The sequence below is a fragment of the Sebastes umbrosus genome, chromosome 20, assembly GCF_015220745.1.
Source record: "Sebastes umbrosus isolate fSebUmb1 chromosome 20, fSebUmb1.pri, whole genome shotgun sequence".
Classification (NCBI taxonomy): Eukaryota; Metazoa; Chordata; class Actinopteri; order Perciformes; family Sebastidae; genus Sebastes; species Sebastes umbrosus.
The window spans coordinates 2,479,497-2,623,675 of NC_051288.1; the positions used below are offsets into that span (position 1 = coordinate 2,479,497).

Consider the following 144,179-nt stretch of genomic DNA (forward strand, 5'->3'; position numbering starts at 1 on the left):
GCTGATCAGTAATCAAGGCGGAGAGTATATAACGGCAGGAGAATGGAGGACAAGTTGCCAGTGGGCCAAACGGCAGTATTTGATACTGTGTGTGGTGGTTGACGTTGTGGTTGGCGGGTGAGTCGGAGTCGGCATTGTTATATTGTGAATCAAGTGTGTTTACTGATATATTGTTAGAAAGTAGTGTTAACTTGTTTAGCACCTGATCATTCGCTGTCTCTGTGGAGAGGTAGATTTAAGTAGTGTACCTTCGGGTTGTTTTGCGCTGCACTTTTAAGCAGTAGCTTTAATTTGAGTGTTTTAATATTGGCTTATTGCCTTATTTATTTAGATGTGTACTTAACTTCCGCTTTCTGTTAGAGAGTAGTTTTCATTTTGTGTTTGTACATTTTTTTCATATTTTTGTTAATAAATTGTATGATTATTTATCACACAATCTTGTTGCCAGTCTTCTCATTCCCGGGTTTACAAATTTATTTTGTTACTCCCTCAATCCCCTGGACATTAAACTGAGCAGAACGTAACACATGGGGGCTCGTCCGGGATCATGGCATCAGACTCTAAAATCGATGCTCCGGAAGTACAGTTATGACACTGGGAAAGACTGGGATGAAGGTGTGCCTTTTGTCCTCTTTTCCATACGTGATGCAAAGCAGGAATCACTTGGAATCTCCTTAGGAAAATATTGTGGATTGGGTTAAAATAAGTATGTTTCTTAAGTAACTAGCATCACCAAAGTACGGAAGTTACCTAACAAAATGATGGTAAAATAAGTCAACGCTGACTTAGTTTCACACAGGAATTACATTTATTTTTATATAGCGTCAAATCATGACAGAAGTTATCTCAAGACACTTTTCATATAGAGCAGGTCTAGACCGTTCTCTATAATTTAGAGAGACCCAACAAGCGATCCCCCCCCCTCCCATGAGCAAGCACTCTATGCAACAGCGGCAAGAGAAAACTTTCCTTTAACGGGTAGACAACTTGGGCAGAACAAGGCTCTGGGTGGGCGACTATCTGCCTCGACTGGTTGGGTTGAGAGAACAGCTGTCTCCTGGGTGAAAGTCCTGTGTTTTTTACGTTTATACAATATTTAGACCCTTTGCACAGGGTAAACATTCTAAATGCGTCCCAGTTTATTTCTGGTTGCAGTGTATGTGAATGTCATCAGTTGACAGGAAGTACACATGGACCCAAGCTGTTGCCTAGCAACGCAATTCTGTTGCAATTTCGTCGCAATTCCGTCGAAATGCGCTAAAACAGAGCGTTTAAGAAAGAGGGTAAATACAGGCGTATTCAGGCCGACAGTATGAGGAAAATAAATTTTTTTTGAACATTACAGCATGTAAACATGTTCTAGTAGAAACACAAAATACAAGTATGATCCTGAAAATGAGCATGATATGGGACCTTTAAATTCCCTTGCCTTGCTGTACTGAATCACTGGAATACCCCCTCTCAGTCTATACCTTTGTAATGGTCTTGCCTTTGTCTCAGCCCATTTAGAACTTGTCTGGACTTGAGCTTGAACCTAAATAAGGTCTTGGTCCTCACTCAACCCCCAAGAGGATCTTGTTTATTCATGAAACCCTGGAGGGTGATGAGGTGAAAGTTATGTTCTTTCTGCTTTGCCAGATCAATTCCTATACATACATAATGACACAAATGAACCAGCGACATCATCAATATATACAATGGATTTTAGCTTGTGTTTTGGGGTAAGGTAATCTGTTGTCATGGATGAAACTGTACATATAACATGAGTTTTGTGAAAATATTGATGATGTTATATAATCTTCTAAAGTCAAGATGAGTCTTTTTTCCTTCATGACAAAGCCACTGCTAAATGTTAGCATGTAAGTTCTTTGTTGGAATAGTAGTTTGGCAAGATAATTTAAAGGTCCCATATAGTGCTCATTTTCAGGTTCATACTTTTATTTTGTGTTTCTACTAGAACATGTTTACATGCTGTAATGTTTAAGAAAAACAACTTTATTGTCCTCATACTGTCTGCCTGAATATACCTGTATTTACCCTCTGTCTGAAACGCTACGTTTTAGTGCATTTCAACGGAATTACAACAGAATTGCGTTGCCTGGCAACAGTTTGGGTCCATGTTTACTTCCTGTCAGCTGATGTCATTAACATACACTGTGACAGGAAATAAACTGGGACACATTTAGAATGTTTACGTTTAAAACCGTGTAATGGTCTAAATATTGTATATTTGTGACATCACAAATGGACAGAAATCCTAACGGCTTGTTTCAAATGCACAATTTCTGAATACGGCCTGTGTGTATTTCTCTGTATATTGAGCGCTTCAATACTTTCACAGTATTTATAAAACACTTAAACCTGCTTTATAATATAAAAGATATGAAAATCTTACTTTTTACAATATGGGACCTTTAAACTCGTGGTCTCCATATAGCTTTATTCTGAACTTTCAACCACATCTCAAGGCCTTCATCCCTGAATGGCGGTGTCCACGAGCCTAGTGGTCCATGACTAATGGCCCAACACCATTCACTGATGAAGGCTGCGAGATAGGCCTATTGTTAAAAACTCTGGAAAAAGCTAATAAAGACCTTAGAGCAACACTCACACATCTTATTTCCAATTGTGGCTTTTTTATGTATTTTTCCTTCCTGGTGTCTTTCATCCATTATAAATCTGACCAGCCCTCCCATAAAGTGAACATGCTCTGCATAGAAGAGGGGAGAGGAGTGGAAACAGTAACAGATCCTGTCTGACATTCCTCCTTCTGCTGTGCCTGAGCTTGTATACAAGCAGATCAGTGCAGCTCTGCTCTAACTATTCCAACCATGCTGATGGGACAAGGCAAGACCAAAGGGGTGTGTTACTGAATCATCTAGGGGGCTGGACCTACCAGCTGGAGGTGGACTCTTAGTGGTGTGTGTGTGTGTGTGTGTTTAGGGAGGAGATGGGGAGGAGTTTGAAGAGAGGGGGAGAGTCCAATGGAAAATAAGGGGAAAAAAAACCCTGCCCGCTGTAGCTTGACTGGAGGGTTTCTCTGCCTGGTGTGGCATTCACATCCTCACGCTCATGTGGTAACATCCAGCATCGCTTTGCTCCCCTGCACACTGGCCTGATTCCAGGGATTTGAAGTAGAAAGGACAGACAGACAGACAGAGGGACAGAGAGCATATATGCTGGAAAGTTAGTTTCAAAGTAGGAGGGGAAAAGAACAGTGGTCCAGAGAAGAGAAGAAAGTGAAAAGCAGGTGAGAAAGTAAACTGTCAAAGTAAAGGTTGATTAGCTGACTGCACACTACAAAATCCACTGACATGGCAGCCATGGAAGCGCTGGAATCCACGAGTGCTATGCTGGAGCCTCAAAGCCTCACCGAGATCTCAGACGACGAGGTCAACCTCCCGCCCTCGGACGACGAAGACGATGCCCTCGCCGCGGCCAGGAAAGAGCTGTCCCACATGGGCACGGAGGGGGACGCCGCCGAAGACAAGGACGAAGCGGGCAAGCCGGACCAGCAGGTGAACGGGGTCATGGTCCTGACTTTGCTCGACAAGATCATCGGGGCGGTGGACCAGATCCAGCAGACCCAGAGCGGGCTGGAGGCCAGGCAGCAGGACATGGAGCGTTCGGTGACCGGCATCCAGGGCGAGCTCACCAAACTGGCCAAGAACCACAGCACCACGTCCAACAGCGTCAACAAGATGATGGAGAAGGTGCGCAAAGTGAGCGTCAACGTCAAGACCGTGCGGGCCACCCTGGAGAAGCAAGGAGGCCAGATCAAGAAGCTGGAGAGCAACGAGGCCGAGCTGCTCAAGAGACGCAACTTTAAAGTCATGATCTACCAGGTGAGAGAGTGCATGTGTGTATAAATACATGTATCAATGTGTGGTTTATGGTTTGTCTGTGGGGTATGTAAATTATATGGCACCTTATTGGTTTAGGGATGGGTGTGGCCCACTGCTGAACCAAACAAATACTTGGGTTCTTGAATGGGAATGAAAGTCATGTCACCACCATGTCATCACTTCATAAAAAATCCTACTGAAAATGGTGGATGTGGTGGTTTAATGTGAGCGAACGGGAGAGTGTTTGCCAAAGACGTTTCTCAATTTGAGGTGCAGAGGATTTCAGGGAGTGGTTGGATGTTACCTCAAAGTATTGCTGGCAATGCTCAAAGTGTGCTATCTCTCATCACTGAAACCGCAATACTAAAAACATGACACTCAGAAAGTACTGCTTTCCCCAGGACAGATCATATTTAACAGATATAAATGTACTCTTTTATTCTTTAAACAAGAATATTCAATATATTTAGTTCAGCTTCGATGCTTGTATGTGATGATAATTATACCCTAAACCTAACCTTAAATATACCCTGGAGGGTTTTTGTCGTATAAATGTGACCTGACCTGAACTCTTGTGTGCCAACCATCCGCCCCGACCACCTCCCTACAACTTCTGCACGGTAGAAAAACTTCATCGACTGGAAAAAAACGTTGATCATATTCAGGCAGAAATAACGTCACATTCAAAATGTATGTGGCAAAACAAATTATATAAGATGTACCTAATGATACACATCAGTTGGAACAATTGCCGGATTGTTTATTGTGGGAAAAAAAAACAGCTTCAGGTCATTTTCCAGATTGGTATGTGCTACATTTTCCGAGTATTCATGGATGACAAATAGCTCCAAGCGACGTAATTTTCTTTGATCGACGTACAAGCATTTGTTTTAGCCTGGGGGCACAACTCATTATGTTCTTAAACAACACACAGAAGCAGTGATCGCCCAGATGTTGCTCTACACCACCCCTGCCACACCCCAAATCTAACTGTACATTGGTTCAGTGCTCAGTATCCCTACAGGTGGCTTCCAGATATTTTCCTTCCACTATATATATATATATATAGGACTAGAGAACACAAGCCAACCTCACCGGCTGCCCAAATCATACGGAATCCATTCGTTAGGTCATTTCACTCTTTCCCCTTTTTTTTTTTTTTTTTTAAACAAAGATGGAAAATACCACAAGCACGCTCAAGGTTCTGTTTAAAGCCGAGGAGAGAGGAGAGCTCTGAACGGCAGATGTTTCATTTGAAAAGACAAGTTTTCTTTTTTTTATTTGAGGGGAGTTGAGGGGAGCCCTGTTTCTTTTTTTAGCCCGCTGTATGATGTGTAATAGCTTGCAGCTTTTTGCACAGTGGCGCGAGAACATTCAGAGTTTCCACCCTTGACTCAGACATCGTGGCTTGGACCGACCTCACTCTCTCTCTCTCTCTCTCTCTCTCTCTCTCTCTCTCTCTCTCTCTCTCTCTCTCTCTCTCTCTCTCTCTTAGTCTCTGTCCAACAGCTGGACACAAGTCAAATGAGAGCTCCATCTTAAGCAACCCACACTGTCTGACTGTGAATGCTATATTCTAACATGCTTATATATTGGCTTCCTTGTCCTGGCATATACCAGCGAATACATAATGATCTGCAGATGAGCAGCATGAAAATGATAATCTCCGTCATCACATCTGAAGGTATGTTGATGACTGAACTGTTTCTCAATCTTAAAAGGATCGTAAATCAACGTTTTAATTAGTATCTAATAAAGTCTTGAAGCTGAGGGGTTCCAAGTTTCCAGTACTTGAAATACCACACTGTGAAAAACAAAGCGGATTTTGCTAGCGTTGCCCTGTGGCGAGAGAAACTCCCCCCTGAAATGCTCTCTGTCTCTGGCTCCCTCGCTAACTCGAAACACTGCCTTAGTTTACGGCTGCCAACAATGACATAATGTCAGATTCATCTTCATTAAAAGAAGCAAACCGCAATGGATTGTTCTGTTTTCAATTTTCTGTTGTTCCTCTGTTGCCCTTCAAGGGCAGATTCTTTCAAAATCAGCAGTAGACGGAGAAAGACTCCACCAACGCCCCCCCGAACTGTAACACTGTTTATCTGGCTACTTGCACAGTGTGTCAACACATAAATACTTGGCCTTTGTTAGGACTCACCAGCACTTATACAGTACCATGAACAATCACGTCAACGCCACCCATAACAGCAATTTGAACACTGTAGAAGTACAAAGACAGTAGTACAGTAGTAGTAGTAGTAGTAGTAGTAGGCTAGCCCTTACAAAAAATAAGTTTATTCAAGTATGCTATTAGTATACTTCTTTAAACTTAAGTTAAGAGATTAGACTTTCAGTTTACTTTTTATGTACTTATCAGTTAGTTAAACTTAACAAAATTATAGTATACTTGGTGGCTTATACTGAAAAGTATACAGAAAAGTTTAAGTGTACTTGGCAAGTATACAGAAAAGTCCAAGTATAGTTGGCTTATACTGAATCCTAAAACTAGGATTAGTCTAAGGTTACATGGTTTTAATTCACCTAACTATTGAATATATATTCACTCCTACAGCTAGGATCTACTCATTTACAGTGTTGACGTTGCAATACGAAGTCAACATTCCCATGTAGGTAATAATCTTATCCCTGGGGGGGTTCATGAGCTAATATGAGTCTATTTGTAGGTTAGTGACCTAGCAACACATTCTGTTTACTGATCTTTTCCAGACATTTTTTTTTTTCCAAAAATGCTCCTCACTTTTCAGTTTGTGTCAGGTGGGAAACGAGTTTAGATTCAGACAACCCTGATTCATACTGTACTCGTGCTGTTTGCGCCCTGAGGAAAAGCCCCCGCCCTGGACCCGCTGCGGATAATAAAAACACACGATCACTGAGCTGTGTTTACCGTTACATAGGGTCAGCTCACACAGGGGAGGACACAGTGCCAGGGCTTTGTAGTCTGAACATAGGGGTGTTTAATCTCTGCTTTATTAGCGGCTGTTGACCCACCACCAGTCTTCCCTCCTCCACTCCCTCCTGGGCCCCCCTTCACCTAGTGTGGTCCTAAAAAGGCTTAGACTGGAGGGAGTCATGACTTTGCTCATCTTGTTTTTCTTATGAAAAAAAACCTCAGACACGATAAATATGTATACATGCATTTTAATACATATCTATAAAAGCTTCTATAGGAAGACTTAAAGGTCCCATATCGTGCTCATTTTCAGGTTCATACTTGTATTTTGTGTTTCTACTAGAACATGTTTACATGCTGTAATGTTCAAAAAACTCTTTATTTTCCTCATACTGTCGGCCTGAACATCCCTGTATTTACCCTCTGTCTGAAACGCTCCATTTTAGCGCATTTCGACGGAATTGCAATTGAATTTGCAACAGAATTGCGTTGCTAGGCAACAGCTTGGGTCCATGTGTACTTCCTTTCAGCTGATGACATTCACATACACTGCAACCAGGAATAAACTGGGACACATTTGTTTACGTTTAAATCTATGTAAAGGGTCTAAACATTGTATATTTGTGACATCACAAATGGACAGAAATCCTGACAGCATGTTTCAAATGCATGGTTTCTGAATACGGGCTGTGTGTATTTCCCTGTGGATTGAGTGTTTCGATACTTTCACAGTATTTATATAGGACTTAAGCCTGCTTTATAATAAAAAAAAACATTTCGCTTTTTTTATAATATGGGACCTTTAATGAGCGGATTCCACACAAACATGCACTGGATATGTTTCTCCCTGGTGGTTTCAATTATATGAATCAGTCAGATTACATTATATTTCATTGTGTCACAAATCAAAACCACTTGTGGTTTATTGTCAGCAATGCAAACAATATCCCATAATGCCACTGGTATGCTGCACAATAGCTCAGGCTACTGTAGGATGTGTAAATCAGCAGCAGCGATGTCAGCACATCTGTTTGGAGTATCTGTCGCCTTGTTAGAGCAGCTGTCCTCCTCTTGGGAGTGTGTGTGTGTGTGTGTGTGTGTGTGTGTGTGTGTGGCTCATTTAAGCCTGAATATCCAGTAAGTCTGATATTTAGTCCCTCACACCTGTGCTGCCAGAGAACAGAGCTTATACTTCACTTACCGCGGATCCAACCTGGAATGTGACAACTCTACTCCAGTGTGTGTGTGTGTGTATTTGAGAGAGAGAAACAGAGTAATGAACATATTAGTCGATCAAAGCTGTGCTATCCAGTTTTTTTTTTTATATGAACAGTGGATCAAATGGTCAAACAGTGCAACAATATTAATGTCTTGAAGGAGAAACTGTCTGAGAATGTGTTCCTTCATCCCAGTCTGTACAGCTCATCGCCTTCTCATTATGACGGCACACTTTTCAATCTGCATTCCCTCACGAAAAAGTACTTCAAGTTTATTTTATGAAGCATACTTCAGTAAAGTTCAAGTATATATTTCCCAAGTATACTTTTTGTAGTAAATATACTAATATCAATGTACTAGTAGTACACTTATAAGCGTCCTGCTTTAATACTTCTTGAGTTTAACTAGGCCCACTTTTAAGTTTATAAAAGTATACTTTTAAGTATACTACTACCTAGTTTACTTCTAAGTCTTATTTTGTACTGCAAGTATAAGTATACAGAATGTGTACTAGTTTTATACTTGCAAGTGTACTACTTCAATACTTCTTGGGACTAAATAGGCCCACACTTGAATAAACTTTATTTTTGTAAGGTTATCTTTGAAAATGATTTATTCCAGATCTGTTTTGATGATGTATTTAGATGACCTGATCAATCGAGAGGACGGATCTATCGGAGAAGAATGAAAGGAGAGGGAAGTGAAGGAGTAGCCGGAGGGAGTATAGGGATGGTGTTTTTAGGGCACGGTGGAGTGAGGAGTACACGATGTAGAGTGAATTATCCTGGTGGGTGGAGGAGCGAGGGAAAGGGAGGAACAGGGCGGTGACTGAGGAAGAGGAGGAGGAGGAGGAGGCAGGAGGAGGTTAAACGCATGCAGAGCCGGGGATGCCTGTGCTATGAATCAGCTGTCTAAATATGGTCCCTGCTCTTCATCTGCAACACGCCCGTCCACTCCCTGTTCATCTCCTCTTCTAGTTTATCTTTTGCTCTTATACTCGCCCACATCTATTATTCCACCCTCCTCAAAGTGATGGAGGAAGTTCCTCGAGTCAGTCGGTCAACAGTATGTATTTCTCTCAGCCAACAGTCTCTACTTGTACATGGGTACCTGGTCTTCATACTTATTGTCCATAGATCCCCCACAGCAGATGCCTAGTATGCTAGGACAAAAGTGTTTATAGCTGTTCCAAGTGGTCATATTTTTTACTAAAAAGAAGTTTACTCAAGTGTGCTATTAGTATACTTCTTTTAAACTTAAAATAAGAGAGTATACTTTCAGTTTACTTTTGATGTACTTATCAGAGATATACTTGACAAAAGTATACTTAAGTATACTTGGCTCATACTGACAAGTATACATAAAAGTCTAAGTATACTTGGTTTATAATTTTACTTAATCTATAAATTATAAGTTAGTATACTTTACTATTTAACTACTGAATATACTTAAAAGTGAACTTTCATAAATGATAAAGTTGGCTACAAGTATATACAAATATTCTTGCAGTATAAAAACGATTAAACTAGTAGTTTACTGATAGTATACTTTAAAGTGCACTTTCATAAAGTAAAACGTGGGCTACCAGTATAAAACTAGTAAACTATCAATACTTGCACTTAAAGTATACTTTTATAAACTAAAAAGCGGGCCTAAGAAGTATTAAAGTAGTACATATAGTACTTTGTGTACTCAAAGTTTACTTTTCTTACACTTAAAGTACACTCAAAAGTATACTTTTATAAACTAAAAAGTGGGCCAATTTAGTCCCAAGAAGTATTGAAGTAGTACACTTACAAGTATACTACTAGTACATTGATATTAGTATACTTATTACATAAAGTAGATTGAGATTATGCTTGAACTACACTTAAGTACACTTCATAAAATGCATTTGAAGTATGCTTCTTTTTTTTCACAAGCATGTTTGTAATAAGTCATTCTGTAATGTTTTGTATATATTAAATATCTGCCTGGAGTTCATCATTTAAAAATCAAAATATTATAGGTCCAATCAGCGAAATGCTAGTAGTAAAGGTAGTATCACCGTGTTCTTTTAAGGAATGTTTCAGTCATTTTGATATTTCTCTGGTTTGAGAAAGTAATGAACCTGCAGGAAGTTTTGTTTTGGTTTCTACAGGAGCTCTTAAAGCAACAGGTAATCTGAAAAAGAATCGTGTTCCTCCGGTGTCCTCAGGTGCTCCTAACGGCATCTGTAGGATTTCACAGACCGGAGGAAAACAAGCAGTAAGAGCTGATCTGGAGTCTGCCGTCCAGCTGCCATCTATGAGAGCCGGCTGTCAATCACTCACGAACTCCGATCAAACGATCAAGCTAGGCAGCGCTGATCAAATATGAATCAATATTCTGTTACTGTAATGCCTATTTCTCTCCTCAAATGTTTTCAGAATCATCTTGTAGTGTACTGTTTAGCTGTAAAATGAGAATGTTTGTGACCTGGCAGCCATGTTGAGATCAAGTTGAGGAAATACCAAGCACCGCCCACCAGCTGGAGCACAGCCAATAGGAACGCTCTCTCTCTCTCTATAATGATCTGTGATTGGCCAAAGTCTCCCGTTTTAAAGTTTTCTTTATTTTTCTATCTATCTATCTATCTATTTATTTTTCATTTATTTATTTATTTTATCCGTTTTGGGGTTTTTTCCATTTTGTTTTATCCATATTTCATTTTATTTTATTTTGTTATAAGAAAAAAAAAATATATATATAAATTATATAACAAAAAAACAAAAAAAAACCTTCTCAACTGGCCGGGCATGGGCCATGCTGCCTCACCGCCAACTGGGCTCCTCCTCCATCTCCTCTCTCCTCCCTCCTCCCTCCAATGATAACTGCCTATGGATAGAAAAGGGCAAAAGCCTTGAGCTATCGACCAGGCTCACAAATTTACGTTTACGTTTTAAGACTTCGAGGTGCAGAAGTCTAGTTTTCTCTCAGAACACTTGAATTACAAAATGCTGAAAGGTTATTATGGGATTTTTGCCCCAATGATGCCAAAAACATACTGCCTGCTGAAACTATGCTGCTTTTTTGTGGTCTGACTTGAGCTTAAAGCCAATTTTTTATCAGCAAATTGCCTAAAATACAAATATAAATCTGTCTTTTGTTCCCCTTTGTACCACAGCTTGTTCTCACAAACAGTCTGTCAGAACAGCTTTTGCTCGTCCTTCTCTTCTTCTTCTGCGCTGTACTTTCCACCAAAACACCTGTTACCTCCACCCTCTCCACATTTCAATCAGCAGCACCTTGTCAAACATGCAGCTCTTATGTAACTGTGATCCCAGCTTCATCCAAATGATTTACAAATGAGGAACGTTTTGCCCCTCAGAAGAACCAGATCTGTGAAACACATTTCACCAGCAGCCTGGGAGCAATGCATGCAAATGAATCAAGAGTGAACCCATTCTTCTCACACAGGTCGATCCAGGTCCTTATATGGACATTGTGAGGCAAAAAATGCTCCCAGCTCAGTTTACAGGCCAGATTGTGTGTAACATTGTTTCAGCTGGGAGCAGTGCTTTTTGGGAGCGTGTTGGTTGAGTACTGTAGGTATATGAGGGGTGTGAATGCCAGGCAGGATGGTCGGGATATTGACGACAGCTCGTTGGCAAAATGGGGAGGAAGGGAAAGAGAGAGGGAGAGGATGATAAAGGAGACAGAGAGGGAGGTAACAGAGGGCTCATGGAGACAGAGAAAGAGAAGGGGAGAGAGACGCCGTCTATAAATAGCAACTATCACATACTTGTTTGATTGTGAGAAGGAAAGGGCCTTTAGGAGATTGGGTTCCTGTTTGGTTTTTGAAGATCAGAGGCCGGTGCCTGGACAAGTGGTGCTGACATTAAAAGGCCTCAACATTAAATCATGACGTTCAGACATTTGTCATCCGGTCATGGAGACTTTGGTGTGTTATGCTAGTCGTGGCTAATGGAGCCTCTCTAGGAGTGGAGAGGCTACAGAGGCCTGGTAAACTCACTTCTTTCTAACTCCACACCTCCGCCTTCTTTGCATTTTCATACTTGTAGTCTTCGGCCTTAAAGGGACTGTTTGTAAGAATCAGAAATTGCTTGTTAATAGTGACACCTGTGGCCGTTAAGTCAACGAAAGTCAGCGTCCTGTTGCTCGCGCTTGTGCTCGCTCTACATAGACATGAACGAGCATCGCTCAAAACAGTGAGGCGACACATGTCAGCTAAAACCACAATATCACTCTATATTTCAGCTGCTTGGCAGTAATGTTAGCTGACCAGACGAAGGTCTCTCCATGAATTAATGCTGATCCTAGTGTTGGCTTTTCCTGCCTCAGCCTCCCGAACGCAGCCGGAGGGAACAGGGGAGACACCGGAGTTTTGGTCGGAGACGATAACGTTTCTCTCTGAGGAGCCCCGTCACTTCACAAGATACGAGAAACCTCTGTTGGTCTGGAGGAGCTGCAGCAGTTATTTCTGCACAAACGTCCACTGTACATTCACTAGATATTCTCAGAGCTAAACTAACTCTTCTGCAGTGTGGAGTGTGCGCGCATGCACGTGAGAGTGGAGCGAAAGAGCGAGAACGAGCGCGGTGTGTGAGTGAAGGCAAGCAAGCAGAGGAGCAGAGTACAGCAGAGACTCCGGCCAACACTGTTTAACAGACGGGCTTCACTAGATACAACCAAGAGGTTTTGGTGCTTCCGTGTAGTTTGTGTTGGAGTCTGAGTCTGAACAGCGTAGCCACACGCGAGCGCGCATGGGACACCGACCTGCAATGATTTATACCTGCAAGAAGTTACAAACAGTCCCTTTAAATCTGCAATCTTCGAGCAAATAAAAAGTTTTTTTTTATAAAACTGTCACTATATCCTGACAGTAGTGCATGTGATAGATAATCTGAGAAAAAAAAAATCATGTTCCTCTGTGTCCTCCGGTGCTCCTATAACGGCATTTGCATGAATTCACAGCGCCGAAGGAAAACAACCAGTCAGAGCCGAGCTGTCGCTGAGCAGCTGTCAATCACTGCTCGCGAATCTCACAAACTCAGATCAAACTGTCAAACTAGGCAGAACCACATGAGAGAGTGTGTTCCGGGCCGGTGGGCGGTGCTTGGTTTTGGCTCGACTGTGGCCGGGTCACAAACCTTCTCATTTTACAGCTAAACAGTACACACTACAACATTTGAGGAGAGAAATAGGCATTACAGTAACATAATATTGATTCATATTTGATCAGCGCTGCCTAGTTTGACCGTTTGGTCGGAGTTTGTGAGTGATTGACAGCTGCTCAGAGACGGCAAGGCTCCAGATCAGCTCTGACTGGTCATTTTTGTCCATTTCTACCCACTGCAGCTTTAATTTATTACCACGAGTCATGCACAAAGGACAAAAGGAACATTTTGCGTACAGTACTGCAGGTATAGAGCTCACTGTGTAAGAGACACAGACATCCACAGACCTCAGAATGGAGCCATTCTGGTTCACTTTTGCCCTTCAAATCCTGTTTGGATCTAGCACATGGATAGCATGCAACTGTTTACATCTTTTGTGTAAATCTCTGGTGCTTGTTTGCACATTATAGGCTGTAGATTCCCTCTGCACACAGTAATAATTCATTCAGTCTACCACTACCAGACACTTCAAAGTTTCCGTCTCACTGCACTACTTTCACATATCTTCACATATTCAGTTAAAACTGTTAAGAAATACCGTCCTAATTTTTCAGCTGTGGTGAAATGCATGACAAATCTGTTGTAACGCTGCTCACTTGACATCAATAGAACATTATCTATCAGATCATTGTCTTACTCCAAATCATTTCTTATTTCTAAGAAGCTTTTCCACATGAGTCAGACGTCGATGACTCACAGTCAAAAGCTGTAGTTATTAGTTTGTTTCCTCATATGATTCAGTCCGTCATATGATTCCAGCTTTGACTCCTCTAGAGTTGCCTTATCGGCCCTGAACAGAGGTACGCTTGTGATAAAGCCATTTCATCTAGTTCTATCATGATCTGAATGTTAGGATGACTTCCCTCAAACTTTAGTGTCTACGCATTGGTCAACAACATCAGGTTTATGGTGTTTTTAGTGACTGCAAGAGTCATAATTACTGTGTAAAAATCAGGCTCATTTCTCTCAACAGGCTCATTTTATTAAATGTACTTTGGTTTAAAACAGTGGATTTCACCTCCCAGAAAGATTTAACTATCAAACATTGTGGTCATTAATTATGTTATGATCTCAACATAAGAACTCACGTGACAAATAATCCTTAATTCAAGGTCCACTTACCAGATTTTTTTCCCCTAGAGCAGGGGTCAGCAACCTGCGGCTCTTTAGCCCCTCTCCAGTGGCTCCCTGTGGATTTTTAAAAATGAAAATGAATAACTGTTTTTTGTTTACATTTTTATTTTTATTGATCATTGTTGTAGGTCTATGGTACGACGGTACGTCAACTTTTAGGGCCACATTATGGACAAAAAATAAATCTGAGATTTCGAGAATAAAGTCATAGGTTTATGAGAAAAAAGTCGTAGTATTATGAGAATAAAGTCGGAATATTATAAAGCAGTAATTTTACGTGCTATTTTCTTTTTTTCTCGTAAAGTTATGACTTTATTCTGGTAATATTACGACTTTTTTTCTCATAAAGTTGTGATTTTATTCTCGTAATATTACGACTTTTTTTCTTATAAAGTTATGACTTTATTCTCGTAATATTACAACTTTTTTTCTGGTAATATTATGACTTTATTCTGGAAATCTCTGATTTTTTTTTCTCTCAATGTGGCCCTAATACTCCGTAGTACATTTGCACTTGGGCCCTCACTGCATTAGACTTATATACTATATACTTAAACTAATAACTGTGTTATTTTCATCACAATGCTCAAATGTTTTGCGGTTCCAGACAGATTTTTTTGTTTTGTTTTTGCCTAAAATGGCTCTTTTGATAGTAAAGGTTGCTGACCCCTGAACTACAACTTCCAGCTACATCTCTTGGTCTTCATCAGCAGATAGGTTGCGTCTGAAATTCCACACTAACGCGCTATTTAGTACGCTAAGATAGTATTTGAGATATTTTAGTTATGTCCGAAACCTTAGTATGAAACCAATAGCACGTGAATTACATACCGGTGAAATATTACAGTACACTGGACACTACGTCAGCATAAATATCCCACAATGCAATGCGTTAGCGACAACAATGTTCATAGATGTTGACAGACAGCTCTATAATGTCAATAACGCTAAAATTTAACTTTAAGTATAAGATTTCACTTTGCTAGGTGTAGACATTTATATATTATAAAGATCCCATATTGTAAAAAATTAGATTTTCATGTCTTTTATATTATAAAGCAGGTTTAAGTGCGATATAAATACTGTGAAAGTATCAAAACAGCTCAATATACGGAGAAATACACACAGCCCGTATTCAGAAATTGTGCGTTTGAAACGCGCCATTAGGATTTCTGTCCATTTGTGATGTCACAAATATACGATATTTAGACCATTACACGGTTTTAAACGTAAACATTCTAAATGTGTCCCAGTTTATTTCCTGTTGCAGTGTATGAAAATATCGTCAGCTGACAGGATGTAAACATGGAACCAAACTGTTGCCTAGCAACTCAATTCCGTTGGAATCAACCAATACAAAATCACTGTTCCCCTTTTAGAATGAGTGGCTTCCGTATACTGTGTATGACTGTGCCCATCAGTGGCCTTACATTCCTGTTCGCATAAAGCGGAGGACACGTTGGACAGTGAAGGACGGGAGCAAATAGCAGAGGAAGAAACCACTTCTTCTGCAGCTCCATAAATCTCTCCATAAACACCAACCTCCCCCCATTGTTATTGGAAAGAGTAACACCGGGTGGCCATGGAAACGACCGCTGTCATCCCCTCGCTGTCCACGCTCCTGTTAGTCAAGCATGGGGGAACTGTACATAGACTCAGAGAGGGCCAGAGAGGAAGGACAGCGCTGCCAAGCTTCAGCATGCTTGGCACATCTTAATTAGGTCCCTCTTTAGTAGAAGTCAGGTGAAGGTTGTGATGGAGCTTCAAAGTGTGCAAGTCACATTAAAAAATGATGTAAGCTCATCTTGTGTATTTGCTTAAAGGAGCAATATGTGGTACTGACAGCTAAGGTATTAAAATGGGTACTGTGGTCCAAATTCAAAACATTGGAGCCGTGGCCCGTCCGCTCCTCCGGTGTGACTGATAGCAGTTAGCGTGTGTTAGCATCACGGCGTTACAGCCCGGACACACTAGGAACGTCAGGAGCGCTTGGCGGCTGCGTTACCTGTTGTTTTTTATTTCGGCGTACGTGTTAACAGGTTAGAGCAGCAACACTGCCCGCATGAGACGTGCATCTCATGCGTGCCACATGCGCGTCTCAGCTGCGTCTCTTCTAGAGAATAGAGGTCTCGCCTATTTTTGCCGCGTGCAGCGCTCGTCTCATGGCAGCAACAGACAGTGAAAGTGATCTATTGACTGTATATTAACATCATACCAGCAACATTACTACAGTTTCGATGTCTATCTGTACAATATGTTACGGAGAAAAAAAAGTAAAGACTTATTTTTAAATCAACACTTCCTGCTTTCATTTCAAAATAAAAGCCCTCAAGCGTCTTTTCTGTGGACAAAATTCCTTCATTTGTTAACATGAGGCTTTTATTCTGAAATATGTGCCGGACAGTGTTCTAGAACATGCAGTGACTTGGAGAGCTCCATGAATGAATATAGTACGGAGTTTTAATTGTGGATTATTACTATTATTTACAAATTACCACATGTTTCTTAACCTTGCTCTGTCTAAAATAAATATAAATGATATTTATAATGAAATGAAATGGCCATTAAAAGCAAACTCTATGTAGAAAGAAAGGGCTGACAGCAGCAGCTGCAGCAGCAGAAACGCAACTGAAACGCAGCTGGTGTGAACGCCCGACGCATGAATCACGCAGCCACTATGCCACGCAGCCGCCACATGCTCCTGACGTTCCTGTGTCCGCGGCTTCAGCCTCTGGCCAGCAGCAGCAGTCGGAATCACTTCACCGGCTGTGTGTCTCGATACTAGTTGCCTTGATAACCCAGCAGCACACGGACCACAGAGAGATGTGCCAAGGCTTTTCAGGTCGGGTAGAATCTAACGTTGTTATCTCTGTTGATCCAGTTCGTTAGCTTGCTTCCATGGCTGCAGAAGGCTGTTTTTGCGTGCCAATTTGTTTCATATGTGGCAACGGGGTGCTGGACGGGATCACACCGGCCAAAACAAAAACAGACGTTCCGGACTGGAATGGAAATGTCAAAGGAGGACATACTGGCTGCAGTATAGTTGTCGGAGAAACCCGTGTTTCAATTTAGCATGTTTCCTTAATCTCTGATGACATATCATGGTCATTTTATGATTTAATACTGTAAATATACATATTGGGTCCTTTAAAGTTGTCTTTGGATGTGGGGCTGGAATGGTACACATGGATGGTATCACTCACAGGAGGAATTATTAATGATGGGGTTCTGAGTTTACTCACTACTTAGGATTGTGTGTGTCTATAGGTACGCATTTTGCATGTGTGTGTGTGTGTGTGTGTGTGTTTTTGTGTGCTACATGAAAGTACATGATCAGAATACCCACAAACCAAAGTATGTCGTAAAAGCATCTTCCAGTGATAGTCGACAATGGCAAGCTGTGTCTTGCAGTGAGAGCTGAAAGGAGTGAGAATGAGCTGCCTCACACACACGTGTCTGCAGCCTTGGAAACACTTCAAGAAATCCTTATTTGTGCTAGATTCATGTGTGCATCCTCACAAAGCTCCTCTGTTGAAGTAGAAAAAGAGGTTCATGCAAACTGTTGTGGCTCCTGAATACACAAAGAACTAGAGACCATCTTGCGATGGGATCACACCAGCCACGATGCCAAATTGTACCAGGGGTCGTAAAGTGGGGAGGCCCCCTTCCCTAATTCCTTCCCCCCCCCGACTTCTGGGGCCCTTGGTCAGACCTAGAGGTCTTCACAGGTCCACCCAAACTCTAGAACCCGAGACCCGACCTGGGACCCGGTCAATCGGGTCTGGGGTCGGGTCCCATTCCATTACCGGGTCTATTTAACATTATGTCTAATATTAGACCCGGCTGTAATCAGACATTGCTGATCATGATGGAAGTTCTGTGTGTGAGGGCAAAGTGCATAATGTGGGCACAAGATGGTACCAAATGATCTGCATGAGTGAGTGCCCCTGCTCAGAAGGTGAAGGGTCAGAAAGCAGAGGTCAGACTCAGAGAGCACATGTCGCAAATTAGCAATGCTAACGTTAGCAGCCACGGCAACGAGCAATCTTTATCATGGTTCAAAAGGGCAAACAGTCAAAGTTATCTTTATTATGTTAGATCTCGGGTCAGCAACCTGCGGCTCTGGAGCCACATGCAGTTCTTTAGCTCCTCTCCAGTGGCTCCCTGTGGATATTTAAAAATGGAAATGATTAACTGTTTTTTGTTTACATTTTTATTTTTATTTATCATTGTTGAAGGTCTATGGTACGACGGTACGACGGAGTATTAGGGCCACATTGAGGAAAAATAAATAAATCTGAGATTAGAGAATAAAGTCAGAAGTTTATGAGAAAAAAGTCATAGTATTATAAAGTAGTAATTTTACGTGCTATTTCCTTGTAAAGTTATGACTTTATTCTCGTAATATTACGAGTTTGTTTCTCGTAAACCTTTATTCTGGAAATATCTGATTTTTTTTCCCTCAGTGTGCTCCTAATACTCCGTAGTACATTGTCTCTTTGGCCCTCACTGCATTAGACTTATATACTATATACTTAGACTATAAACTGTGTTACCTTCATCACAATGCTCTAATGTTTTGCGGCTTTTTGTTGTTTTTGCCTAAAATGGCTCTTTTGATAGTAAAGGTTGCTGACCCCTGTGTTAAACGTAACAAAACTGCAAAGCTGAGTTGTCATCCGTCACCGTGACAGAACATTTCCGTGTCTTTTTGGGTTTGGGCACAAATGTTTGGACCCGTGAAGACCTCTACGCTGAGCACACCCATCTTCGAACCCGGCCTTCTTTTTGATCTAAACTACACACCTATAAAGTTTCGTGACTTGCATCTTGCACGGTTGCGACGCTATTGCGGTGACAAAATCTGTCCACAGACAGACAGGAATATAAACACCTGGCAAAGTACTCCAAACCTCCTCTGTGGTAGTGCTACCTCAACAGTAGGTGTCTCCAGGAGGACCACATGTTGCCATGAAGACACATACACACACAGACTCACAAGATTAAAACAATACCAGCATCTCTATCACGGCTGGTAAACATCCTGTGATGCCTTTAAGCCCTGTAGGAAATGTTGTCATCACATGTTTGCCACAAAATAACACAAGGAGACACATCCAAGGCCCAAGGCCTAGGAAGGAGGTTATGTTTTCACCGGCGTTGGTTTGTTGGTTTGTCCGTTTGGAGGATTACTCCAAAAGTCCGCAATGGATTTGAATGAAATGTTTTGGAGGGGTGGGTTGTGGCACAATGAACAATCCATTAGATTTTGCTGGCGATCCGGATCATGATCCGGCTTCAGGAATTTTTTTTAATAACTCCGCTCAGCCTGTGCTGACCACAGGCTTTCAGACATGCGCAGCGTAACCGATGACGCGTTCATGACGCGTCACCCAGCCTCTTTCCTTCTGCCAGCTTTCCGCATCAAACACGTGTTATTACAGTTGACTTCGACCAAGGCACACTTGGTGACTGTTGCAAAGAGTGATGACAACGCTTTATTTTGAATGATGATGTTGAATGATGGTACACATATTGAGTATGTAGAGTGGATAATATGATATTTTGGACGAAGCCCTGATCTGCTGCCTCGTTTTATGCCATCGGTTAAGGTCTCTAAAAACTTCCTGGAGCAAGTGAACTGAACTGAATAAAAACAAGTGAGTTTTTTGTGATGATCTGGCACAGGAATATTTTGGTTTCTCTATGTTTGGTTGCCATGGAGCCGTGACGCTGATCTGTCTCATTCCTCAGTGATCTGAGAATGAAAGTTGACTCTCCGACCGCTGACTCTACGGAAACCACAGAAGGTAGAGAGAAGCGAAAGAAAGGGGTGAAAGAATGAACGCCCAGAAGGAATGAATATAATGCAGGAAAGTAAAAGAAAGGCAAAAAGAAAAGAAAGGTTGCCGCTGTGCTCCAGTGCAACAACAGGCCTGGTGACTCATCCCTCTCTCTCTCCCCCCTCAGGGACCTGTGGCATGCCATCACTTTATATAGCAATCTCTCTCTCTCTCTCTCTCTCTCTCTCTCTGGTCCCATGTCTCTGATTAAAGGGGACGAGTGGAAAACCGGAGGAGAGTAGGGAGTTCTCTCCCCAGAGTTTTATGCTGTGTGTGACCATCACACTCTTTCCCATGGCACTCACATGAGAAATGTACTGAAAACACACACACACACACACACACACACACACACACACATACACAAACACACACAGTCCCTTGACTGGTTAAAGCAATGTATGCCTACACATCCATCACCCAAAGGAGCCGGTCTGACTGGATTAGACTGCTATATCATCTGGTTGATATTGGCTTTAGTTAGCAGGCAATGTAAACCATCTGTTATACTGTCTGACAGAGGTTAGGATATCATTTAACCTCTTAAGCCCTATAGGGTGCTGGAAGGTGTGGTTCGCCTAGACAGACATACCCAAAATAAATCAAGAATAGCTCCACAACTACCAGGTCTATATACATGATCTTAGTTTCTATGGATAGGTTAGACCTCAGAGAATTCATCCCCAGTGTCAGTAACATTGTGACTGTTACGATGCCTGAGTAAACTGTGATGAACCAAAGGAAAAATGTATGGCAACTTTTTGACTTCACTCTAAGAAAAAAAATCCGTAGAAAAACATAATATCCTGGCAGAAAATTACCAGGCCATTATCCATTAAGTTTACAGACATTTTCGACAATTTCTGTTGATTTAGAGGATGTCCTCCGCACCATTCAAGGACACTTCTGTTAATCCTAAAACAGAAAATTCTGTAAATTTACAGTATTTCCTCCGTACCGATCCAAATAGCAGGCCCAACCGTACATTCTGGAGGGAAAACAGACGCTAACGCTAGCATTTGTACTTTACCTATCGGTCTTTGCGCACCAACTGAGGCTAAAACTGGGGCTAACTCTACCTGACGTCCACTGAAGTCTAAAATATAAGCACTGATAAAACCTAAATTACAATACCAAACTTGCTTTAGTCTCAAAATATTCCTGGCGTATCTGGTAACGTTAACGGTCAACAACAGCTGAACTAAACACCAAAACAGCTTTCCAGCTAAAACGATACTGAGCTAACTTTAAGTCCTTAACATAAATCAGTGAGAGAAAGGTTTCTCCACATCCAAACTAAATTTGCCGTGTGTGATGGTCTCTGCCTCTTCCAACTTTGGTTGCTAGCGGAGGTTAAAAATACGGGTAAAACTCCTGTGAAAAATCGATACAGAAAATTCCTTCATATTAACACGGTACATTGGCCAGTATTTTTACGGACTTTTCTTACAGTGTAGAACTGTGCCAAAGCAAATATAAATAACACAAAGCACATAGATTCTACAAAGGTTTTATTAAAGATAGGACCAGGAGGACTCTCCATTTGGCACACTTGGATACCCAAAGTGTGCCAAATGGGGTTTTCTACCTCTTGAAAGGGAATCTGGCTCTAAAATACTACTGATATCCACTACAGGAGGCTAAGTGAAAAAAATGGAGCCTTTGGACATGACATTTACCTTTGTCTTTCAAATGAAACTTAATAAGCACACCCTTTCTCAATTCAATTCAAACCCTAGGGGGTTTGTTGCAGCAGCCTCACTTGGTCTTTTATGACAAGTAATTTATGGTGGCTAATGTTGTGGCTTGTGTTCTCATGGACTTATGAAACATCATCAGTCATGACCCAAGTACTGTCCCGATTCAAAGTCCACATTTAGCCAAGATTGGTCTCAGTGTGTGGAAGTGTTCTGGCTCTGCCCATTTTTTGGCTATTCCATGACGCTTTACGCCAGTCACACCCACAAGTTTTGTTTTTTGAGCTAGAAATTACTTATTTAGATTTGATATATGTGGTTGATTGATCGATGGTTGAAATTGATTTGAAAGAATCTCTACTTGAAAGTTTACTCTTTACTTAGTGGCACTGATGTCGTGGATACAGAGTTTGCTGACTGCAGGACTCTTGTGCTATTTTGACATAATGTTTTAGCCTGATAAATATTTCAATTGTTTTATTACAAAAGTAAAACCACAAAGTGAACAAACCCTTAAAGCTGCAGTGGGTAGAAATGGATGGAAATGTTACTCTAATGCCTATTTCTCTCCTCGGAAGTTTCCAAAAACATCTTGTAGTGTACTGTTTAGCTGTAAAATGAGAACGTTTGTGAACCGGCAGCCATGTTGAGATCTGTTCAGGAAATACCAAGCCCCCAAGGCCTATATGGAAAGGAGGCTGGGTCATGGGCGGACATTGGTCTTGGGGTAAAACTCATATGCAGTGTAACTGAACCTCGGTTGTGCGTTGCGATTGGCTCAATTTCGGCAAGGGCAGACCAAGTTTTACTGCGCACGTGTTATACCCCCGAAGATATGACGCATTGATGCCGCGTGACCCGGCCTCCTTCAATAGGCCTTGCAAGCCCTCAGGAAGAGTGCTGGTCGTTGATCCCAACTTTCGTAGTGGCCAAACGGTGGTACTGCAACTTCCGTGTCCGTCATTTGATGCCATTAGGCCCAAAAATACTTTTTCCCATAGACTTATATTGGGAAAGAGATGTCTGCAACTCAGAGGATCATTTTTTTTAGGTGAAACCCCTCCCCATTACAAACACTCTAAAAGCCCTTCATTAAAATTAAGTTTTTAAAGTTGTAAAACGCACTAATAGCTGAATCCAGAGTTATTTCCCTTCCTCCGTTCATGTGAATGAGACCCAGACCGAGGCTGGAGCGCAAGCCGTGACGATGGTGTGACATTGGGATCCCGTGACCGAGTCATATGACTGAGCGGACGCTACTGCGCATGTTCCATGTACCCAAGATCCGGGTACTTTACCAGACGGAAGTCAAGCCATTTTGGCTTCATGCACCACTGAGCAACTTTCATAGAAACGAACAAGGCCCCGCCTCCAACGCTGGATCCAGTTCTCTTAATACATCCATGGGAAATACCAAGCACCGCCCACCAGCCAAAGCACAGCCAATAGGAACGCTCTCTCTGAAATGACCTGCACTCTAAGAAAAGTCCGTAAAAAAACGGGCCAATGTACTGTTTTAATATGAAAGAATTTTCTGTATCGACTTTTTAACAGGAGTTTCACCCGTATTTTTAAATACGCATTGTATTGTGGGAACAAGAACCTTCGCTAGCGCCAAAGTTGGAAGAGGCAGAGACCATCACACATGGCAAAGTTTAGTTCGGATGTAGAGAAACGTTTCTCACACTTTACAAAAATCAACAATTAATGTCTAACCAAAGTGATTTATGTTCAGGACTTAACGTGAGCTCAGTATCGTTTTAGCTGGAAAGCTGTTTTGGTGTTTAGTTCAGCTGTTGTCGACCGTTAACGTTACCAGATATGCCAGGAATATTTTGAGACTAAAGCAAGTTTGGTATTGTAATTTAGGTTTTATCAATGCTTATATTTTAGCCTTCAGTGGACGTCAGGTAGAGATAGCCCCAGTTTTAGTCTCAGGTGGTCCGCAGAGACCAATAGGTAATGTACAAATGCTAGCGTTAGCGTCTGTTTTCCCTCCAGAATGTGAAGGTTGGGCCTGCTATTTGGCTCGTTACGGAGGAAATACTGTCAATTTACAGAATTTTCTGTTTTAGGATTAACAGAAGTGTCCTTGAATGGTGTGGAGGACATCCTGTAAATCAACAGAAAATGTCCGTAAACTTCCTTCCGTCCTGTAATTTTCTGCCAGGACATTATCTGTTTTTCTACGGATTTTTTTCTTAGAATGTGTGATTAGTCTCCCATCATGGGCTAGATTTTCTAAAGCCTGAAAACAGAGCCATGATGAGGTGCAGAAGTCTAGTTATCTCTCAGAACACTCAAATTACAATGTTCTGAAAGGTTATTATGGATTATTACACGGCTGTGTAGAATACTCGATTATGATTGGTCAATTACAGCGTTCTGCCGTCTGTAATTTTTGTATAACAAACCATTGCTATGTTTAACAGACCGTTGCTATGTATAACAGACCGTTGCTATGTATAACAGACCGTTGCTATGGGTCAGACTCTGGTGGACCGTTTTGTGTCAAAATATTGATTTCTTCAGTAAGTAGCCGTGTAATAAGCAGGATGATGTACAGCTAGCAGGTCATTGTTGTGAAAGAATCCCCTTCAGGGCGATGAGAGACCACTCAACTTCACGTCGGGGTGCAGCATCACCCTGTCGGGGATTCTGTCACAACAATGACCGGCTCGCTGTACATCATCCCTTACAAATTTGCCCAATGATGCCGGAAAGATTCTGCCTACTGCAAGTTTAAGTGAGTTGAACATCAAAGTTCATTCTTGACCTTGAAAAACAGCAGTTGAGAAACCAAATCTCACCACAAGGTCCATTCAGTGGAGCTTTCGCTATCATCACATGATCTGCATGATCAAAATTTATATTTTCATGACAACTTGGGAAACCCCCGTTGTCTGATGAACATCATGTGAACAGCTAAATGGACCTTGTGGTGAAGTAAATTGGTATTTGTGATTCCAAAGCTCCAGAAAAAGAAACACAACGTCCTCATTTGCTTCTTCGACTGCTCCAGTTCCTCTTTACATCAGCAGCCGTATCGTGAGGATTCCCCCGTTTTCCTGGATTTACTGGAAAATCCCCTCATTACGTGTACATGCAATACGCATACTATACATGTGCTGTTTGCATCCTATTACACACACATGCATCTGGCCTTTCCACAGCAGCAGGGGAGTTCTTGGTGGTTTGAGTTTAAACAGGAAAACAGAAACAGAGAGGGGTGTGTTGCAGCGGGATTCCTCTCTCTCTCACTCTACATAAGGCTGATGAGTGGTTGCAGTGTGGGCTGAGAGTGGAAAGCTTCCATGGAGTGCTCCTTGTCCCCACACATACAGTACATACGCACAAGCACACACACACACACACACACACAGGCAGAGTCAAAGAAGTGCACGATTGCACATACAAAGACCTTCAATACAGAAACACACATGTTCATGTGATCATAGAGCACATCAACACACTCACACACATTTACACATTTATAAGCACGTGTGTTCATACAAGTCAACACACACACACACACACACACACACACACACACATACGTGTTTATAGACAATGTCAGGACTTTTGAAAAAAATGTGACAAAATGGGGACGTGCCTTTCCCAAGGTCCTAGAGACCTTGGAATCAAAGTATTTCCGAGCAATGCTTCCACTAATACATCCATCTGTTGAGATTTTGTCTAAGGCTATATTTTGGTCAGACCTGATTTTAATGCTACGGAGGCTCTAGAACACTGTGGTGAGCTCGGAAAAATGAAGACGCCAAAAATGTCCTCATTTTTCTGAGCGTCCTGATGGTGAAGGTGTGTTATCATAGAATTGTCCTCATTTGTCATGAAAACAAGTACACACACACACACACACACACACACAAACATCTCTTTCCATTCATCTGGAAACCTTATGGTTCCAGTCATGCTCACCACTGTTACCATGGAGACACAAGTACAACTGAATGTTTTGGACTGCCAGTGGAGGCAATAAAAATGAAAATGGTTAGTTCTGGCAGGATTTTTATTTGCAGACTTTATACAGAAAACAGTCATCAGAAACGACGCTGTATGACATGAAGTACTCAAGCACAGATTTTGCTGGAAAACAAATTTTCAGCCCGAGGCAGGAAGTGTACACACACACACTTGGCACACACTTGGCTGAGGTAACTGCTCTGGCATTGTTGTTGCTGCCATGGTTTCCCTGTGCTGGTTGATAGTCACAGCGGTTCACCACCGGCTACGCCCAGAAAATTCAAATATGCCCACATGAAACATCCCTGGCATCTTTGAAAGGAGGCTTTCAGGAAACCCGCAGGCACCGACAGGAAGACGGGCTTAGAGTCATAATGTACAACAAAGTATAGGTAATGATATTAAAAAAAATAATATCAGGTCACCTCCATGGCACTCCTGCTTAAGGCTGGCCCCACACTAAAAGATGTTTCAGATCTTAACAGATGTGTAAAATGTGAGAGAGCCCACACATAACGACATGTTCTGTTAAATTTAACAGTTTTGTTCCTATAGTAAAGCGGTCAGCAACCTGCGGCTCTTTAGCTCCTCTCCAGTGGCTCCCTGTGGATTTTAAAAAATGGAAATGAATAACTGTTTTTTTTTGTTTACGTTTTCATTTTTATTTATTATTGATGTAGGTCTATGGTACGACGGTACGACGGAGTATTAGGGCCATATTGAGGAAAAAAATAAATATGAGATTTCAAGAATAAAGTAATAATATTATTATAAAGTAGTAATTTTACGTGATATTTTCTTTTTTTCTCAAAAAGTTATGACTTCTTTCCGTATTCAGAAATTGTGCGTTTGAAACAAGCCGATAGGATTTCTGTCCATTTGTGATGTCACAAATCTACAATATTTAGATCATTACATGGTTTTAAACGTAAACATTCTAAATGTGTCCCAGTTTGTTTTCTGTTGCAGTGTATGTAAATTACATCAGCTGACAGGAAGTAAACATGGACCCAAACTGTTGCCTAGCAACGCAATTCCGTTGCAATTCCGTTGAAATGCACTAAAACGGAGCGTTTCAGACAGAGGGTAAATACAAGTATATTCAGGCAGACAGTTTGAGAAAAATTATGTGTTTTTTGAACATTACAGCATGTAAACATGTTCTAGTAGAAACACAAAATACAAGTATGAACCTGAAAATAAGCATGATATGGGACCTTTAACATTTAGAGAATTTGAACAGCTCTTATCACGTCTGACACTTAAATACTTCATCATTTCACTCAATTAGGAACCTTCATAAGCAAAAAAAGACTATTCGTCTGCAGCCCTAGTGGTAATATGAAAAAAAAAAAGAAAAGACAAAAAGACACAGTTGCAAATTTTAATGGACACCTGCCAACATGGAAAACTGAAAGACTAAAAGTAAAACCAACTTTATCAGAGTGATGAGCTGTAGGGGCTCAGGCCTCGGAGCTTGTGCTGTGCTATACAGCAGCAGAGTGGACAGAAGTCACCGTGCACACTCATCATGAAAGAGAGACACTGCGTTGTGCTGACAACACAAAGAGCATCAGCCAGCTGATCTCAGCAGCAGACACACACACACACATACTGAAAATGATAGGCTTTTGTAGGAACTATATGCCTCTTTGAGGTTTATAACGAGGGTTGTTAATAATGCGTCAACGCAAATTTGTTTTAACGCCATTGCTTGTTGCCGTTGTAACAGCTCAGCTTTAAAGCTATGAGTGAAGATACTGCTATCATATGAAACTAGAAAAACCGAACTAATCCATCGGTACCAACCATGTCACACTAGCGTGTCGTGAAGGAGGTAAAATAACGCTCCAAACTTACGCTAAATTTTGGTGAGGAAAACTGTCATGACCATTTTCAGAGGGGTCCCTTGACCTCTGACCTCCAGATATGTGAATGTAAATGGGTTCTATGGGTACCCACGAGTCTCCCCTTTACAGACATGCCCACTTTATGATCATCACATGCAGTTTGGGGCAAGTCATAGTCAAGTCAGCACACTGACACACTGACAGCTGTTACTACAGTTTACATGTCTATCTGTAGAATATGTTACGGAAATGAAAAAAAAAGTAAAGACTTACTTTTAAATCAACACTTCCTGCTTTCATTTTAAAATAAAAACCCTCAAACGTTTTTTCTGTGGACAGAATTCCTTCATTTGTTAACAAAAGGCTTTTATTCTGAAATATGTGCCGGACAGTGTTCTAGAACATACAGTGACTTGGAGAGCTCCATGAATGAATATAGTACCGGGTTTTAATTGTGGATTATTACTATTATTTACAAATTACCACACGTTTTTTAACCTTTCTCTGTCTAAAATAAATATAAATTATATTTATAATGAAATAAAATGGCCATTAAAAGGCAAACTCTATGTAGAAAGAAAGAGCTGGCAGCAGCAGTTGCAGCTGGTGTGAACGCCTGATGCGTGAATCACGCAGCCACCACACCACGCAGCCGCCAAGCACTCCTGACGTTCCTGGTGTGTCCGGGCTGACGACATTTACTGATGCACGTTGGATGTAATGAATAAAATGCAGTGGAGGAAAATTAAACTCAGAAAGTACTAACCCCCGACCATGCAGGGCTTTTTTGGGGGTAAAATGTTTGTCTCTATGTGTCAGCCTTGTGATAGTCTGGAGACCTATCCAGGGTGTACCCCTCCTTCGCCCAATGTCAGCTGGGATCGGCTCCAGATCCTGAATAGGATGAAGTGGTTACAGATTGGATGGATGGATGGATTAACAGTGTACTTATAATGTATTATGCCAGAGAACTAAAAAGTGTTGAGGGAGAGAGAGCCCAGTGAGTAAAAATGAACGACTTTTCCACCAACCATGAGTCACTGCATGCAGCAATCTGCCCACCGCTGTCAGACAGAGGAGGGGAAGAAAGGAAGAAAGAAAGTCGGAAAGTTAATGTCAACAATGCAATAATGTGGTTTGTGTGTGTGTGTGCGTGTGTGTGCGTGTATGTGCGTTATTAGTGGTAGGAGAGTGGAATGCAGCAGTGGTTACAGATATCCAGTGCACTGCAAATGCACACAGAACACACACACACACAAAAACACACACACACACACACACAAATCAACGTGAAGGCATAACGAGATAAAGAGCAAAGAGCGCAGCCTCATATTGTGCTGAAACAAATCATGAGATCTGTCTCTGTCTCTGTCTCTGTCTCTGTCTCTCTCTCTGTGTAACACACACACACACACACACACACACACACACACACACACATTGTGGTTGCATGTGTTTTGCAACTTCCCTCCTGACTGTCATTTTGTAATTCAATTGCAAACCAGATATGGAAATTATCTCCTTGTGCATGTTTTGCAAGAGCTAAAGGCAAACTGTAGTCTCATTGCCACACACACACACACACATACTGTAACTCACAGAACCATTACATACCCCGTTCGTCTATTTTCCATGGCTCTGAGTGTACCTTCCTGTCTTTTGTGCGGCAACCTCATGGAGAACAATGTCCCATTAAATTAGGAGGGTCAGGAAGTCAACACAGTAAGGTGAATGCCTGAACTTCCCCCATACACTCTTTCCATGTACTTGGACACACACACACACACATGCACGCAGCACAGAATCCCTTGTTGAATCCTTCTTGTGGAAACACATTAGCCTGTGACCTCCTACACTCTGAACTCACAGAATGGGCTTTCCCAAGCACACACTGTATTCACTGTATGTCCAGGCTCCTTCACAGATAAGGGAACAGTCGGGCTACACCTCATTTTAAAAGCTTTATGGGATCCAACTATATTACATGTAACCTTTTTTTCTGGGTTACACATTCCATGAAGCCTAAAATAAAAAAAGTCGCGCCACAGAGCCCCTTTATTCTAGGTTTTTGATCCGAATGTGTCCTTCATTCCAACATTCGTCCCTGAGAAACCCATCCATCCATCCATCCATCCATCCATCCATCCATCCATCCATCCATTATTTGTAACCGCTCATCCCATTCGGGGTCAGAGGAGGGTTGGGGGGGCTGGAGCCGATCCCAGCTGACATTGGGCGAAAGGCGGGGTACACCCGGAGAAAACCCACACTAACACGGGGAGAACATGCAAACTCCACACAGAGGGTTTTGAACCACTGCTAACCACTGCACCACCGTGCCGCCCCATGGATGCATAAAGAGAACTGGATATAGCGTTGGAGGCGGGGCCCCGTTCATTCCTATGAAAGTTGCTCAGTGGCGCATGAAGACAAATTGCCTCGACTTCCGTCTGGAAAAGTACCCGGATCTCGGGCTACATGGAACATGCGCAATAGCGTCCGCTCGGTCACATGACTCGGTCACAGGGTCCCAAACGTCACGCTGTCATCACGGCTTGCGCTCCAGCCTCGGTCTGGGTCTCATTCACATGAACGGAGGAAGAGAAATAACTCTGGATTCAGCTGTTAGTGCATTTTACAACTTTTAGGACTTAATGATTTAAATAAGGACCATTAGAGTGTTCGCACTGGGAAGTTTATAAAAAAAAATGATCCGCTGAGTTACAGACGTCTCTTTCCCAATGTGGGAAAAAGTCTTTTTGGCATCATGTTACGGACACGGAAGTTGCAGTACTGCCGTTTGGCCACTACAAAAGTTGGGATCAACGATCGCCGCTCTTCCTGGGGGGCTTGGTGAGAAACCCCCTTAGAAACCCCTCATTCTCAATAAGATCCATGTGACACAACAAGGCTGGATTACCTACTGAGCGAAGCAGTAACTGCCTAATGGGCCCCCGACCCCCAGGCCCCCAAAAGTCCTATATTCACTGCATGTCAAACTGATTTTTAGTAATTTGGTCAACCACTAAAGTACAGCTGACACAAATAGAATGTAATGAAGCCGCCATGCGTATCTGCTGTGTGCACTGTGCCTCATGGGAAGTCAGAGGAAAAGTGAAGCCAATGCTTAAGTGCCTTAAACTTGCATTCTCTCTACTGGCCAGCAGGGGTCGACTCCTCTGATTGCTAAAAGAAGTCTGGTTGTATAGAAGTCTATGAGGAAATGTGCCCAGTCATAGGCTGGCGACCTGTCCATGGTGTACCCCGCCTTCGCCAAATGTCAGCTGGGATCGGCTCCAGCAAGAGTGGTAGAAAGGGAGTTGGCATTGGGGGGTCAATCAGGGCCCAAATCCGGCCATCATGTGAGCCACTCATGTGAGTTAGTTTCAACTGGCTGGGTGCAACTGACCTTTACAAAAATTCCCCACAGCGTGGGTCAGTGCTACCCACTATGCCTCGCCAACAGCGGGACCATCAGTTAGCTTTGGATACTCATGGTCCCGGATGAACTTTGCAAAATGTGTACTTGTGCACAAGATATATTAAAGTCAATTTTCATTACATTTGCAATTTCCTGTTTCCATTTAGGACTTTAATATTGTTGAAATATTCCTTTAAGATACAACAGGAAACTCTATACTACTTGGAAATGATGAAAATGATAGCCTATCTTCCCACAAGAAAAAGCTGCACGCAAACATTCAACCCACCTCCAATGAGAGCTCTTGTGATAAACTGTGAGGTTGTGTGAGAGACTTGGACCACACATTGCTTAAGCGATTTACAACAACACCCACTGCATTGTCCTCGAGATCGAAACAAGATGTAATGAATTTTTAGCGAGGCAGGTATTTTCCAGCGCCCCCGCCTGTCAACACAGCTGTTCAGGAAAGCCAAGATCCCTCATCCAAGGTCAAGTTTACCCAAGATACTGCAGTACAATACCTTCATAAAACCACTATCACACTGCAACAGAACACAATAGACAGGAGTCCCCCCCCCCAGTCCCCCTCAGCTCTCATACCTCCACCGTCCAGCCAACACTTTGATGCTATCATCTTCCTGCTGAGCAGATGGTTTTCCAAGTCTCTGAAGCACCATCCCACTTGTGCTACTACTCGATTCATACGACAGCAGAGAAGTATCTCCCCTTTCCACACCTTGCCCCCCCCCCCTCTCCCCTGTGGTCCTTTGTTCTGGCTCTACTGTGTTCCTGTTTTGATCATCGAGGCGGTGTAGAGGCAGAGGAAAAGACAATAATCAGTATTGGCCTTCATGCAGACATTCAGGAGCCCAATTGGACGAGGATATGCTGTGATGGAAAGAGGAAACCCTCCCTCCCCTTACACCGCCTTCCATCCCTTCATTAACAAGTCGGAGTATTGTATTTAAGAGGTGAATGAGGCAAGAGAAAGGGAAAGAAAGGCTTCCCTCATCTGCAATGCGGACACGGAAAGTCAAGAAAAAGGTTGATGGGAAATGGAAAGGCCAGGGGGAATGGAGGGATGGATGATGGAAGAAGGAGAAGAGCATTAAGTGATGCTGTGCAGGAATGCTTTATCTGGGCGGGCCGGGGTCAGGGACTCATACTTACTTGTGTTTGGTGCATAGTGTTCTGTATAGGAGGTGTAAAACTTTTATGTAACAAGACTAAACATCAACCAAAGCCAAGCTAGTGGGCCCTATAGAGGCAGGGTTCATTACACCCAGAACGATGGAACTGCTATTCTTAGAGCCTTGCATGTAGTGGGGCTACTCTGTCCTGAGGGGGAAAAGTCATGGAGTCATTAAAATCCAAATTGCTCATGCTGTGAGCAAAATTGCATGGAAATATTGTGTGGAAAGTGGGGTCCTGTGGGTTAGGCTAGTAGTAAGCTCATGGAGTGTCCAAATTGGAATGGGTCCATCTTTTGGGGAACGGGAACCTGTTCACTAAGAATCATGCCACTCTGCCAATTCAATTTGGAGTACAAGTAGACATTTTTGGTGGTGGCCCCAAAGGAACAACCCGGTCTCACTCCCAACTCATCAAATACCAAGCCCCTCCGGAGTCATGCTCAGTCAAAACTGAGGTTGGAGTCGCTGTCGCTGGGTGCAGTTATATTAACAATTTTTACGATCAAATTAATTTACATTCCATTTCTTTAATAGTTGTAATATATACAATATAATATAAAAACGTTTGGATATTTGTTATTGGTCGATTATTTCTCTGTTGTTACAATGCTAATGGTCATTGTATTTTATATGGTTGGAAAGCCAGTTTATTTACCTTCACAATGATGTCCAACTTGTAAGGATCATGCATTTGTGGGATGAGCAGCACAGCTGATTATGTGGGTAGCGCCCAAGAAAAATTTGCCAAAATTCTCTGCCAATGGTAAACAGTGTATTCTCCTGTTGGAATTGACTCTTGTTTTGAGTTGTTTGGTGGATTGGATGATTGAACTCTCTATCAGTAACAAGGAAAAAGAACTCAAAACACAAAGTTCAGGGCTTGGACTTGACTTGGTCTCTACTTACCGACTCGCCTCTCTTCATTGGGATATGACTCAGGATAGAGCTAACGCTTGAGACTTTCATGTGACTTTACTGTACCTCTGGTTTCCATATCTGTAGTACACAATGCATATAGGCACATACACACACACGCACACTCAACATACTGTCATTATTTGGGTTATTGGGTTATCTACCACAAACTACAGGAGAAATAAACTAGAACAAAGTCTCACTGTTGTACCATCCCTCTCCTGCTGTAGTTAGTCATATCTGTAATCAGGTAATACGGTGTTTCTGGATGAATAAAAGATCTGGAAGAATCAGAGCATGTGTCAGCCTGCAGAGAGAAACACGATTATACCACACAACTTCAATTATCCTTGATCCTGACGGGAACATGGTGGAGCTCTCTCCTCCCCTCTCCATCCAGCCAATGTGTTTCTGTCTGTGTGTGTGTGTGTGTGTGTGTGTGTGTGTGTGTGTGTGTGTGTGTGTGTTTGTGTGTGTACTATGCATACCCTTACCAAGAGGAGGTTTATTCAAGTGTGCTATTAGTATACTTCTTTTAAACTTAAAATAAGAGAGTATGCTTTCAGATGACTTTTTAAGTACTTATCAGAGATATACTTAACAAAAGTAGACTTGAGTATACTTGGCTCACACTGACAAGTATACAGAAAAGTCTAAGTATACTTGGCTTATACTTGTACTTAATCTTTTGATCAAGAGATACTTAAGAAAAGTATAAGTTAGCACACCTGTAATATAAAAACTATTTAACTAGTAGTTTACTGAATATACATCAAAATGCACTTTCATAAACTATAAAGTCTGCTACAAGTATATACTTGCAGTATAAAAAACTATTAAACTAGTAGTTTACTGAGATTGAACTTTAAAGTGCACTTTCATAAAGTAAAAAGTGGGCTAAAACTAGTAAACTATCAGTACAATACTTACACTTAAAGTATACTTTTATAAACTAAAAAGTGGGCCTATTAAGTCCCCAAGAAGTATTGAAGTAGTACACTTACAAGTATAAAACTAGTAAACTATCTGTATACTTATAGTATAGTTGCAGTAAAAAATCTGACTTAAATGTAAACTAGTTGTGTACTCAACGTTTACTATTCTTACACTTAAAGTACACTTAAAAGTATACTTTTATAAACTAAAAAGTGAGCCAATTTAGTCCCAAGAAGTATTAAAGTTGTACACTTATAAGTATACCACTAGTACATTGATATTAGTATACTTACTACATAAAGTACACTTGGGAAATATATACTTGACCTTTACTTAAGTATACTCCATAAAATAAACTTGAGGTATACTGCTTTTTCTTATTAAAGTGAGTGCAGTTTTGTTACGTAACTCTTCAACACTTTGCTCCCAACTCCCAGAAAAACCCAGAACCTATTTCCATTTCCACGTTTCCATTCCTTTGTCTCTGAGACATTTTTCTCTGTCATGTCTCCCTCTGGTATGACATAAATGTGTGAACCCTGGAGTCTTGTTACAGATTCCACTTGGTTTTGGCCTCTATTGTGTAGCAAACCCTGACTGGTGAGTCATGTTCCTCACCACAGTTAGCCTGTACGTACCTGTGGACATTGAAAGAGAATGGAAAAAATGCACAAATGGACACACATGAATATATACATGTGCAAGTTCATCAACTTAAAACACAATATGTGCATTAATTACAGCATGTGCTAGCTGTTGGAGTTGCTGCAGATTCATATCTCGAGACTTTCCCAGTTACTTCTACCTTTTATACGTTGTGTTTTTACCTTTTGGTGCCTACAAGATATATGTTTCTCTGCCTAAAATTTGATAGGCCATCCTGGACCATAATTTCATGTTTAAACTTTAATTTCAGCAAGATTATCTTCTTGCTGCCTTCACTAAATCACATCAGCAACACTAATTGCATTAACATTCTTTATGTTCTCTTCTCCACAGGATGAAGTGAAGGTTCCTTCAAAACTCAGCATCTCAAAATCCTTGAAGGTTTCTGAGTCTGTGTCAGGAAGCAGAGGAGGCAGCATGCTGGAGCTCAAGGAAACTGTGGAAGAGGAGGAGGGCGGAGACGGAGAGAAGGCAGACAAACCCCACATTGACCTCTCGTCAGATGAGGAGGGGGTGGTGATTGAGGAGGCCATCGAGGAGACTCGCGCCGAGCGCATCAAGCGCAGCAGCCTGCAGCGTGTACAAAATCTGAAGACGGTCTTCTCGAAGGAGAAGATGGACAAGACCAGAATGAAGACCAAAGAGAAACTGGAAAAGACCAAACAAATGACCAAGGACAACCTGGAAAAGACCAGGCAGAAAACCAAGGATAATTTACAAAAGACCAGGCAGAAGACCAAGGACAACCTGGTGAAGACACGTCATAACATTGAGAAGAAGATGGGAAAGCTTGGAACACAGATGACCGTCAACCCTGAGCACAAGCAGAAGATGCAGACATCCCGTGATAAGGTGAAGAAGTCCTTCACGCCAGACCACGTTGTTTACGCCCGGTCCATGAATGCTGTGTACAAGGTGCCCCCCTTCACCTTCCATGTCAAGAAAGTCCGCGAGGGCGCCGCCGAGGTGGTCCAAGGCACCGAGATGGTGGAGGTGTCCCAGGACATCGATCCCTTCGGTGGAGTGGACGGGGAGGTCGAGGAGGGCGCAGTGGAGGTCGAGATGGAGATGATGAATGGAGGAGGGGATGAGGAAGAGGTTGAGGAGGATGAAGAGGATGCTCTGCAGGAGAATGAAGACAGAGATAGAGACAGCGACTAGATAAAGAATAAGGAATCTGCCAAGACCCTAACATAAACCCCCCTGAGGTCTTTTGTACAAAAAGGAATTAATGTGGGGATTGGGAAGATTGCTAAAGAATAATTGTGGTTGATTACAACTTGGTTCTTATTTTCATCATTTTGGCCATTATTCCTATCAGTTATGATAACTTTGTACTCAAAAGTAATAGCTGAGATCTGGGAACACGGCATCATCACTACAAGTTTGGCGGGTCAGTCAGACGATCAGATAGGTGGTTAACAAAGCAGTTAAATAGGCGTTATCAGTCGCTATAAGCACCATAGATGTGGGTCAGTACTACTACTACATTGTAAAAGTGAAATGCAAAAAACTGAATGAAAAGTCACGTTTTCAACACAAATGAAAAGGTTTCTTTAGGTTTAGGCAACAAAACTAAAACTTCTTTAGGTTTAGGCAAATAAAAATTACCATTTGACTAAATGATAAAAACCTACTATTGAGTGTAGTAGGTCCCTATTGACCCACATCTATGGGGCTTATAGCGACTGATAACACCTATTTAATAGCCTGACAACAGTCTACTCGGCTAGATCTCAGCAGTTAACTTGGTCAAGACAATGTTATTATTACCAATAGGAATGATGGCAAAAACTACAAAAAATAAGACCCAAGTTGTTAATAAACAAAAACAAAATTATCATTCATTCATTATCATCAACAACTTTTATTTCACCTTTATTTGACTACAGGTTGGGATTTGTGCTTCTAAAGTCAGAAAGGGGCTTAATGAAAATCTTCCCATATGTTCAAAAGCACTTCATGGGTTGTTTAGAGTCCATTTGAGTTTGGATGGTGCAGATGACCATGAAATTAAAAAAGAAAGTGGGAAGAGGAAATTGAAAATGACTTTGCTGTTGGCTGGGGAAGGGAGGCGGAGCAATCGCAGAACTGACATGATGAAGAAATCGGGCCACCATCATTCCCGTAGAAAGAAAGTGTTATTTGACAGCATTTCCTTTACTGTTTCATTTTTTTTTTTTTAAATCAAAACCCCAACAACTCACAGCTAGTGGGATGAGCACATGGAAAGGAATCATCTCCTCTCCACTAAATGTCAGTAGTATTTGTTGAACATAAAGAAAATGATCTCATGGAGTGTTGAGTAGCAGATTCCCAACGGCCAAATAATGCATAAACACACTGAGTACATATTCGTGCTTAAAATGCGTAAATTCTTAATATGTATTACTTACCACACATACATAAGTATTCCTTCCACCCCCTTTGTTGTTCAGCTGTTTAAATACTGACGTGTTATCTTATCTCTGCTTAATTTACTCATTATTTAGAAATTCTGTTGTCATTTTCTAGGTTTTGATGAGCTCACGTTTAAATATTTGTGTATGATTTTGTATGTGATCACAATTTACACTTGGCCAATGTCATTTCCTTCTTTCATTACTGACAGAATGTAGCCTAATAGTTGTAGTTTTTAGCACACTCTTGTTGCATGCTTTACTGTTATGCAACATTTTACTGCCAAAGAATAACCAGTGCCCATGAAAATGAAGGTCTGCAAGGCAGAGACAGCTCACCCATTGGCCCATTACATTTCACTCACCGATGGTATTCACTTTAATTATTTTCTCTTCTTAAAAATGTGTTATGTGCTATTCTAAGATGTGTTTCATAAAGAAAACTGAGATAAGGACCAATACTTTCAGCTATAGTCTCGCAAACCTCTGGTAACCTCTGGTGTACACTCGGGACCTGTCTATTCACAGTTTCAAAATAAGAGTGTGTGTTATTGCTGTGGTATGACACTGACCCCTAGTGTCCAGTCATCTCACTATAATTTCCTCTGCTCCAGATTAAAAGTGCATTCAACCAGATCTCCAAGTGTTCTCTTGACAAACAAAACATTTCATTCAATATTTCCACACAGGTTTCCTCCTCATTTACCTTTTCTGTCCATCCATCCATTATCTGCAACCATTATCAGGGTCACGGGGGTGAAGGCGGGGTACACCCTGGACAGGTCGCCAGACTATCACAGGGCTGACACATAGAGACAGACAACACGCTCACATTCACACCTACGGGACAATTTACAGAGGAAAGCGGAGAACCCGGAGGACCCGGAGCACCACTGTGCAGCCCCTTTACATATTTGTAATAAAGTTTATGAATGTCTTTTATATATTCACCACTACTGGTGGTATTTTTTGAAAATTAAATCAAGAATTAATTAATACATTTTCTAGCTCATTCAGAATAAATTGACATCCACCTATGCACTAATCCTGGTCAGGGCAGCAGGGGCTCGAACCTATCCCAGCATACTTTGGGCTGAAGTCAGGTCAACAGTCTATCAAAGGGCTAACACAGAGGCAGACAGAGAACATAGAGTTTTATATAACTGTTGCCAAAGTTTACCACATCGCCACAGTATTTGAACTGTCAAAGTTCACATTATGACACATCACAGCTTTATTTGTGTTTTTTATTTGTACATAATGTGAATCACTGCCAATGCAGATCATAATGCATCTTGATTTTATTTACCGTCTGCCGCCTGCACATCTTCTGTATTTAGAACAGCTTTCTCGTGCCAAATCATTCTGATGTTTGCACAGATTTCACAGTGCAACAAATGACATCGACACTCTCATATGTAATGACTGATTAATAAAATATTTTAGCTTTTTGATACAAGAGAATTGTGTGTGGTTGAATGCTCAGCCCCTTCAAAGTGGATTAACAATGCCATGTCTGTCAGAGCAATAACAACATGCAGATGTGCTGAGGCCTATAGTTGAATGGAACATAAAATGTAGTTCACACGTAACTGTTTCCATGCTTTTGTTTCGTTGGTTACTGATTTCTGTATAATGTTTCATTGCTTAACCACTAATGATTTAATTAATAAAAGCTATTTGGTTCACAGTTTCTGTGTTTTATTGAATGTTGGAAGAAAAAGTGAAGGACTAGACACAAGAAAACCCTGTTGATTACAAAACCTGTTTGCAGTTGCCCTGTATGATCTATGCCAGGGGTCAGCAGCATGCGGCTCTATAGCTCCTCTCCAGTGGCTCCCTGTGGATTTTTAAAAATGGAAATGAATAACTGTTTTTTTGTTTACATTTTCAATTTTATTTATCATTGTTGTAGGTCTATGGTACGACGGTACGACGGAGTATTAGGGCCACATTGAGGGAAAAAAATAAATCTGAGATTACGAGAATAAAGTCATAATATTACGAAAAAACAAGTCGTAGTATTGAGAATAAAGTCATAAAATTATAAAGTAATACATTTACGTGTTATTTTTTTTCCCTCGTAAAGTTACAACTTTATTCTCGTAAAATTACGACTTTTTTTCTTATAAAGTTATGACTTTATTCTCGTAAAGTTATGACTTTATTCTCGTAATATTAAGAATTTTTCACGTAAAGTTACGACTTTATTCTCGTAAAATTACGACTTTTTTTCTCGTGAAGTTATGACTTTATTCTCGTATTATGACTTTATTCTGGAAATCTCAGATGTTTTTTCCTTCAATGTGGCCCTAATGCTCCGTAGTACATTTGCTCTCTAGTTTGGTCATTCTTCTATTCTAATGTTTTCTATTTGACCATAGTTGTCATTTGTCATGGGAAATTATAGTTGTAGCTCATATTAAAGTCTAACAAGCTCACTGTCACCAGATGCACATAGAAACATTCTCATAATGTTGGAGAGGTGGAACGAAAAAAGGCAAAAAATTGTAGAATCTGCTCACTTTTCTTTGCTCCCACAGTAGTTTTTTTTTTTTATTGTCACTGTGAAATCACAGGTCTTTATTTCCACAAGGACCATATTATATACATATCTCATGATATCAATAAGCAACGGTGTCCAGTCTTAGAAGTAATTGTCTACAACCCAAGGCAACTGTGTATTCATCATATTCAAAGGACAATGGAATTATCATCAGCCACAGGTCTCAACAACTGAAAAGCAGAGCAATACATAATTTCATATATCCAGAGGTGGCTGGTGACTCAAAAAGTTGTGGAGGACAGGAGGAAAACCAACCCACGACGTCATGTTATTTTACACTAGTTGGCTACTTATCGCTACTTTCTTTCTTTAGTAAACAAATGAACATTCAGTATAACAATAAGAAAAGAACCAGGGGTATATCACACTAAATAAATATATTAAAACCTACATATAGGCCTACTGAGGGTCTTAATAGCCTTTTCTTTCTAAGTCAAATTTGAAAGTGGTTTCACATATTGCTCAACTTCCTGCAAGAAAACAACAAAATAAGGTATTTATTGTTAAACTCTTATTAATGAATACACAATTAAAAGAATACAAATTTATTATAAGAAAATATGTTTTGGGGTTTTTGAAGAAACCAAACATCACATTTTCCCATAATAATGTCTTTAAAGATATGATCAATGACAAATTTGCAAAGGTCTTTATAGGTCTATTATTTTTTTTCATTTCTGCATGTAGTGATTGACAAGGTAATATTTATTAATAATTCTGAAGGACACTTCCATAACCTTATTATTGGGTATTTATGAGGAAGAATCCAGACCTTCTTCCAATAGCCTATATAAAATGTACAAATCAATTTCAATATGCCATGATGACATATCAACATCTCTTTGAAAGATGGCAGGTATGACTCTCTTGTTATTATTTTGGGGATGTAGTGAGAAACTAGTATTGATAAACTAATATTCTTCCTACTGGGGGCTAGGGTTAGGTTTTTCTCTACATTCTTATTAAGCAGTAAAACAACGACTTACGAGATTTCTAATAAACAATCACTGCAGGTTCTGCACGGGGATGAACCTCGCGTTATAAAATAGAGGAGGGGCAACCCCCTCTGCCTCCATGGAACAGCCTCCACTGCATATATCCTATATTATATGTAGAGTCAGACAAAACCCAAAATTAATAAAAGAAAAAAGAAAAAAGAAAAAGAAAAGGTAAAAGAAAACTATTTACAGATAGATATAAAATATACAATTAGAACAATAATATGAATCATTCGAAAAAATAATTAAAAATATTGTATAATTATATACATTTATATATATATTATTTATTTATATTTATATATATATATAATTTATTTATATACATAATTTATTTATATTTATATATATATATATATAATTTATTTATATTTATATATACATATATTGTTTATTTATATATACATATATATTATTTATTTATATTTATATATACATATATATATTATGTATTTATATTTTTATATATATATATATATATATTATGTATTTATATATATTATTTATTTTTATATATATATATATATATATATATATATATATATTATGTATTTATATATATTATTTATTTATATATATATATATATATATATATATATATATATATATATATATTTCACAACTCTTCATTTAACCTGTTGCCTTCTTTCAGTGTGATCCTCCCACCACCACAGAGGTTGGGCTGTTAGCGGAAATAGGACAGCTGACAACAACAAGCTAAGCTAGCTAAAATTAGCATGAACACGACCGGAAACTGAAGAGTTTCTGTACGTTACCTAAATTAAAAACGTAAAAATAATTAATGTTACAATTTTTTGTTCGAAAACACCAGCTAATATGCACATTTTATTAATGTTTCATATTATATACAGAGTAAACAACTACACAAATATACGGTAATCATTTCTTTTATTTTGAAATGTTAAAGCGGAAGCTGTCCCTGGTCTTCCTTGTTGACTTGACGCTGGTCAACAACAGCTGCTCTGCCAGAGACGGTAGTTGGCGATGTGACATGAACGTCAGCCCACCTGTGTGAGCTTTAACAGTAGAGTCCATGGTGTCGCTGTGAGCTGAGCTGCAGTCTCTCAACAGGTGAGTTAAAGACGGGACTAGCTGCTAACTTGTGGTGACGCACGAAGGTGGTGTTTAGGTGGAGGACTGTAACGTTAACGAGACTTCATCACTGAGCTGTCTACACTACTGGATGCTAGCTAGTAGCTTAGCTTACCATGCTAGCATGCTAACGCTGTCCACCAAAGTAACACACAGAACGTAAACTCACCAGCTTCCCACTCAGCAGGTGAACATGTGTTCAGTAATGCTCACACATCGCTGTTAACAAGTTTGCTGCTTATGATAATGGCTGCCAACGAGCCAACCTCAGAGTAGAGTCATGTTAGCAAGCTAAGCTAGCTCTTCAACTTGTTGAGAGAGAGCTTCCCTGCTCCTCTAGTGGAGCCTGATGAAAAGCTAGTTCAACTTTTAAATGCACTTCTAGCGTTACTGTTCTCCTTTTAATGGGACTGTTCTCGGGTAAATGATGTGCTTTGTAAAAAAACAAGTTTTTTAATCATTTGTTGGCCAAATGTAGCAAATCATTTCACACATCACTTATACAGTCTATAGAAAATACTTCTACTTTTAGGTCTGACAGTTGCCAAAACATTGCTAGTGCTAAGGTGGACCAAGCTGGTGCTCCTTTTGCACATTTAATTACTGCACTTGAGTTCATGGACAGATCATGTCTGAGTCTGGGTGAGTTTGGTTTTGTTTTTGTCTTCTTTAGGGGGGTCCAGGTGGTGTTTAGGGGGTGATAGCAGGTCAGCAGTAGATGTCACATAGAAGTGGTGTACATCATCTGAAAGCTGGGAACCTGAAGATTAGCACTGTATGTCAAGTTTTTCTAGTCATAAATCAGAAATAAACATGAAGTAATTCATTCATTATTTAAAAGAAATTTGAAAAGTGTATAAGGGTTTAAAACATTATGATAGAAGTATATGATAGTCATCCCCATGCTCATTTAGGTCTCACGAGTTGTTGCAGCAATTTTTTGGTTGATACCATTCGTTACACAGATTTGATGCTAAATTAAAAAAAAATGTATCCATCAAGAATTGAGAACAATGACCAATATTCCCTCCAAAATACCACATTAAGACACCAAGACCTGAGGAACACCATAGAAAAGACCATGCTGTGATTTGGGATCAAAAACTTTTGAAATTTGGAGATTTCTGCAAGAATTTCATTTTTCGGCGATTGGATGGCGAGCACTTCTGTTGTGTAAACTGCTCAGAAACCCCCTTAATGTCAATCTAGCTATTCTTAGTTAAATAGTTAAACTTTTAAATGCACTTCTAGCGTTACTGTTCTCCTTTTAATAGGACTGTTCTCGGGTAAATGAGGTGCTTTTTCAAAAAACACGTTTTTGAATCATTTGTTGGCCAAATGTAGCATATCATTTCACACATCACCAAGCAATTCCTTAATTAGTCGTATACAGTCTATAGAAAATACTTCTACTTTTAGTTCTGACAGTTGCCAAAACATTGCTGGTGCGTAGGTGGACCAAGGTGGTGCTCCTTTTGCACATTTAATTGCTGCACTCATGTGTTCATGGACAGATAATGTCTGGGTAAGTTTGGTTTTGTTATTGTATCAAATGGAAGAGGAGGTTTCTAACAAATGATCTGAAGCTGAATTGTAGGAAGTGTACACTGTCTTTGCCATGGTGATTCAGGTGCAGTTTTTAACCTTCTGAGACCCACAATAGAACTGCTTTAGTCTTCTTTAGGGGGGTCCAGGGGGTCTTTTGGGGGGAGATAGCAGGTCAACAGTAGAGGTCACATAGAAGTGGTGTACATCATCTGAAAGCTGGAACCTGAAGATTAATTTGAGATGCAGCTCAGCACTGTGTGTCAAGTTTTTTTTTTTAGTCATAAATCAGAAATAAACATGAAGTAATTAATTCATTTTTTAAAAGTGTATAAGGGTTTAGAACATTTTGATTGAAGTATATGATTGCCATCCCCATGCTCATTTAGGTCTCAAGAGTTGTTGCAGCAATTTTTTGGTTGATACCATTTGTTACTCAGATTTGATGCTGGGATTTGAGATCAAAATCTTTTGAAATTTGGAGATTTCTGCAAGAATTTAATTTTTCCGCGATTGCATGGCGAGCACTTATGTTGTGTAAACTGCTCAGAAACCCCCTTATTGTCAGTCTAGCTGAATGCTCTCGGTCTGTAGTCTGATCCATCCATCCTCTGAATGCTCTAGGTCTCTAGTTTGTGGCTGTAAAGTTTCATGAGGCTGTGATTATCCTAGAGGTCACCACAGGTCATTTTATACAGTGAGGTTAAGTTTTAAAAAAATGGTCTCACTAACATCACAACATCGTCACACATGAATACAGTTGGGCTCACTGGATCCACAAGAATCTCAGCTTTACAGTGATACCCAATTTGTGGAATTCAAGACTGTTCAGGGAGCCCAGTATGCAGAAATATTCAAACACACCATTTTAGAATAGGAGAAAATAACACATTTATACTGCATGCAAAAAACTGCATGTGACTATCATAAAGTGGGCATGTCTGTAAAGGGGAGACTCGTGGGTACCCATAGAACCCATTTTCATTCACATATCTTGAGGTCAGAGGTCAATGGAACCCCTTTGAAAATGGCCATGACAGTTTTTCCTGTCTAAAATTTGGCCCAACGTTGGAGCGTTATTTAGCCTCTTTCCTGACAAACTAGTATGACATGGTTGGTACCAATGGATTCCTTAGGTTTTCTAGTTTCATATGATAACATATGATATCTTTAAAACATTGTGATAACTCTTTCCTACGCTCCATCTCCTTCCCCTTCCCCAATCTCTTCTCTTTACTCTCCTTTACACTTCTGTGCTAAATCTCCCTCTGGTCATCTTCCTTATTACTACTCTTGCTTGCTGTTCCTTCCCGTCTCCCTCATCCTTTCCCTGGCTTCTTCTCCTGCTTCCAACAGGAGCACCATGGCAATGTGGATCCAGGCCCAACAGCTGCAGGGTGAGGCATTGCACCAGATGCAGGCGTTGTACGGCCAGCACTTCCCCATCGAGGTGCGACACTACCTGGCCCAGTGGATTGAATGCCAGCTATGGTACGCAATAGACTTTGGTCTTTATTTTTATTCTGACTAGTGCAGTGGACGGGCTGAATGCTCGACCTGTGATGTTGCTGCTTCCAGCTTTCTCAAGAATTGCTCATACAAACAAGTTCACGCTCGACACTGCGCTTCCTTGGGTTCCTGAGAAATACCCCTGCCATGACATAGTTGCATCACACACTGAAGTTGCAGCTACTCAAGGTCGGAAACACCGGTGAAATACACTCTGGTTCATAGGGGCAGACTTTACCGTCTTCACCTGTCTGGGGCCCCAACTAAAAGGGCCCCAAACAGCTATAGATTTATTATGATGTTTAGATAGATATGAAAAATGTTGGATCATGTTACTACTCTAACTCACTGTACCCCATAATAACTTACAAAGGCCCCAAAAGCACTTAAAAAATATGCAACTCAACTGTATACTACTTACTGTGTACTTCTACTTCAGAGGAAAACATGAAGAAGTACATTTATCTGACAGAGTAATGTTACTGTTAACGTTGCAGATTTAGATTTGACTCTCAAAATATAAACATTAAAATATGATGCATTATTATTCATTAAACTATCCAACATCGTATTGGAATTGAAAACTCCACCTTGAACAGACATTACAAGACAAGTACATTTAAGTACATGGTGTTGATAATGCCTCTCTTTCAATCTTCACTTTAAGTAAACATTTGAATGCAGGTGCTGGGTGCTGGTTTAATCACTGTTCTAAATCAGTGCTCAAGATACAGTATATTAAACTGCAGGCATAATAGCACATAGGGTCTGAAATTAACTTTTTTCACCTCCTGCCACTGTGGCGCGCAAGCCTTTTTTTTGTCTGCCACTCAGAAATTTGATCTGCCACTTTTGTCATTCAATGTTTGATATATTTTACATAAAAAACACAATATACACGATAAATTACAGTGTTCAAATTAAACCGTAGCGTACGGGGGAGCCCTGTTTTTCTGGGGAGGGAGGGTACTGTACACAGTACTGTACTGTACTTTGTTACTGTCATCTATAGTGGTTACACAATTCAAATGATTGATTATATATATATATTTGCTTTGATTAAAAAAAAAAAGATTTTTTTTTCTATTGATGTGAAAACATCTCCTTCAAACAACTGGATTAGTTTGGATTAGTTCAAGTTTCTCGCCAAAAACTTAATTTTACGAGATTACATTTGAACACATCATGATAACGTTGTAATTTGCCTTCACCCAATAGTCCTTTTTCCTGAGCTGACAGTGAACGTCTCATAATAATAACTGAATGGCACCTCCGTTAACTTTAGTAGCTCTGGTATTTATCCAGTCAGGACTGTGCTGCTAACGGCTGCTAACAGCTAACGTTACTAACTCTCCTGCTGCTGATTTCAACACAGGTTTGTTGTTCACAGTGTCGCATTACCAGGGAAAAATAGGGTGCACCCCCTCAGGTTTAGTAGCGGCATAATTTCAAATGCTTTTTATCCTCTCCATGTGTCTCCAGTCCAAAACAAACTGAAACATGATACAGCGTGCGTATGCGTCATTGTGCAGCGTAACTGCATCACATAATCGGAGCATCAATAAGAGGAATCGATAGTCACGAAGGCATGACATGCCGAGGAATCAGACAACTAGGAACCGGTTCTCTATTCCATCTCTAGCATTTTAACCGCCTGCCAAAGTGACAGATGTCCTGATGATTTCACCCACCACTGCCAACAATTTACCCGCATTTGGCAGGTGCTAATTTCAGACCCTGATAGCACATCAGCAGTACTTACATGACTGGGACTCACAAGAGAAACTAATGCATTAAACCGAACAAAATTAGAAAAAAATTAATAATGATTTGAATGCGGCCTAAGTTACGTCCACTGGTGCATGTAGAGCTAAGAATTACGTGCACAACTAAAATTTTATGTACGCTACCGTGCATATGCACGTGGTATTTTGAGCCCTGACGCGTCTATATAGATGCTTAACAAATACCAGGCGGTGAGCTTCAGTGTGCTCGTGCCTCCACCAGTCCAAACTCGCTGTGCAGCAAAGCGTTTAAGACATCCACCGTACATGTCTGACCACTGTTTCATTTTGGGAATTGTCAAGTTTGTTGAACCAACAGCTGCTGTAGCCATTCAGCCTCTCATACTTTTTCATTTGTTACAACACTATCCTTTTCCACAAGAAAATGTAAATGGATATCAATATTAATGTGTTTTTTTTGTGGTTAATTGTGGGAGTGTAGTGCGCACATTTCGAAGTTGATTGTGATTTATAATGGAAATTTGTGTGTAGGTGTGCATGTTTTATAAATCTGATTATGTTTTTTTGCGTATGCCTTTTTGTCTTTTATGCGCACATAAACTTTCAGAATGGATCCAAGGTACAGTTTTATAATTGAGGCTCCATCACATTTCACCTCCCTAGACTGGCTTCTAGAAATGATTTAAAAAAATGTCATTGATATTTCTTGGAGCTGTTAACCCCTTATACCCCACTTCGGTACTTGCTTAACTTATCTTACTTTACATGATTATGAGTGCTACATACATAAGTAAAGTTTATTATCATAACATTGTTTCATTTCATGTTCGATAGTCAAAGTTGATGAGTTATGTAAATGATTTAGTCCTGTGAGCCAAAGTGGCCATCAACAGCTAGTCTTAGTGAAGCAACATTGAGCTTGGTATTGGCTTTGGATTGGTTAAAAATGTAAAAATGTGATCTCACAGGGATTCAGTGGAGTTGGACAACCCATCGGAAGAAGCCAAAGCCAAGCGTCTGCTGGACAACCTGGTGGCCGAGCTGCAGAGGAAAGCCCAGCTACAGGGAGGAGAGGACGGCTTTCTGCTCAAGATCAAGCTGGGCCACTACGCCAGCCAACTCAAGGTACCAGTCAGCTACTGTAAGATGAGGGAAAACAAGCCTGCCCTGAAACCTTGTTTTTACCAGGCAGTCACTAGAACATTCTGAAACTTTGTTGCATTAAGCGTGAAGCAGGTCTTATTTCACAGCTGTAGTCATACTCTGTCAGCTCAAACAAACCTTTCTTGTGCTTTTATCCTGTGGGATTCCTCTGTTACCTTCCTCTGTTACCTTCACTCATGTATTTTCGGAGCATCACAAACATCCTGAAATGAGTCAGTGTAATATTATTATTATTCTTGCAAACAATTTAAAAAGGCACAAAGAGCTATACCGGTAAATAATTGAGTGGCATTCATGTGTGTGAGATGAATTAGTGTGAGGTGAAAGGTTAGTGTCCTCACATAGAGGCATGCCATGTACTGCTAAATGATGATAGGTGCTGATGATGGCTGACTGGTTCCCTCACGTACTGGTGACTTAGTCTGATGACAGACTGGGACAATTTCAAGGTATTTAATAGCCTGTAATAGTAATATAAATAAATAGTAATATAAAGTTAAATGATTATTATCCAGCTTTTACTGTCAAATATTGGCTCTTCTATACTGGTCCACGGCTCGGGCTTTGGGAACCTCTGCTTTAGGTCATTTATGGGTACTAAGGAGTTACCACTATGAAAGTTATTTTCACTCTGTCTCGCTTTAAAAAAAGAGTAGAGCCATGAAAGTCAGCTGGACAGAAAGAGCTCTGACTATACTACTATACCAAATTGTTGGTATAGTAATGGACTAATCGATCTTATTAATCATTGGTGTGATGTATCTGCAGAGCACTTATGACCGTTGTCCTTTGGAGCTGGTGCGCTGCATTAAACACATCCTGCACTCGGAGCAGAGACTGGTTCAAGAAGCAACAAATGTAAGTGGGATCCTGGGAGTGTACATTCCCCAGGTTGTGGCTGAGTTGAGATGTTGCATGTCTGGAAGAGGATTGAAAAATGCTGTTGGTCATTACCACAAACATTAAATTACATAAAGAGTCATGATATTAGTAGAATCAAACTGAAGGGATAAAAACTGAAATTAAAATATGGACCTTTTTAAATGCTCTGTGTGTGTGTGTAGGCCAGCTGCGGGAGTGGAGGGCAGGCCATGGACAGCCTGTCACAGCGCCACCAGCAGATCAACCAGGCCTTTGAGGAGCTCCGCCTGGCCACACAGGAGACTGAGAATGAACTGAGAAAGCTGCAGCACAGCCAGGAGTACTTCATCATCCAGTACCAGGAGAACCTGCGCATCCAGGGTGAGGACGAGGGACGTGCTAAGATGTAGAAAGTCACGTACAGATCTGATTTTGCTGACAAATACACACACACAGTTGCACTCATAATCTTTATGTTTAGGATTTTTTTTCCACTGCTCCTGGTGATTTAAACAAGCAGTCCCGATCCAAAAATGAGTTTCTGCCCATCATAATACTCAAGATACACAGCAGTCGGTAACTTTGAGCAAATGTGCTAAGTTATTTTATAAAACCGTCACTATATTTTAGTGCATGAGACAGGTAATATGAAAAAAAAAGAAAAGTTTCCTCTGCCTCCTATTAGAGCTCCTGACGGCATTTGCAAGATTCTACTGTAACCGTGTTTTGTTTCTCTGCCCTGCACGCAAGCAGGATGGATTTTAAACATCACCAACCGGTGTGACTCCCTATCTTTTGTAGAAAAAAATGACCTGCAGCCAGCGGCTGGGTAAAGAAGTTACCAAAGTTACCTTCTTTACCCAGAGGTGGACAGTGTTTTTGTGGTAGCTGGTGTTTGTAATGTCCTGCCTGTCTCCTGCTTCCTGCTTTGTTAGCCCAGTTGAGCAGCCTGTCTTCAGTGCCTCAAGCTGAGCGCACCCAGCGGGAGACCACCCTACAGAGCAAGAGGGCCACTGTGGAGGCCTGGCTCACCAGAGAGGCCACCACACTACAGAAATACAGGCTTGTATGAAGACACGACACACATTTCTCTCTCTCACACACACACACACACACACACGCACACACGGACACTTTGCAAAACCACAGGTTGGCGTCTTGAAGTCTTTGAACAATCTTAATGTATTATTAAGATTTTTGTGGAGAGATTCATTTATATATAAACCACAATATACATCTATGAATCCTTCAGTGTGCGTTCATTAATACTGAGACTGATCTGACTCCATAGCAATCCATTGTTTTTGTGAATTTGCCCTGAAGAGTCACACATGCAAATGTTTCTCAGCATGCGGCTGGTGGTGTGTTTGCAGGACCTGTCAGAACAACACCAGAAGACCCTGGCCCTGCTGAGGAAGCAGCAGACTCTGATCCTGGATGAGGAGCTCATCCAGTGGAAGAGGAGGCAGCAGCTGGCTGGCAACGGGGGTCCTCATGAGGGGGGACTGGATGTCCTCCAGTCTTGGTATATAACTGGATTGTTCCAATTATTTGAATCATTATTATAGGTTTAATGAAATGGTTTTACCTACCTCAAGCACATGCACAAGTTCTTTTGTGATGTAGAGGGAAGTTTGAATTTGAAGTTAATCAAACTTTATATATCACAAATCTAAAAAGGATGTACATGCACTCAAATAGAGGAACCCAGCCTCATTCTCTCCTCTTCCCCTTTTACTTCTCCACCTCCTCCTTCCTTTCCACCAGGTGTGAGAAGCTGGCCGACCTGATCTGGCAGAACCGGCAGCAGATCAGACGCTGTGAACATCTAACCCAGCAGCTTCCTCTGCCGGGCCCCATGGAAGAGCTGCTGAGCAAACTCAACGCCGACATCACCGATATCATCTCCGCCCTGGTTACCAGGTGAGAACTAGACGTCCCCCGTCTCCAGTGTTGCGTGGAGGTCGTGGGCCATCCTTCGTATAGCTGGAGTGATAACTGTGTTCTCAGTAGGTGGAGGGCTCCTCCTGGCTTGTGCCTGTTCACCGATTCTGATATTTATGGACACTGGTCATAGCCAAACTGAGGTGAGTGTCTGATATGGTGACCCTCTGGATAGCATCTTTACTTTTTGTAGATGATGTAGTTTGGCTGGCTTTTGTCAGATTGTGACCTCCGGTGCACACTGGAGTGGTTTTGCAGCGAAGGATATCAAAGTGTGCCACTCCTATTACTCCTGTTAGATCGTGTGATCCATCACTTACTTCTCAAGCACCCAACATGCTCAGATGTTGTTTCACTGGTCCATTTATTTGACCTTTTTTTTACCCCACACGGTTAGAGCTGAAGAGTTTGTGTTCAACCTCCCTAATCTCTTGTTGTCACCTTATCAGACACTCAGTCTGCATTGTAGTTCCATATTTACACTGCTGCTCAACCACACAATTACATTTCAAAATTACCGAATAAAGTTTCTGTTTCACTTCTCTCTTTTATGTTCATTCTGTCTCTGTCTTGCTCGCCCAAAACATGCTCACTTTATTCCCTGGTCCACAAATAAGTCCTATTCAACCTCAACCTTTCACCATCAGCTGGCAGCACACCACAAAAGGCCTGCCTTCATTTTTCTTGTTATTAAATGTATTTGATAGGGACCATGTTCCATAACCGTTATCTCAAGCAAGGAGACGTTTTGTTGTTATTCCATATATAAATTTAGCTTCTAGCTGCTTTCCATCTGCAATCCCTCGTCTCTGCATACCAGAGGTGTAACAGTGTCACTGTACTGTTTTGTTGTTGCCGTTGTTCTATCGGGTGTTATACCGGTGGTACCACATTGCTCAACCTCCATGAGAATGTTTTTGCAAAGGGTGCCGGAAAGGAAACTGACCAAATGTTGAGCCTCAGATTAAGTGTCGGTTCTCGTAACATCCCTAGTTGCGAGCGAGACTTAACTCGTGTTTGTGCAGGAGACCAGAGAGAAAGATGTTTTTAAAAGTCTCTGTCTGTTCAGCTCTGGCTGTGGTTTGAAGTTTAGTTTCTCTCCTGCGTCCCCGTTTGTACTTTCAGATATCTGCTTTATTTTACGGTTTCACATTCGCTTTCAGCTGTTTAAGATTCGTATTAAGCATGATAAAAGCTTTTAAATAACAAAAGAACAGGGGACTTTTATTGTGAAGAATTTATAGGAAATGAAATTAGTTCATCACCGAATTAGCGGAGCTTTGTTAGCGGCTATACTTCAATAAGTATAGCTGCTAAGTCCCCTCAGCGATGGCCCCATCCCAAAGCAGTCAACCTAGGGCAGGGGTCGGCAACCTTTACTATCAAAAGAGACATTTTAGGCAACAAAAAAAAATCTGTCTGGAGTCGCAAAATATTTGAGCATTGTGATGAAGGTAACACAGTTTATAGTCTAATTAAATAGTATATAAGTCTAATGCAGGGAGGGCCAAAGTGCAAATATACTACAGAGTATTAAGGCCACATTGAGGAAAAAGAAAATAACACGTAAAATTACTACTTCATAATATTATGACTTTATTCTCGAAATGTGGCCCTTATACTCCGTCGTACCATAGACCTACAACAATGATAAATAAAAATGAAAATGTAAACAAAAAACAGTTATTCATTTCCATTTTTAAAAATCCATAGGGAGCCACTGGAGAGGAGCTAAAGAGCCGCATATGGTTCTGGAGCTGCAGGTTGCTGACCCCTGACCTAGGGGAAACACTGATCCTAAACGTCACTGCATCAACATCACTTCCTTTTGATGACTCAGATCATTTTGACCAACCCATCATGTCTTTGTCCCCCACTTCTCTTCAGCACCTTCATCATTGAAAAGCAGCCGCCCCAAGTGTTAAAGACCCAGACCAAGTTTGCAGCCACAGTGCGCCTTCTAGTGGGCGGGAAGCTCAACGTCCACATGAATCCACCTCAGGTCAAGGCCGTCATTGTTAGCGAGCAGCAGGCCAAAGCTTTGCTGAAGAACGAGAGCACACACAGGTGAGGGACACATGCCGGCACGCAGTAAAATAACGGCTGATTTCAGCAGGTACTTGTTAGATATTAAAAGACAATGAATTGTCAGTTACCAAACAAATAGAAATGGTTTCATGGTGAGATTAACATGTTTCCAGCTACAGTCACTAAGAATGTATTAATCCTTTCTAACTGCTTTTCTTTTGCCTTGGTAGTGAAAGCAGCGGAGAAATCCTCAACAACAACTGTGTAATGGAGTATCACCAGGCCACTGGCACCCTCAGTGCACACTTCAGAAACATGGTAAGTTCTGCTGGTGAAGTGTAACAGTCATACATTACTGTTGTTTTTTTAAAAACTCACAACCATCATAACATTATTGTATATAGTAAATGTAGAATTGTTTCAAATACAACAGTATTTATTGATTATAAAAAGCAGACTCAAGAAGTTTTTCAATTCTGGGTCCCATTTTATTTTCCTTAGATGTATATATATTTTTTTAATCTTATTTCTAATCTAATCTAATTAATCTAATTTAATTTTTATGATATTTTTAATATTTGAATCACGCATATATGCATCTGTATATGCATCATGCATGCAGATTATAATTTTTTTCCAATATGAATGCAGTACATACTCAAAAACACAAAATAAGAGAATGAAGGAAGAAGTTGTTGTTCTTGTGTGTTTTTATTACCAACAATGACCTGATCCCTCTAACAAGTATTGTGTGTGTGTGTGTGTATCTAAAGCCTGATATTCCACTCAGCTTGTCAAATAAGCAAATTGGAGCATCTTCAGCTGTGAATCAGACGTCTGCCTGATTCACAGCTACTCCTCAGAGATTGAGAACACAGTTGTTTCAGAATGCACTACATTGGCTGTGTTTATTGTAATGAAGGAATGTGTTTCTAATCTCCTCTCGTGTCTTCATACAGTCACTGAAGCGGATCAAGCGTTCGGACCGTCGCGGTGCTGAGTCGGTGACGGAGGAAAAGTTCACAGTCCTGTTTGAATCGCAGTTCAGCGTCGGGGGCAACGAGCTGGTCTTCCATGTCAAAGTAATCAGATAGGAAATTTGACCTTTTCATACTAGTGAATAGCAGCTGAGCAGCACTGGGTGTCTTGCTCGGTTATCGAATGGTCAGCTCTACTTTTCGGCAATCTGCTACTGATTTCTTCACTGTCTTGGTTTCGTTTGTAAGGTTTAAACATGCGGCTCTTTAGCCCCTCTCTAGTGGCTCCCTGTGGATTTTTAAAAATGGAAATGAATAACTTTTTTGTTTACATTTTCATTTTTATTTATCATTGTTGTAGGTCTATGGTACGACGGGGTATTAGGGCCACATATTTCAAGAATAAAGTCATATTATGCGAATAAAGTCATAGGTTTACGAGAAAAAAAGTCGTAATATTATGAGACAAGTCAGAATGTTATAAAGTAGTAGTTTTACGTGTTACTTTATTTTTTTCTCGTAAAGTTATGACTTTATTCTCGTAATATTAAAAAAAAAAATTCTTGTGAGGGTATGACTTTATTCTCGTAATATTTCGACTTTTTTTCTCGTAAAGTTATGACTTTATTCTGGAAATCTCAGATTTTATTTCCCTCAATGTGGCCCTAATACTCCATAGTACATTTGCACTTTGGCCCTCACTGCATTAGACTTATATACTTAGACTATAAACTGTGTGTAAGCTGTATAATGTTTTGGCTCCAAACAGATTTCTTTTTTTTTTTTTTGCCTAAAATGTCTCTTTTGATAGTAAAGGTTGCTGACCCCTGGTCTAAGACTTCCCCAAGCCTGATATTACATGTTAAACATGTAGTAATAATTGATAAGTTTGAATGAATCTTTCTTTAATCTGTTACTCTCTTTGTGTCTGTAACCTGCAGACCTTATCGCTGCCTGTGGTTGTGATCGTCCATGGCAGCCAGGACAACAACGCCACAGCCACGGTCCTGTGGGACAACGCCTTTGCTGAGCCGGTGAGTTGGCTGCTCATGGATGGTCTATTTTTTTATACGTCATCATGTCAAGTGGAGATTGTACCGAGTAATAGTTCCCCATAACCTCATACACAGTGTCCAGTCTTATAATATTCTATATTTTCAACAGATCCCACATACAGACCCAAACTAACAATGACTGCATCTACTAACAAGTATTGTGAGTGTATCAAAAGCCGGGTTTCCACCTAGAGGTGTCTGTCTCCTCTAGGGGGAGTGGGGGGAATCGATTCACCTATGTATCGCGTATTAGAATTTACCGCTTTTATTGTCGTAGTCAGAGTAACGTGACGTCAACAATGGTGAATATGGTGAGAGACGACTGAACAGATGAACTCACAGAGTCCAGATCTGAACTCATCCACTGCCCTGCTTTTTTCCCCTCCATGTTTTCCCACCTTTCCCCGTCTCCTCAGGGCAGGGTGCCGTTCATCGTGCCAGACAAGGTCCTGTGGCCCCAGCTGTGCGACGCCCTCGATATGAAGTACAAGGCAGAGATGCACAGCGGGCGTGGCCTGTCGGAGGATAACATGGTCTTCCTGGCACAGAAAGCTTTTACAAGCAGCAGCAACAACCCCGAGGACTCCTGCAACATGACCATATCGTGGGCTCAGTTCAACCGGGTGAGGCCAGCTCCTTTCCACAGCTCAACAGCTCACATCAGTCACACACACATAAACACAGAAAAAGCCCAAGTTATCAACCAGAGTAACCTGGCCTCTTGTCTGCCTGTAAACCTACTGATGATGGAGTATGTTTCATTTGTACAGGAAAGCTTACCTGGACGCAACTTCACCTTCTGGCAGTGGTTTGATGGGGTAGTGGAGCTCATGAAGAAACATCTCAAGCCTCACTGGAATGATGGGTAATGACTTTTTTTTTTGTTGCAAGAAACTGTTTTATGTTGACAGTTAAGACCTCAAGATAGACCGATAGTTTAGGCTCATGGATCGTATCAGATTATACGTTTTTCTTTCCCCTCAGATATCCAATCCAGTGATTTTGGCACGCCCCTAATAAATACATACTGTAAGCTATTTTGTTGAGTTGCCTCTTTGCTAAATGCTCTGAGTAAATTTAAGTTCCCCCCCGGTAAACGGCGATGCAGTGTATATGTTTACGGATTTTATTGTGAAAGGTAAGAACGGAAGCGGTGATTCGCTGCCGTCTGCCGTTGTGGCAATAATAGGGCTGTGTGTCGGCAAGAATCCGGCGATACAATCTGTATCACGATACGGTTTAGAATGAGCCGTTTATATCTACGTAGGGAGCGGGTCCTCTTCACGGAGTCCGCCATGTTGCACCGCCATGTTTCTACAGTAGCCCAGAACGGTCAAACCAATTCTGTTAACTTTTCCTGCTTGGATCGGAGTCGATAACGTTACTCTCTCCCGCCGCTCTCTCTCTCTCTCTCACGCGTCACCACTTACTTCCCATGTACACACACACACACACACACACACACTCTACATACTGGCTCTGCTCCAGATGACCTACGCTACTCTTTCAACAACCGGCTCCAGAGAGGGACATTTTGACGTCGGCCACCGTAGCTCTCCAACACGCTTGTCCCACTGGAGAGGCATCAGTTGGTTGCAATCTCCTCACCTCCCCTCTAGATACCGCCACATCCTACACACTGGACCTTTTAATAGCCCTTTATACATGAGTGAAATAAATATACTACCAGTATTTAAATGATATGCTTTTCTGAACAATTCTATCAAACCTGACCGTGGCTCTGTGATCTATTTCACCATTTTGATCCTTTTTGTAACCTTCAGACCACAGCCAACGCTGACTCAAGTGACATCACTTGAGGACATTTCTCACACTTCACACAGCTCCCTCTGGAGACACTAAAGACTTTTTCATATATGCAGTAGTACTCCCAAAGACCTGTAAACACAACTCTGATGGGTGAAATTGGTGCAGTCCCCTTTTAGATCAAATAATTCAAATCAAGTAAACAATAAATGCTGAAACAAAGTAAATGTTACTTTAAAGTAATAGTTGGAACTATTCTCAGATCTTTAATGTGTCTGATTAAAACAAACAGTTCTGAGGCGTATTAGTGAAGTTGTATTTGATTCATTTATTGAACAGGAAGTCTCATGGTTTTATCAGCTGTGAAGAGTGGCTTCTTAACATAAAGAAGCACAACTTGACCTGTCTCCACCTGCTACAACAGTAGAAGGTGTACCGGCTTTGGTTTGCAAGTGTGTATGTATGTGTGTGTTTCTAGGGCCATCCTGGGCTTTGTGAACAAGCAGCAGGCGCAGGACATGCTGATGTCCAAACCCAACGGCACCTTCCTGCTGCGATTCAGCGACTCCGAGATCGGAGGCATCACCATCGCCTGGGTGGCTGAGAACCCCAACAAACAAGGTAACAAACTGGAGTGTGATTCATTCTAATTCATTCATTCATTCATTAAAATAACATAAGTGAATGAAAAGGCTTCCAAACTATTGTTGCTCTGCTGAAATACAGCGTTCATTTTGTTCGCTTCAAGTTTGATTTTGATTTTTTGATTTTTTTCCTGTCAATAATAATTCCACTCGTGTGCTTATGTATTCATACATGCGTGGCAAAGATTTTATATCTTAATCTCTGCAACAGTATTATGTTACGCCTCGGTAAATACAGTGATTCATGGTTGTTTCTGTTTTTGGCTAGGTGAGAGGCTGGTCTGGAATCTGTTGCCTTATACAACCAAGGACTTCTCTATTCGTTCCCTGGCTGACCGCATCAGTGACCTGAACCACCTGCTGTTTCTCTACCCCGACCGGCCCAAAGACGAGGTCTTCGCCAAATACTACACCCCTCCACTCTGTATGTATCAGAACAATGCTTGTTTGTTTTCACATCAACACATCACTGCTATGAGCCGAATACACATACGACAAATATTGTAAAGAAGCCCATATTTAGCATAATAAAATATTCTCAAATCATAACATGGCAAAACTGCAGCCCAACAGGCAACATCATTGGAAATCAATTAACAACACAAAACAATGACAGATATTGTCCAGAAACCTTCACAGGTACTGCATTTAGCATAAAACAATATGCTCAAATCATAACATGGTAAACTGCAGCCCAACAGGCAACAACAGCTGTCAGTGTGTCAGTGTGCTGACTGGACCATGACCTGCCCCGAAACTGCATGTGATTATCATAAAGTGGGCATGTCTGTAAAGGGGAGACTCGTGGGTACCCATAGAACCCATTTTCCAGGTCAAGGAAGCCCTTTGAAAATGGCCATGACAGTTTTACCTCGCCAAAATTAGTTTTAGAGCATTATTTAACCTCCTTCGCGACAAGCTAGTATGATATGGTTGCTACCAATGGATTCACATGACACCAGTATCTTCACTCTAGCTTTAAAACTGAGCCTACTACAACCTAAAAATCACAAGTTGAGTTAATGTGTTAAAGAAATTAGTGGCGTTAAAACAAATTTGCGTTAAAGCGTTATTATTGCGTTGACTTTGACAGCCCTACAAATAACATAAACTGAAACGAAGAATGATTTCTTGACATAAACTTATTTACATATAACTCTGTGGTGTCATAGCAGGCTTTAAAAACATAAGCTGGTGGAATAAGCAGTGTATTAACTAAGACAGTGTGTCTCTCTTGCAGCAAAAGCAGTGGATGGATATGTAAAACCACAGATCAAACAAGTCGTGCCAGAGTAAGTTGTTTTTCTTCTCTCTTTCTTTCTCTCTTTTTGTCGCAGCGGATCACCCTCCGAGTTTGCCTTTTAATGGCCATTTCATTTCATTATAAATATCATTTCTATTTATTTTAGACCGAGAAAGGTTAAGAAATGTTAACAAAAGAAAGAATTCTGTCCACAGAAAAAATGTTTGAGGGCTTTTATTTTGAAATGAAAGCAGGAAGTGTTGATTTAAAAATAAGTCTTTACTTTTTTTTCATCTCCGTGACATATTCTACAGATAGACATGGAAACTGTAGTAATCTTGCTGGTATGATGTCAATATACAGTCAATAGATCACTTTCACTGTCTGTTGCTGCTGTGAGACGCGCGCGGCACACCTCAAAAATAGTTGAGACCTCTATTCTCTAGAAGAGACGCAGCTGAGACGCGCATGTGAAGCACGTGAGACGTGCGTCTCACGCGGGCAGTGTGGCTGCTCTAACCCGTTAACACGCTAGCAGCCGGCTGCTAGGCTGTATGGGTTGTAGCTGCTGCGGTAGTGGGCCAATCACACTTTGCATTAAATCAAAAAACACTTGCAGTGATTGGCGGCAAGCAAAACCATACAAATAGTTTTTTTTTTTCTAAATTTGGGCACAAAAAAAGATGCGTTGACTGGAGAAGTTTCGATACTACGGGGTTGGTTTTTGACCAACACCTGCCTGCCAATCAGAAATGAGTATTTTTTCTTAGAATAATATGTCATTGTTATAAGATGTGGTCAGTCAGTAGGGCTAGACATGTGATCATAGACATATTCATTGCTGAAATAAAGTGTGTGCACGTCTCTGGTAGATTCACCACCCCGAACCCTGAACCCAGTGGAGGAACTCCTACGTTCATGGACCAAACAGCTTCTCCCTCTGTGAGCCACCCCAACAGCTTCGGTGTCTACCCTTCTATGTAAGCACACTCCTTTTATATTCATTAAAATAAGACCCTGTGAACACGACACTGAAAGGGGGGAAATGTTTCCTTCATAAAGAGTATTTTTGATACTCACTGTAAAGTACATTTTGATGATAATACTTTTTCTGAAGTCAAATTCTCAGGGCTTTTACTTGTTGGGAGTTTGTTTTGTATTGTATTGCTGCTGCTACTTAAAGTGGCTATTATGTTTTCGAGTTGTCCACCCACACGTCTATTCTCGTGAGCACGATATCTCAAGAACGCCTGGAGGGGAATTTTTTCAAATTTGGCACCAACATCCACTTGAACTCAAGGATGAACTGATTTGATTTTGGTGGTCAAAGGTCAAGATCACTGTGACCTTACATCTGTCCCATTCTCGTGATATCTTTGGGAATCTTTGAGCGAATTTCTTGAAATTGGGTACAAATGTCGTCTTGGTATCAAGTATAAACTGATTAAATTTTGATGGTCAAAAACAAATAAATGTTGGTTGCACCAGTGCAACCAATGTAACAACTTAGTCTGGAGCCCTGACTTACATTCATCAGGTGGATCTAATGAATGATAATGTTGGATGTGTAACTAAGCAACTACTGTACATTCACCATATCAAATTAAAAGCTGATGATATGTCATGATGTTTCATGGGCAGCTGGCATATATTAGTTTCATGTGTTATTTTGAATGTACTTTGACCAACTACATACGATATGTCCCAGCTGATATTAGTGAAGTATGTTGTAGAACATCCAATAAAAAAAAACAACCTGTAATTTTCCAATGAACCTCCTTCATGAAAGGCCTCTGTCTCCGCTGTCGTCCTGTCAGGAGTGACACCATGTTGGATGCAGATGGAGACTTCGACTTGGAGGACACGATGGACGTGGCCCGCCATGTGGAGGAGCTACTCCGCAGGCCTATGGCCAACCAGTGGAGCAGTCAGCAGTCCTGAATATGAAACCTGCTGAACCCGCTGCACACCTTCAGGTCTTCTCCATCTTATCTAACAGAAACACCCACAACTGCAACCTAAATGCTGAAAAAACATGTAATCTCTTCTCTATCACAGGGAGTATTTGTCACTCGTTTTTATTTGTAAATCCATAAAATTCTTTACAAGACTTAAAGCAAGACTATGTAACTTTTGCTCTCAGCCTCTGTGAACACATGTAGCATTTACAGGATGATGGCAATGTCGAATTTTCCTTAATTTTCCAAGATTCTCTCAAGTCAGCTGCTTCAGAGACATCCTCATTGGAGGACTGAGAGTGAGTGGAATGGGACAACAAATGTGTCTCTCAGTGAGGTCCATCGGAGCTGTTGCTCTGTCATTAGTTTAGCTGTGGCTTAAACCTGTTGCTGTGGAGTTCAACCCATCAGCTGTATCCTATAGAAACCACCCAACCACCACTAGATCTCAGAACCTGGGGCTTAACTTAATCCTGCTGCACATCTGGTTTAACTGAAGTTTCACTTAAAGAACCAATATGTATTAGATTTACTGTAATACATCATCAGAGATTAAGGAGGCATTCTAAATTGAAATACTGGCTTCTCCGACAACAACGCCACAGCCAGTATGTTCTCCATTCCGGTCCGGAACGTCTGTTTTTGTTTTGGATCGGTGTGATCCCGTCCACCGCCCATTTCAACACCCCGTTGCCACATATGAAACAAATTGACACACAAACACAGCCGTCTGCAGCCATGGAAGCAAGCTAATGAACTGGATCAACAGAGATAACCTAATGTTAGATTCTACCCAACCTGAAAAGCCTCGGCACATCTCTCTGTGGTCCGTGTGCTGCTGGGTTATCAAGGCAGTGAGTATTTGAGACACACAGCCAGTGAAGTGATTCAGACTGCTGCTGCTGGTCAGAGGCTAACGCCGTGATGCTAACACACGCTAACTGCTATCAGTCACACCGGAGGAGCGGACGGCATCGTAGCTGCTAAGTTAACGCTCCCGGATGGTGAACTGGAGACTCCCGTCAACCAATGTCTGTTGTGCTCCTGCAGCTGGTACACCGCTGCATGCGAGGCACAAATCTTGTCGGTTAACGGTTAATAATCGGTTAACGAGGGTCGGTTATCGGTTAAGAAAGTTTTTTCAAAATGAGCATCCCTAATCTTGAGGACACACTGTGTTTTGGTGAGTAGCAGTGAATATAAAGAGAAACTTTGTTTACATTTCTATTAAGTACACCGTGGTACATTATTTTGTGACAATCAAAACTGCGAGTAGACTGATAAAACACCGCGTACAGTTTCATTGGTACTTCTCTACAACTTCTCCTCAGCAGTTAGAGAGACAAACTGCACAATCACAAATCTAAAATCTTTAATCACCATTCCCCTTAGAATAATAAAGGTCCAGCGGTGGTATGCTGAGTTTCTCTTAATCATCATCATTTTGACACAGCAGTCGGGTTTAACTGAGCACACAGCTGTGTTTTAAAACCCATTCTAAACCACAGCTAAGCTAGTCAGATGCTAAGAGACACAGCAGCAGCAGCATTGGTGTATTAACTTTGAGTTTTACTTTTGCGGTAAAACCAACAAAATGTTTTCTGTGTAAGACATAGTGCAACGAGAAGAGTCGACTGTTAACCTCCTGAATCGATAATGTCAGGTACACATCAGTATTTTTCTAAACATTAGCCACCCTAAGCTAAAAACCATTGACTAAACAAGGTTGAGTTTATTACTTATGAATTCAACTTCCTGTAAGAGAATGAGTTGTTTTATTCTTCACAAAGGTTACATAGTCTGGTTTCAAGTACTGAAATGGAATTTGAATTCTGTCACCGCTATTGTTTGGTGCTTTTTTTTTTTTTTTTATAATATTTGATATTACAGCCATTTTCCTGACGTTCTTGTACTACTCTGCCTTAAAGCAACATGTTCAAATGGTCATACGCCATCATTTGGTCTCATGGAGTCAATAACTGCTTATTGATTTTAACACTTCTACAAGTCAGATTTATGTTTTGTCAGATTGAGTTTTAAATATAAATGTTGGTATAATATAATCATCTTAAGTGACGTATTGTCATTGTTTTTACCTTACATAATAATATCCATGAGAACATGAAAAGCATCCTTAGGGTTTACCAACCAACTGTACATCATAAGTTATAAATCATGATGTAACCGAATGAGTGACCGTCCTGATCACTCCTCTAATGCACTGTATTAGCTGCCTGGCACATTTCATTCTGCCCTAAAGCTGGACGTACACTGTACCACTTTAGTCCGTTTCTGGCCCCAATTTTGAGCCGCACGACTCATTTTAGAATCGGACCGAATTTCAGCTTTGACGGCCGTCGTTTGCCGTGCAGTGTAAAGGAGGGACTGATTAACTCCGTCCGCACGTTCTCGCGCAGTTAAATCCGACAGGCCGTGTTTATTTCTATTTTATGCATACAGTGTGATCGCTGAGGTTACAGCTGACGATCGGACCACACAGTGTTATTGCTCAGGTCATGGCTGACGATCGGACCATACAGTGTGAGCACTAAGGTCGCGGCTGACAATCGGACCGTACAGTGTGATCGCTCAGGTCGCGGCTGACGATCGGACCGTACAGTGTGAGCACTAAGTTCATGGCTGACGATCGGACCATGCAGTGTTATTGCTCAGGTCGCGGCTGACGATCGGACCGCACAATGTGAGCACTGAAATTGTAAGCTTTGGCCTTACGTCGCAAACGATCTACTCGTACAGTAGGAGTAGGAAGTACACAACAACACTTTTAATAACGTACAGTGTACCACCAGCTTTAGTGAGCTTGACATTTAACCTTCGTAAGCTTAAACTTGATCAAAAACCTAAAACGGTTAATCATTTTCAACAATAGACTAATAGAATATTGGAACCCAAACCCAGTGGATACACTGAGGTGCTAACAGGCCTCACCAGAAATGACAAACTGCCATTCATGTTGACGTCTTTCCAAGAATCAACTCCAACATCTAATATTGCTTCGTGTAAGTCGGACTGTTGACAGTTACAGTGAATGACTATGATGTGTTCATAGAGAATCTTAAACATATTCCATGTATGAATATATGTTGTCAAAATGGAATCTTCAGTCCTTTGGCGTCGTCCGAAATCTCATACTATGCACTACATACCCAATATGTGTACTATCGATCAACATGCTTAGTTTGTATCTTTTCGGAGCAGTAGTTTACGTCGTCACTTCCCGAGAGCCTCCTTGCCGGTTGGAGACGTGTAACCATGGTAACCCGTGCCAACCTCATGTGATCAAAACAACCGTTTATGAGAATCAAATTCTGAATTAATTTAAAATATATATTACGCCTAACAAAGTGAAATGTTATACTGTACTTACAGTTAAATTGAAGCGTTATTGATGTTACAGAGCTGTCCGTCAACGTCTGCTATGAACGTTGTCGTCACTGTTGTTCATGCCGCCGTAGTGTCCAGTGTTGCATACTGTAATATTTTCACCGGAAATAGCATGTAATTGGCATACTATTGGTTTCATACTAAGGTTTTGGACATACTGAAATATCTCACATACTGTTTAGCGTACTAAATAGCATGTTAGTGTGGAATTCGAACGCAACCAATGTGTACTTAACTTTAGGTTATCTGTCAGTGGATTTCTTTGGGAGAATGCTCAGACCTCATACTTTATAATACTTCTTTCAGACAGAAGTGTTTGTTGAGTGTGTGTTGAGTTGTGTTCGATCATTGCCTGAATCCTGCTCTGCATATAAAGCTTTTTCTATAGATCTCAGTAATGATCTTCAGTAAATGTTTCTTCTCTGTGGAGCCTTTGTGTGGAGAGACGAGGGCTCTGTAGATCTGTCTGTGCCTTGTGGATTATTAAGGGACATTTTAAAGCCATTGCCATTAACGCTGCACTATTACCAGCCTCAACCAAGGAATGTCTAATTCCTTTTTTTAGAAAACACAACTCACCCCAGAATGAAAGTTAACGCAGTAAACCTCAAGAAAACTCACTGTGAAAATAAATGTAGACGAGTCAAAACCAAATAATACCCGACAACTCGAGTGGAGGCGGGATACCTTTCTTAACTCTCATGCTGCTTTTGCCTCTTAGATTGTTAAATAAAAGCTGAAACTTTGATAGTGTACTAACTCAGCAAACGCGAACAAGCACTTTGATGCTCACACCAGCAGTTTTTTTGGATGTTTACGCTAATGCAGTACTCCTCCTCGTCTTTGAATCAACTTAATGTACGTTTGTCTTCGGTGTAATTCACTTCTCTAGCTCACTGCCGCCGCGTGTTTGCTGGCTTCTGTGCAGCCTGTGGCCGCTTTGGGAACTTTGTATTTACTTCCACGTTGTGCCACATTTTGATGGAAGTTTTATGTTGGGATTGGGGACTTGGAAATAAAAGTTTTTGTAATGAATCATAGCCCACTGTGGTTTATTTGATATGTATTTGTTCTCCTCTTCCAAGCTACATAACAGCTGACCACCATTTTGCAGGTATATTTTGCACCTGCGTGAGAAGAAGTCATCTGCAGTGGTGGAACTAAGATTAAGTCATTACATAAATATGTTTTAATTTATTTGTGGTTTATTTGGTATGTATCATAATGTTTATAGCGAGTGCTAATATTTTATAATTATAATTTCAAGCTAAATTTACTTAAAATAGCTTCATTTTCCTGCTTTCACCTTATTTTCCATCTTATTTTTACTTGAAATGATGAGATGAATGAATGTTGAGCTGAGTTCACTCACCTCATTAAATGAAATCAAATCAAACATGATTTGCATATTCACAGACGTCTCAGCATGCTTTCTTTGAGAGTTAAAACTCTTTTTAGGAAGATTCAAGATTAAAGCCCTTTATTGTCATTGTGATATATCTGTCATTGTGATATATCTGTGAATATCATGAAAAAAAGTCATAGTCAATAATGACTCGATATGATAGATTGTCCATAATAATACTATACTATGACTTTTTTTCATGAGATTTTTCGACATCCTATACTATGACTTTTTTTCTTTTCTATCGATATAGTATACTTAACTTTTTTCAACATAATATACTTTGGCTTTTTTTGACATACCATAGTATGGCTTTTTTATTTTTTCGACACCATACTATGACCTTTTTTCGTTATACTATACAATAACCTGTTTTTGACATACTATTCTACGACTTATTTTATTTTTTCGACATACTATACTTTGGCATTTTTACAACATACTATACTATTACTTTTTTTGACATACTTTATTATGACTTTTTGATTTTTTTCTACATATACCATGACCTTTTTTTGACATACTATACTATGACTTTATTTTTTCGACATAATATATTATGACTTTTTTGCGACACACTATACTATAACCTTTTTTGACATACTATTCTGACTTTTATTTTTGCAACCTACTATACTATGACTTTTTTTGACATACTATAGCACAACTTTTTTTTCTTTTTTTGACATACTATACTTTGGCATTTTTACAACATACTATACCATGACCTTTTTTCGACCTACTATACTATGACTTTATTTTTTCAACATAATACACTATGACTTTTTTGACATAATATAGCATGACTTTGTTATTTCTTCGACATACTGTACTATGACTTTTTTTTTTTTTTCGACATAGTATACTTAACTTTTTTTGACATAATATACTTTGGCTTTTTTTCAATATACTATGACTTCATTTTTTCGACATAATATCCTATGACTGTTTTTGACATACTATAGCATAGCTTTTTTATTTTATCAACATACTATATACTGAGTTTTTTTCAACATACTATACTATGACTTTTTTTTCATTTTTAATTGCATACCATACTATGATTTTTCATGAGTAACTATATTACTTTTTTTATGGCATACTATACTCTGACCTTTTTTATGGAATATTTTATGACATATTTTTTTATAGCATACTATACTATGACTTCTTATGACATACAATATTATATTTTTTAATGACATGCCATACTATGACATTTTTTATCTACTTTTTTGAATGGCATACTATGTCAATTTGTATGACTTTTTATAGCATATCATGTTGACATTTTCTTAACACTTGTAGATGGCATACTATAGTATGACACTACTTATGATTTTATGATATTTTTCCTATACTATGACATTTTTATGGCGTTTTTATGGCATTCTCATTTCTTTGAGAAAAAATATCCTACCTCAGAGCTCCAGCTCATAGAAGATGTTCTGATGATCAGTTGGACGTTCCTCTTCTTCCCAGATTGAGGCCGCAAATCTACAGTGTGTGAAAAATAAAAGCATCTGTCTTAACATGCAACACAACTGAGAGTTTAAGTAAAAATCGTATAACAATAATACACTTTTATAGAATGTATAGTTATGTATTATAATACCTAGCATTAATACTTGAAAGTGTATTACAGACAAATGTAAACTAGATCCTGTTCTACATACGGTACGGTAGGTGGCGGTTTACGCTAAAAAGTTGTCACTGCAATCCGTCATGAAAGACTGTGTGAAAATTACCCTTTGACAACTTTGTATTTAATAACTTAACTCTATGTGATCTTACCTTCAACCTCATTCTAATATGCTATTTCTACAGAAGTTATCTCTCAACAAGAAACTAAACCCTGCAATTGGGTCTGTCAGGATGCCCCAGACTCCACAAATAAGAACAAGAAGGCAGAAATAACAAGAGTGAATGAAATCTCTATAGCTTCCAGGGATCATAATGACCAACTGACGCAGTAAACCGTCAGCTCCATTAGAGGGCAGCACAACCTCACGTAATGTGTCTCACATCCATCGTGACACAGGACTGAGTACTTTGCAACATCCTCTCACTTCACATCACTATCTGTTAATGTATTTTCTCATAAAGTCATGAAGCGTTTAAACTACTTCAGAGCCCAATGGTCCGTTATCAGAACCTTATTACCCGCAATGCAGGAACACGTTCAGGAAAAGTAGTTCTGGTGCCCGCTCGAGTTTTACTGTCCTCTGGTGGAAAAGTGCTGTTATGTAAGGACCAGATAATTGACCATGTAATGAAGACACTAAAGGGAGCCATTGAAATGGACTGCAGGCTTCTGTCTCCCTTCCAGCTGCTAGATTATGCTTTTTACAACCTCACACTGTAAACCAGTTACTGAGCCCGCGGTCACGTCCGTTCCACTGCTGCTTATGTAATAAAACGGCTGGGACAACATATAACCGCACACAACGCACACTCAGCGAGTTTCACTGCTTGGAGCAAAACAGTGAGTGACTGGTGGAGAACAAGGGGAGAAGGTGCATCCTGTCTTCATGTCATGCGGTGTCGAGATAACCGAGTGACACTTTCAGAAGTAGTTTACTGGCCTTGATTGACTGCTCCTGAATATGTCATCGGTGCCATTAGTTATTTCCATGCATAATGAGATCCCATGCTGACTGTGTGGTATGGAAATAATTACTGGAGGTGTAAGGAGATTTGTGTGGGGGGGCGGTGTATGTGTTACACAGGTGATGTAAACAGAGAAAGACGTGTATGTGTAGTGATGTCTGTGGTCAAGGTATAAGTAGTATATTAGTGCTTCATCACAGGGTAGACCAGGGAGCAGCAACCTTTACTATCAAAAGAGACATTTTAGGCAAAAAAAACCCCCAAAAATCTGTCGAGCTGCAAAACATTTGAGCATTGTGATGAAGGTAACACAGTTTATAGTCTAAGTATATAGTATATAAGTCTAATGCAGTGAGGGCCAAAGAGACAATGTACTACGGAGTATCAGGGCCACATTGAGGGAAAAAAAATTTCCAGATTAAAGTCATAATATTACGAGAATAAAATCATAACTTTACGAGAAAAAAAGTCATAATATTACGAGAAAAAAGTCATAACTTTACGAGAAAAAAAGTCATAATATTACGAGAAAAAAAGTCGGAATATTACGAGAATAAAGACATAACTTTATGAGAAAAAAAGTCATAATATTACGAGAAAAAAGTCGTAATATTACGAGAATAAAGTCATAACTTTACGAGAAAAAAAGTAATAATATTACGGGAATAAAGTCATATTTTGGAGAGTGTCTTTGCATTCAGTATTGGAGTTGGAGTCAGGTTGTGTTTTGCCTAGCTTACTAATAAAGACTGCAAGGATGAGGAAACAACGAGCTTAACTCTGTCCAAAGTGTAGAAATATGACTACCAGCAACTACAAAGTGTATGAATTAAAATGTGAATAAATAGCTCCAACCATAGAGTGTGTATAAAGATGGACGACATGACATCTGCCCAAAAGTGAAGCCATAACATCTGGATCGCCCCCTGTTGGCTGGCTACAGTATAGGTCATAAATCCCGCCCCTTCCATGTCAGAAGATGGGACATGGGCCCTAAAATACAATCATTTTTTCCCAAAGATGGTTTCTGACATTTTAGGTAGTTCTATACCTACGCTATAATAACACGTTAATGTAAATTTGTTTTAACGCCACTAATTTCTTTAATGCATTAACGCAACTTGTGATTTTTATGATGTAGCGGGCTCAGTTTTAAAGCTAGAGTGAAAATACTGGTATCATATGAAACTAGAAAAACCTAAAGAATCCATCAGTACCAACCATGTCATACTAACTTGTCGGAGGTTAAATAACGCTCCAGATTTAGCTAAATTTTGGTGAGGAAAAACTGTCATGGTCATTTTCAAAGGGGTCCCTTGACCTCTGACCTCCAGATCAGTGAATGTAAATGGGTTCTATGGGTACCCACGAGTCTCCCCTTCACAGACATGACCACTTTATGATAATCACATGACGTGTGGGGCAAGTCATAGTCAAGTCAGCACACTGACACTCTGACAGCTGTTGTTGCCTGTTGGGCTGCAGTTTGACATGTTATGATTTGAACATATTTGTTATGGTAAATGCAGTACCTGTGAGGGTTTCTGGACAATTGAACATATTTTGTGTTGTTAATTGATTTCCAATAATAAATATATACATACATTTGCATAAAGCAGCATATCTGCCCACTCCCATGTATTAAATACTTGACAAATCTCCCTTTAAGGTACATTTTGATTAATTTGCAATTAATTATGGAAAATCACGCGATAAATCGTGATTGAATATTTTAATTGATTGACAGCCCAAATATGAATATATAAGACTATATATAATACATAAGACTCCAAAATCTCTTTACAGCTGGACCAGGTCTTGTGCATCATTTTATAAACATTTCCTTATAGGGACGCACCGATCCGATTTTTTCAGTTCCGATACCGATATCGATATCTGGGCTTTGGTTATCATCCGATACTGAGTACCGATCTGATACCAGTGTTTAATTAATAAGCTGTATGCCTCACTGTGTGGAAGTGACTGGAATTATTCTGTTATGTGAAAGGACATATCAGGCATGAATTAAACATTGCTCTCCTAACTTTGTAAAACAAACTGTAACTAATAAATACACAGATTTAAATTTACTGAATTGATATTTGTTAATATCGTACACCGGCAACTTGGTAAAAAATCTTTAAAATTAACAGGAATTACGATTCAAGTGTAAACCTTTTTAATGCAGCAACAAATTGTCAAAACTTAAATAGGAATTAAAATGCCAGTATATAATGCATATAGTATACTGTATAAAAATAGAATAGCATTGAATAGATAACTGATCCAGCTGTTTGAGTCGGTTATCGGCTATTTGCCCGATTAGCTGATCTGGTATTGGTATCGGTGCATCCCTATTTCCTCCAAATTCTGTCTAATTTTACATTCGTATCTTTGAACAATCTCAACAACAATTTAGAATACATTTTTGGTGGGCTTTTTGGTCTAATTGCACAAGTTTGTAATGACTCACCGTCCGTTGAATCGGTGAAATTGAAAAACAATATCAGTGTTGCTGGACGGTACATACTGTAGGAGAATATACTTCAACTACAAGTCCATTGTTTGAATTTCAATATATAAAACATCCAACATAAAACCAAAGCAATCTAAAAGAGACAATTCATAAACAGCAAAAGGTGAGCCAATTTAACCATCACTATCATTATACCAACAACTCCACAAGAATACAAGTAGAATATGTGAAAAGTGACACAAATGTGGGAAAACTGAACCTCTGAGGAGAAACCTCAAGTTGTTGTGCCTGCAGAAACTATTTTTAATGAGCTCTTTTTGCACTTTTTCCTAACAAATATCTCTTAGATGAACATCTGTTAGTTTCTTTGTTATTATTTTCTATCTTAACACCTGAGAAATGGCTACCTGAGTGACACAATTAATACAAGACGCCGTTTGCTTGTTCTGATGTGAGTAGTGAGTGTGCATATGTGTGCATTTAAAGGGGAGGAGGGGGGAGCTGCGAGCGTGTGCGAGCGTTCGCCCACTCCTTCATGGTGTTTTATTTTTGGAACAGCACACAGGCTGGTCAGGAATAGAACAGCAGTCAAGTGGAATGGGTTGACAGCCTGGGAGGCCGGTCTCTGTCTGTCTCTCCTTCACTTCGCCTGCGTTCCTCCTCTCCAGACACGGAGCGAGCTGCAGTTGCCTGAGTGTGTCTGGTCTAATCACTCACACTGGCTCCCAGAGCCACCATGACCTGAATCCATCCCCCTCTCCTTCCTTATGCAATCCCTTCATCAGAGGGAGAGAGAGAGAGGGAGAGAGGGAGAGAGAGAGAGAGAGAGAGAGAGAGAGAGAGAGAGAGAGAGAGAGAGAGAGAGAGAGAGAGAGAGGCTGCTGTTCTAAATCTCCACTGCCCCGCTTCTGTTGCATGTATTATGCAATCTGCTTTAGATGTTTAATCAGGGTGCTGGCAGACCAGAAAGGCACAGTGTGTGCCTGTGTGTGTGTGTGTGTGTGTGTGTGTGAGAGAGAGAGATCGATACATGATCTATCAGTGACGTTACACCCTCCTCGTTACCAGCAGACTTGATCATCATAACTTGATAAGTGAGCCTGATTCAGCCTCCGATTAGAGCCGTATGGACGACATACTCCACTAAACTCTAACAAACCATCTATTCTCGGCACAGCGGAGTTGATCCATCTTGATCGAAATCCGTGTGACATAATTTCTGATGTAAGTTGGTGTTAATTGCATAAACTAAAGGTTGCATCAGGACAGCAAGATCCTAATTAATACTCATTTAAAGCTAAAAAAGGGTTGTTTATACTGGTTGTCAGTGGTGGGAAGTACATTTAACTACTTGTACTGTAGAATTTTGAGGCACTTGTACTTAACTTAAAGTATTTCCATTTTACGCAGAATTAGATTTCTAGTGTATTCCTCTACATTTCACATTTCAGAGGAATATATTGCTCTTTTTCTACATTTCTGTTTTTAAATATTATATTTTTGTACCAGTACATTTATTTAACGCTGTACAGATACAACACACGCCAGCTCGTAAAATAGTCACGAAATGTAATCTATTTGATTCGTGTTCGTAGACACAAATTTACCATTTGTTTCGTGGCGCTCGGCACGACTTTGAACGGCGTATTTTTAGTAGGGCTGTCAAAGTTTAACGCGATAACAACGCGTGAACGCAAATTCACTTTTAACGCCACTAATTTTCTTAACCCAGTTTAAATTACACACAGTCATTTGATGCATCGTTGATGTAAAAGTATGGATGAGTGCAGCTTTAATGCACGACTTTAACTTTCATGTGGCAATTCTACTTTGACTTAAGTAAAGGATCTCAGTTCACAAATATCGTTGCATAAAAATGAGAAACCTCCAGCACACTGTCTCGCCTACTGCTGGAAGATTTATTTCTTTATTTATCATCAAAGTTAATACAATAACACCTTAAAGCAATTTGTTTTAATTTATTTAACGCATTACTTGAGATTTTTAGGTTGTAGTGGGCTTGTCGGTAAGACGGCTCCAAACGTACACTAAATTTTGGCGAGGAAAAACTGGCATGGCCATTTTTTAAAAGGGTCCCCTTGACCTCTGACCTCCAGATATGTGAATGTAAATGGGTTCTATGGGTACCCACGAGTCTCCCCTTTACAGACATACCCACTTTATGATAATCACATGCAGTTTGGGGCAAGTCATAGTCAAGTCAGCACACTGACACACTGACAGCTGTTGTTGCTTGAGTTTGCCATGTTTTGATTTTGAGCATATTGTTTTATGCTAAATGCAGTACCTGTGAGGGTTTCTGGACAATATCTGTCATTGTTTTGTGTTGTTAATTAATTTCCAATAATAAATATATACATACATTTGCATAAGCATATTTGTCAACTGCCATGTTGATAAGAGGATTAAATACTTGACAAATCTCCCTTTAAGGTACATTTTGAACAGATAATAAAAATAAAATAAAAACAAATGTCATTGCATAAAAATGAGAAACCTCCAGCACACTGTCTCGCTTACTGCTGGAATATTTATGAAGAACGTTTCTGTCTGTTCGACCTTCATCAGGTACAGTGTTCATTGCAAAATCTAATAGTCATTCAGTACATGTTGGTGTAAATGAGGGTCTCTGCAAACAAAAGTGTTTACTCAACTTTTGTTAATTGTATGACAAATCGCCAAAACAGACAAACATCCTCCTGTCTTAATCAGTGCAGCAGTTCTAATTGGAAAATGAAGTATGAGACATTTGTGTTTTATCAAAACACAATGTGGAGAGTGTCTCCAGCCTCCAGGCTGTAAAATCCCTCTGCTGTGTGTCGGCGCTAGAACTTCATTAATTCCAGCGTGGTGTTGATCTCAGCTGAGTCCTCTTCCTCTCTTGGCTCCATTGTTTGCAGGCTCTGAATAATTTGCTCGTGTTAACGCGTAGCAAAGCTCTTAAACTCAGATTTCCCTTGCTCATCCCGTCGTTTCCCTCATTCCCTCCTTCATCTCCCTCTCTCGCTCGATCCACCCATCCCTCTTTCTGTATCGCTGTTTCTCTATCTTGTCGGACCCGCCTCCCTCCTCCCCTGATCAGGGAGAGTGTTATCCCGCAGAGCCTCTACTGCGAAAAATCCATTTTAACAAGGAATTTAATCTTGTATTGATGCTTCAAATCTCCTGCCAGTTTAACTTGAAACCATTGAACTTCTTTTGTCTCCAACACAATCCCTCTTTCTTGATGCTAGAATTTTCTTTCATCAACTTTCTTGATACATGATCTGCCTTAATCTGACATAGACCCCTTCTACAGCCGACGTCATCAAAAATGTGCCGGCGCATGTTGGCAACGGAAGTGCTGTTTTGCCCCGAGCCATCTAGACGAGTTTGCAAGCTTTAAAGGGACTGTTTGTAAGAATCAGAAATGTCTTGTTAACAGCGACACCTGTGGCTGTTAAGTCAACGAAAGTCAGCGTCCTGTTGCTCGCGCTTGTGCTCGCTCTACATAGACATGAACGAGCATCGCTCAAAACAGTGAGGCGACACACGTCAGCTAAAAGCACAATATCACTCTATATTTCAGCTGCTTGGCAGTAATGTTAGCTGACCAGACGAAGGTCTCTCCATGAATCAATGCTGATCCTAGTGTTGGCTTTTCCTGTCTCGGCCTCCCGACCGCGGCCGGAGGGAACGGGGGAGACACCGGAGTTTTGGTCGGAGACGATAACGTTTCTCTCTGCGGAGCCCCGTCACTTCACAAGACACAGGAAACCTCTGTTGGTCTGGAGGAGCTGCAGCAGTTATTTCTGCACAAACCTCCACTGTACGTACATTCACTAGATATTCTCAGAGCTAAACTAACTCTTCTGCAGTGTGGAGTGTGCGCGCATGCACGTGAGAGTGGAGCGAAAGAGTGAGAACTAGCGCGGTGTGTGAGTGAAGGCAGGCAGAGGAGCAGAGGAGCAGAGTACAGCAGAGACTCCGGTCCTGGAGACCAAAGCTACGGTCTCCCCCGTGTCCTTCAACCACGGCCAACACTGTTTAACAGACGGGCTTCACTAGATACAACCAAGAGGTTTTGGTGCTTCAGTGTAGTTTGTGTTGAAGTCTGAGTCTGAACAGCGTAGCCACACGCGAGCTCGCATGGGACACCGACCCGCAATGATTTATACCGGGAGCAGGGAGCCCCGTCACGGTGTAGCGAGGTCTGGGCGGGGAGGGCTGTAAAGCTGCAGCCGCGAGCCACCTTCGCCCCGCTATTAATACTACGTCATTTGCTCCGACAGTTGAATAACGGTGGCAGTTTAATATTGGAGTTAGTCGAAGGCCCGGTTCGTCACATACTGTTGCTAAAGGGTGCCTCAGTGCGTCGGTTTCCGATGCCGAAGGACACTTACCAAAAGGCGGTATTTGACGGGTTGGGAGTGAGAATGTGTTGGGATATCCGCAGGCTACACCGGAACCCCAGACATATAGCCCCTCGCCCCCCAGAGGCTTATCCGTCCTCAGACCGATAGCCGAAGGATTCTGAGATTGCCCTTTGAGGGTTTGGTGGATTTTTTGTTGTGGCACCTTATTTCAACACTGGGACAAATTGATAACAAGGCTGACACTGCCACAACATCCCCACTGGTCCTTCCTGGTGAGGAATACTCTGGGGCAAAGAAGAGTGTTTTTTTTGTTTTGAATGAGTAGAAGAAGAACTGTAGCTAGAAACAGAAAGGTCTGGGTCAGAGAGCCTAAACACCACCGTGATGACCGCTTAGCGCCAGACGTGTTGCCAAAATACAAACAAGAGGATCTCAAGGATTACCACTTTAAATTCTCAGTGCACGTGTTAGTGTAGCGCTTAAGAGTGTGTGTGCATGTGTGTCGGTGTGTATTTTAGGGGCTCTGTGCTGTCTTTATGCCGCTGGCGCCAGCCTGCAGGGCTTGGCACAGGAGACGGTGTTCACCTCACATGACAAAATCCTCTACTCCACTAAGCTTCCAAAGGACAAGTGAAAGGTAGGGAGGGACGAAAGACGAGGAGAGAGAGATAGAGGAGCCTGTATGGGTGGAGGAGAGGTGGGGGGTGGGGGGGGGGGTTTGCAGAAACCATTAAGCTGAAAACCATGAAAGGACCCAGGTCAGGTTTAGAGTACACGAGGGCTGGAGGAGTAGAGGGAAGAAGAAGCAAGCAGATAGAAGTCAAGGGCGTCGGAGGGGTATCAGTGGCAGTATGTGTTGGGGGGGTTTGTGGGGGGGGAGGGGGGGGGGGGGGGTAAAGAAAGGTCGCAGGGGTAGATCAGGTTAGGTCGAGGCCAGAGAATAGGGGAGGGGACGAGATGGGAGGTGTCCACAAAGTACATCGCTGCAAGCAGACTCTGACACTTGGACACGGCCCAGGAAAACTGTGCCTGGGTACATCGTGTTCACTCTCCCATTACTCTCTCACTGCCACACACACACACACACACACACACACACACACGGGCACACACGGGCGCACACACACACACACACACACGGGCACACCAACACTCCCACGCTCAAATTTGTTCGGAATTGCTGAGACATATTGACACAAATAACAGCCTAAACACAGAAAACAATAGACAGTGTGACTGTTTGCCTCCTGTAAACTGTAATCAGGAACTAAATCCAGAGGCAGATTCTAAATTGATTTGACGGTGATGCAGTGGATTACAGCACTGTGGGAACTGTTCCTTTAATCGTGCCTGTTAAAGGAGCCACCTGCAGTGTGTGTGTGGCATACGGAATATTGTTCCCTTAATTTAGCCTACCTTCATTGATATACATTTGCATAAAGCAGCATATTTGCCCACTCCCATGTTGATAAGAGAATTAAATACTTGACAAATCTCCCTTTAAGGTACATTTTGAAAGGATAAAAAAATGTGCAATTAATTTGTGATTAATCGTGATTAAACTGATAATAATTATTGATAGTAAAGAATGATATTTGTATATTATATGAAACCATGACACTGATTTTATACATGAAATAGGGCAGACTACCTAATGGTCAAGTAGGCCTCTGTTTAGATGATTGCCTCTTCTATGTCTCTGACACCTAATTAAATAATTAGCAGGTCTGTATTTAGTAGATCTGAGGTCTGCTGTCCAGCTGCCGTCTATGAGAGTCGGCTGTCAATCACTCGCGAACTCCGACCAAACGGTCAAACTAGACAGCACTGATCAAATATGAATCAATATTCTGTTACTGTAATGTCTATTTCTCTCCTCAGATGTTTTCAGAATCATCTTGTAGTGTACTGTTTAGCTGTCAAATTAGAAAGTCTGTGACGCTGCCGCCATTGTCAAATCTGGTGAAGGAATGCCGGTCACATGACCGCAGCACAGCCAATAGGAACGCTCTCTCTCTGAAATGACCTGTGATTGGTCAAAGTCTCCCGTCACGTCTAGATGTTTTAAAGTCTGAAATCAGAGTCATGAAGAGGAGCAGAAGTCTAGTTTTCTCTCAGAACACTTGAATTACAATATGCTGAAAGGTTATTATGGACTTTTTCCCCAATGATGCCAAAAATGAAAGTTTTTTTTTTTTTAACGGTTTGGTTTTTCCCTAGTGCATATTAATCACAAGAGAGAAAAAAATGCTCCCGGGGTGTAAAAGCCTTTAGACTGCATTAGGTTTAGCTAAGTGTACCTAACAAACTGGCAAACGAGTGTATAGAAAGGGTGGGGGGGCTGATTAGGGGTCCACTGGTCCCCTTTTGCTCCGGGCCCAACAAGGAGGTTCGTCCAACCATGCCATGTGACTGAGTAAGGAGAACACACCACTAACAACACTCTCTACACTGGTTCTAATGTGATGAAGGGCAGAGCAGAAGGACACTAGATGAAGAGAGGCTTCACTCTGTTAGATTTGGTCGTCAGCCACGGCCTGAGCTGATGCCACGGCAGCTTTTCTCTTTCCCCCCCGGCGCCTGGATTCGACCCCCTTCCCCGGCCCCTCAGAAGCAGCCTGATGAAACTTAAATGAGTCCGTCTTTAAAAAAACACTCCGCTCCATTAGAGATTTGCGGTGACAAAGCACATCCACCTGACCGGGAAAGCCTCGGAGTCGGAGTCGGAGTCGGAGTCGGCGGCGGCGGCGGCGGCTCTGTGTGAACTCACCGAGGAGTGGCATTGTGGATCCACTCATTCCAGGACGGCGGCTACTCTGCTTGAATACAGATGGAGACGGTGTTAAAACAAGATGAGATGAGTCACTGCCTTTTCATGTTTCTCAAGGTTTAAGGTTCGTCTCCAGGGGGAAGCTGCCAATATGAATCTCTTCTTTTTTTTCTATCAAGCTAACCTCAGGCCAAACTCTTGTTCGCAAGTCCTCTGACTGTGTGCAATTCTCCCGTGCATTCATTCCAGCTGCACTACAGCTGATGCTAACGGCTCAGTGATCATACAGGCTTTGGTACATTATGTTCTCCTGTGAGTGTGTCCGTGCGTGTTTGGAGGTTGAATAATGTTATTGCAGATGACTATCGCTATGATCTCCTTAAAGGGGTCGCTTTGCCCAAATTACAGAAAACAGATTTTCTCACTTACCTTCACTGGTATGAAGCCATGCAGATGGTTTGGGTTATATTTAACCACGTTTTGAGATATCTGCCTCCAATTTAATACGCTAGAGGTGAATGGAATTTTGGTTGTGGTGAATTTTTTTTTAAATTCAACAGTAGAGAAACAGGAACAATGTCCTGGTTACTTGATATATCGTAGTGTATGGTATTAGAGGGGTTGGGAGCAAAGAAACACAGCCATTCCACAGCAGAACAGGATAACAACACCACGTTCCTTGGAGTGTCCATCGCCAATCTCTCCTGGTTGCAACCACAGACCGTATATAAAGATGGACGATGTGTCTCGACTTCCTCCCCCAGTACAAAAGGGAAGCCAAAATATCCTGGATACGGGAGCTGCCATCTGGAGATTTTGACGTCATTTGGAGCCAGAGTCTGCGCGGTAGTGATCGTGTGGTGGGGCCGCGGTATCGACGGTACATACATGCACGAGCCAATCACGAGATGAGCACGGCCACAGCTTGTCAGCGAGAGAGACCCGTGACGTCTCATCTCCTTCCTATAGTATAAAATGTTTTGGGGGAAAAATGTATTTGACGTGATCTTGGACTTTTTAGTTTGGCCCATGTCCCATCCGCTAACATGGAGGAGGCGGGACTTATGACCTATACTGCAGCCAGCCACCAAGGGGCGATCCAGATGTTTTGCCTTCACTCATGTCGTCCATCTTTACAGTCTACGGTTGCAACTAGGGCTGTCAATCAATTAAAATATTTAATCATGATTACTCGCATGACTGTCCGGTCCAGTTAATCACTATTAATCACAAATTAATCACACGTTTTTTTATCTGTTCAAAATGTACCTTAAATGGAGATTTGTCACGTATTTAATACTCTTATCAACATGGCAGTGAACAAATATGCTGCTTTATGCAAATGTATGTTTATATATACAAGTTGCATTAATGCGTTAAATTAAAAAAATTGCGTTAAAGTGACTATTTGTAACTTTCAGAAATGCTTCTTAACAGCGACACCTGTGGCCGTGAAATCAACGAAAGTCAGCGTCGAGCTCGCACTTGCTCGCTCTAAATATACCTGAACGAGCATCGCTCAAAACAGTGAGGCGACACACGTCAGCTAAAACCACAATATCACTGTATATTTCAGCTGCTTGGCAGTAATGTTAGCTGACCAGACGAAGGTCTCTCCATGAACATGATTTAGATCTGATCTTAGTGTTGGCTTTTCCTGCCTAAGTGCAGGCTGAGGCAGCGGGGCTCTGCAGCGTGTCTCCCTGCTCTCTCCGGCTCCGGGCGGAGAGAGCAGGGAGACACAGGCACCCGGTCGGTAACGAGACGGTAACGTTACTCGCTGAGGAGCTCCGTCACTTCACAAGACACGGGAAACCTCTGTTGGTCTGGAGGAGCTGCAGCATTTATTTCTGCACAAACGTCCACTGTACATTCACTAGATATTCTCAGAGCTAAACTAACTCTTCTGCAGTGTGGAGTGAGCGCGCGTTCACGTCTAGAGGTGGAGCAAGCTGAGAACGCGCGCTCTGTCTGAGTGAAGGCGAGCAGGCAGAGGAGGAGAGGCATCGGCCACACGCGAACGCGCATAAGCGAGCGCGCATGTGTGGCGACCCGCTACATTTATACGCTTAAAAAGTTACAAATAGTCCCTTTAAAGCTGAAGTAGGCGAGATTGGAGCAAACATAATTAAAAAAAGTTATTTTTATAAAACGTTTTTTTATAATATCGTGACAGTAGTACATGAGACAGGTAAACTGAAAAAAATCATGTGCCTCTGTGTCCTCCGGTGCTCCTAACGGCATCTGCAAGATTTCACAGAACGGAGGAAAACAAGCAGTAAGAGCTGATATGAGGTCTGCTGTCCATCTGCTGTCTATGAGAGCTGGATGTAAATCACTCGCGAACTCCAACCAAACGGTCAAACTAGGCAGCGCTGATCAAATATGAATCAATATTCTGTTACTGTAATCCCTATTTCTCTCCTCAAATGTTTTCAGAATCATCTTGTAGTGTACTGTTTAGCTGTAAAATGTTCTTACACAACAAAACCACTTGGTTAGGTTTAGGAAAGGATCTTGGTTCGGGTTAAAGTAAGTACATTTGTAATTATGTTATGTAAAAAAAGTAGGTTTGTTACATAACTTGCGTAACAAAACTACTGTAAAATAAGTCATGGTTGACTTTGTTCCACGCAGTACACCAACAGCGGTCTCCTGGGTGAAAATCCGTGTTTGTTTGACCCATCCAACCTCTTCTCCTGTCCACCCTACACATACGTTCTCGCTCTTTCTACTACATCAGCTCTGACCACCTAAAAATAATGCAGATGGGTTTACATTGGAGTTCGCTGGAAGCCCGGAGCTTCTCATACAGACCGAGGGGTACTGACCAACCGTCGATATTTAATGAGTTGGGAGCGAGAACAGGTTGCCTTGTCCCTGAACATCACAAATCTGGCCAAAAAGGCTCAGCGGATGCTACAAAGCAAAAGTACCCATTCCAGATGGTTAAACTCAGAAGCAGGCTGCTCTCAGTCTCGTCCCGGCTGCACCAGACTGCCTCGCCAATCTCTCTCCAAAATTTCAGTGGGTTTTTACGTGTCTTTGTAATCTCGACATGATGACACTTTAGAGGGATAAAAGCACACACTTTCAGAAAGTCTCTCCTGAAAGGCATTCATGGTGTTGCACTCAACTTGGACACACGAGAATGACAGAAGTAGCTGTGTAAAGACTGAAAAAACGGAGCTTAAGAAAGAAGCACAAACTCTGTCTGCTTTCACATCTTCTATCCACCATCGGGGTTGTTTTTGGCACTGTTAGACAATCAGGTTGATTTATGCATCCTGCGACACATACTGTACTGTTCAATACTGTGAGCACCACAAACAAAATTCCATTTCGCTTCATAGTACTGGGGTGGAGGCAGAAGTCTCAGAGACGAATATCTCCAAATCCAGATAAATAACCAAAAACATCTGCATGGATAAATACTACTGGAATCAGTGGTGGGAAATAAAGCACATTTCCATTGTACTTTCACTCCACAACATTTATTTTACTACTGGTTACTTTTCAGAGTAAGATTGAATAAAGTTATAAAATACAATGCATTATTAAAGATTAAACCAGTTCCCTACCTTTTTGACTTGAGACCATTTACAAGGAAGCAGTGTCTATGAGTTCAGACAGTGTTCTAACAAACGGTATATATGGTTGTTAAATATAGCTTTAACTCAACCAGCAATCAGTAAAATATGCTCATTGATGCTTTAGTATTAAAAATCCAATAATATATTAGCTTTCATATCAATTGCAGGTGCATTTTTTCTGATGACCAAGTGCTGATAATATGTCTGTATTTTTAAGTGTGTATTTTTTAAGTAAGTAAGTATTCACTAGCAAGGACCATGCCACAACAATACGTCATATAAAGGTTAAAAGACGTTTCACACCGAGTCCGGAATTTCGTCTGAAAAATTTGCATGGAAATTTATAAAAACTGATTTTGTGGGTTCTTATGAATGTCCATTCATGCGAGGGAAAAATATTCCTCGATTTCAGCTGATTTCCACATGCGGAAATATATGTTTGACCAATGACATCTTTTGTTCCAACTGATCGCCGTCATTCTGCATAATAATTAGCCATGTGCTTCTGTTTGTTGCATGGAGGGTGTGTATTTTCGGGGCCTTGGAACAATGGGCGTTTGTTTTTGGGGTAATGGACTGTCGGACAAATGGGCTTTTTTTTCGGACTATTGGTGTTTCAGAATAACAATGGGCCGTCCTCTTCTGAACACCCAATAATGTACGACAAACACGACTACCTCGACAACCAAAGAAAGGACAATATATGGCTTGAGATCGCACAGCAGCTGGGATATGGTGAAGATGGTAATGTAGCTGATATGCACGTTATAATGTTGGTCACGGAACGGGGCTAGCCACAACAGCTAGTGTTAGCATCACATTTGGGATCCGATTGGTTCCTGTATTTAGCCCCTTAGACGTTCTCTGTCTGGATAAGTTGTTGTTGTGTGGAGTGGACACGGCACTATTTAGGAGGAAACTCACTGGGCCTAATAGACAAAAACTGCAACTCAGATAATTCGCACCGGACCGGTGTGCATAGTTGTCAATGTGTAAAATTAGAATGAGGATTTTCCGCATTCCCACACTGAATTTTTGGGATGACGTACTGAAGTACGGGCAGAGGAAGACTCAGTGTGGGGGTGCCGTCTAAGGTGGGTTTTCGCCTATTACAGGCCCCCAGACGATACCTAGAATGAGACATTGGAAAGGCACCAGATCAAATAGGAAGGGATGAGGGGAGAAGGGAAGAGAGGATGAAGGGATGTGGATAAGGAAGAGGTAGGAAGGGGAATGGATGGAGGCAAGGGAAAGGGAGAGTGGGTCAAGAAATCTGAGAGGGCGGGATGGGTTGATCGGGTATACAGTAAGTAGGCTTTACAGGTGATTGGAGGTGTGGTTGAGGCGTGGTCCTGCACCTGTTAACTGAGTTAACTAATTCATTTCATAAACTTTAACATTTTACTTATGCAAAGGATCAAAGTACTTCCCCCGCCACACTCATTTTTTTCCACCTTAACATCCACGATAACACACGTCATTTTACACCATGGGACCTGGCGATGGAGATGGAGATGGAGTGGGACGCTATTGGGGGCAGATATGGGCCTGATGTCTGGCTTGATTGGAAGCAATAAGAAGGATTACACTGATTGCACCATAAAGGGGGATTATAGTATGTAACACTAAAATAAATCACGGCCTAATTTTTATTTTATGCAGTCTGTCACAATATGAAAAAGAAAAAGGGATCTGAAGGTGGAGGCGCATTGGCAGAAAATACATTCCAACGTTTCATTTGACACACCTTCCCCAGCTTATTAGACTGTTGGTTAACTCAGACTCTCCACGGCTCTGAACAATAGAGGCCTCTGCATCTACTTCCCCCTCCTGCTGGGTTCCAGCGCTTACACTCATTATTTCTCCAATCCTACACGGTAATTAGATGGCTATTCCTCCAAATCAGCACGCTTGCTCCTTTTTAAATGTGACCAAAATACATTGATGTTGCCACCCTTGATCTCTCACGCAGCGCGATGATTGTATGAGGATTTAGAGGAACCGCGGGGGGGATACATTATGTGTATGCGTGTGGGGTTTTTTTTTGCTTGGAGACCTGTTTATCAGTCTGTTTTTCAGCTTTAAACCTGTTGACCGAGGAATTGAGGTTGCCTTGAGAGGCAGTTACTGTATCAACACATCGTGATCTGTGCTGCCTTGTGACTTTTGCTGCACTGTGATTTCATTACTGCTGCACTTATCACTCTATCAAGTGAAATGCTAACGCAGAGAGATGAAGTTACGCTGCAGCACTTACTGTAGGTGGGTATGTGGATTCATTTAATGGAACAGGGGTCTTAATATTCTCAGGTCAAGACTATAATTGCCTTTGAAATACTGCTTTTGTCACACATAGATCTGCGCCTCTGATCAGACATGTTTTTTGTTTGTAACAAATTTTTAATTTATTTCCAAGGATCAGACCAAACAGTAGTTTTCTCCTTAAAGCTGCAGTTGGTAGAAATGGAGCAAATGGGATTAAAAACAGTCACTATATCCTGACAGCAGTGCATGAGACAGGTAATCTGAAAAAAATATCATGTTCCTCTGGTGTCCTCGGGTGCTCCTGATGGCATCTGCAAGATTTCACAGACCGGAGGAAAACCACCAGTAAGAGCTGATCTGGAGCATTGCCGTTCCTATTGGCTGTCAATCACTCGCAAACTCCGAACAAAACGGTCAAACTAGGCAGCGCTGATCAAATATGAATCAATATTATGTTACTGTAATGTCTATTTCTCTCCTCAGATGTTCTCAGAAACATCTCATAGTGTACTGTTTAGCTGTAAAATGAGAAAGTTTGTGACCCAGCAGCCATGTTGAGATCAAGTTGAGGAAATACCAAGCACCGCCCACCAGCCGGAGCACACTTTCTCATTTTACAGCTAAACAGTAAACTACAAGATGCTTCTGAAAACATTTGAGGAGAGAAATAGGCATTACAGTAGCAGAATAATAATTCATTTTTGAACTCTGTTTATTAAAACAGAGCCAAGAGGAGGTGCAGAAGTCTCTCAGAACACTTATATTACAATATGCCGAAAGGTTTTTATGGAATTTCTGCCCAATGATGCCAAAAATATTCTGCCTACCAATGAGTTAATGGCTTGTGGATAACAGAGAAGCTGTGCGTCTTTGGGAGAAATTCCTCTGCCAACAGGGAGGTTCAGTCTAATTGGTAACTCTAATCAACCAGTGAGAGCTGGGGGCTCAAACGTCCTCCTACTGCTACTCTCAAGACACAGCTAACATGTCACATAACGACATGATTGGCTCCATAAAATAACAGCAAAAAGAAATAAAAAAATTAATCACGGAGAGACTAATATACCAGCTCTGTTTCGCTACAACTGTCCAGTGAATCTCTTTGACATGCTGAAAAAAAAATAAAAAATCAAATCAGCTGAGCTGAAGGCAATAATAGGCTTCCTGAAGGCACTTCCATTAGAAAATGGAACGAATCCTAGAGGGATTGATTAGCAACAAACCAGATGTTATTGTTCTTTCTGTCAAAATAATGTTGGCAATATTTCATACTGTCAATGGAACAAAGCCATGTTTTCATGCATCAACTATGGGCTGTACAGTCATGATGAGGCATGAGGTTTAAACAGCAGGTGTGACATCAGTTGGAGTGGACAGATTGGAAAAAACGGCCAAAAAGAAAAATCCAGTGTCATGCTTTAACTGCGTACTATGTACTTTCCAAAAGTTCCCAAAAATATCCATTTTCTTTTATATTCACTTCTAATGTCTTTCTCTCTTAAATGTGTCATTCTTCTGTTGTGCATGTATCTGTCTTAGTGTATGGATTGTTCTATATAAATCATTTTGCCGTCTACAGAATCAGACAGCCTTTTTGTTAAACTGGTCACACAAGCATATGCCATTATTTGTTAACTAAATACAATGACTTTTTAAAATTCTATTATTATTCTGTTCATTGTGCATTTGTCTAGACAAAACATTATCTGCTTTTTATGATTGTAACAGTGTTTTTGCTATTTTTCACGATATTCTGTTGAGGTTTTCTGAAGCGGAAAAATTGTAATTAAAGCTGCACTAATCAATGTTTTTATATTGACATAGTATCAAATAACTAATGTCTTGGCTGATGCCAAACTGTTAACTGAAGGTAGAGAAGAAATCCTTTTAACTACAATTTGACTCATTTTTTGTTCATGTAAAAGGTCTGAAAAGTTACAAAGCCCAAAGTCCACGCCAAATGGAGTTACTCTCCCTTCAGAAACACTGCTCCTGAACTGCCTGAAACGCCTTGATTGAAGTCCTGCCTTTTTTTCCCTCAGTAACGTGGTGATGTCACCAAGTAACACATTTGCAAAACGGCTAGTTTGTAGTTTGGCATGCCCTCAAACAAAGCTAGAACGGAGCTGGAGCAGAGTCCAAAGAGTTTGGTTTGACCAATCAGAGCAGACTGGGGTTTTTTTTTTTTTGGGGGGTGGGGGGGGGTGTTACATGTTGTAGCTGAAGCTGAAGAGCTAAGCATTTTTCTCTGATGTTGCTGGAGACAACAAAGCTAAAAGGGTGCCATGCCCTTGTGCAGACGGCCCATTATTCCGAAAACCCAATAGTCCAAAAATGTCCCATTGGAACGAAAGACCATTTGTCATAATCAGAAAGGTTCGATAAAGTCATTCTGCATAATAATTAATCATGTGCTTTTGTTTGTTGCAGGGAGAGAGTTTATTTCCGGAGTAATCAGCCTTCAGAACAGTGGGCGTTTGTTTTCGAGATAATGGGCTGTCAAACAGGCTTTCAGTCCAATGGGACAATTTCAGACAATCGGGTTGTCAGAATAATGGTCCGTCGGAACAATGGCATGGCACCCTTTTAGCTTTTTTCTCTTCAATACTAACGAAAAATGCATAGCCCCTTAGCTGCTAAATTCTACACTATGTCCACCAGCTAGTTGCTAACTTAATCATTTATTTCTTGTTGAAAACAGCTGCCAGCTGTGGCTGGAATGGTAGTTGATGAAAGCAGAATTTGTGGGACAAACCAAAACAAAAAACTAAAAGAGGCTACGAAAGTTCCAAAAAGCTAAGGGGGATTGCAAAATTGGATGAGAACTCTTTGTGGATTAGTTGTGGATTATAAGCGACACATTTCACAATACAGGTAGTTGTTTGATCAATTTTTAAAAGCAAAAATATTAGGTTGTGCACCTTTAAGGATTATCGGGATTCCGGAAAAAATGGGTCGCTGGAACAATGGGTAGTCCCCACTAAAAAGGAGATTCAATATTGTACATTATCTGGACAGACATGCTACTCTAAATGAATACTGATTAATGTGAAAATAGGCAACTGTTTGCTAACATGTTGGTCTTTAACAGCTTTGCTATTGCCCCTTTAAAGTACCAAAAAGAATATTAATGCAGCTTTAAAAAAAAGTGTATAGATTAATAAAAAAAAACCTGGTTGTAGATTCAGGTCTGTCTGCACGATTTAACGTACTTGCTTCTATAAAAACAAAATCCTAAATCAATGAGTAATTACATTACCTGACAGCTAATAACAAGGTCCCTTCGGCGAAAAATCTATAACTATCTTGTGACCTTCATCGACGGCACACGCTTCTTTCTTGTGCCCTCAACTGAGTCAGATCCTCAGCAGGATCACAACTGTGCGCTTGTGACACAACAGCGACAGGAAGAGTGACATTTAGCTTTAAAGGTCCCATATCGTGCTCATTTTCAGGTTCATACTTGTATTTTGTGTTTCTACTAGAACATGTTTACATGCTGTAGTGTTAAAAAAACAACTTTATTTTCCTCATACTGTCTGCCTGAATATACCCGTATTCATCCTCTGTCTGAAACGCTCCGTTTTAGTGCATTTTGCATTTTGGAATTGCGTTGCTAGGCAACAGTTTAGGTCCATGTTTACTTCCTGTCAGCTGATGTTAGTTACATACACTGCAACAGGAAATAAACTGGGACACATTTAGAATGTTTATGTTTAAAACCGTGTAATGGTCTAAATATCGTATATTTGTGACATCACAAATGGACAGAAATCCTGACGGGTTGTTTCAAACGCACAATTTCTGAATACGGGCTGTGTGTATGTCTCTGTATATTGAGCGTTTTGATACTTTCACAGTATTTAAATAGCACTTAAACCTGCTTTATAATATAAAAGACATGAAAATCTCACTTTTTACAATATGGGACCTTTAAAACAACAAGAAGGCAACCCCACTGGTCATCATCAGACAAGCACACCATTTAGCAATATTAAAGCATGTCTGTGCTTCTTTGTAGGGCTCACATGCACAAGTAGTGTAACAGGGAAATAGGCCAGGGGGACATGTGTTTATGATCTGCGGCGGTAAAGAGCCACGCAAGTGAGATTAATGAAGATAAACTCAGCTAACAGCGGACACTGAAGCACCACGACCGCAAAATTAATCTAGCAAAGCAGAAAATCAACACCATCATTCAGCTGTGAAAGTGGTACAGCCCACCATGTTCACTGTTATAAAAACATCCACCTCTTCACTCTTGTCTTGATTTAAAGCTGAACTACTGGTGACTTTCTATGCAGGAGGCTTCAAATGGCAGCACACTTTAAAAACCTGCAACGTGACATCAGCACTTCAGTGCTTGAGCTATTTTTCTGTATACTACAATCATGACAGCTATATAAAAGGGACTGTTTGTAAGAATCAGAAATATCTTGTTAACAGCGACACCTGTGGCCGTTAAGTCAACTAAAGTCAGTGTCCTGTTGCTCGCGCTTGTACTCGCTCTACATAGACATGAACGAGCATCACTCAAAACAGTGAGGCGACACACGTCAGCTAAAACCACAATATCACTCTATATTTCAGCTGCTTGGCAGTAATGTTAGCTGACCAGACGAAGGTCTCTCCATGAATCAATGCTGATCCTAGTGTTGGCTTTTCCTGCCTCGGCCTCCCGACCGCGTCTGGAGGGAACAGGGGAGACACCGGAGTTTTGGTCGGAGACGATAACGTTTCTCTCTGCAGAGCCCCGTCACTTCACAAGACACGGGAAACCTCTGTTGGTCTGGAGGAGCTGCAGCAGTTATTTCTGCACAAACGTCCACTGTACATTCACTAGATATTCTCAGAGCTAAACTAACTCTTCTGCAGTGTGTAGTGTGCGCGCATGCACGTGAGAGGTGGAGCGAAAGACCGAGAACGAGCGCGGTGTGTGAGTGAAGGCAGGCAGAGCAGCAGAGGAGCAGAGGAGTAGAGTACAGCAGAGACTCCGGTCCTGGAGACCAAAGCTACGGTCTCCTCCGCGTCCTCCGACCGCGGCCAACACTGTTTAACAGACGGGCTTCACTAGATACAACCAAGAGGTTTTGGTGCTTCCGTGTAGTTTGTGTTGGAGTCTGAGTCTGAACAGCGTAGCCACAAGGGAGCGCGCATGGGACACCGACCCGCAATGATTTATACGTGTAAGAAGTTACAATCAGTCCCTTTAACGATGACTTCCACTTTCACAAATTGATGGCTGTTATATGTCGTAGTTAATTCTTTAAGATAGTTTCTATACCCAACAGCAGAATGTTCCCAGTCTGTGTTAATGGGATGCTCCTCTCTGTTGCAGTGTCACTTTGTAATTTAAGCTGATGTTGTGACATAAAAATCTTACTGCAGTTTTGACTTTCTCTCCTTTATGTTCTTGCCGCTCTCTGCTTTTTCCTCTTGTCTACATCTCCCTCGACCGCCTCGCTGCTCGATCCTCGCCTCTGCTGCCCGTCAGCGTCGCCACGTTACCGTGGGAAGAACAACGCTGACATCACACTCATCATTATGCAATTCCATCAACTTGGAGCTGTTTTTTTAGTAACCGCTCAGAAGCGACGGGTCATTCAAGCCTGCACATCTGCCCTGAGTGGGTGTCCGTGTGACTACAATGGCACGTGCATATGCTAGTAAGCACGTCTGCATGTTTATGTCTGATACAATTAACCCGGAAGATTGTGAGAGAGAGAGTAATAAAGGGCCGTTGAGAGGGAGAGAGAAATACTGCAGTAACCCAAGGGCAGCTTGCTGCTCAAGTGGAGGGATGATGTATCTCCTCCTAACACACACACACACACACACACACACACACACAAAGAAGATAGCCCAAAACAAACAGCTCCACTGACTAGCCAAGGTTAGCTGTGGCGCATTGAAACATATGTTTCTCATAAGGGAGTTTGACTCCCCCCTGTGCTATAATGCTACAGGCTCTCAGATGCCGTGTCACTTTGAAATATTGCACCAGCATGCACTTTCACTAAAAGCACCACCAAAGCTAATTTAAATTCTCAAATATCAGGCTGTTTGGAATGTGCACATGCAGAAGAGAAGCTTTCCATGCGATGGAGAAACTGTTGGCAACTTGTGTCTGCCTGCCATGCAGTGCAGCCCCTGGAGTGCTGATACAGAGAACAGTCTATCTCTCCTGCTCTCTCTGCTTCACACAGACAGAATAGAAAACAGAGGACGAGGACTGGAGCTGAATCCCAATATTCCTCCTGAACCAGCTCCTTCCTGTGTCGAGGTACAGGCCCTCAGCGCTCCAGACACAAAACAAAGAATTTCTTTCTTCGGTCCTGACCGAAATATCTAAAAAAAATGATTCAACAGATTGCCATGAAATTTGGTTCAGACATTCATGATGATTAGGGATGCACCGATACCACTTCTTTCAGACCGAGTACAAGTACTTACATTTGAGTTTTCGCCGATACCGAGTAGGACATCAAATATATCCACTCTCTCATATTTAGGGAAGACAACACACACACACACATGTCCTTGGGGTGAAATGACTTGTAGAGGAGACTGCTCTGTTTTGCAGCCTCTCGTTAATGAAAGCTATAATTATCACGCAGCAAAATCAATACTCTCAGTTCCTTTTAGGGGAAAGTGGTGGGGGGGTTGTCTTGTTTGAGGTAAGACTGGAATGAGCCGTGGGACTCTGCATAGCACAGAATAAGATTTATGGAAAGGCTGTGTTCATAGCTGATTGGCTCTAATTGTCTCCCAGCTAAGCAAGAATCCCATTCTGCTAAATGAGCCAGCGATCAAATTCAAATTAATTTATTGGTTGGCAAGCACGCGGAATATCTTCACTGTTCAGCGGAGATAGTTTCTAGCATATTTGTATGTGTTTTCGGGGGAATAAATAAAAACAGTCATTATAACAGCTGTGTGGCTGAAGATTAAGGAAGAGCAATTAACAAGTGTCAGGACTTCTAATGCCAGGAAACACTCTTCCAACATACACAGGGGGACTGGAACCGTTGAGGGATAACATCAACTTATCTGGAAGTTGGTCCATTGGTCACCACACACAGTATGTGATGAGGGGATTGGCAACAATGTCATCCATATGTCTCCAGATGATTTCTAATACAATGTATTCGAGAACTTACTGTATGTGAGTCACCCTTTACAAAGGGTTTATAAACTGTACCTTAACTATTTAGTCGGTAAATCATTTAGATAAGGCTTTACAGAACAGTTAAAAAACATTAAAGGTCCCATATTGTAAAAAGTGAGATTTTTATGTGTTTTACATTATAAAGCAGGTTTAAGTGTTATATAAATACTGTGAGAGTATCAAAACGCTCAATATATGGAGAAATACACACAGCCCGTATTCAGAAATTGTGAGTTTGAAACAAGCCGTTAGGATTTCTGTCCATTTGTGATGTCACAAATATACGATATTTAGACAATTACACGGTTTTAAACGTAAACATTCTAAATGTGTCCCAGTTTATTTCCTGTTTCAGTGTATGTAAATAACATCAGCTGACAGGAAGTAAACATGGACCCAAACTGTTGTCTAGCAACGCAATTCCGTTGAAATGCACTAAAACGGAGCGTTTCAGACAGAGGGTAAATACAGGTATATTCAGACAAACAATATGAGGAAAATAAAGTTTTTTTTTAACATTACAGCATGTAAACATGTTCTAGTAGAAACACAAAATACAAGTATGAACCTGAAAATGAGCACGATATGGGACCTTTAATAAGAACAACTTTTGGGTTGTCAGGTTGTGACAAATTCTTTTGACTGGTTGGACTGTTGGACCAGAATCCATTCATTAGTACAGTAACTAACTGGTATTAAAAGAAAATGTTTCCAACTGGTGTATTTCCCACAAATGTGACCATTGTGGCTCTATTGGTCACGCCCCCAGTGTTAGATCCCTGTACAGTTAGCCACAGTGGCTGGCTCCCAAAAGCGAGTCAAAACCCATAAACTCCCCCATGTTAAAATGCACAACTCTACAGCAGAAATAAACATGTTTACAGCCTGGTACAAAAAAAGTTCTGGTCTCTGTAGCTAATTTCCCCATTCATGACAACTGTATGGGGGCTGTCAAAGTTAACGCGATAATAACGCGTTAATGCAAATTCGTTATAACGCTACTAATTTCTTTAACGCATTAAATCTTTCATAGGTTGTAGCGAGCTCAGTTTTAAAGCTACAATGGCATCATATGAGACTAGAAAACTTCAGAAAAAACAGCCTCACAGAAAACGTAACACATCTTTCAAAAACGGTCGCTCGATGTACTACATCACTTGCTCTGACCAAATGCAAAATGTATCAGTGGTTTGCAAATGTACAATGCCAACATCTTCTCGCGGTAAATGGGCTGATTATACTGTAGTTTTAAAAGTTTTAATATTATTCATTGCACTATGAAGCCATTTGTAAAAGAAAATGATATCATGATATTTCAAATGGATGAATCTGAAAACTTTTCACGGACCCACCAGCAGAGTGCCACGGACCCTTGGGGGTCCCCCAACCCCACTTTGAGAATCACTGCCCTACATAACATTACATGGCATTCTCAGGCCTGTGTGTGTGTGTGTGTATTTGTTTGTTTGGTGGTGTGTTATGTATGTGTGAGTGTCCTCTGCCAGTGTGAGAGAGCACTCAGGATTGATGACCTTTACACCTGCTGCGTGTGGAGATAAAGCCAACGAAAGGGTAGAAGGAAGAGGCGAACGGAGGTCGGGGTTTCATATTGGATACTAAGAGTATGGTGGCTGGTGCGTGAAGTGGACAGTCCTCCACTTTCTCGTCCAGCCTGGTGATAAGCTCCACAACACAACACAGAACTGTGGAACTATACTACTTCTCCTTGTTAGAGCGGAAAGCTGAATTGCTGTGCAGGGAAATTCACTTTTATTTGTCCACATCTGAGATTAGAGGGTTATCCTTATAAACAAAGTTTAATTAAAATGGGACTGGATTTGTTTTTTTATGGGACATTTGAGCATTAGGAACCTCCATGCATGAATGCTGAATAGGCCTAAATTTGCTGATACAACCGTACACCTATAGAAGGCAGCGTAGGCGCCAATAGAAGTGCAGAATATGGGTGAATATGAGCATGAGGACACATACATTTAGATGTTGGTGTGCAGACTAACCGGGGTTATGTTCTTGTCATCGACGCCCACTCGAGGAAGACAAAATTAGCTCCCGAGTCTGTGACATGCATCGGTGGCGTCATACTCTTGCGTGCCACCCACATGCAGCGTGTACGTGCATATTTGTGGCCTGTAGCCCAGCATGCAGGTGTGATTCTTTATGTGTATGTTTTGTATTTGTTGCTATGCATGTACCTTAATAAAATATTACAGCTTATATTTCTGAGATGTTATTGCTGTAAACAAATACGACTATTACATTTGCACCTTGTAGCTGCTGCAGTATTATGTTTAGAGCACAAGCTGCTCAGTAGGGTGTTTACTCAGCTTCACATTACTTAAAGGAAGAGTTCGACATTTTGGGGAAAAATGCGTATCGGTAACACTTTATAATAACCATAACTTACAAATGAAAAATTTGTGGGTAATTAAACTATTTATTTTACTGTTAACAAACAATGAAATGTTAATTAATAATGTTTACAAAATTATTTGCAAACCTTTAATAAATTGTCTGTAAAACATCTATAAACATGACATAGATAGATATTTGTAACGCTTTGTTAATGGTTAATAATTTGTAAATCGTCTACATATATTATTTGGATGGCTATTATAAAGTTGCAATTGATGATTATAATACTTTGTTAAGTTGTTAATAAATACTTTGTAAATCATCTCTAAACATTATTTAGATAGATGGTTAATACTTTGTCAATGGTTAATATTTTCCTTTTGGTCCATCTATCTATGTAATATTTATAGATGTTTTACAAACTTTTTCTTACAGGTTCACAAATAAGTTGGTTATCATTAACAAATACTTAATATGGTATATAAAATGTTAAAATGCGAGCAACAATAAACTGTTAATAAATACTTTACTAATGTAATCATAATGTGTTTTTTATTGTCTCTTACCAGCTATGATACAATATAGAATTTATGAACTCATTATTTCATATTACACAAACTAATGATAAAATAACAGAACAGCCCTACATAATACCCATGCCAAAAATGCTTTCACCACTTTCCTTTATAGAACCCCCCCCCCACTGCTTCAATGTTTTGACAGGTTGAAAATAAAAATCTTGTGTCCAGGAAAAAGGAAGAGAAAGTTCAAATCAACAAATCTCAACAGAAAAGTTCCAGACTTCCCTCTAATAGAGTTAATTTGGTCAGGAGACCACCGTCTTCTCGGAATTTTGGTTAGTATAATATTAGCAACGTCACAGATGATGTCAGTAATTACCATAAATCACTGGACATATAGGGCATATTTCGTCAGTGTAAATATGGCCTATGAGCTTGTTGTCATTCCACACACTTATAATTCTTAAAGGTCCCATATCGTGCTCATTTTCAGGATCATACTTGTATTTTGTGTTTCTACTAGAACATGTTTACATGCTGTAATGTTAAAAAAAAACGTTATTTTCCTCATACTGTCGGCCTGAGTATACCTGTATTTACCCCCTATCTGAAACGCTCCGTTTTAGCGCATTTCGACGGAATTGTGACGAAATTGCAAAAGAATTGCGTTGCTAGGCAACAGCTCGTGTCCAAGGTTCTTTCCTGTCAGCTGATGACATTCACATACATACCAGGAATAAACTGGGACACATTTAAAATGTTTACGTTTAAAACTGTGTAAAGGGTCTAAATATTGTATATTTGTGACATCACAAATGGACAGAAATCCTGACAGCTTGTTTCAAATGCAGAGTTTCTGAATACGGGCTGTGTGTATTTCCCTGTGGATTGAGCGTTTCAATACTTTCACGGTATTAATATTAAGCCTGCTTTATAACAAAAAAAACATGAAAATCTCACTTTTTTATAATATGGGACCTTTAATGCCGCTGTGTACTTCCTAATCTCACCATTGCCCCCATAGTCTCAACCCCAATTTGTGCCAGAACATCTCCTTTCCAGGCTGATGGCGTATTCATCGTGAGTCCTGGTTATTATTTTCCAGTGGGGGTCAGATGATGGGGCAGCTGGATTGCTGGCTATTTCCCCCTCATCATGCGATGGTTAGTGGTGGCATGGGAGCTGTTTCCAAGGCGCAGACTTACTGACAAGTGGAGTGACATTAGAGAGGCAGTGGAACTTGCCGATCTATTAATAGGTGAGTGCTAAAAGTGAATGAGTGTGTGTGTGCGTGTGTGTGTGTGTGTGTGTGTGTGTGTGTGTGTGCGAGGAGAGAGTTTGCCCATTCGTGAAGTGTGTCTGGAGTGAGAACGTTAGCCTTTTAAAAGCTAAGTTGAGATAAGAGAACAACTGAAGGAAAGAATAGAAATGTCTTTGTATAGCGAAGTTTGAGTGACAGATGCATGTGGGCTGAAACATACGGCAAGGGGAAGAAAATATAATTATATTCATTTTCAGTAACAGTTTTTAGCTGCTTCAGAGTTGCAAGAGGAGAGTTCACCTTTAACAAACAAGGAGTTGAGGCTGATCAGCAGCTCCAGTAACCAGCAGAGTCTATTTTTCAGCAACCTTTATGTGCTCCTCTCCACTCTGTTCTTACACATGCTTGAGTGCACACCCTGGACAGAGCAGACGCTCACCTCTTCCCCACTTCAGACTCTATTCAGGACTCCAATGTGAGGCTCCTCCAGAGGGGAGCTGCTGTGTGTTTGTGTCTACGAAAAAGTAAAACGGAGGAGGCGAAGGAGAGGCTCGACAACTTATACTCACTGAATAACTTCAACTGAGCCACCGCCTTTCCAGAAGACTGCATCTGATGTCCCATCTGCCAAAATCAAGCTGAAAGTTACACTAAAAATAAGGGCTGTCAATCAATTGAAATATTTAATCACGATTAATCGCATGATTGTCCGTGATTAATCACGATTAATCGCAAATTAATTGCACTTTTTTTTCAAAATGTACCTTAAAGGAAGATTCGTCAAGTCGCAAATGTATGTATATATTTATTACTGGAAATCAATTAACAACATTAAAAACTGACAAATATTGTCCAGAAACCCTCACAGGTACTGCATTTAGCATAAAAAATATACTCAAATCATAACAAACTGCAGCCCAACAGGCAACAACAGCTGTCAGTGTGTCAGTGTGCTGACTTGACTATGACTTGTCCCAAACTGCATGTGATTATCATAAAGTGGGCATGTCTGTAAAGGGGAGACTTGTGGGTACCCAGAGAACCCATTTTCAGTCACATATCTGGAGGTCAGAGGTCAAGGGACCCCTTTGAAAATGGCCATGCCATTTTTTTCTTGCCAAAATTTAGCGCGAGTTTGGATCGTTATTTAGCTTCCTTCTTGACAAGCTAGTATGACATGGTTGGTACCGATGAAAATCTTCACTTTTTACAATATGGGACCTTCAAGGTATCGCAAACTCTCCGGTTCAGGCATGATCGCAAAATAATTATTAGACGTGTGTATAAAACAAACGTTTGTATAATAAGAGATGAAAGCATACGAACTTTTCAGAATTACAATCCAAAAACATGTCAAATTGCATTGAAGTTTATGGGATCTTCGGTTTTCTTTCCCCCCAAAAGGGGGCGAGGCATTGACTTTTTGCGAAGTTAGTACGGGTAGTATGTGCTGGTCTGATGTATAGGCAAGCTTATACCCCCAGTCTACATCCAGTGAGTCACACTATAGGACAGTAGGACTTCATCTGCTGTGTATTGATGTGACCTGCCCTTTTCGAAATGGGATGACGAAATTGTAGTGAACATTTAGTATTATGACTCAGGAGGAGCGACATCTTGGGTTGCTACATATGTGGTCACAGTATGGCAAAAATACATTCATGTGCTCACAACTCTGTGTTTTCAACTTACAGTCACACGCTTGCCAGTCTGTCACGAGAGGAAACACGGACGACTGTATTAGTGTGCGATTCGTGTTATAACCCTGGGCTTCCTAGCACCTGCTGTGTTTCATATTCAGCGAGTATTCTAATCAGCTGCGTGGTCTCCTAACCGGGCAAAACAACCGTGAGAATAGAACATCTATTTACAACCTGAGCCCCGCCGTCCAATTAATCACCAGGCAGCCAACAGGCCTACTAAAATTAAAAAAGAGCAACAGCTGCCACTGCAAATTGAGAGAGAGAGAGAGAGAGAGAGAGAGAGAGGAGGAGGACGAGAGAGGAAATGCAAAGAGGGAGTGTGTTAAAGTTAATGTAAACTGAAGAGGAAGAGCTAAGGAGAAGGAGAAGGAGGAGGAGGAGGAGGAGGAGGAGGAGGAAGAAGAGCACAAGCAGATAAACGTGATACACACTGCTGACACATTGGTGACCTTAAACCTCAGATGAATTCATCAACAAGGGGTCAACACAAGCGCCCATTTATTTTTGGACACTGGCAGAGATGCACAGGGACATGTGCGATGTCCTCCACCTCCAGTAAACTCACACGTTCTCTTTTACATGCATTGCCCTGCACTAAGACACACACACACACACACACACAGAAAGAGAGAGAGAGAGCCCCTGAGGCTGGCATCGACTTAGCCCTCAGGGTCCAAACTAATTTGCTCACAATCTAACACAGTAACTCCTCGCAAACTCCTCCGAACAACTGTCTAAATACTCACCCTGCCGCAGGGCACAACTGAGATATAATGAGATACTATTTGTTTCTGTGGATGGGAGTGTGAGTGTGTGCGCATGCATGTGTATTTGCTTATGCTCTCTGTTGCAATCTGCCTGTTTGCCTGTGAGCTCAGAATGAGTAAATGAAGTCTTAACTGCCTCTCATGCAGTTCCCATACATGTGATGTGTTTATGAGTAAACACAGCTAAGGTGAGGATTTACTTCCTTATTGTTTAGGGTCCCACACACCATATTATGTGTAGAAATAATACAAGTTGAAAAATAAAATGAATCATTTTATCATAACACAATTTGTAGAGAGGTAAAGATGGGGTAACCCTTTTATTTTTTTCAGTAAATAAATAAATGATAAAATAATAAATTCGAGGAAAATAACGAAATAATTTTTTTTTCAATTAATAAATAAATTCTAGAATAAATACATATTCCAATTAATAAATACTAGGATAATAACTAAATAACAAAATAAACAGCTGAAATTATACATACATAAATAATGAAATACATAGTTAAACAATTAAAAAAGGAATGCTGATAATTTATCACAAAATAAATAAATGTCTTTATTTTATTTCTTAATTTCTACAAATCTAAGTTGGGATTTACTTCGTTATGGTTTAGGGGTCCCACAGACTATATATGTGTAGAAATAATGATAATTGAAAAGTAAAATATATTTTTTTATCATAACACAATTTGTAGAGCGGTATTGATGTGGTAATCCTTCCGTTTATGGAGGACAAAAAATATTTTTTCAATAAATAAATAAATGCTAAAATAAATACATATTCTAATGAATAAATACAAGTATAATAACTAAATAATAAAATAAAAAGCTTAAATTATACATACATAAATAATGAAATGCATAATTAAACAATTAATAATTTAATTAAAAAATATATATGCAAAAATAAATTAATGTCTTTATTTTATTAATTCAATTTGTACTTAATTTCTACAAAGCTACATTTCTTTATTCATATATGCATTCCTACTTATATTTATTTCTGTATTTGTCAATTATTTAGTTTTGTATTTCCGTGTCTCGGTGTCTGTATGTTAATTAGGTGGAAGGATCTTGCAGCTAGCTAACATCACTAGCAGGTAGCTGTCAGCTTAGTTTTATACAGCATTAATGAGGCAAATGTAATGGAGTTGAATTTATCTTGTGACCAATCATGCTTTACAGTGAGATTAGTATTACAGATGTAGGAATACAGAAATAAATAAAAGTAGAAATGTAAAAAGAAATTAAACTCATTTATTATTTTATTTGATTAATTACCAATATTCATTTATTTACTTATTCATTAATGGTTTAATAATGTATTCATTTAAGCTTTTATTTCTTTGTTAATTGTGTTGAATAATTGAACATTTATTTATTTCAGAATTATTTATTTACTTATTTATTCATTGACGATTAAGTCAGTTTTAGTCCTCCATATTTTTTCCACAAACTGGGTTTGCACATTTAATGATGGTGACAAAATTTTTAAATTATCATAAAGCATTTTTATTAAACCAAATAAGAAAATAATCTGTGTTTTATTTGTTTTATGGGCTTTGCATGAACAAATATACTATATGTCCCTTTGTTTGCCAAAATTCAGGTAGAAAAAGAAAATATGTGAATCTAATTGGATGTGCTTTGTACAAAAATAAAACACTAGATACATAATGATTATCTTTACTGTTCACTGTGGATAATCCTTTTCTCTTATCCTGTGACAAGTTTGTGCTATAATCACAAGTTTTCTTTTTATTTGTCCATTTTTCATTTTGGCAACACAAACGTCTTTGCTGGTCATTCCAATGAAGCTAATTCAAATAGACTTTCTCATGAATCCGCACATGCACTTGTGCGGGGATTTGCAACACACACATACTGTATGGGTTCATGTTTGTGTATATGTATACACACAGGAGTAGGGCTGCGTAAAAAGCTCTATAAACACCAATCACAAGTATAGAGCGTCACCTTCCTGAACCATGTTTCTCCAACATGTTTTTTGCAGTGGCGAAATCCAACAGAACTAATGCATCATTTTCAGAAGAAAACTTCTCGATTTAACATCAGTTTAAAGGTCCCATATGGTAAAAGGGAAGATTTTCATGTCTTTTATATTATAAAGCAGGTTTAAATGCGATATAAATACTGTGAAAGTATCAAAACGGGCATCAGCTGACAGGAAGTAAACATGGACCCAAACTGTTGCCCAGCAACGCAATTCTGTTGCAATTCCGTTGAAATGCACAAAAACGGAGCGTGTCAGACAGAGGGTGAATACAGGTATATTCAGACAGACAGTATGAGGAAAATATTTTTTTTTTTAACATTACAGCATGTAAACATGTTCTAGTAGAAACACATAATACAAGTATGAACCTGAAAATGAGCACGATATGGGACCTTTAATATCATTTTCATCAACAATTCTCATAAAATGTGTTAAAGTGATTAGGTATCAAACTTAGAAAAATCCTTTTAAGTATGTATTTTGTACAATGAGTAGGACTTATAGGCTGCGGTTTGTAAAAACAACACAAATCCTCATACAACGGTTCGTATGAAATCTTTACGAAAAGTTATTCCTCATTTTTTGTGCGTTCTCCTAAGAATGTCCAGCAACATGTGTCAATTTCCACCCGTTATATGCATACAGTGTTTCCAAAATAAAATTGGGTCTTCGCAGGAAACATGTTGGTTAGGTTTACGAAACAAAACTACTCTGTTAGGTTTAGGAAAAGATGGGTTAAAATAATAGATGGAAGTGGCGTTACTTGAGTATGGAAGTTACGTAACAGACAAATCAAGGTTGACTTTCACACGGGATACGAACAGCGGTCTCCTAGTCCATTGTTTTTTGTCACTCTTTGTACTTCCTGGTTCACGACTACGTAGATTAAATACGCATTGATTTTGTGGGATATATATGAACTACAGTGCATTACTTTCCGTAGCTATAGCTACGAACGGTGTATGAGAACAGCCTGAAACACAACATTCAATGTTGGCCCCTCCTCCCCCCCGGCTCAACGAGGGTTAGGGTGCTCGCCAGCAGGTGAAAGCCAACCCCAGATTCACTCTCGCTTTGAAACAAGCTTTGTCCACTTGGCGTTTTACCTCACTGTATTTGCCGATTTTTCGGCGTTGCATCTGCCATTTTCGTAGCTTCCTCTTGGATGCGTGCTTAGAATCTGGTCGCTACGCTTTTATAGAGGTTGACGCCCAGAAACGTCCCGATTACAGAGAAATCCAGGCACAGGGCGGGGTTTCTGCAGGTAAAGACACCGCCGACACATTTCTAGTGGGTCATAAGTAATGATTGAGAGGGATTATTTCTATATCAGTCTATAGATTGTGGTTTTTTTAGGAACATCCTACTTATTGTGCCTTTAAAGAGGGCCCAGGGTCTCCAAGACTGCAAACAGAACATTAGGGTCATGCATGGGAAAAGGTAGGAAGAAGTAGAAAACAGTAAAGAAGAGAAGAGAAGGAAAACAGAGCAGTAAGTGACAGATCGGACCTGTGGGTGTCTCTCAGTGTGTCTAACCGTCACGTCTCAGTTTGTTTACTGCCGCTGCCCTGGGCTTCTCGTCCCAGCTAAAGTAACTTCCTCCCCAGGATCCTGTATCCTCATCCTCAGCTGCTGAGCAAGAAGACATTAGCATAATCCTTGTGAATGCATCCCTGTAAAGATCCCTCGTAATCATCGCAGCCGTGTAGGTATCAGCTTCTATACGAATTCTCTCCCTAAGCCAGGCATCATGGGATAATGGCACAAAGAGGTAAACAAACCGCTGCCATTGCACCGTACGAAACATCTACATTATGCCATGTAGGTGTATTTCACTTACGTATATGAAATGAAGATGTAATCTGAAGCAATTGTTGGAATAAGCTGAGCAGCAGCTTTGTTCTCTGCTCGATTAAAACAGTGGTTCCCAAACTATTTTTCCTTGAAGCGCCTACAACGCTCTTGAGGTATTGGAAATGTTTGGATCACACAAGTCGGAAACAATCCTACGCCATGGATGTATAAACAGAACTGGATACAGCGTTGGAGGCGGGGCCCCGGTCATTCCTGTGAGAGTTGCTCGTTGGCGCATGAAGCCTAAATGGTTCCACTTCTGTCTGGAAAAGTACCTGGATCTTGGCGGAGTAGCGTCCGCTCGGTCACATGACTTGGTCACGGGGGCCCAACGTCACGCCGTCGTCACGGCTTGCGCTCCAGCCTCAGTCTGGGTCTCACTCACATGAACGGAGGAAGGGATATAACTCTGGATTCAGCTATTAGAGCGTTTTACAACTTTAAAAACTTAATTTTTTAAATAAGGGCTATAAGAGTGTTCGTACTGGTGAGTTGATTCACCTCGAAAATAATTATCCTCTGAGTTACAGATGTCTCTTTCCCAATGTAAGTCTATGGGAAAAGTATTTTTGGGCCCAATGGCGTCATGTCAATGGTGGACACGGAAGTTGCAGTAACGCCGTTTGGCCACTACGAAAGTCGGGATCGTCAACCGGCGCACTTCCTGGGGGCTTGTTCTTCGCAGCCAACACTGGAATCTAAAACTATTAGTGTAGCCTGATCTTTCTCTGCAACTGTGCACAAATACCAGGTTGAAACAGAATGAGGCCTACTAAGTAGCTGTCAACTGGCAAATTCGTTTTTAACGCCACTAATATGTCATAGTCAAGTCAGCACACTGACACACTGACAGCTGTTGTTGCCTGTTGGGCTGCAGTTTGACATGTTATGATTAGAGCATTTTTTTATGCTAAATACAGTACCTGTGAGGGTTTCTGGACAATATCTGTCATTGTTTTGTGTTGTTAATTGATTTCCAGTAATAAATATATACATACATTTGCATAAAGCAGCATATTTGCCCACTCCCATGTAGATAAGAGTATTAAATACTTGACAAATCTCCCTTTACAGGTACATCTACAGGTACAGGTACATCTAAATGTACCTTACAAAGGTACATATTGAAAAGATAAATAATGTGCAATTAACTTGTGATTAACCACGATTAACTATGGACAATCATGCGATTAAATGTTTGAATTGATTGACAGCCCTGACACAGATGTTTGTATAAACTATCCAGTAAGTGTGTTATTATGATTTTAGGTGCCCCTTAAGAGGGGCCCGGACCCCAGGTTGGGAACCACTGTATTTAAATGACTTGCTCAGATGGGTGTTTTTTTTTAGGGGGTCGTTTTTGCAGCGCAGTCTGTCGAGAGACGGTGAGGTTTGAGCGGTGTGAGTGGAAACACTGACCCAATCAACCTGAGCCAGTGAGCCCAGTGTCTGTTGACCTCCTCGTCTCTGGTTTCCCTCCTGTTCACTTGAAACCCGCCGGCAGTCACCGCACAACGAGAACACACACACACACACATGCTATGATCCACATATGTCCCGCTGGTGACGGAGGCCGCTCTCATTCATTCCACTTGGACTGTAACCTCTATACCTCTGTCACATCCTCCTTCCTCCAAAAACAAGAGATCAGCTTACGTTTTGTTTTTCTGGCCCATATTATTCTTCATCGCGTCCGTATGCGCCCTGCTCAGGCTAGGATAAGCAGGGGGAGAAATTGAAATATGAGCTCATGGAAGTGGTGAAAAAAAAAAAATTGTCCGATATTTACATCTCAGGCTTTTAGCTGGCAATGTTCCTGAGAGCAGCTCACAATACGTGAGCTGATAGAGAGCCAGTAGTGCTTTTAGTTCAAGGTCACTTTTACAAGATACATGACTGTTGATGGACACATTGGTTATTACTGCAAGTAGTGAATCTCTGACCTGAGTAGTCTCCCTGACAACGAGCCCAGCATGCAGTCCATTTCATTCACTGTTCATGTGTTCAATTGATGCTCCTATTCGAAAAGTACCATTTTATATAAATTGTGTCTAACATAATTATTTAGACATAACAACACGGACTCATGGTTTGACAAAAAACAAACAAAAGTTTACAAACTAGCTTTTACTAGAGCTTTCAACAGCATCTCATAATCAAAGAATGCATGGGTTTGAATATTTCACTCATATACATCTTCAATGAGGAGTCGGAACAAGATGATACAAAATATATACGATACTGTGAGATAAAGCAATAAGAGGATTTTAATAACCTAAAAGGTACTTAAGGTAAAACAAAAGGGAAAAAACTGGATGTTAAGGGTTTAAAATGATTAGAATAACCATTACTAAAAGGAGACCACTGCTGAGGAAGCTTGCACACTTTCTACCGGTCTCTGCATTTTACATAGTGTGCCGTATCAGGATGTTCTCATACACTGTTCATCGCTCTTCCTATGAAAAGTAATACACTATAATTCGTATATATAACCCACGTAATCAATTCGTATGTGATCCACGTAATCGTGAGCCAGGACAGGTGACGTAGTATAAGTAAGGGATAATGTACAGCAAGCCGGTCATTGTTGTGAAATAAACCCTGATGGACATGCATCGCCTTGAAGGGGTTTATTTCACAACAATGACCCGCTAGCTGTACATTATCCCGTTAATTACACGGCTACTTACTTAAGAAATCAATAATTTGACACAAAAACGGTCCTCCAGTCCGACATCAGAACTGCGTCCATAGCAACGGTCTGTTATACATAACAACGGTCTGCTATAACTTGCATACTAATAGTTACTGTGAGAAACATTTAACTGGTTATGAAACCGTCTCAATGTAATACTGATGCCTCTGTATGACCTACATAAGTAAACAAAACCATCAGCAAGGAAATTGGCTATCTAGTTATTCTTAATGCTGTCATCGGTGCCACGGGGTCGAAATCCACGCAAAATTAGGTCAGGAAGCTTTTCAAGTACAGCAAATAAAGCAAAAGCTTATTTGAGTAACGACAAAAACTGCAAACATGTTCATTGTCTTCTACATTACATAAGGTACATTATATAAGACTGGCATGCTGATGAGGTGGATACCAACCACAAAACAATCAGGTCACACATGGTTATAATTAAAAGTCTAAATATAATTTAAAACCTCCATCAGACCATCAATCAACGTAATTATCTTGTAATTGGTTCAGTACCATCCGCATTTCAAACTTACATAATGTACCTTGAAGACAAAGAGAAACAAACTCACCTGGAGTTCTCATAGGAAAGAGACCATTGCCACTGCTGAGGAAGTTTCTACCGGTCTCTACATTTTACATAGTGTGCCAGAGGCTGCTCTTATACACTGTTCATAGCTATACCTTCCGAAAAGTAATGCACTATAATTCTTATATAACCAACGTAATCAATTCATATGTAATCCACGTAATCGTGAGCCAGGACAGGTGACGTAGTATAAGTAAGGGATAATGTACAGCAAGCCGGTCATTGTTGTCAAATAAACCCTGACGGACATGCATCGCCCTGAAGTGGTTTATTTCACAACAATGACCTGCTAGCTGTACATTATCCCGTTAATAACACGGCTACTTACTTAAAGGGGACATATCATGCTCATTTTCAGGTTCATGTTTGTATTTTGGGTTTCTACTAGAACATGTTTACATGCTTTAATGTTCAAAAAACACTTTATTTTTCTCATACTGTCTGTCAGAATATACCTGGATTCATGCTCTGTCTGAAACGCTCCGTTTTAGTGCATTTCAACGGAATGGCAACGGAATTGTGCTGCTAGGAAACAGCTTGGGTCCATGTTTACTTCCTGTCAGCTGATGACATTCACATTCACTGCAACAGGAAATAAACTGGGACACATTTAGTATGTTTATGTTTAAAACTGTGAAATGGTCTAAATATTGTAGATTTGTGACATCACAAATGGGTAGAAATCCTAACGGCTTGTTTCAAACGCACAATTTCTGAATACCGCCTGTGTGTATTTCTCCATGGATTGAGTGTTTTGATACTTTCACAGTATTTATATATCACTTAAACCTGCTTTATAATATGAAAGACATTAAAATCTCACTTTTTACAATATGGGACCTTTAAGAAATCAATAATTTGACACAAAAACGGTCCTCCAGAGTCCGACATTAGAACTGCGTCCATAGCAACTGTGTTATACATAACAACGGTCTGCTATAACTTGCATACTAATAGTTACTGTGAGTAACATTTAACTGGTTATGAAACCGTCTCAATGTAATACTGATGCCTCTGTATGACCTACATAAGTAAACAAAAACATCAGCAGGAAAATTGTCTTTCCAGTTATTCTTAATGCTGTCATCGGTAGGACAGGGCGGGTTCCACACAAAATTAGGTCGGGAAGCTTTTCAAGAGTAACATTACTGTTGGGAGGTGTGATAGGTCGCAAACATGTTCATTGTCTTCTACATTACATAAGGTACATTATATAAGACTAGCATGCAGATGATGTTGCAACCAACCACAAAACAATCAGGTCAAATATGGTTATAATTAAAAGTCTAAATTTAATTTAAAACCTCCATCAGACCATCAATCAACATAATTATCTTGTAATTGGTTCAGTACCATTCGCATTTCAATCTTACATAATGTACCTTGAAGACAAAGAGAAACTCACCTAGAGTCATGATAGGGAGGAGGAGGAAGGAGGAAGCAGTGAAGTTTATGAGAATCTGCTTTGTTACTTGGACGGTAAAATGTTGGCATTTTGTGTGTACACACCTCCTTGTAGCGTGTTAGCAGTTAAGTAGTGAAGTGTGTGAGTAGTTTACTCCAGGCTGAGCTCAGCAGAAGGATTGAATTAGGAGCAGTGAGAGTCTGAGTGGGGCTAATTGGGAGCGACAGGGCCTGGTCAGTGTATTAGGGTCCAGCTGACTGGAGTAGCTCAGCTCAGTTCACCTTACTCACAGTAGAGCACATTTCACTGCAGCAGGGGTTCTAGTTAGTAGTGCGCCCACCTTCACTTTTTTCTGCCCTTCTGCTACTTCTGCATGCTTTCACATAGACACACCATTTCAACTTTAAAGGTCCCATATTGTAAAAAGTGAGATTTTCATGTCTTTTAAATTATAAAGCAGGTTTAAGTGATGATAGGAAGTAAACATGGACCCAAGCTGTCGCCTAGCAATGCAATTCCGTTGCCATTCCGTTGAAATGCACTAAAACAGAGCGTTTCAGACAGAGCGTGAATACAGGTATATTCAGACAGACAGTATGAGGAAAATAATGTTTTTTTTGAACATTAAAGCATGTAAATATGTTCTAGTAGAAACACAAAATACAAGTATGAACCTGAAAATGAGCACGATATGTCCCCTTTAAAACACTCAGCTCATCTAGGATGTCTGTGTATTTGATATGTTTCATACTTTTTTTCTGCATGTCTCAAATTCCTAATGTAGGAACACATTGGTTAAACAAGTTGAAGAGATTTTGAAGTTTTGTTCTACGACATCAAATACGTCAGTAAATACCCCACTTGTGAATTTTGAAGCTTTTATGTGTCATTAAAAAGGCGGTTACTAACAAGTGGCGAAATGAGACCTCTAAACGTCATCACGCCGACTTGTCTGCCTTTACAGTCTTGTTGTTTAAACTTGTGCTTTTGTGACCATCGTGTAGTTTGTAGCCTCACGTTAGTTTTTTACTTCTGCCAATTGCATTTACACTTCATAAAAGCGGTGTCAATTTGTGGAGATTATCTTGCTGAACAAAACGTGTATCATAAACATGTGTTTGCCACAGAGTTTATTTTCTGCAATAATCCAAAACAATGGAAAAATCCCATTGGCTTTTTGTGGAGGGAACCAGGGCGATGCTAACTTCCTGGTTGAACTACAAAAATACGTCATCTCTGGAGCAAGCCCGACAGACAATAACAGCTGTCAGTGTGTCAGTGTGCTGACTTGACTATGACTTGCCCCCAAACTGCATGTGATTATCATAAAGTGGGCATGTCTGTAAAGAAGAGACTCTCCTCGCCAAAATTTAGAGTAAATTTGGAGCGTTATTTAATCTCCTTCGCGACAAGCTAGTACGACATCGTTGGTACCGATGGATTCATTAGGTTTTCTAGCTTCATATGGTCAATTTAAGCTTTAAAACTGAGCCCGCTACAACCTCAAAATCACAAGTTGTGTTACAGAAATTAGTGGTGATAAAAACAAATTTGTGTTAACGTGAAATTTCAACCTCTTTCTCTTTATTTATCCTTTCAATGCTTGCACTTTGATACTTCAAACCGTTTCAGGTCTCAGGTCAACAACAACAAAAATAACTTCTTCAGCTCCTATAACTCATATAACTTCCACTGTTCATACAAAATATACTGCTTTTGGTATTTGAATTACGCCTGCCACTTCAACTACAATACTTCAACTGTTTCCAACCATTAAAAACATGACAAAAGACAGTCCATAATGTACAATATAAGGGATGATCAGCATGACATTGAGCTAAAACACAAAGAAGAAGGCTATTGATCGATACTCAAAATGTTTTTGGCTGCAGGCAATTATGAAGTAGATTTTGGTATTCTGTGTTTTCACACAGGGCCATTTTGTCCATTAAGTGAGTCATACATACATTTAAGATCAGGCTGCTGAACTGGCCGAACAGGACCTACGCAGACCTTGTTAGCTCACTCTATTAAACTCCATCTGTTCATTTGGCTAAGAATAACCACAGCAACAGAGAGCTTCTTAATACTTACAACCTAACAACATAATGGTTTGTTTCACATCTCTTATATTTAGGATTGCTTCCTTTTTCCTACATTTGACCACTACCTGTACTACACTACCTCTGCTCCACTGGCTACATGTCGGGGCAGAATGCTAATGTGCTGCTATGCTGTGTTCAGTGTGAGAAAAGCGGAAGTGGAGCTGAATGTGATCATTAATTGCAAGCCACAATGGCGTCCATATGGAGGGGGGCATGGCTGTGCATAAAGAACCTCGGTGCACAATGGGCTAAACGTCTCTCACAATCAAAGCCTGTCGGAGAGGGGGGAGGGGGGGCATTCTCTACCGTAATGTGCAACATGACAGATTGGGCAACAAATCACACATTAACAAAATAGTATTGTGTGGAAAAAGAAGGAGAGGAAGAGGAGGAGGGGGAGGGGAGACTTTGACCTGGAGTAGTCCAGTTGAGTGTGTAAATCATCCAGGTTGAATGGCTGCCAGGTATATAGGAGGGCAGCTTCTCACACACTGAAACACACCAGGACAGAGACAGAAGGAGCTTAAAATCTTAAAGCGACAAGGGGAAAGTGATGCAAACAGTCCTCTTTCTTACCACAAACAGGATTGCACTGACCCCGACCACTTTTTTTGTGATCTAGAGGAGCTCTCGTCAGTGAGAAGCAGCCCTCCGAGGATCAGAGTTTGGAGTCAGCATGGAAACAAATCATTCCCTGGCTAACGGGTAGAGGTTCAATTAGATGCAGCGCCTCGAACGGACTAGAATTCAATTATGTAAAGAACGAGTTACGGTTGAAGGATGGAAATAAACAAGGTGCTCTGATGTTTTATTCATCCCACACCCCCCAAAATACCTCCTGCATTAAACAACAGCAGCACAGCACAGAGTCTGGAGCCGTTTTTTTCTCCCAGTGCTGTTTGCCTTTAAGGCCTCTAATTAGAGGGGTAGCAGTTTTCATATTTGCAAAAGATTGGTGTGATTTTAATTATTTTACTGCAAGAAGCTAATAGAGCTACACAGTGACTGCAATGTTCTGATAAAGTGAACACGCTCTTTAGAAAGATTAACCTGGACAATTATTCAACACAGTGACAGCTTGGAGTAAAAGGATTCTCTCTGAAGTATTCATCAAACCCTAACGACCGAGGTAGATGTCGCAAATGGTACTCATGTCAGGTGTGTAGTGCAACAATTTATTTTAACCCCACTTATTTATTTAGCATTTAAAAACAGTAAATAAACAATTAAAGGGGACATATCGTGCTCATTTTCAGGTTCATACTTGTATTTTGTGTTTCTACTAGAACATGTTTACATGCTGTAATGTTCAAAAAATACTTTATTTTCCTCATACTGTCTGTCTGAATATACCTGTATTCACCCTCCGTCTGAAACGCTCCGTTTTAGTGCATTTCAACGGAATTGCAATGGAATTGCGTTTCTAGGCAACAGTTTGGGTCCATGTTTACTTCCTGTCAGCTGATGTTATTTACATACACTGCAACTGGAAATAAATTGGGACACATTTAGAATGTTTACGTTTCAAACCGTGTAATTTTTCTAAATATTGTATATTTGTGACATTACAAAAGGACAGAAATCCTAACGGCTTGTTTCAAACACACAATTTCTGAATACGGGCTGTGTGTGTTTCTCCGTATATTGAGCGTTTTGATAGTTTAACAGTATTTATATATCACTTAAACCTGCTTTATAATATATAATAAAAGACATGAAAATCTCACTTTTTACAATATGGGACCTTTAAAGGTGCTCAATACGGAATTCGGAGCATATCTATTGCCTCTACACGGCTCTCAACATGGCTGAGTCGGCAGCTAGCAGCTAATGGTGCTAACAGTGCTAACAATGCAAACGACAGCAACAGTGTTGACAGAGCTAACAATGTTATAACCTGGGGGGAATCGACGGGTGGACGCTATGTTTCCGTGACGACGCTGTAGGTCGAGACGGCGTTATCGGCTGTGACCACCATATGAGCGCAGTGCAGACCAGCGGCTATTAGCTAGCCAGCACGTAGTGCGACTACGTAAACAAAGCACAGAGAAGCTCAGATTACAACACACACACAGAGGGAAAGCAACTTCACACTCAGGTAGACATAACTCCTCTATATCTTTACATAGACAATAGTTGTTTGATGCTATTTCAATCAGGAGAGACCCTGTATCGGATGATTTATCACATGGTACATGATAGAACAATAGTGCAAAGTCTTTGGCGATTAGACTTCATCTTGACGTATATCTAAAAGGGGGTAGTGATTCCGTGATGAGATTAGGATATATTCAGTGTTTTTGATCACGGGTAAGATAATTATTTTAATGTAAGAGAAAGAGTAAACAATATGCAACTAGTGTACAAACAAATAATGAATGATTGTCAATATTATATTATAGGTATCACATATAAAATTAGATATTTAAATGAGATAGGTATATATATATATTTATTGTTTATTCTTTGTGTTTCTTATATTTTTATTTAATGTATGCATTTATTGTATTTATATTTTATATTATATTTATTTATTATAAATACCTTATTCTCCACAACAATGGAGCTATCTCCGTCCGCTGGACAGTGAGTTAACAATTTCTCCTGAGCTTTATGTGTAATCATATATGATAAATATGATAACAGCATTGAACAAGTGGTTATACAGCGATCACAGATGGTTCAAACGAGATATTATATTGCTGACAAAAATAAACCCTTGACTTTATATGGTATTATGTTTACATCTACATCAAAGTGTCTCATAAAGAATTTATTTATATGTTGCTTATAAATGCAGGAGGAGTATTGATATAAGTGTATGGCTCGGAGCGTTATTGTCAGCCAGACGGACAGCAGTCCAGCTTCCCCTCAAGACCGCGGTGTCCTTTTCCTGAGCTCGCTGTATGCTGACCCCTCACAGCCTGTGGCGTCAGTTTAGCATGCAGAGCAGCAGCTCTCCAAACGCCCACCACCAATGAATCATGCACACTCTCACACACACACACACGCACGCAACATTTAATCTCATCCGCATAGCCGACAGCTCGTTAATTTTACACTCCGTAAAGGCGTGAAGAGCATTGCATCAACATCTAACACAATCACTTTGCTGAGACCAGCAGATAAAAAACACGCACACACAGAAGTAAATACAATAGTTAATTATCATAAATGGCGTGTGCTGCGTGTTATAAATGATCATGTTTGTGAGTACGTACAGTATGTACGCCTGCAGTCTGGTTAGACTTGAACCTTAACAACGTAGAGGAGGTAAATGCAGCAACTCTATCCTATTTTGTAAATATGATACCGATGAGGTGATTCCCAGGACAACTAGGACAAACATGTTATGATAATCAAACACTAGACACTCAGCAGGTTGATCAGGTCCTGACAGAGAGCACAACCTGTAAAAATAAAGCAATACTCCTGCTATGAGGAAATGAAAAGGCACCTACACCCTGCTCCAGAGCTACCGTGGGAATATTTTTTTGTATGTATTTCCTGCTACTATTAAAAACACAGTAGGGTGTTTGGTGTTTCAAACCAACACATTCTAACTCCCAACTAGTCAAATAAATAAACCGCTGCTTGGTCAGTGACCCTCAGCATCGGAGACCAATGCACGGGGTAACCCTCTTGTGTTACTTTTGGGACGGACTGGGGATGGCGTGTCAATATACGATCCTAACATGCGTAGTGTCCTTTCAAAATAAACTTCACAGGAAGTTAGGTTTAGGCAACACAACAACTTAGTTAGGGTTAGGAAATGGTTGAACGTAACGTTAACTTCACTGACTAGCAACTCACGTGACTCACGGAACTGACGATACTAATGACCAACGTGACAAAATAAGTCAACGTTACTTTTAGTTTCACATTGAACATGAACAGCGGTCTCCTGGCTGAAAGTTTTGTGTTTGTTTGACCCATCCACCAACCCTCCCGCCCACCTTGAAGGGACTTTCACGCTAATACTACATCATTTGCTCTGACCGTCAAATAACACCGTGGGTGTGGTAGCCAAATAATCCTAAAAACTAAGTAAACCTACGATGGAAGTTTATTTTGAAAAAACACTGTATGCATTTAACAAGCAGAAATTGTACATTTCCTGTGAACACAGGTTTATTTTGAAAAGACACTATGCAGTTAAAACAAGCAGAAACTGTACGTTTGTTTTGAACAATGGGGTTTATTTTGAAAAGACACTCTATGCATGTAACAAGCAGAAACTGTTTCCTGTCAACAATGGGGTTTATTTTGAAAAGACACTGTATGCATGTAACAAGCGAAAACTGTGCGTTTCCTGTGAACAGTGAGGTTTATTTTGAAAAGACACTGTGTGCATGTAACGAGGGGAAACTACATTTCCCATGAACAATGAGTTTTATTTTGAAAAGACACAATGCATGTAACGAGCGGAAACTGTATGTGTCCTTTGAACACGGAAGTTTATTTTGAAAAGACACTATGCCTGTAACGAGCGGAAACTAACACGCTGTCCCTGACATGTCCAACACGGGCCCTAGAGCGTCATAATTTGAAGCATAGGGTATTTGACGAGGTTGGGAGAGGTAATGTCTTGGTTTGAGAGCTAGATACAGTAGATGGGCCTTGGGTCTTGATTGAAAACCTACCATTGACAGAATCATGAGAGAATTGACCTTCTCTTGGTGCTCTCTGTACCTCAAAGGCATCTTAGCAGCCGTCACTGCAAATGATTCATTGGCTCACAAAGTGAGAACAATACACACACACAGACACACACACACACAGACAGACACACACACACAAAATTGTAGGGCCAAGCCGAGCTGAGCGCGTCACCTCAGAAGGTCAGTATATGGAAAGATGGAAGGTGACACCTCGCGACACAGACCCCACCCCCTTCACCGCAGCTCTGTATCCCCTGTTCACAAAGGAGCCGGACAATGATGAGGTACAGACACACACACACACACACACACACACACACAGAGCCCAGTATGGGACCCAATCAGTAGCCACGTCTCATCTCAACATGCTCTCGCGTCTCAGGTTGACGTCGAGCTGAAACCCCATCCACTCCATTACATCGTCAGGCAGATGTCAGCAGCTGTGCGCGGAGCTTGCTCATTTTCCCGCCGATCGCCACGCCAGCAGAATGTAACTCTATTGATTTGCTATAGCAGGAACTGTAGGCTATTAAAAAGAGAAAATATATCTATGGCCCTGTGACTTTTCGCAGGGCCATAGATATATTTTCTCAGCACACGCGAGGAGAGGAGAGGAAATAACACCAATTTGATGAAAACATTTGATATACAATGTGATCTCACCAAGTTACTGATGAAAAGCCCCGTGGAGAGGGAGAGGGAAGGCTGCCTGAACGCACAAAGCAGGCGCTGACGCTCTTCCACCAAGTGAATAATAGTCATACTGTATTTAACATGCTGGTATGCTAGCTCTGTTCTTCACCGACCAGCAACTTTGCAATTTCCGAGGGAGCATATGCATTAGGGCTGGGACGATACACCCATCTCTAGATTCAATACTATCACGATACTTGGGTGCCGATTCGATATGTATTGCAATTCAATTCTACGATTTATTGCGTTTTTTTGTTAACTTGTTTTAACACTAGACCATGGGGGAAAGTCTAATCACACACTTCTAGGGATTTTTACTTTGGGTAATATCTAAATTAATAGAGTAAAAATGTTTGATTTTCAGCATGTAGGTAGTCAGAGATGTCCTGAAGTCAAACATATCAGTCTTTGTCAGACATTTTTTATTACATTTTTTTCAGGCAACCCAAAAATCAAAGAATTTCCCTCACAGATTAGTGATATTTTCTTTTTAATTCATAAGGTACATGTAATGTTTTATACTTCTGGTGAATATAATCCAATCAATCTTATTTCCATATATGTATTTTGTAGATACATTTCCCTTTGTTAACACCTTATTTTGAAAAGCGGACGTAGTCACACGTGTCTACTTCCTGTAACTTCTCCAAGGTGGTCTCTAGCTCTCCCGTCAGCTCCGTTCTCTTTATCCATCCATGATCAGCTCCATCGGGGCTGTTTGAATGCAGAGAACAGAAATGTCAGTATATGGGTGCTCTGCAGTCGTTGCATCGGCCCATTTGACCACAGAGATGAGAGCGACGGCCGGCTCGACCGCTGCGTTACCGCGATACGATAAAGTTTCCCGTGTCCATGACAGAGTAAGCATTCAGCTTTAGCCATGATGTCTAGCTCTGCTTTTCCTGTCAATGTGTGAAACCCAAAGTGTTTCCTTCCTTTACTGGATGTGTGGTGTTTACCACGCTGGATTTAACATGTGAGGGTGCAGGTCGTATCCATGTGGACCTTCCGCTGTTTTCTACTTCGTCGTTTCGGCTCGCTGCGGTTTGTTTTGGTTGACGGATACGGAACGGATATGACGTCACGTTACTCAGACTACAACAATAAAAGCGCTAACTTCCTTCTACCTCCACATAGACTCAAATGAAGCAAATATATCGATTCTGGCATTAAAAAAGTCTATTTAAAAGTCATTCAAAAATAAATCGTGAGATAAAGGTGAATTTTTTCCCACCAACACTAATATGCATGAATGCAGACTCGGGCGCTCATCCCTACCACCTTAGGTTACATACTCCAGAAACTAGTCCTCACACAATGTTGAACTTCCTGTCTTTCACCCCCTCTTGTACCCTCCACAGGGTTCCCCTCCTTCTCCTCACCTCATATTCCTCCCTCATCTCTCCTTCCACTCTGCCGTGTCCCTCCATTCCCCTCTGATCTCCTGCTCCCCCCCTCCCTCCATCAAATGGTAGTATGTATCTGCTCGCCCACTGCCGCTGGCTAGGGCGGCGCTTTGAACCCAGGATGAAAGAGCTGATCCTGTAATGAGAATCTTAATGCCGAGAAACTGTTTGGCTCCAACACACATGCACATGCACGCAGACACATAGGCTTTGAAAAAAAGTGAATTTTACAGCGCTGCTCCGCTCGCGGCTCGGCTGCATGTCTAATGCGAGCTATTTTGAAATTCTGCTGCCGCATGAAAGTTGAGTTAAAGTGGTTATGCAATTTCAAAGTATCACTCTCGCTCGCGGATGGATTGCATGCATATGTTCAGAGCACAGAACTGGCCTTTTTACGGGAGTAAACAACAGGCACGGGTGTTAGAGGAAACTAGTAAACACTTGCACCACACTCATTAGGCATGACGAAATCCACTCGTGTCACAGGTTCTATGAATTTGGCGTCGAGCAAACATCCATACATGCAGGACAGAAGGTGAGAGATGCACAAGGATTGTGGATTTGGTATCATTTTTCATAAATAATGTGTTTGTCCAACAAGAAGGACTTGTGTTCTAGGTCATGAAGCCTTAAAGGGGACATATCGTGCTCATTTTCAGGTTCATACTTGTATTTTGGGTTTCTACTAGAACATGTTTACATGCTGTAATATTCAAACAACACATTATTTTTCTCATACTGTCTGTCTGAATATACCTGTATATACCCTCTATCAGAAACGCTCCGTTTTAGCACATTTCAACGAAATGGCAATGGAATTGCGTTGCTAGGAAACAGTTTGGGTCCATGTTAACTTCTGTCAGCTGATGTCATTCACATACACTGCAACAGGAAATAAACTGGGACACATTTAGAATGTTTACATTTAAAACTGTGAAACTGTCTAAATATTGTAGATTTGTGACATCACAAATGTACAGATATCCTAACGGCTTGTTTCAAACGCACAGTTTCTGAATACGGGCTGTGTGTATTTATCTGATGATTGAGCGTTTTGATACTATCAAAGTATTTATACATCACTTAAACCTGCTTTATAATATAAAAGACATGAAAGTCTCACATATATACAATATGGGACCTTTTAAGGGGAACATTACCCAAATTAAGAATTCCAATATATTATTTCTAGGGCTGCACGATTACAGCCAAAATGATAATCATGATTATTTTTTTTTTTTTTTTAAAGTTATTTTTTTGGGGGCATTTTCCATTTTTTATTCAGAGGACAGTGGATAGAGTCTTGGAAAGGGGGAGAGAGAGAGTGGATGCGGAAAGGGCCACAGGCCGGATTCAAACCCGGGCCGCCGCGGTCAGGACCAAGCCTTGATACATGGACGCCCGCTCTACCAACTGAGCTAACCCAGGCGCTCTAATCATGATTATTTTGATCAATATCGATATCACAATTATTTATCACAATTATTCATAGATTTTAGGGACAAAATATTTGTATTGTAATTTCACATTTAAATAAACAGAGCGCCACTTTCACTTCCATGTTGTGCTACATTCCAACTGTCAGAAATTCTAAATGTTATGTTATTTTACCTTGTTATTGTCATCTATAGTGGTTATTTGCATAAAAACACACAATTGAAATGATTAGGAAATAAATTATTGTTTTTTTATTTAAATATTTGCTTTCATTAAAGAAAATCTTGGCATTAGTAGTTCTTATTATATATTCTAAGCTGCTCATATTTATCTCTCTAATATCTATTTTCTATTGATGTGAAAACATCTCCTTCAAAAAAAACGGATTTATTCAAGTTTCTCACCAAAAACTACATTTTACAAGATTACATTTGAACGCATCATGATAGGGTTATAATTTACCATCGCCCAATACTAATTTCTACTGAGTAGAGCTTGAACGTATCATGATAAGGTTATAATTTACCATCGCCCAATACTAATTTCTACTGAGTAGAGCTTGAACGCACCTTAATGCGCTCCGTGCAGTCGGCAGACGAGCCGGTCACTATGATTACTCTGAGCACTATCATGGGAATGAATTACAGTATAGTAAGTGTCTGATTAAGGTAGTTGTTCCAAACGTTTTAATGTTGTTTCTCCATGGCTTATTTTGGACTTGCAGTTGTGACAAATTGCAGCTTTATGTCTTCTTCACTCACACTGAAGAACTTCCACACCTTTGAATACGCAAATGAGGCATTATCAAATGCTAACTTTTGGTGAATTTAGGAGAAACCTACAGATTAAAATAAACAAAGCACCTGAATGTGTTTTGGATGTTTTCTTTCCACTAGTCTGAAAGAAGACACGTTTTGGAAGCAAATAGCCCAAAATCTCAACACTGATCAGTGCATGAAAAGCTATGTTTTTGCCTGGGGTGTCTCGCATAAAGCAGCATATTTGTCCACTCCCATGTTGATAAGAGTATTAAATACTTCTTTTAAGGTACATTTTGAACAGATAAAAAATTTGGGATTAATCGCGATTAAATATTTTAATCAACTGACAGCCCGAGTTGCCGGATGTTATCCGAACCGATCATTACAAAAATGAGAATTGGAATTAGCCTTTAAATTAGCACACGGCTTCACTTGTTGCACTTCACATTTCTACACAGCAGCACTTTAGTCATCCTATCTCACTCCTTTAGAAGAATGTCCCTTGTGGTTCCCAACGGCAGTAAAACATTGCTGAAAGGTTCTAATCCAAACCACGTGGGAGGAGGAGGAGTGAGTGTTGGCCTTGAATGTGTGTCATCCTTTGAGCGTGTCAAACAATCGCCTTTCAGGTATCAGAAGAATGCAGGAGTGCAAAACAGCGTGTCAGCGGCTGTAACCCGTGCACTTAGAGCCAAGGAGTGCACGCCATTGTCAGGCCAACAAAGGATAAGGTGTAGAGGACATTCTTTGGATGGCAGTCTGTTCTATCCTCAGATAAGACTGATACTAAAGTATGATACACTGAAACTTCTTTAAAAGCTTTGGCACAGTCAACTGTCAGCACTACGGACTAACAACATGATGATGTAGGCCTATTGAATGTGACAACAAAGTTAAATATGAGAAATCATATTACAAAGCTAAAAGCTAAATAGCAGGGGGTTTTTTTGTACATCCTCGGGGCCACAAGTCTAAGAAGACATCAGATGGGTCGATATTGCTGAAAGGCTTTGAGTTGGAGTAGTGGAATGAAAGCTGTATCGACCCGCGGAGCAATGATCTGAGGCTGATGTTACTCCAGCCGACAGATTTCCCAGCAGCACTCGCTCTTGAGGAGTCCTAAAAACAGGCACAGATGTGAATCTTTCCATTCCACCTTGACCTTTCCGCTGAATATCGTGTAGCGCATCAGAATGCCATTTACTCTCTCGGCTAGTGAAATATTTAAACCGTGGGAGAGAGGGCTGCTCAAAGTGCAAGCGCCAGCTCCTCGCTCCTCGCTCCTCTCTTTTCTGAGAGAAATATGAGAGAGGCAGGAGCCGCGTGTGTTTCGACGTGAGCCATAAATCAAACATGGCGTTGGGGCGATGGGGCCTCGACGTGGACAAACAAAGAGCATTTTGGTAAAGTCTTCACATTTATGATTTATCGCCTATATGTAATCGAAACACAAACACCTGCTCTATTCCAAACAGCAAACACTGATTATGTTAAGAAGCAGGCAGCTTTCACAACTGTTCTCAGCTCATCTGTCCTCCTAATCACTTCTCATTCCATCAGCTGTTCAAATCATAAGGAGGAACAGGAGACGCATTGGCAGAGGAATAGTGATGGATGGTTTTCTTAATACTCCTCGGAGCAACTGACTGACCACACTTTAACTGGCCTTTATCTATCGGAGAGAGGAATTCTCCAGTGGTGAGTCATCTGGTGGTTTGTTCCCTGTCTGTGCATACTCACGTCACATGACAGAAGCACATGGCAACAAGCAGCACACAATACATCAGACATGTCATCCATAGTAGGCTCTCGTGACCACGCCCCCTTTTGGAGGAAACCAATCCCGTGTCCCTCATAGACGGTAAGAGAGCAAACAGAAGAAGGAAACATGTCTCCAAACTTCTACTTTAAACAAACCGCTAACAGTAATAACACAATGCTGAAGAGTTGCTGTGTAGTTGTTTGCACCGACAATAAATCCAAAAACGCTGATCTCTGATTTATTCCCCTGCCATGTCCTAAAAAAGATCTAATAGAGGAGCTTTATGGCTCCAAGCTATAGACCAGACCAGCATGGCTTTATTGCTCCAAGCTATAGACCAGACCAGTATGGCTTTATGGCTCCAAGCTATAGACCAGACCAGCATAGCTTTATGGCTCCAAGCTATAGACCAGACCAACATGGCTTTATGGCTCCAAGCTATAGACCAGACCAGCATGGCTTTATGGCTCCAAGCTATAGACCAGACCAGCAGGGCTTTATGGCTCCAAGCTATAGACCAGACCAGCATGGCTTTATGGCTCCAAGCTATAGACCAGACCAATTCAATCAGATATGAGGAGATGTCTGGATAAGCAATATCCGGCCACTGTGTTGAACAGGGGGAAGACTGAAGGGACATTGCGGCGATCAACCTTCATTTATGAAGGTATCGCGAACGCTTCGGTTCAGGCAAGATCACAAAATAATTAATTAGACGTCTGTATAAAACAAACATTTGTTTATCAAGAGATGAATGCATACAAAGTTTTCAGAATTACAATCCAAAAACACGTCAAATGGCATTGAAGTTTATGGGATCTTCAGTTTTCTATCCCCCAAAAGGGTTCGCGGCCTTGACTTTTTGCGAAAGTAGCATGGGTAGTATGTGCCGGTGTGATGTATACTGAAATTCATCCGCCCCTTTCATTTGACACGTGATCTGAAAGCTTATAAACTGGACGTTCACCAAACCCTGCCCGCTTAGTTGCCTTTGCTATGCCTAAAGCTTCCGTTCTGGTACTGCATTGTACATAGTTTACACTGATAACGTAATAGGGTATGCTTTAGGTCGTGGCTACCTTGTGATTGACAAGTTGGCAGTGCTCAGCGTTCGATCGTGCTAGACACTCTAGACACTCTAAGGAGTCGGCTGTTCATTTTTTTTCCAACAAGTACATTTTGTTTTAAGCTTGTTTTATGTTCACAATCACAGTTAAATTGAATTATGGATGCATCTTGCTAACCAAGCTAGCATGCTAGTGCTACCGTTGCTGCCAGCCCCGTCACTTGTCTCCATAAAACAAGATGGCGACGGCCAAAATGCCAAACTTAAAGGCTTCAAAACAGTAGACCACAAGCCAATAGTGGCTTCGTCCACTTCTATCATATTATTCTATAATATTCTGACCTAACCATGGACAAAGAACGTATATTACCAAGAAGTGAAAGTCAATAGTTCGTTCCGTTGCAACATCAGCGCTCAGCAGCAAAGCTACGCTTCTACCATTGTGGACTGAAAACGACTACAGGACGCCAGTAAAACGTCTGCCTACAAGTGCCGTACAAAAAACAAAAACTAAATTATTTCTATTCTATTGTCTACCAAAATGGCCTGTGTTGAACAACAAAATATTATAAATATAATAAGCGTTTTCAGTCCAAAATGGCGGCAGTGGCTGTTGTAAAAAAAACAAAACATCAGAGTTTCGTCTCTTTGCTTCTATACTCTTTGCCGTGGATGCAGTTTATTCATCTGCCGAGATACATCACATTTGATTCTCCCAGTTCCAAGGAAGAAGGAAGGAAACAGCATCCGTGAGGAAACCTCGCTTGGAAGACATATTTCAAATTTTTCCCAAATAGACCACAGCTGAGAGTGGGAAGTAGGCTGCTCCAGACACATATGACAGAGCTTTGAAAGCCAACAGAGCCACTTCTCAACTGTTTAATCAGTTAAATTCCTCTCTCATGTCTTAATGCTGCACTTATGCTACTAATGCTTACACTAACACTGGTACCATGTACTTGTGCCTTATCGGTCTCATGATAGCACACACACACACACACAATAGAAAGTCTGCACGGCAACATTGCTATGGTTTAAGGGTCTGGTATTCCTTATATTGACCACCTTCCCTGATTCGGTATCACTATTGCAATTTGTGAGTGGAAGTTAGCCTGGCCAAAACAAATGCAGTCTTATCTCTACGGTGCAGAGGCGAGAGCAGTTCCACACAAACATCCACACACAGGCAGAGATTAGAGAGGAGACTGTGCCTGGGCTTCCTATTATTAGAGCAGAGGTTTATGGTCGGAGAGAGCTGCAGGGAATCACTGAGATTAAATTACACAGACGGGGAACATCAAATACAGGAGAAACTTCCCAGGCTCTGGAGAGAGTGATGGGGTTTGGATGAGTCGGGAATAGAGAGGGGGAGATATCGGAGCAGAGTGAGAGAGAGAGAGATGTATTACACCAAACCCATCTCCATCAACTCCTCTACGCTCGGTCGTCCTCAAACACACCACCAAGCAAGGCCTTACTGGAGTAATGCTGCCATAGAAACCATACGAATGTGCCCTTATCACCAGAGGACCCTCTGTGAATATTTAAAGGCATAGATATCATCCTGTGGCTGGAATGTCATAGAAGCAGTCTCTAAAATGTCTTGGGCTGAAACTATACTTTCATTATCGAGTAACTTGTCAATGATTATATCAGTCAATAAAAGGACAAAAAAATAGGGTTTTTGTCCATTCGATGATATAAATCAGAGAAAAGAAGCAAATCCTCACATTTGAGGAGCGAATGTTTTTGCGTGATTAAAGATGAATCAATGATGAAAAGGAGTTTGTCTTTCATGTTTTGTTGACTAATTAATCAACGGTTCATACGATGTTGTACGAACAGTTATTTTTCGTACATTTTCTTATGAATGTCGGCAACACGAGCAATCAGTGCACCTGTGCAAGGCCCTGCGGTGTTTAAGCAACGCAACTACTTAGTTAGGTTTAGGAAAAGATCGTGGTCTGGGTTAAAATATCTACAGAAGCGGCGTCGCTTAATTACGGAAGTTAAGTGACAAATAAGTTAACGTTTGGGTTAACATAACAACAGAAGTGGTGTTACTTAAGTACGGAAGTTAAGTGACAAAATAAGTCAACGTTTGGGTTAAAGTAACTAGAAAAGTGGTGTTACTTAATACATACGGAAGTTACGTAATAAATACGTAAACATTTGGGTTAAAATAATTAAAGAAGTGGCGTTACATAAGTACAGAAGTTACGTGACACATAAGTTAACGTTTGGGTTAAAATAACTACAGAAGTGGTGTTACTTAATTACGGAAGTTACGTGACAAATAAGTCAATGTTTGTGTTTAAATAACTACGGAAGTAGCGTTACTTAAGTAGAGTATTTACGTAACAAATAAGTCAACGCTGACTCCTGGTTTCCTACGGGACATGAACAGCTGTCTCCTGGGTGAAAGTCTTGTGTTTTTAGACCTACCCATCCAACCCGACCTCCTGCCAACACAGACTTTATCGCTCTTTATACTACGTCACGTCCTCACGATTAAGTGGATTACATACAAATTGATTACATGGGGTTATATACAAAGTGTCGGGTTAGCATTACTTTTCAAAGTATAGCTACGAACAGCGTATGCAAACAGCCTGCAGTATTTGATATCAGATGATTGTAAAGGTACTGTTGAATAACATCTAACAGTCCTTTTTTTTTACCAGATTTATGGAAACAATGGAGATAAAAACAAACTCTGATAGCTCACAGCTCAAACACCTACAGTAGCTGCAGTACAGATATCTGTGGAAACTCCTGACACTGCCATTTCCCACTGATTATCTACACAGAAGCCAATACCTGAGGGACCCTGAAGTGTTTTTCTAAACATCTCCCATCATAATAAACAAGGTTATACCTGCGATGGCAAGACATTTTCAGTGCATTTATTTGCCTTTGGTGAATTGCCCGGGGCCTAATTCAACAGCTAGTGCACTCCTTTCTGCTTCAGCAAGCCATTATCAGCATGAAAAGGTGAAGGAAATGTGTTGTCATGGCTACATGGCTTGCCATCAATGTAGTCGGAAAAAAAAAACATCTGTGTATCTCCCTTCTTTGTCTCTGTCTTTTTTCTTTTTTTTTTACACTTACACTCTTCCTGCAGACCTGCCTGCTTTTCCAGCTTCTCTTCATGCCTCTGACTCGAAAGGGCAGGGTACCCTACATAACTCTAAAGCAGGATCCACCCAGGTTCCTCAAAAGGGCATTCATTCCTCTTCAGGCGTTACGTCAGCGCAGGTTATGATGTAGGTGCGGGAGGAAGGAATTGTTCCATGCTGTATTAGCATACAAGTAGTCCCCGCTGTGAAGTCAGGCATGGTTGGCTGGTGGGAGGAGGAGGGAGGAGGGAGGAGGGGCAGCGTGAGAGGCGAGGATTCTCCTACGATGACGCAGGAACCCTGCAAGGTCTATTTTTAAACCTATTGAAGTGTGCTAACACCCTTTCGGTACTGTAACCTTCAACTGCACCGTCAAACCAAAACAAACAGAGACAAGAGAGGCAGAGGAGGAGGAGGAGAGAGAAAGTGCCATAGCGAACAATACACCCAGCTCTTTCTTCTCCTCTCAAGCTTATAGAGCCACAATGAAATATGGATTATGACTCCATATTGCTGAGATGGTGGTGCTTTTAGGTTGAATGATTGTCTGGCTTGGAATAAGAATAGGGTCGAATGGATGATCCCCACTAAAATGACTTGGCAGCACTTGAAAGCAGCGACTGACTGAGGTTCTGTCCTGGCCAAACACAGCGCAGCCGGTATTCATTAAAGTCTCAGCTCCAGGGTTTATCAGCAAATAACACAGACTGGATGGGGGCTTTTTTTATATCCTCTTTATCTTCTCCACTCTCTGGCATTTTTTTTTTTTTACATTCAATCAAGTGAAATATTGAGCTTCCTTGAATTGCAGATGTGCTTCCCGCTCGTGTGGCGGTACCTCTGAGGCCACGAGCCTCTGAAATGTTACCGCCACACTGTATACAAGCCAAGCTCAATAAGCAGGAACAGGTGCTAACCTCGCTTCCAAAACGTTCAGCTCTGATCACAGGCTTATTATAAAAGTGCCGATCAAGGTCAAAACCTACCAGCACCTATTGACACTCAATGACAGGATGGGGAAATGCGTCATTTTCCTCATGATTTTACACCAGATTACATGATTCAGCTCTGGCCCACTGATCTAAAATCCTCATCTGGTATCAACTACAATCCAAAACATGCTAGATTACCCTTCCAGCTCTTCTCTCTGTTCCCTGGCATTGCGCTGAAATACTTGGACCCCATCTGTCTTCACTGGAAGCCTTGTGATGCACAGCACTGTGTTAAAACACAATTGAAATGTATCATGTGCACTTTAGGATGACTCACTCTGGCTTGCCCTTGCCTTGTAAACAGTGTTTACAGCCCGTCATCAGCCATTTGGCTCTCCAAATTGAGGCTTAAAATGTGCGCTTGTTTAAACAAGTGAAAATAAAACGTCTGCCAATGCGGCGACATAATTCTGCTTAATTCTTCCAACTGTAGTTGGCTTCAGTAATCGTAAGCAGCTTCATATTTAGTGTACAGACATGAGTGATATCAATCTTCTCATCCAACTCTCGGCAAGACAGCAAGTATATTTCCAAAATGTTGAACTATACCTGTAATGTTGAGATTTAAATTCCACTGAATTGACTGCATTAAAATATTCAATTTAGAAAATGAAATTGACCTACTGGAAACCTAATTTCCAGTAGGTCATTTCAAGTTATGCTTTTTCAAAACTTAATATATTAAAGGGACTGTTTGTAAGAATCAGAAATTGCTTGTTAACAGCGACACCTGTGGCCGTTAAGTCAACAAAAGTCAGCGTCCTGTTGCTCGCGCTTGTACTCGCTCTACATAGACATGAACGAGCATCGCTCAACACAGTGAGGCGACACACGTCAGCTAAAACCACAATATCACTCTATATTTCAGCTGCTTGGCAGTAATGTTAGCTGACCAGACGAAGGTCTCTCCATGAATCAATGCTGATCCTAGTGTTGGCTTTTCCTGCCTCAGCCTCCCGACCGCGGCTGGAGGAAACAGGGGAGACACCGGAGTTTTGGTCGGAGACGATAACGTTTCTCTCTGCGGAGCCCCGTCACTTCACAAGACACGGGAAACCTCTGTTGGTCTGGAGGAGCTGCAGCAGTTATTTCTGCACAAACGTCCACTGTACATTCACTAGATATTCTCAGAGCTAAACTAACTCTTCTGCAGTGTGGAGTATGCGTGCATGCACGTGAGGTGGAGCGAGCTGAGTGAAGGCAGGCAGACAGAGGAGCAGAGTAGCAGAGTACAGAAGAGACTGGTCCTGGAGACCAAAGCTACGGTCTCCCCCGCGTCCTCCAACCGCGGCCAACACTGTTTAACAGACGGGCTTCACTAAATATAACTTTGCGGTTTCGGTGCTTCCGTGTAGTTTGTGTTGGAGTCTGAGGTTGAACAGCGCGCATATGCGAGCGCGCATGGGACACCGACCCGGGTGATTTATACGTGTAAGAGGTTACAAACAGTCCCTATAAGTATTATCTTTTAGGTTAAACAGATTCAGAAAGAAATACCAAATACTGCCCAATATTTAAAAAAAACAACTATATTCAAGCTTGTAATGCTCGGTAATGTGACTACTGAGCCGCAAACAATATCTATGGAAGCGAAGAAAGGCCAAAATAACTTGAATTTTGTAAATATCTAATTGTGTAATTTAATCACAATGTTAAAATTAAAATTAGGAATTTTGGAAAATTTGCTTATTCGCTTTCATTTCCGAGAGTTGGATGAGCAGATTCATACCACTCTCGTGTTTGTACGCTACCTAGCTACAGCCAGCAGTCCGTTAGCTTAGCTTAGCACAAAGACTGGTAGAAAGCGGTAACAGCTAGCCTGCTCTGTCCAAAGGTAAAAAAAATCCACCTACCAGGACCTCTAAATTTGACTTATTAATACCGTATACCTCATTTGTTTAATTTGTACAAACCCTAAGTGTAAAAACAACACATGGTGAAAACAAAACTCCAGCACATAGACTAACCCCCCATAAAAGCACAATGCTTCACTTTTTGTACCAATTTAAAAACCAAGATATTAATTAGTAATTAGTATAATTAATTATATTACTTAATTAGTGAGCTTTAGAGTTGCTGTTAGGCAAATTTTCTTATTTTTAGACAGAGCAAGGTTAGCTGTTTCTACCCGTTTACAGTCTTTACGCTAAGTTAAGCTACGCTAGACTAAGCTAACTGGCTGCTAACTCTAGCTTCATACACTGTACAGACATGAGAGTGGCATCGTTCTTCTCATCCATCTCTCAGCAAGAGAGCGAATAATAATAATAATATTTTACAAAATGTTGAACTATTTCCTTTAAATGGCAACACTGTAGTTAAATTTCACAATGAAATATTCAGTTGCTTATAAAATTCTCCTCATCACTATCTTTCTTTGAGGTGATGCTGGGAGGATTTTGCAACATTTAGACAGAGCCAGGCTAACTGTTTCCCCATTTTTCCAGTCTTTATGCTAAGCTAAGCTAAGCTAAACAGCTGCTATAGCTTCATATTTGTTGTACAGACGTTATAGTGGTATGAACCTTCTCATGCGACTCTCAGAAAGAAAGCGAATAGAAAAAGTCAAATTTTAATTTCAACATTGGGATTAAATTTCACAAGTAGGTATTTACAAAATTCGACTTATTTTGGCCTGTCTTTGCTTCCATAGCTCTTCTTTGCAGCTTAGTGGTCACGTTACCTTTAAACCCAGCGTTCTCCTCGGCTGAGAAACACCCTTCAGAACAAACACGAGTCCTGCATGCTGAGTGCACAACACTGCTGGGCGTGTGAGAGATACAGTATGATATGACCTGTGTGTAATATGTGAAGCTCATGTCAGGAATGTGTCTCTCTGAAGCAGGGGGGGAGAGCACTCTCTGGAACAGACAAGATGGAGTCACAGCAAGGCAACACCCAGCACCCTGGGAGTCTCCCAGCTGGTGTGACACAAGGCCATCTGTGGGTCTGTTTATCCCAGAGAGCTGAGGTGGTCATGTGGAACTGTGTGTCTCTGTGTGAATATGTGTGTGTGTGCTTTGAATATAGTTTTCCACTGGGGCTGCAAGGCTTGCAAGACTTCAATACCTATTGAAAAGTGACAATTTGGGATGAGGACCAAAATAGTTTATCTGGTACAGACCGACCCAGTTAATTACTACGGAGCCCCGGAATGGACATAGAGGGAAAAAATAATCCAAAAAAATGTACTTTGATGTATTATTAATTTAGGGTCCCTATGACAGCTACGGCAGCTTGGAAAATAGCTATTTAATAGAATATAGTAGGGATGCACCGGTACCACTTTTTTTCAGACCGAGTACAAGTACAAGTACTTACATTTGGGTACTCGCCGATACCGAGTACCGATACGAGTACCGATACGAGTACCTCTCTGTGCAAAAAGACCCTCGTTAACAGCCAGCTGGAGGGTGTGAACGACACACGGCAGGCTGGGGAGTCCCGCAGACAAGGCGGTGCGCCGCGACCGGCCCAACCGTGTCGTGCCCAAAGGGCAAGGCTCGGCCCACGTATAAGGGGCCAGGGGTCTGTGGCGATGTCAGCAACCCACCCGACCCGTCTTGAAACACGGACCAGGGAGTCTAACGCACGCGCGAGTCAGAGGGTGCAAGCAAAACCCCGTGGCGCAATGAAAGTGAGGGCTGATGCGCGCCGGCTGAGTTAGGATCCCGGGCGCACCACCGGCCCGTCTCGCCCCCACCGTCGGGAAGGTGGAGCATGAGCGCGTGCGATAGGACCCGAAAGATGAGGTTAACGTCACGCTGCCGTAAAGTGGTATCGGTGCCGTTGTATCGGAGAGGTTTTGAGAGTACGAGTACATGAGCACAGTATCGGACCCTGATATCCGATACTGGTATCGGTATCAGTGCATCCCTAGAATATAGCACTGAATTTGATGTATTTAACGTTTATCAGACCACAAATGAGACAAGCTAGGTAGCTAGGTGGCTAGGTAGCTAGGTAGCTAGGTAGCTAGCTAGCGGTCACTCTGCCTCACTCCCCGCCACTAGGAGACTACTTCGCCCAGGAGGAGAGCGGGTGGCAGGTGCGGTGACGGACCTTCAGTTAGTGGCTGTAGCAATTCAAATTCAACCAGCACAACCTCCAGCGCCGGGGGTCACAGCGGACCGGTGGCCAGAGGTAGCTCTTGGTCTAAAGGTCTTTGTACACCAAGTCCGTATTTTTTGTATGCGTGTTTAAACCGTCATCTGATAAAAAAAAACATTGAACAAACTGGTCAAACAACCCTCTTTTGCCCTTTGACGGATGCGAAAAAACAAGGAAATCAAACCTGTTCCCCAAAACTTTAATAACGGACAAAGGTTTCAGAGCGTGTGTGTAAAAGTGATTGACACAACGTATTTATTTTTAAACGTGTGACAATTTCCTACAAAAAATACGGACTTGGGAGTGCAAAGGCCTTAATCTGTGTAACTGCAGCGACAGAAAGTTTACTGATCCTTCAGGGAGTCGGGACGGTCCGGGATTTGCTACAGCCGCTAAGTGAAGGTCCATCTCCGCCGGAGATGCCGCTCGATCTCCTACCGGCAAAGAAGTCTCCTAGCGGCTGGGAGTGAAGTGGAGAGACCTTGGGGTGTGCAAGCTAAGCTAATTCTGGCCTCATTTGTCTTGTCTTTATATCTGAAGCCAATCTCAAAATAAAATTCCATGAATCTCTCCAACAGGTGTGTGTGCTCCATTGTTGTGGTTGTTTCCGTGGTGCTAAACTAACACGGAAAAACATTGACCTAATTTTCTTTTTCTTCACATTCTTCACATTTTTTTTTTCACCTTTTATTTTTTTACCCCTCCATGTCCCTTCTGGGGCTCCGTAAATTACAGCAGTGCACACAATGCCAACTGGACTTTGGTTTGAGAAGTTGAGCTCCAAAAATGACTAGATATGCACCTTCTTACCGACATACTACACTGACTTTACACCAACTTTAATACAACCCAAAGACATCTGCCCAGTTCTAGGCTGTAAACTATCAACCACTAAAGGGTGTGTTACACTAAAGACAAGAAACCAGTTATGAAAGCAAAGACTGGTCTCCCTATACACAAAGGCATTAACATTACTCACAACGTCAACTAGGGATGTTTTAAATGCGACTGTGTCTTACAAGGGTGGAATTGCATCTCAAATCGCAAAAAAAATGCTTTTCCATCTAATCCTCTGCAAGCTACTCCCCCGAGCACCAGAAGAATCAATTTACAACATCTGGGATTCTGAGCAATTTATTTGCTTAACATATAAGATTACTGCAAACTGAATTCAGATGTAGACGTGTAGACCTTTTCATTGCCACTTTTGTTGCAAGGACAACAGCTTGGGTCCAAGATTACTTCCTGTCAACTACTGCATTAACAAAATTGCAACAGGAAATACAGGAGCCCATTTAGAATGTTTATGTTGTCAAGTTTGAAAAGGTCTTATCCAGGCCATACTAAGTGCTTTAGCTTTCTACAGACTTAAAGGTCCCATACTGTAAAAAATTAGATTTTCAGATCCTTTATATTATAAGCAGGTTTAAGTGCTTCATAAATACTGTTAAACTATCAAAACGCTCAATATATGGACAAACACACACAGCCCGTATTCAGAAATTGCGCGTTTGAAACAAGCCAGATTTCTGTCCATTTGTGATGTCACAAATATACAATATTTACACCATTACACAGTTTTAAACATAAACATTCTAAATGTGTCCCAGTTTATTTCCTGTTGCAGTGTATGTGAATGACATCAGCTGACAGGAAGTAAACATGGACCCAAGCTGTTGCCTAGCAACGCAATTCCATTGCAATTCCTTTGAAATGCAATAAAACGGAGCGTTTCAGACAGAGGGTAAATACAGGTATATTCAGACAGACAGTATGAGGAAAATAAAGTGTTTTTTGAACATTACAGCATGTGAACATGTTCTAGTAGAAACACAAAATACAAGTATGAACCTGAAAGTGAGCGTGATATGGGGCCTTTAATCACTTCTAATCCTATGGGTAGCCATGACTGTCTACACCTACATACATAATGATACAGAAATGCAGTATTGGTAAATGGACTTGCATTTATATAGCGCCTTTCTAGTCTTCTGACCACTCAAAGCGCTTTGCACATTCACACACACATTCACACACTGATGGTACAGCCTTCAGAGGGAATTATTTTACATTTTACTCCACTACATCTATCTGACAGCTATAGTTACTACTCAGATTAAAAGTTGACATAACAAATATATAATAAGCTTATAAAATACAGTGCATTTTTAACCAGTGGTCCTCAAGCTTTTTTAGCTTTTGAGCCCTTTCAAAACAAGCAGGGTCTAGTTGCAGTTTGGATACCTAGTTTCACCAAAAAGTGATTTCCCCTCTGAACTTCTCAGACGCTTGAAATAAAGATGTGAGGCCCAAATATTAGAGAAAAGACCACAAAATAAAAACAAGTTTAAACTAAGTTATTTTACCTTACATCTCATTTGTTTAATTTGTACAAAAACCTAAGTGTAAAAACAACACATTGCCACGGTGAAAATAGCACAAAACCCAGGTAAAAGCACAACGCTAAGCTAGCTGTTTCTCCCTGTTCCAGTCTTTATGCTAAACTAAGCTAAGCTAAGCGGCTGCTGACTCCAGCTTCATATTTACTATACAGACATAACAGTGGCATCGTTCTCCTCATCCATTTCTCGACCAGAAATTGAATAAGTATACTTTCCAAAATGTTTGAAATAATTCCTTTAAATGGCGACATTGTAATTACATTTCGCAATTGAATATTCTTTTCTCAGATTTAATAATCTCACATTAATAATCTCACAAACCCTCAGATTTATTCCAGCTAGCTAACTGTATTAAATGTTAAAACTAGCTCCATGTCAACCAGCTACAACAGTAAAATGTCTATTACACTTTTAATGTATGCATCAGTATAAACCACCTAATAATAATATAAAATAATATATCAGTTACAAGGGCAGATTCTGTATTTACCAAATATCCACTTGTACCTTTATACATTAGAATTCTTAGTCTTTAACGCACATTTTTAGATTATAATTTACAGTCTTCAATGCACATTTTGTAATACCTGTCACTGTGAATATACAGTATATCCTACTCACTGTACATACTGTACATAATCATCCAGTCCATGTATATCCATCCAGTATTTATTTCTTTGCACTATTTGTATTGTTTACAACTTCCAGAACACTTGACTTGTATATAGACATTTTATTTGTATTTGTATTATTGTATTCTTTTATTCTGTGTAAGTACATTGAGAGAGCTGCATAAAACCGGAGTCAAATTCCATGTATGTATATACTTAGTGAAATAAAACCGGATTCTGATTTCTAAGTAAATGTGATGTTGAACGGAGTATTTTTTAACATTATTGTATTAGCACTTTTACTCAAGTACATGATGTGAGTGATTCTTCCACTGCAGAAATGTAACAACACTGTTACTCAATGTATGTTCTCTTTTCATATAAACCAAAAGACACTATTACGGAATGTACAGAATGAAAAGTAATTACATAACAGCGCTATAAAGTGCACTTAAGTGTTCGTCATTAGGTCGGGCATTTAAGAAAATAAACAGTCGTATAATAAAGTCATTTAGGAACATTTATAACAGGCTTTAGGTGTGTTTAGCTGGCTATTTGCTCAGCCATAATGACACTTCTGTGTGCATAACAAGTCTTTGACAAAGACGGGAGGAGGCGTTATTTGTGCATAAAACCGCACAGGCCGTTTCCTCCTCAGAGGTTTGAGTCACACAGAATTGCAAATGTGATTATGTCTTTAGGTTGGCTTGTTCTTTACTCTGTTCTGCTCTTTCCTTCACATGATGTCCAAGCCCATTATAGCTAACCAGCGTGATTACGACACTCCCATGTTGTCAAGCCCGTAAACATACCACCACACCAACACATATCAACCCTGAAATAAACAAAGACAGGCTAAATGCAAAGTGATGCGTCATACCGCTACAGTGAGTGTGATCATAATTAGCTCTGCACCTGTCTTCACAGCCATGAGTCACGTGAGACACTAACCTTCAACCCTGAACAGATCCAAAGTTTATAGTGCATACACTCCACACTTTATGTTGCCACACACAAGATTGCACAGTCAAGTCGTCATTTTTAACCTCAAGTTGCCCCCATGACACAGAGTGGCAACTCCTAGCATGTGTCTAGCAATACTATCTGCTCAGGCAGAAGATTGCCCAACGGCAAAGTCTGCTACTGGTTAAATATTAAAAATAGAAGTCACCGATGTGTTTAAACAAGCAATAAATAAATCCGCTCTCCACAGATCATGTTCAACTGGAGTTTATTTTATTAAAAAGACCAGGGTGCAAATATGAAATTAAAAAAAATAAAGACAAGCATATAATTTTTAAGCATTTAATACAAACTTAACAATATAAACTATTTCAGTCCCTCTTGACATGTAAGACACTGACTCAAAATACTTTGTTATACCGTATTTTTTATCAAGTATTGCACAATGTAGGTACAAAATTAATATTCATACGATTACATTTTGTCCATTGTATAGCAAAAATCTTTTTAACCTCTTAACAGAAAATACAATTCATCTTTCAGAAAAAAAGCAAATATTCCTACACTTGAATTCCACCACTAAGGAATACTCTGTACACAATCTTTAGAATATTTCATGTACTTTTTTTTTAAAGATGTATTTCTTTAACAATTATCTTTTAAAAAAAGAAAAAATAAGGAAAAGCTGCTGCAGCCATCACAGATCACTGGAGTAGTAAAAAGATATAAATGCAACACCATGTCATAGAAACAATATATACTCTGATATCTTACAAACTCTGTACTAAATTAAATTATACAATTAGAAAAAGACCAAGTAACCCCACTTAGTAGTGCCAATTCATAAAAATCAGCCTCGTCTTACCACCTGTAAAATACTGTAAGAGGCCAAAACTTGAAGCTTATATTTTTTTTTTTAAGGGTTTTTTTTTGGAGTATTTTCTCAACATGGTAAAAAATTTTGTGCTTGGTTGGCAAAAAGGAAAAAGAAAAACAATGATGCATGTTGAATTGAAGTAACCAAGCTTGGATGTGTTTGTACAAGCTTTTAGTAGAAACAAACTCAAGGGGGCACAGTAAAAACACCCTTGGGCACATGCGCTTGACTGACTAGAGACTATAATCCTTGAAAGTCCAGTTTTTCTAAGTGTGCGTTTTTGTTTTTCCTTCTCTTTTAGCCACCATCATTCATAAATAACATCTTGGTGATGAGTTTAGTTAGCCATGACTGGCTGGAATTGCTGGTTAGAATACTGCATGTTGCTCAGACTGAAGTTGAGGCCATCCATAAGGGACTTGTCGTTGAGGCTTCCGTAGGCCGCGAACACGTCAAAGGCATTGTTGTACTGCATGGGGCCGAGGCCCAGGGAGCCCTCCCCGGGGAACACGGCTCCAGGGCTGGCCTGGCCCTGGAGGCTGGGGAACACAAACTCCTTGGCGTTAGGGGAGAGAGCAGAGGCCTTCTGCTGCTGACCCAGGCCTAGCCCGTACAGTGAGTGCATGGAGGTGGAGATGGCTTTTTGCTTCAATAGGGTGTTGACATTCAGACCCAAGTTATTGGTAGGGGAGGTGCGGGCCACCTTGCTGCTGCTGCCGCTGTTGGCGTTGTTGCCACGGCCGCTGCTCTTCATTTTAGTGGAGCCAAATTTGGTGGCAGCGAAGGTGGCGGTGGTGAAGGTTAAGGGCTGGGCGGAGCGTGGCATGAAGGAGGGGCTCACGGCAGCGGACTGCCCGAAAGGAGGGGAGGGGGAGCTGGACTCTGAGGAAGCCCCGACGGGGTCGCTGATTGGCATGAAGACCTGGGCCTCAGGATTAAAGCTGTTCTTTATCTCCTTGTCCAGCTCCGACCCGTTCTCATTGTTATCATCCACATATAGCACCTTGACCGGTCCCTTCTCCCCGATCTGGTAGGAAACCTCAAACGGGTCGATCCACACGCTAAGGTCCTGAGGGAGATTATTCCGGACGTCTTCGATGTCCAGCCCGCTCTCTTTGGCTGCCTGCTCCACCACGGGGTCCACCTTCTCCCCTACATGGATGCACCTGAACCCTGATCCTTTGTATGGCTTATCCGGATACCAGTGGCCTTCATATTTCTTTTTCAGCTGCCTCTCGAGCTCCTCGCCGAAGATGTTCACGCGTCGTCGAGGGAGTTTGTTGTATAAATAGGAAATAATAAAGTTGAGTGCTACTTGAATTTCAAGCTGCATAGCTGCTTCGGTGGCGAGGGCGATTCTTTTTCCGTCACAGGGTTGCTTGTTCTGAGCGTTGCAAAAACCTCCACGGCAGCAGGGATCGGTTTGATGAAAAAACTCTGATTGAGTGCTTGTTGCCAAAATGAATATCCTTCCTGCAACAGGGTTAGGTTTAGGATCCTGAAACAGAGCAACAACAAAAAAAGGAATTAAGTATATGAAGCGATTTCTAATACAAGCAGAAAAAGATCAAATTAAACATGATTAATGACATTCCATCTGTATTAGCTAGTAATCTCTATTACCCCCCCTCACACACACAGCAGTGCTGTATCTCAGCTGTACAATATAAACAGCTATAAATAAACAGAGGCCACTGACTCAGAGACGGTGTCAGCAGTGTGTGTTCCCCAGCGGTCTAGTGGGACACAAATACGCCAGCACGGTTGACCTCTGCGGAGGGCGCTGGATCTGAATCTGATGGCAGGTGTCAAGTCCCAATGTTTTTCGATTGCCTCATTTTGGCACTCGGACACGTTCGGGCAAAAAACTCCTTCCTCGTGCGTTGCGAGTGGAATAATCCGTGTTTTTTTTAACCCAACCAGGCTAATCTAGCACCGACTGGGCTACAGTGGGGAGAGGAGCACGTACGAGCTGGTGACGAAAACTGCTGTTACATAATCATCAACATTCAGAGTCTAACCACGGCTGTAAAGCAGCTTTCTACAGCAGAGCAGACGGCACCATCATGATCACACTGAGACAGTGACGATGAACAGAAAAGAGTCTTTCCTTCTCCTCACGATCATAGCCGAGCAGCTAGCATCAGCTAGCATTAAGCTAGCCAACTGAATGAAGGGTGTGATCAGAGATGTCAGCCAGATACTGTTCATGTTTAGCTCGACCGGATCGTTATCAGTGTTCCCTCACGGTGAGCCAAAGACATACGGGCACGGACAGCACACGGTAACGTCACCGTTAACGGCGAGGAAAGACGAAGATAGGCTTTAATGTGGACTGTCGACCGTAGAGAGCTATGTAGCATCTGAATGAGCCTCTGTCGGCTCCAGCCTGAATACTAGACTGTAACACCAACGATCAGTAACACCACTGCGTGACAGCTCAACAACCAACAGGATATCAACACAATAATACACAACCGTCTCAGTTGACGACTAAACAACGTTATGTCGACGTTACATTGATATTTACTTACATGGAAGTTGACAGCAGGTCCTTCTTTAACTAGCCAGAGTCCAGAGTCGCTCCAGCAGTCGTTCAGCTCGTTCAGCCTCTAGTGTTGCTTTCTAAAGGAGGTACAAAATGATGCTGCCGTCGTCGTGTCTTTATAAAGCTCCAGGCGGGTTTTGTTCTTCTGTGGGGTAATAGTTGAATTCCGGTTCGCAGGCTTTGCAAGCTTAACTCCCCACAGCCTGGGAGTTTTTACAACTCTGCCCTTTAAAACTTGAGCTCGTTTGTTTATATAGTAGTCCTCCGCCACGGACATGGAGTGGGTGGTGATGCGGCTCGCAGAGGTCAACACCCAGCAACGCGTTTCTATTGGCCGAGCGCGGCCGCGTCATCAACAGCTACCCCCACCTACCGCTGTGATTGGACGCTTTGGTGCTCAATCAACGGCAGGGTTCTATTTACGGTAGTGGTTTGCCTTTCATGTGCTCTGGACTATTTTATTCGAGCGGGTTTTTACCTAAAATATCTTTTGAAAGCCTAGTTTGGGGGTAAAATACGATTCTTGTAACACCATTGAAAAAATCCTTACATCAACATGGCGGTAGGGTAAAAGACTGATATGTCTCCATGTCCTTTATGTGATGCAAAGCCTTCTTAAAAGGTCCTCTGTGCTCAGAGGTTGTGCTCAGTCATGCATGAAGCCTATGGCTGAACAAGGAGTTTATTGTGATGATAATGCTCAATAGTCTGTGTAATACTGCTGCCAGCACAACACTGAAATGAAACCACATTTGACTCTGCTCTTGCCACTACAGGGTTAAACAGAGCTAGATAGTCACTGTGGCGGAGGGACACACCTGTCACTGGTTGTGTTCCTGCTCCAATAACATTCTGATGTTCCTTGAGCCAGCTGTGTATCTAAACCTAAACAGCATCCGCTTACAGAGAGTGGTGTTCTATGATACAGCACAATCGCCACCACTTTTAAACAAAACAGATGGAATCTCATAATTGCCATCTGTGTAAATATTGTCATTCTTGTCCCACTGTGATAAAGTTCTCTCCATTATAAGGTCTGTGGACTGTGAAAATGCATTGTTACACAATGGATCTGGTGTCTGCACGCTGACTCCTTGTTTTCAGCAGCTGTACAATGCAAAGCTTAAGCTCTCCCCTGTCGGGCCTAAGGTGTTTGACGCCACAGACGGTTCTTACCTAACATGGGCTCCCGCACTGTGTGTTTGTACAATAAATACAATGCCACATGAATTGTACAGCCGGTAGGGAAGGAGGGAGGAAGGGAGGTTGAATGCCTGGGAAGGAGGAGTAGAGAAGAGAGGCTGTTCACAAAGTATTTCCTGACTCAAAAACCCCTATGTCGAATCTGTAAATGTTCCATTTAAGAGCTGATTTAGAGGAGAGCTGCCTGCTACTTACAGACTCTCCAGAGGGAACAGCTGGGGAGTCGATATCATTTCAGAGGCGTATGTGATTGGTCTGAATCAATAATAATTAATTTACACAGTCTGTTGTCCAAGTCATGTTCCTCACTAAATCATGATAGTACAAATGAAAAAAAAACAGACACATTCATCTCCTTTTTTTCTCCGCTGAGCTAAAATGCTTCAAAGTACATTATACATAATGGCAAACATCAGAGTGGCCTTGGACAGCCTGCTATATCCCCGGTGAGAACATTTGCTTTAAGAGGATGTATGGAGTACAAAGAGAAGAGAAGCAGAGACGGAGTGTTTCATCATTATTTCATAGTCGTTCTTGTCTCTTTAAGTGTGTTTTTTGTATTCGTAGCATTACTCCTTTTCTCACTCAAGTCTGCAGATAGTTAAAGGGCAGGTCCATATGCGTTCTTTTCCAATTTCTTTTCAAATGGAAAACTCAGCCGTTAGCAAAAAGCACAGACGCAGGTTACCAAAGTAAGTTAATCAATAAGGTTATGAATAATGTGAACGCTAGCACTAGCTGAGTTAACATTAGATGTGCTAAGTTTGGAAACAACTGAAAGGGTTAGTTCTGATTTTTTGAGGTGGGGTTGTATGTATACTCCTGTGTTCTGAGAGGCAAAATTATTGTTTTTGTGAATGGAGTCTGGTGCCTTTGGAGAGAGCGATATAACGGCTTCAGTTCCCGGGCTGTAAGGGCTGTTTGATGGCGAGGTAAAGCGGCTGTGGACGGGAGCAGCAGAAAAATGTAGTTTAGCCAACTAAAAATATCAATATCAGTTTAAGAGTACGCTATATTCAGAATATTTTCAAAACTTTACCTCACTGTCAGACAGCCCTTTCTGACGGGGAACTGAAGCAGTTACTGTATATCGCTGTCTTCAAAGCCACCAGACTCCTTTCACAAAAACAGTCATTTTACCTCGCAGAACACAGGTGTTGCTGGTCTACCGCTGCATCCATTGGTTTGTTTGTTTGTGTTCTTTCGGATCCGAACTAACGTGGCGTTCACAGCAGTACATCGCTTAGCTTCCGTGCCGGTACTCCTGTCTGCTTCTAAAAACTGGGAGCATGCCGAGTTACTAAGTAACTGTATGTAAAGTTAAAGGGTTTGGCGGCATCTAGTGGTGTGGTTGCCGACTGCAACCAACCGAGTACCCCTCCGCTCACTCCTCCCTTTCCAAGACTGTGGCAATGTGAGCTGCCAAGTGCAAAACCGTGGTAACGCCGTCCGCCTCGCTGCATACCATAATAACACTACTTTAGGAGCAAAGGAAGTCAGACGGCAGCACTACGGTTACTACGGCTCACGTTCCCGCAGTTTCACAAGCATGTCGGAGACCTACAGTGGCCTTCAGGCAACGCAAAAATGCAAAAGTCTCTCTCTAGGGTCAGTGTTTGGTTTGTCCGTTTTGGCCTACTGCAGAAACACGGCGAAGCAACATGTCGGACTCCATGAAGAGGACCGGCTCCCTATGTAGATGTGAAGGGCTCATTCTAAGCTTAAGAAAACACGACTCTTAGTTTCAGGTGATTATACATCATATTCCATTTCTGCTAATAAATCCCCTGAAAAGTTACACACTGTTCCTTTAATACACATTAAAGATATATACTGTATATACTGCACATGGAGCAGCGTCATCATGGAGAAACCTCCGTCAGGTCACGTGGGGAAAAAAGCTTTTAGAAGGGCTTGGGAAAATAGCATTTTGACTATAAAACATACGTACTTTGACCAAAAATTTCAATGTTCGGATATGAATATATAAGGAACACCACTGGGAAGATACAGAATGATAGAAAAATAAAAAATAAAAAATAAAAATGTTGTGACCCGGCCGCCATGTTGAGATCAGTTGAGGAAATACCAAGCACCGCCCACCATCCAGAGCAAACTTTCTCATTTTACAGCTAAACAGTACACTACAAGATGTTTCTGAGAACGTTTTACGCGAGAAATAGGCATTACAGTAACAGAATATTGATTCATATTTGATCAGCGCTGCCTAGTTTCATCAATGCAAGTTTGCGAGTGATTGACAGCTGCCTCCTTTGCATGAACAGCCAATAGGAACGCTCTCTCTCTGAAATGACCTGTGATTGGCCAAAGTCTCCCTTCACGGGCTACATTTTCTTAAGCCTGAAAACAGAGCCATGAGGAGGTGCAGAAGTCTAGTTTTCTCTCAGAACACTTGAATTACAAGATGCTGAAAGGTGATTAGGGAATATTTGCTCAATGATGCCAAAAACTATTCTGCCTACTGCCACTTTAATGTATACATTAACCCCATATATGGAGGCCAATCGTGGTTTATCACAATGTTTAGCTCAGTACCACATCCCAGTGCCATAACAAAGGTGCTATAAAACGCAACCGGAGGGCTACAGGACGCTGCAAGGCACAATGGAGAGTCCTTCCAGCCTCCAGATTGAGTCTCAGCAGGTGTGAGAGATGAGTCCCTCCGCCACCGAGGATCTCGTGTGATGGATGACCCGGGCACAAACTTAACACACCGTGGGAGCCCTGGAGACACACCAAGGCCACCAGAGCAGGCTTCTCACAGCACAGGAAATGTGTGACTGTGACCAAATGTTCAAACATGTTTCAATTTGTAGTATAGGCTGCATCACTACTTTTTCCCAGCACTGTAAGAAATACCACGAGCAGGCCCAGAATCCCTCTGCCCCCTTCTCCCACTGTGTCTACTCAGTAAGTAAGTGTTAGTTTTGGCTGTGGGTGTCGGTGGTGCTTAACAATGACCTATTTGTTATTCCCCACCAGAGTATGGATCTGGTGAGTGCTGAAGGTTTCCTCCTGTTATTGTGAGTCTGTCTGGCCCGGGAGCTGGAGGTAAACACGGCTAATGAAGTGAGATGTTTTTAGCATGACTCTTGCAAATATTTTAGTGAAGTCCGTTCACATACCCCTTTCTCTTCACAAAGCTGTGGAATCCTTTTTCTCTTCACTCTGGCTTTGTAGCCGCACACAAGCTCTGTTGAATTTCCAGATGTGGTCACTGGATATTAATCTGATATGTGTAACATCACATGCTCAGTACTGGGGGAGGATGAAATGTAAGAGTAGATATTATGAATATGTGCCACTCTTTGTTTGCTTACTACCAAGAAAACAGCCATTTTATATGGAAAGAAATTGCCTACTGAACTGAAACAAGTGGCAAAAAAAAGCATTGCTCATGTGAGCGTGCTGTATGATGAAAGGTGCCACAGACACAGCATTAATTTCTTTTGGCTATTTGACTAACACTAAGAGAGCTCGGGTAGATTTATTAGATCTTGTTCTATCCAGTGGACTTCAAAGCTCAAAGTGTTCAGAAAGGCGACTTTCACAGTCATCGTGTCGGCTTTCTTCGTATCTCGAGAGCAGAATTTCCACCTGCAGGATAAAGCAGAGACGTCTTTATTACCCTTTTCAATTTATGTTATGCAACTCATGTAGCACTTTGTTTCTTTCCTTAGAAGATGAACAAGTAGAATTCAAAATACGAGGCCAAAATTGCTATAACAAACTACAGGCTCTTAGCTTTCTTCATTAAACCCTGAACTCCTTTGAAGACAGGTTCATTTATCTTCATTTCTTTATATTTCAACATTTTGTGACCTCCAACCAATTACAGCAGCATAAATCTTTATGTACAGTATATTGTAGACAATAACATCTTCACCCAAAAAGACCAAAACATCTTGGATCATTTCTCCTTTTTAAAGCTGCTGTAATCAATTGTTTTATATGAAAAGGTCCCATATTGTAAAAAGTGAGATTTTCATGTCTTTTACATTATAAAGCAGGCTTAAGTCCTATATAAATACAGCGAAAGTATTGAAACGCTCTATCCACAGGGAAATACACGCAGCCCGTATTCAGAAACTCTGCATTTGAATCAAGCTGTCAGGATTTTAGTCCATTTATTATGTCACAAATATACAATATTTAGACCATTTCACTGTTTTAAACGTAAACAATCTAAATGTGTCCCAGTTTATTCCTGCTTGCAGTGTATGTGAATAACATCTACTGACAGGAAGTACACATGGACCCAAGCTGTTGCTTAGCAACACTATTCTGTTGCAATTCCATCGCAATTCCGTTGAAATGTGCTAAAACGGAGCGTTTCAGACAGAGGGTGAATACAGGCATATTCATGCAGACAGTATGAGGAAAATAATGTGGTTTTTTTAACATTACAGCATGTAAACATGTTCTCGTAGAAACACAAAATACAAGTATAAACCTGAAAATGAGCACGATAGGGGACCTTTAAGGGTACTGGTATTGGTACTGTTATGGTAAATGACGATTCCCAGCCCTACTGTTTCTTACAATCCTCTCTCAAACTCCAAACGTTGTCTTCAGCAGGTACTTTTTGTTATTGAAGTTCTCTGTGCATACGTATCATTTACCAGCTGAATAAATGTGATCGTGTGTGGAACAGAAGTTTTACTGCTCTGTTATTGGAATACAGTCTTGGTCGTGGAAGAGGAGGAGGTGGTGCTCAATTAGTATTCACGGCGGATCTGTAGTGATAGCAATCTAAGATTACGCTGCTCACTGGAATTTATAGCTTCATGCACACAAGCACCTGCTTTATTCTTCCCCTAAATTCAAACGGAATGATGGTCTTTAAATACTCGACTGTGATGATGAAAGCGGGCAGAAAAGCAGTAAATCTGCAGCGTGTATGAGCTGTTTACACAGGGAAAGAAATCATTTAAAAGTTTAGAAAATGAGTCTTTACTCTGGTACATGACAGTCTACTTGAGTCTGGGGGTCGGGCGCTGCTTCCTCTCGAGTTGTTTACAAATGCTGCGGCAGGCAGAGCGAGGCCAGAGAGCTTTTTTTTCACACACCAGTGCCAGGAATGACATTAATATAAGCAGTGGTCATATTTGCCTCCACAGCCCCCTCTCATACCGGCATGCATGGACAACACAGACATTTCTGGGTACACTAGGAGAATTTAAAAAGATTTTTAAAAGACTAAAGTCTAACACTCTCTCACATCTGAAGACAATGTTTCTTAAGTCACAGAGTTTTTAGTCAGACTATACTATTTTGCAAAAGACTGGGGATCTTGCAGGGTCACTACTTACAAAATCTACAACTAAATTCCTTTTGAGATGATGTCACATCCTGCTCCTGGTGGAAATTTACAAGAAGGAAAACTGTTGAGAAGGAAGTGGACAGAAAATACTGCAGCCTTTGAAATCCCCGGTGAGTATGCTATAGCTAGCCAGCACCCACTGTCCTGAATGGGGCTACTTACAAGCTAACGTTAGCTACTGGAATGTTTGCTATTAACCTACGAGCTAACTGTATTTTTCAGCTGAAGATTGCTAGCTTCAATCATATAAATCGACACACACAGGTGTATATACGAGAGAAAGAGAGAGAGAAAGAGAGAGAGAGAGAACTGCAGCCACATTTATATGATTGAAGCCGCAATCTTCAACTGAAACTAGGGCTGTCAATCCATTCAAATATTTAATCACAATTAATGACACATTTTTTATCTGTTCAAAATGTACTTTAAAGGGAGATGTGTCAAGTATTTAATACTCTTATCAACATGAGAGTGGGCAAATATGCTGCTTTATGCAAATGTATGTATATATATATTATTGTAAATCAATTAACAACACAAAACAATGACAGATATTGTCCAGAAACCCTCATAGGTACTGCATTTAGCATAAAACAATATGCTCAAATCATAACATGGCAAACTGCAGCCCAACAGGCAACAACAGCTGTCAGTGTGTCAGTGTGCTGACTTGTCTATGACTTGGCCCAAACTGCATGTGATTATCCATTATCCATGATTACCCATTTTCATTCACATATCTGAAGGTCAGAGGTCAAGGGACCACTTTGGAAATGGCCATGCCAGTTTTTCCTCGCCAAGATTTGACATAGGTTTGGAGCATTATTTACCCTCCTTCGCGACAAGCTAGTGTGACATGGATTCCTTGTTTTTTTTAGTTTCATATGATGCCAGTGCCTTCACTCTAGCCTTAAAACAGAGCCTGCTACAACCTCAGAAAGATCAATTGCATTAAAGAAATGACTGAATTTGCGTTATCGTGTTAACTTTGACAGCCCTAGCTGAAGCGTACTTTTAGCTCATAGGCTAATAGCAAATATTCCAGTGGCTAAAGTTAGCTTACAAGTAGCCCCGTTTGGGACAGTGGTCAGCTAGCTAGCTATAGCATACCGTATGGCATACTCACCGGGGATTTCGAGAGCTGCAGATTTTTTCCTTCTCCACTCTATCGTGGTACAGATGGGAGGACACGTCAAAAAGGCGCTCTTGTTCACTACACAACTCCACCAGTTTCCCCATGTTTACTTTCCATCCCGTTTGCCGCTTCCTGTTTGGTGCTGCAATAGAGTGCTGCAGGGATGATGTCATTTTGTAGGCCAACTTTAAGTCAGAATCGCCCTGGGTTCACTTGACAAAAAGCCAATGTAGAATTTGTATTGGGTTTTAGATTATTGCAGAAAATAAGCTCTGTGGCAAACACACGTTTATGATACTTACGCGTTTTTTTTCAGCAAGATAATCATCACAATTCAACACTACTGTACTTTTATGATTTTTGAAGTGTGAATGCAATCGCCAGAAGTAAAAAGCTAACGTTAGGCTATAGACGAACTACACCACGGTTGCATGAGCGACACCACAAGGCTGTAAAGGTGGAAGAGTCGGCGTGATGACGTTTAGTAGTCTCATTTAGCCACTTGTTAGCAACCGCCTTTATTAAGACACGTAAAGGCTTCAAAATTCATGAGTGGGATATTTACTGACGTATTTTATGTCGTAGAACAAAACATTGAAATCTCTTCAGCTTGTGTTAACCACAGACCTTATTTCAGGCGTCTAACTAAAAACACATTAAAAAAAAACCATCTACTTCCAGACGAGGGAACCAGAAGTGCTAAAATGCTGACTCATTTCTGGGTTTTAGGACTCATTCCTGTAGCAACCAATAGAGTGGTTGTTAACAATGTTCGTGTCATTAAACTTACGTATTGGAACATCAAGACGAGAAATAGACTGACTTAAGACAGCTCGGACTGACTTTTATGACGACCTCACACTAAACGATCGAGATCACGGGAGCAAGCGCCGCAACTCTAGCAAAACTAGCTCGTGAATTTATTCCGACATTGGAAATGTGTCGCTTGAAAAGTCGTTTGGTGTAAGGTCGGCATTAGTCTGAGCTTACTTGCCATACATCTGCAGAGAGGGGAGATGAAGTGGTGTTTATGTGGAATAATGAGCGTGTTCCTGCCATGTAGCGCCCAGCGGTTTCACATTTGAGCCCGGTAACAGTGTTTTTGACCCCTGGACAGATTCATATCAAGCCATCTGGAGGAGAAGGAAGGTTACACAATAAGGGGATCAGCTGCGCTCCTCCTATTTAAATACCATTCTGCTCTGCTATTTGGTTGCATGTCGGGGGATTATGTTTAGCATGCCGGGTGCTGTGTCATGAATCAGCCAACAGAACAGAACAGAACAGAGTAAGCTTAATAACGCAGGCATGGCACGAAGACAAGATCACTCCAGGGTTTTTTTTCAGCTGCTGTCCTGCCTCAGACGGCACACACTACATGGCAATGCTGTGCCCTTGCGGTGCAGATCGACTTTTTTGAGAAATTCAATTACG

General features: G+C 41.0%; 3 protein-coding genes and 2 long non-coding RNA genes across 6 annotated transcripts; 3 read left to right on the forward strand and 2 right to left on the reverse strand.

Moving 5' to 3' along the window:
* Positions 1-3,026: 3,026 nt before the first annotated feature.
* Positions 3,027-38,861, forward strand: LOC119479288 (caveolae-associated protein 1-like). The gene is made up of 2 exons (XM_037754699.1): positions 3,027-3,845; positions 35,106-38,861. Exons 1-2 carry the CDS (start codon positions 3,315-3,317, stop codon positions 35,931-35,933), a joined length of 1,359 nt encoding a protein of 452 aa, XP_037610627.1. The 5' UTR covers positions 3,027-3,314; the 3' UTR covers positions 35,934-38,861.
* Positions 38,862-41,670: 2,809 nt separating this feature from the next.
* On the forward strand, positions 41,671-60,450 carry LOC119479628 (signal transducer and activator of transcription 5B-like). Of its 2 annotated transcripts, XM_037755427.1 has the most exons (19): positions 41,671-41,827; positions 44,750-44,884; positions 47,616-47,772; positions 48,580-48,669; positions 48,876-49,053; positions 49,608-49,738; positions 50,046-50,197; positions 50,440-50,595; positions 52,504-52,683; positions 52,875-52,962; positions 53,604-53,726; positions 54,563-54,655; positions 55,093-55,299; positions 55,447-55,541; positions 56,922-57,064; positions 57,356-57,511; positions 58,328-58,379; positions 59,203-59,310; positions 60,148-60,450. In XM_037755427.1, exons 2-19 carry the CDS (start codon positions 44,757-44,759, stop codon positions 60,269-60,271), a joined length of 2,361 nt encoding a protein of 786 aa, XP_037611355.1. In that variant the 5' UTR covers positions 41,671-41,827; positions 44,750-44,756; the 3' UTR covers positions 60,272-60,450. The 2 variants fall into 2 exon arrangements, with proteins under 2 accessions (XP_037611355.1, XP_037611356.1); XM_037755428.1 differs by lacking the exon at positions 53,604-53,726.
* An 872-nt stretch (positions 60,451-61,322) lies between these two features.
* Positions 61,323-64,728, forward strand: LOC119479586. The gene is made up of 2 exons (XR_005204713.1): positions 61,323-62,841; positions 62,882-64,728. It is a non-coding gene; the product is annotated as an uncharacterized LOC119479586 (long non-coding RNA).
* A 67,161-nt stretch (positions 64,729-131,889) lies between these two features.
* LOC119479313 (protein Tob1-like) lies at positions 131,890-135,298 on the reverse strand. The gene is made up of 2 exons (XM_037754743.1): positions 135,050-135,298; positions 131,890-134,013 (listed from the first exon to the last, which is right to left on the reverse strand). Exon 2 carries the CDS (start codon positions 133,846-133,848, stop codon positions 132,853-132,855), a length of 996 nt encoding a protein of 331 aa, XP_037610671.1. The 5' UTR covers positions 133,849-134,013; positions 135,050-135,298; the 3' UTR covers positions 131,890-132,852.
* Positions 135,299-138,615: 3,317 nt separating this feature from the next.
* LOC119479315 lies at positions 138,616-143,180 on the reverse strand. Its single transcript, XR_005204661.1, has 3 exons — positions 142,737-143,180; positions 141,600-141,645; positions 138,616-139,884 (listed from the first exon to the last, which is right to left on the reverse strand). It is a non-coding gene; the product is annotated as an uncharacterized LOC119479315 (long non-coding RNA).
* Positions 143,181-144,179: the final 999 nt, after the last annotated feature.

Coding starts and splice junctions, on each gene's coding strand:
- LOC119479288 (XM_037754699.1), top strand. CDS start 3,315: ATGGCAGCCATGGAAGCGCTGGAATCCACGAGTGCTATGCTGGAGCCT. Junction 3,846..35,105: donor TTAAAGTCATGATCTACCAG/GTGAGAGAGTGC, acceptor TCTTCTCCACAG/GATGAAGTGAAGGTTCCTTC.
- LOC119479628 (XM_037755427.1), top strand. CDS start 44,757: ATGGCAATGTGGATCCAGGCCCAACAGCTGCAGGGTGAGGCATTGCAC. Junction 44,885..47,615: donor TGGATTGAATGCCAGCTATG/GTACGCAATAGA, acceptor GTGATCTCACAG/GGATTCAGTGGAGTTGGACA. Junction 55,300..55,446: donor CGTGGGCTCAGTTCAACCGG/GTGAGGCCAGCT, acceptor TCATTTGTACAG/GAAAGCTTACCTGGACGCAA.
- LOC119479313 (XM_037754743.1), bottom strand. CDS start 133,848: ATGCAGCTTGAAATTCAAGTAGCACTCAACTTTATTATTTCCTATTTA.